The 142103-nt window shown below is 56.4% G+C and overlaps 1 protein-coding gene across 1 annotated transcript; it reads right to left on the bottom strand.

Annotated features, from left to right (window-relative positions):
- Positions 1-10106: 10106 nt before the first annotated feature.
- On the bottom strand, positions 10107-89919 carry NKD1 (NKD inhibitor of WNT signaling pathway 1). The gene is made up of 10 exons (XM_055145527.1): positions 89801-89919; positions 89636-89668; positions 88846-88979; positions 39807-39873; positions 24383-24489; positions 22218-22313; positions 15384-15531; positions 14645-14729; positions 12616-12743; positions 10107-11719 (listed from the first exon to the last, which is right to left on the bottom strand). Exons 1-10 carry the CDS (start codon positions 89823-89825, stop codon positions 11130-11132), a joined length of 1413 nt encoding a protein of 470 aa, XP_055001502.1. The 5' UTR covers positions 89826-89919; the 3' UTR covers positions 10107-11129.
- Between the last annotated feature and the right edge of the window lie 52184 nt (positions 89920-142103).

Consider the following 142103-nt stretch of genomic DNA (forward strand, 5'->3'; position numbering starts at 1 on the left):
AGGGGCAGGGTGGCCAGGCCTTCCCAGGAAACCCCCAATTCACCTCTCCCTGCCCCAGTGCCGTCTGCCCCGACTCCGCTGGACCAGCTGGAGGCCAGGGCTGGCACTGTTTGGCTGGCCCTCCTCACTGGCCTTTGTCTTGCCTCCCTATGAAGAACTAGGTTTTCTAAAGGGAGGGGCCCTTACTTGGGCCCCCGACCCTGAAGCCTGAGCTGGCCTGACCCATCCCAGCCCCCACACCTGCCTCACGGGGCCTCCTCTTCCTCCTCCTTCTCCTCCTCCTATTCCTCCTCCTCCTCTTCCTCCCCTCTCTCATCAATTTCTTATTCCATAAAAATCAATTTCTGCCCCGTTTTTGCCGTGTACATAAAAGACGGTGGCATCAATTAGCCTTCGTTCTCTCTCTCCCCCTCACTCTTTTTCTTCCTCATCTTTTTTGGAAACCTCTTTGTAGGGAAAATCTCATATTTCAGCAATTTGCATTATCCACACACTCAGCTTTGAAGTTCTAAGTTATGGTAAGAAAAGGACCCACTTATCTGCCCATAAAAAATGTTCAAAGCTTATAAATTCCCTGAAACAGATGTACATTATCATTGGATTTGCCTTTCTTTTTCCTAGAGCATGCCTAATAGAGTTTCGGCCGCCCCCTGGCCCCCTTCCCCCGCCCCCGTTAGCATCTTGTCTCCACAGAAGCCTGCTCCCCACCGGGCTAGACCGACTTCAAAGGTCCCGGGCTGTCTGTTAGAAGCAAAGCACAAAGTGGGAACATAGGGGCCTTTTAAATCCCCCACGTTTAAGTCAATATCTTCTTCCCCTCTCCAGGCGGAGGACACGAGTCAGCCAGGCCCCCTCTGCCTTCGCCAATTCAGCATTTAGAGCAAAGTTGGGGCCTGCGTCTGCCTCCTCTTCCTCCCTGCCCTCACAGAAGCTGTTCCTCAACGGGGGTGGCTGACCGGAAGAGCCCAACCCAAGACTCCTCAACCCCTCTCAGAGAATGTCAATGAATCTTCTGTCACTCAGGCTGCCTCGCGGGCCAGCAGGGAGAGGCCCTATCTGGGTTACTGTCTCCACTAAGTGGCTGGAGGGCCACTTCCTATCTCCTGGTCACCCCTGCTGACGGCAGGGCAATGAGTCAATTCATGTGACCCTGAGGAGTAATGAGAGAGTGGGAGAGGGTCCCCTCACTCACCCGGGGCTCCCTTGCTCTCTGGCCCCTGCTTGCCATCCTTGTGGCTCAGCTTTTCTATCTCCCCCACCTCAGGGCCTTGGCACAAGCTGTGTCCAAGTTGTCCAGTAGACTCCTCCTTCTCCAGGGCGCCATCCACGCAGGCTCCCTTCTTCAGCCCCTGGACTCTGACCTGCCTCTCTGTGCTTCCCTCACAAGGCTCACTTCAACAGACAGAGGTCTCCACGCGTAATAAGAATAGATTTGGGGGGCTGAAACGATAACACAGCCCATAGGGCACTTACTTTGCACACGACCGACCCGGGTTTGATTCTCAGCATCCCACAGGGTCCCCTGAGCACTGCCAGAAGTAATTCCTGAATACAGAGCCAGGAGTAACCCCTGAGCACCGCCGTGTGTGACCCAAAAAGCAAAAAAAAAAAAAAAAAATAGATTTGGGGGTGGGCAGGGCTGGGGGGGGGGTTCCAGCTGTTCCTGCAGCCCCAGGATATCCAAGGACTGGAGGTTTTGTGAGGGAAGAAGGAAATTGTTGGGCTGGGCGATGGACTGAGAATTCTGGGCATGGACTTGCATAGGTTCCTGGCCCCAGGAGCCACTCATGGACCTGAACCCTTTCTGGCAGTGAGCACCAAGTTTGGGTTGTCCTCTGCTCTGCCCACCCTCAGGCTTGGTCCTGGGGGAGAGGCGGAACCCCAGAACTGATTTGCAGTAGCTCAAGTGGCAGTGAGAGTCAGAGAGGTGGTGAGGTGCCAAGTGTAGTTCCAGGATTAAGATCAGGCAGAGGGGAAAAAGAGAGGAGCAGAATGCTTGCCTGGAACATGCTAGAATCTTCCACTGAAAAATTAAAACCCACAATTTAAAAAGTCACAGTGAGATGCTAATTTCTGAGAATAGAAGGAGTGGAATCTGGTAGCCTCGTTAAGCTGCGAGGGGCCTCTCTCCCTCTGAACCCTACTAGTCACCAGGACTCAGGACAATACTGGGACACCTGGCCAAGTCCCATGGTACTTCCTGGGCAATGCTCAGAGCATCCTGCAGAGATTTCTGGCTTCCAGCCTGTCCCAGAGCCGCTGACCCTCTCTGCCTGGATCAGAAGCCCCCTGTTAGGGGAGCCCCCTACCCTTCTGTATTTAGGAGATGCACTGGCTGGAGCAATAGCACAGCGGTTGGGCGTTCGCCTTTCACACGGCCGACCTGTGTTCGATTCCTCCGTCCCTCTCGGAGAGCCCGGCAAGCTACCGAGAATATAGAGCCCGCGCTGCAGAGACTGGCAAGCTACCCGTGCGTATTGGATATGCCAAAAACAGTAACAATAAGTCTCTCAATGAGAGACGTTACTGGTGCCCGCTTGAACAAATCGATGAGCAACAGGATGACAGTGACAGTGACTGAGTGTTCTGCGCAGGCCAGATTCAAGGGCTGGCTTGGGGCTGGCCAGTGGTGGGCCAGGCGCCTGCAGCTATTCTCTGGCTCCACGGACATCAAACAAGCAGCTCTGTAGGCCTGGGCCTTCGGGATTACGAAATGACCTTTGGTGAGCAAGACGGTGCTTTGGTGGGAAACATGCTAAGCAATCGAGCAGAGGCGTAGACCAGGACACCGTGAGGATGCTGCTGCCTACGGGGCTTTGGCTCTGCATTTGCCTGCTCGAGAACCCCCAGGGCAGTCTGCGCTGCTCTTGTCTGATAGTTCTCAGGTGGGGCCACAGGAAGCCACAGCCGCTGGAGGTGCTCAGCCCCCACTGAAGCCAAACAAGGTGCCACAGCCCTTGTGTCTCTGTACGTATCCTCTAAATAAGCCACGCTTCCATGGTCTGTTTAGTGCCATGCCTTTGGCCTTTCTGTGGTCTGCTGGCCACTTTGTGGCTTAACGTGGTCCCCAAGACCAGAGCCAGAGAGAGGGAGAGCTCGATGGGCTGAATGTATGCTTCGCGTGTGAGAGGCCCAGGTTCGATCCCCAGCTGGGAGTGGTTGCTGAGCACTGCTGGGTCCCAGACCAAAAAAAAAAAAATCCAAAATGGTCCCCAACAGTGTGCAGAGGTGTGGGCCACTAGCGTTCTGAGTGTAAGTAGCTTCCGCCATGCTTTGAGGGGAAAAGTAGCCGGTCCTGTCATTAAGGCTTATCGCCGTGCTGCAGAAACAGGCTGTAAGCATGTGTTGAGAACTTACAAAAGCTACTAAACTAGATGTTCTTGCATGCATGAAGGAAATGCTGTATCACGAGGAAAAACACCGTGACCAGAGACACACAGGCACCCACCTGGCCTTTCCCGGGAGTGACGGCCCAGGACTTGTTGATGGCTGTCCAGCGTAGCCACCAGAGCCACGAGGCTCAAGATCAGCTCTGAGTGAAGGGCAGGACTGGGAAAGGCAGGGCTCCGAGGGAGCCTGGGCACCTTCTTGCTGCAACTGGGGCTCAGTCCAGGCCCTGTGTTTCCCTCCCTCACATATCCCTGAGCTGGGCCAGGCTGATGGTCAAGGAGGGAGTGAGACTGGTCTTGCCTCAGGACTGGAGAGAGAGGACAGGGGGGAGGGTGACTGTCTTGCAGGCAGCGGAGCCAGGTTTGATCCTCAGCATCCCATAGGGTCCCCCAGGCCAGCCAGGAGGAAGTCCTGAGCATCCCTGAGCATGGCCCCAAAACAAAACCAACAGGTGAACAGAAAAAAAAAACTGGTCTGGACTAATCTTTTCTCAGGATACCAGTGAGTGGAGGCTCAGATGTCCAGGAGACACGGAAAACGGGAGAGGAAAATCGGGAGGGTTCTCCCAGCTTCTCTACGACCTGGGCTCACACTCAGTTCCCAGGCTCAGCCCACGTTCTCGAAGTCAAGGAAATTCCCAGATGGAGCAGCCAGGGCCAGTTCCAGAGGCCGCTCCTTCCCGAGCTGGGCAGGAGTGGGGCTGGGACTATCTCGGGGCCGCTCCATCCTTCTATGGTACAGAGCTGCCACCCTCAAGGCCCAGCTGGTCAGCGCCCAGAGTAGTCTCACTAGGCAAATATGAGACTCAAGGCCCAGAGAGGGCAGGGGCTGGCTCATACTCACACAGCAAATAGTCTGGACGGGAGTGAGCCTGGGAACATGGAGAGGAAAGGCAAGGGTTAGGGTTCGGGTGGCAGAGCTGGCTCACAGGGGGCTCTGAAGCTGCAGAGTGGCACGAGGGGGCCCCCTACAGCGATGCCTCCTTCTTCAGACACCCAGTTCAGCTTCCTGTCAGAGCACCTGCTGTTGGTGGAGGGCTGGCCCTGGGCCAGGTTCTGCCCCCTCACACACAGCAGCTCCGGGATCTGGTGCTCCTGAGCAGCCCCGAGTAGCAGAGAAAGAAAGAGAAGGCCCGTGGCTGGAAGCAGCTGACTCAGTGGGTCCCTGGGTTCAGCCCCGACCAAGGCCTTTCTGCCCTCGGGTGCTGGGGCTCACAGGGTTTCATCTCCATGAGAAAAAGCCTAAATAGAGAGGAAAGAAAAAAGAAAACAAATGAGAAAAAAACAAAAACAGAGAAGCCGCATCTCTGAGAGGTGGGTGGAAGCCAGCCCGGGGCCCAGCAGTGGCATTCCCGCTGCCGGCTCTGAAAGGCAGCAGGATTTGACCATCTATCACAGGGCTGGAGAGACAGCACAGCAGGCAGGGCGCCTGCCTTACACGCAGCCGACCCGGAGTCAATCCCAGCAGCCCATAGGGTCCCCTGAGCACCATCAGGAGTGATTCCTGGGTGCAGAGCCAGGAGTCACTCCTGAGCATCACCAAAACAAAACAAATCAAAAGAAATGAGAGAGAGCGAGAAAGAGAGAGAGAGAGAGAGAAGAAAAGAAGGAAAGAAAGGATAAAAGAAAGAAAAAAGGAAGGAAGAAAGGAAGAAGGGAGGAAGGGAGGGAAGAAAGGAGGGAAGAAGGGAGGGAGGGAAGGAAGGAAAAAAGGAGGGAAGGAAGGAGGGAAGGAAAGAAGGAAGGCAGAAGGGAAGGAAAGAAGGAAGAAGGGAAGGGAGGAAGGAAGGAAGGAAGGAAGGAAGGAAGGAAGGAAGGAAGGAAGGAAGGAAGGAAGGAAGGAAGGAGGGGAGAGGAAGGAAGGATGTAGGAAGGAAGGAGGGAAGGAAGGAAGGAAGGAAGGAAGGAAGGAAGGAAGGAAGGAAGGAAGGAAGGAAGGAAGGAAGGAAGGAAGGAAGGAAGGAGGGGAGAGGAAGGAAGGATGTAGGAAGGAAGGAGGGAAGGAAGGAAGGCAGGAAGGAAGGAAGGAGGGAGGGAAGGAGGGAAGAAAGGAGGGAAGGAAGGAGGGGAAAGAAAGAAAGATCATCAAAAAGTCTGCAGCTGGTCTGGCTACCCGACAGGCAAGCCAGGCCTGTGCGGGACGTGGTTTCAGGGACCATGGTTGGTGGGTAGGTGGGTGGGTGGGAGGGCTCCTGGCGTCTTGGGGTGGCTGGGAGCAGAAAGAGGAGTGTGACTCTGAGGGGGCTGGCTCAGTTTACCCCTGCACCCCTCCAGCTCCAGAGGTGCCCGGAGCCGCTGCTGTAGCAGAGCTACCTGCTGGTGATGGAGCCACAGGAACCCCCCAGGCTGCCAGGGAACAATGCCCCCCCGCCCCCAACACACACACTACCCTGCATTATTTCCCAGTTGCTCGAGAAATTCAAGCAGCATCAGATGGTGGCAGGGGGTGGGGCTGGGTAGGTAGGTGGGGGCAAGCCTTAGAGAAGTGGCTCCCTCTCCGCCCTCCCCTCCCCCTGCAGTACCCCCTTCGGTCCCGGGCGCAGATCCTTAACTGAGCTAGGACTAGGAGTCTGGGGGCACCGGGAGAGAGGAGGGGAAGTCGGGGTAACTCCCACACAGATGGGTTCTCAGGGACCATTTTCACAGACAGCCCAACCTCCAGAGAAAGTGCTCATCTTCATTCTTCTCCTGCTTCCCAAAACGGCAACTCCCTCAGAGGGTGCTGTACCCCCCCCATGGGGTGGTAGTACCCTTGGGTGCAGTTGGGGGGGAGCTTTTGCCTGTTAGCTGAAGGAGGTAGGTGTCCGTCCGGGGTTCTGAGTGACTGTGCTCCTATAAAGGGGGCACTGAGCCAAGAAAGTATGGGAACCCCTGGTCTCCGTAATAAAGAGAAGGGGGAGCACCTCCAGTGTTGGGAGGGGTCAGAGGTGTGCCTCCACCTCCTGGACCTCAATTGGTCTCAGCTGAAAATAATGGGGGCCTGTCCTGAGCAGCTGCGCCCCTTCACTTCCTGCCAGTCTGACTCTCCCCCCACCGCCACCCCCCCCAGCCCCAGCGGGGCCAACTGAAGGGACAGCTGAGGCCCAGCCAGGAAAGACACTGCTGAGGCTGCCTGGGGTGGGAGTGACCCTCGTCCCACTGGCTCCATGCTCCCATCTCTGAAATGGGCAGAGATCCCCCCACTGTGAGGCACTTCTGGGTTTTTGTTTTTTTTTTTTTGCTTTTTTTTTTTTTGGGTCACACGTGGCAATGCACAGGGGTTACTCCTGGCTTTGCACTCAGGAATTACTCCTGGCGGTGCTCAGGGGACCATATGTGATGCTGGGATTCGAACCCGGGTTGGCCGCGTGCAAGGCAAATGCCCTACCCGCTATGCTATCGCTCCAGCCCCATGTGAGGCACTTCTGAACAGAGGCACGAGGCCAAGCTTCGCTATTTCTTGAGGAAAGTGAGTCTGTGCGGGTTTTCTCTCATCCTTTCTTGTTGCTGCTTCTTTTTCTGGGAGAGAGGGGTGGAGGTGTTTTGGTTTGGGCCCTGCCCAGTGATGCTCAGGCACTGCGTGTGGTGCCAGGGGGTGGAACTCGGGCCACCTGCATGCAAATGTCGTGCCCAGCCTACAGAACGCTCTCCCAGCCCTCCTCTTGTTTTTTTTTCCCCAACAGTAAGAGACCACAGCTTTTTAAAAATTCTTTTTAATCCTTTTAATTTAGAAAAACATTAAAAGCTGGTGCTATTGCTCGCTTCTCCAACATGGATGAACACGTCACTGCTTGGTGACCCTCCCCGGTGATGGGTTCATGGGCAAGAGGGACACGCAAGGGTTCCAGAGGAAGGAAAGACCGAACCCACAACCAGCCCCCTTTAGGCTGGCTCTCCTATATTTTCTTTCCCTCTTTAAATAATTTTTTGTTTACCCACCTCCCCTCCCCTGCATCCTCCCCTGGGCGAGGGCCACAGACACGCCCCAGGGTGACGCTTCCATTTGGGGTGCTGCAGAGAGCCGTCTGCCTTTGCGTCACACCCTGGAGTCCTGGTGGTGCTCTTGGGGACTGTGCTTCCGGCTGTAGCAGATCTTCTGCACTTTCCGCAGCACTTCCGGTACGCACGCACCTTTCAGAAGTTTTGCTACAGCCCTCGGTGGTGCGGACACACAACTGGCCGTGGGGTGACTGGGAGTGGCTCGCAGCTCTGGGCATCGCAGACAGCAGAGCTGCCAGGCTCATGCTGGGTGCAGGCAGCAGCCTTGGGCGCGCAAGCAGCTGCTCAAGCCGTGGAGCTACTCCGCTGCACCCTCTTCCACCTCTCCATCACCTGCTGTGCGCATGTGCGGGGGAGGCAGCCGTGCAGAGGCCCTGCCTACCAGAACTGGCCGCAGCTCGCCCCCCCTTGCTGTCTGCCCCTCTGTCCGAGACATGGAAACCTGGCTCCAGGAAATGAGGCCTTGTTGGAAAAGGAAACGTAGAAGTGGCCAGTTTTGATCCACTTCCCTAGAATGTGGCCATCAGAAATATCTGGGTGTTGGAGCAATAATACAGCGGGTAAGCACTTGCCTTGCATGCGCCAAACCAATCTTTGGCATCCCATACGGTCCTCCCGAGTAGCACCAGGAGTAATTCCTGAGTGCAGAGCCAGGAGTGCAATCCTGAGCATCGCTGGATGTGGCCACCAAATTAAACAAAACAAACCAAAAAAAAAGGAAATATCTAGAAGATAGTTATTTTATTATTTTTGGGATTTGGGCCAAAATCCACTCGGCAGTGCTCAGGGCTTACTCCTGGGTCTGTGCTCAGGGATCAGTCCTGGTGGACTTAGGGGACTATACGTGGTGCTAGGGATGGAAACCATTGAACTGGGTCACCTTTGTGCGAGGTCAGTGCCCTTAGGGACCCACTGTATTATCTCTCCAGTCCTAGAAGATCTTACTGGAGCAGGAGGAAGTCAGAGCTCAGCGAGAGGGTGGGGTGGTCGGATCCTCTCAGGCCCTGATCCCGCTCTGCTTCCTGACCTGATGTGCAAGCAGTGGCCAGGCCAGGCCCACTTCAGGTGGGACAGGGACCCAGAAGTTTGGGCAGCAAGCCTGGGGCTGCAATGCAACAAGTCCCCACAGTTGTGGTCAACTCAGCCGTGGTGTCACAGGGCCCTAAGTAAAGCAGGAAGATGGGGAAGAGGCCTCAGGCTATCGGTCAAGCGCGGTCCAGGGACGGGGGCACACCCTGGACCCTGCAGTCTGGCTCCTCTGCCAGCCAATCAGGTCCTTCCCTGAGAATGTCCCGTCTGGTTGAGCAGTCAAGTGCCAACAGCCCAGGCCTTGTCAGGACAGAGCACGCCTGGGTAGACGGCCATATTTGGGGAGGGGGTTGGTGAGGCAGTGGGCAAGTAGCTTCATTTACATCCTGAATCTTGTCATTTTCCTGGTGGGGAGCGGGGTGCAGCTGGCAAATCATTTAGGAGTACCATGAGGAATCAAACCCAGGACTCCCGGCTCCAGATCTCGTAGTCTTAAAGCCAGCTCCCTCCCTTCCCTTGTTGTGGAGACGTTCCTAGCTACCTGAGCTGGATCCCAACTGACAGAAGTCTACACAACCCAAACAAGAAAAGTTCAGACAAACCCAGTGGTCAAGAGATTATGGGAAAGACCAGAAGCCCAGCTCTGTCACCTGCAGCGTGACCTCAAGCCAGTCACTTCACTTCTCTGAGCCAGTGGAACGTCCCCCAGCTTCCACAGGCCGCCTGGCAGGGCTGTGGTGAGGATTAGCTGGATCCATCCAAGCACACCCGCAACCAATAAAATTAATAACAGGGTGATAACAATCAAGCCCACAATCTTCAGAACCCACATGAAACCAAGCCAGCGGCTCTGGAGAAGCATCAGCCGGAGAAGCAGGAGCAGGCAGGCTAAGGGTCACCCAGGGCAGGTCAAGGGTCACCCAGGGCAGGTCAAGGGTCACCCAGAGCAGGCCAAGGGTCACACTTCTCTCCCGCGGGTCCTCCAGACTCACACCTCCTCCTTTCGCTGAGGAGGCCCACGAGCTGCCTCATCTCCAGCTCCCTCATCCCCGGCTCTCCTGGTTCAGTCAGTGTGGCCTCTTCTGGGGGTGGGGTCCCCAGAGCTGTTGCCTCTCTCTGGTGATGGTTATGGTGATGCTCCTCCAAGTCTGCTGAGGATGCTCCCCCCAACTCTCCACCCAGCGGGACCCTACTCTTTTCAGTAGGCTTTGCCTACACTTTGTGTCCTCTATTTTTCATTTGGGGGCAATACCCTGTGATGTTCAGGGATAGCTCCTGACTCAGTACTCAGGAATTACTCCTGGTGGTGCTCAGGGACCATTTGGGATGCTGAGGATCGGACCCAGGTTGGCTGCATGCAAGGTAAATGCCCCATCTGCGGTACCATTTCTCTGGTCCTCTGGTTCTATTTTTGGATTTTTAACGGTCCTGGTTTCCCCCGGTTTCCTTCAATGCTCTGCAGACCCCTTTGGCAAAGGACACCCCTCTTGGGTCACACTCTGGCCACTGACTCGATTGTCCCCATTTCCTGCCAAACTTCTGTACCCCAATAGGGCCTTCAAAAATCTGCCAGACCCCAAGGAAGGACCCCCGGAGGTGATCAATCAGCACCGCCTAGGATGAAGAACATTCCCAACAAGAGATACACAGGCGCGCGTCTGGGCTAGGGAAGCACCTAGAAAAGCAAACCACTGATTTCTGCACACGAGCAAAGGTACCTGAGAGTGTATATTTATAGAAATACATAGAAACAGACAGGTGGCGTCTAGCTCTAGGTACAGAAAGCTCCGTCAGAGAACCACGGATGTAGGGATCGATTTGCCAAAGGCAGAACACACGGCGGCCGCATCTGCAGTCAGTCACAGCCAGCAACACACAAGGGCCCCATCTTGGAAAACCACACTTGTTTATATGGTGAGTTCCCGCTCCAGAAGTTTCCAAAATGAGAAGACTGGTTTCAGGTGTGTGTGTGTGTGTGTGTGTGTGTGTGCATGTGTGTGTGTGTTTGTATGATGTGGAGTATGTGTGTATCTTTAAAGAAAAGAGGAGGAGGAAGAAGGAGGAGGAGTGTCTTGTGGGGTTCAGTAAGAAGGGAGGGGCTGTGTGAGGCAAGGGCATGGCCCCCACTGAAAGGCAGGACAGGTGACCCCAGAGAGGATGGGGAAGGTTTCTAGGGGGGGGACATAAACACACCAGCCGCGGCGACCGAGTATCTGCAGCCTGCTAAGATCCCTTGTAGCACATCACAGTCAGTTAAGGGCAAAATAAAATCAGAATAATACTAAGAGGTAGCAGCTGTTTATCTTCTCGGAGATTTCGAGGGTTTCTGGAAGCCTGATCAGGTAAGGATGTTCTCCTGTGAGAGACGGGGTGGGGCGGAGTTCCGGCAGAGGGCTCCCTCAGGGCTGGGAAGGGTACGCACCGGCCCTGCGTGGACCCCTGACAGAACCAGAGTCCAGAACCAGAGCCCGCGGGAGTCTCTGATGTTCTACAGGCCACTTCCAAACCCAGAGTCATTTCTTGGGTAAGTTACGCAGTTCCCACAACATATAAATAAAAGTTTAGTTCTGTGTTTCCATAGATCTTCTACATGGAGGCTAGCTGAATATTAGTGGAGTAACAATAATTATTAATAACAATAATCGTCATAATAACAATAATTAATAGAATAATAATGCCTTGGGGCGCGGGGGGGTGGGGGTCCTTCATATGGCGGGGCTCTGGGGCGGGGCTCTAGGTCTGGTAGAAGTGATGGTAATGGTGGTGGTGCTCGTGGTGGTGGTGATGCTCGTGTCTCTGCACCGCCTGGCCCGCCTGGCTCTCGTACACCACCACGGCTGGCAGCTCCCTCCTGTGGTCCCGCCCCACGACGGTGCTGCCCCCCGCCAGCGGCGCCTGCACGCCCCGGCACCCCTGCTGGCTCTCCTTGGCTCGGTGCTTGTGCTTCTTGTGCCCGAGGGGGGCCAGCGTGGGGAGGAGGGCCGGGCTGGCGGCCAGGGGCGCCGACGGGGGCACTGCGGGGACGGCGGGCCCCAGAGGGGGCTTGCTTCGGGCCCCTCTGGTCACGTGGCCCACACCCACACTCTTGCCCTGGGCCTTGGGGGACCTCACAAAGTGCTTGCTCCCGTCCTGGGTGCCCCGGAGCCGCTGCTGGACCTCGGAGACCTTGGCGAAAGGGGTGTCAAGGAAGTGGAAGGATGCGGGCTCGGCGCCCGGGGGCTTCCGGGGCGGGACGTGGGCGGCTTCTGGCTCGTGGGAGCGAGCTCGAGTGGGGTTGGCGGTGCGGGGCGGCAGGTCTGTCTTCGGGGCCACGGGCGGGGAGCCTAGGAACCAATTCAGTGGGCGTGATGAGCACTGGCCCCTGCTCCCCCCGGGGCCTCGCGGGGGCCCTGCCCTCCCCCACCCCAGGAAGGCTGCCTGCTAGGCTTTGAAGGAACTGGTGAGTGTCCAGGAAGAGAGGCCCCGAGGGACCCTGGCGCATTCCTTAGAGAGGTGGACACCAAGGAGGAAGGGCTGGTAGACCGTGGAGCTAAGTCCCTGGGTTCCTCTGTGAGAGCATCGCAGAGAAGAGCGTCCTGGGGCAGGGAGGGTGTGACGTCAGGGGTGGGGCCGTGGTGCCAGGGGCGTGGCACCTGGAGTGAGGGCGTGGCATGTAGCACCAGATGGGCGTGGCTTCTGGGTGGGGCGTGGCATCAGGCACCAGAGGGTGTGACTTCCCGGTGGGGGCGTGGCATCAGGGTATGGATGGGGAGGATGTGGCATCCTGGGTGGGGAAGGCGTGACGTCAGGGTCAAGGAGTGGTGTGTGTCGGGGGTGGTGTCTTGGATGGCGGTGTGGAGGCAAGGTCTGGGATATGGTGTAAGGTGGGGGAAGCGTGGTGTCTGGGATGGGGGCGTGGTGTCAAGGTCGGGGGTGTGGTTTCTTGGCAGGGGGTGGGGGGTGTTGGAGAGCATGGCATCCAAGTCCTCGGCTCATGGCGTCTGGGGCCCGGGCATAGGGGAGGGGTGAGGAGGAACTGGTCCTAGGGACCATTTGAGATGGATGGGTCAGCTCTGTGCACAGCTCACTTTAATTTTCCCTGTTTTCAGCACTCTCTCCCCCAAGACTGCTCTCTGACCTGTCTAGGAGAAGCTCCCCCTGGCTCAGTCCCAGAGGGGCAGGGCGTGTAGGGTCTGCCATCTCCCAGGCCTCCCCACGCCCGGGGGGCGAGCATCCTCACCAGGCCCGAACTGGGACGTGTAGTTCTCTATCCCAGCGAGGTCTAAGTAGTGGTTTCTCCTCTCGATGTTCTCGTCCACGCAGTGGTGGTAGCAGCCGGACTGCTCCAGACGGCTGTCCCCCTGGAACCTAGGGGGAAGGCAGGTGCGTGGGTGTGCCGGAGGGGGGTGGGACAGGGGGCAGCTGCACGTGGCCTGGAAAGCCCTTCTGGAGTCTTGGCTACACTCTCGTGGCCCCTGGGAGGGGTGAGGGAGAGCGAGCTCATCTCTTGAACCCAGCTGGCATCCCTGGGCATCCATAGGCCAACAGCACAGAACCGTGAACAGGCCAGAGTCAAAGGGAGGGGCTGCTGACCAAAACTGAAGCCTCTCCCAAATCCAGGCTCCGAACCATGAGTGCCCACACTCTGCATGGTGGCCTGGTTCCCCAGGGAGCTGGGCAGAAACCCCCAAGATGTTGGAACTGAGGCTGGACCAGCCTTCATTGAGCCAGAGCCCAGAAACAGCCTGTGTCTGTGTGTGTGTGCTTGTGTGTCTGTGCATGTATGTGAGTGTGTCATCACCAGACTCTTCTCACAGGGGTGTGCACGCATGTGTGTCTGTGTGTATATGTGCCTGTTTGCATGTGTGATATCCATATACATGTGTACATGTGCATGTATGATTGGCATGCATATGTGTATGCCTGAGCATGCAGGGTGTGTTGCATGTGCATCTGTGTGTGGCGTATGCACATATATGTGTACATGTGCATGTATATGTGGGCATACATGTGCGTGTATGCCTGTGTATTTATGTGTGGTGTGTGCATGTGTGTGGTGTGCACATATACATGTACATGTGCATGTATAGGAGTGGGAGTGCATGCCTATGCATTTGTGGTGTGTGCCTCTGTGAGACTGTAGAGGGTGTGCACATGTGCGTGTGCATATGTGTGAGCACACATGGCAGCTCCCTCTGCAAAATTCTAGGCTTCTGGTCACTGCTGTTCTCCTGCCCCACCTGCAGGGGGGCCTAGCACAACCCCCCATCTCTGCCATCTTGGACCCTCCACTCTGCAGCTGCCTGAGTCTCTTGCCCTCCCCACCCCCGTCTCCAATCTTCAGGTCCTGGTGCTTCTCCAACTCCAGTTCCCTTCTGAGGCCGCCATTATTGTACCTTAGCTGAGTTCTCTGAGCCCTCCTGGCCTTTCTGGGCAGGCTCCCTCCCTTCCTTCCCTCCCCTTTCTTGAGTCTTGTTAGAGAGAGAGCAACAGGTGAGAGGTAACAGCAGCCCGGTCATTGTCCGCCCTCCTGAACGCCCCAGAGCCTGCAGACAGACTTTCACACCCGCCTTGGCAGCCTCAGCTGCCCTAACAGGATGTGAAGGGGCTGGAGTGTTTATTCACTTGGTGTGAATATTCATTTCTCCCTGCTGAGTATCAATGTGCTAAATCTTGAAGCGCTGCCCAGACCCCAAATAGAATACATGGGAAATATACCAGGAGCATTTTTCTGAAACCCAACAATTACAAAACTTATCTGGCCTCAAGTATCTTAGATAAAACAACGAAGGGCTCCATTTGCTTCTTGTTTGTTTGGGGGCCACAGCTGGTGGTGCTCAGGGCTTACAACTGGCCCTGTGCTCAGGGATCACGCCTGGTGGAGTTCTAGGGATCAAACCCAGATCAGCTGCTTCCCAGGCAAATGCCTTACCTGCTGTCCTACCTGTGTGCCCAATTATAGGGTGCCAGGACTCTCTTACTGAGTCCTCTCGGCCCGTGAGGACTCTGGCTGCTGGCACAGAAGACCATACAGGATGCACACGGTCGACCAGGGTGCCTGGGCCGGCCTTGTGCAGCCCAGCACCCACCCTCCCCACTGTGCTCTGGCTCTGGCTCCTGAGGCTGTTATTTACCTTGAGGTTTGTGCGGCTGCCCCTTGAAATCCCCACCCCCGTGGAGCACCCGGGCCGCCTCTGGTTCAGCAGCCCTCCGCCGCAGGTTTGCAGGGGTTGCTCAACGCATGGTCCAGTTCCGGGCCCACAGCATACCTGAGGGGGGCTCGCTGCTTCTTCTCCCAGCTTCGCAGCTCCTCAGCGGGCTTGGTGTCTGCTCGGGGTCTCGTGCTCTGCAGGTCTGAATCCCCCCACCCCAAGAAACAGCCGGGTCAGGGAGCTGGCCCAGGCGCCCACTGGCCTCTGGTCTTCCCCGGTGTCCATGGTGCCTGGCCTGACCCACGGCATCTGCCCGGTGGTTCTAAGAAGGTTCTCCAGGTAACTGGGGCCCTCCTGAAGCCCCCTCCCCTATTTACCTTCTCCCACAGGCTCCTATAATGGGCTGGCAGGCCCTGCCCGTCAGCCCCGCTCCCGAGGCCAGCCCAGACCATTTCCACAGCCTCTGCCATGCCCAGCCCACCCCAGGGCTTTGCTCACCCAGACGGTGCCCGGAGCCTGCTTCCCTCTTCATCCCTACCCAGCGTCCACTGTGTAGGGACCCCCACCCCCAAATCCCACCAGTGTTTTCCAAGCAGGTCGTACCAGCTGGGCCCCTAATCTCATGCTCTGACTCCCCATTTATGCGATTTTCACCTATGGGGTGTTTGGAATATCTCGAGGGGTTGTGTTTGTGTCTGTGGGGGTCTGGCCCCCAGCTGAGACAAGCTAAGCCATCCCCTCCCAGCCCCGAGAACGTCCGTCCCCTCCTCTCAGGCGGGTGCTGATGGTGCCCGAGTCACGAGGAGTGAATGACCCCCCGCCCGGCCCCGACCTGGTACCAGCCCCGGCCCCTCACCGGGGTGGTGGAGGAGGAGCCCCTTCTTGCCCTGGCTGCCGTCGGGGGCCACGGTGAGCTTCACCCGCAGAGTCTTGCTGGACGTCGGGGAGTGGTTGACGGAGGAATCGACCACCTCGTAGATGGTGTGCAGCAGGCTGGTGATGTCCTGGGGGAGAAGCAGAGACCAGGCGCGGGGGCTTCAGCCAGGAGCCTTTGAAAGAGGAGTCAGCTACCCGGGGCTCGCCCAGAGCTGAGCCTCAGGCCAACAGGAGGGCAGGAGCGCAGAGCTGGGGCGGGCAATGAGACAGAGCGGCCCGGGCGACGGGCTCCTTGCGGTGGGCCCTGGGGGAACCGTAGAACCTGCTTCCTGGGGAGGCTCCAGGCTTGCTGGGTCCCTGCACTTAGGAGCTTTCCTGCAAGGGCTGGGCCGGCTCCCGCTCCCAGGGGGAAAGCACTTCTGGTGGGTTCTGTGCTACAGAAGTGAGGAGGAGGAGGAGGAAGAGGGGGCTGGGAGGCTGAGGGCGGCTTAGGGCGGCACGTGGACACCACTGGGACAGGTCAGTGTGCACCTTCAGGACAAGAAACGGCAACTTGATGAGTCCCTAAGGAGAAACTCTTCTCTGGGGGTGGGGGCTGAGCTCAGGGGACTGAGCCCAGACTTGGACACAGGAGGTCGGTCTCTTTCCATCCCTGGCACTGCATGGTCTCCACAGCAACCCTGGGAGAGACCCCTCCCGCCCCCCCCCCTGCCCAGACATGGAGCCGGGAGTAGCCCCGAGCACCTCTGAGTGTGACACCAGAGCAAGCAGAGAACAAGCACCCCCCAAGACCCATTCTCTGAGAACGTGGCCAAACCCTCTCCCCCTTGGACCCCTGCCACCCCTTCAGCCAGAAGAGTGGTCTGCCGTCAAACACCGGTGAGAGCAGCACGAGGGGGGCGGTCCCCGTCACTAGCTCCCCCTTTATTCTGGGCATTGGTTAAGGACATCTGTCCTGGGGGATGCTTTCATTGCAACGGCGCTGGAAACCTCTAGAAAAAGGTGTGTTTTCTCCTAAAGTCAGCCAAGGCCAGGAAAGTCTCACACACACGGATCATCCTCCAGGGGGACGCTAAGCGTGGATACGGCCAGGCAGGTCTGCGGATGGGTGAGAGCCACAGTCTCCCCCCACCTGTGAGGTGCAGGGCTCAGCGCAGCTGACACTGGCCCGGTGGGTGGCGGTGTGGGCTGAGGGGGCACCTGAGAAGCCAGAGGTCCAACCTGCCCTGTGAAACCTTCCGAATACCAGACAGCGCCACCTAATGGGACTCAACCCCACCAGCCTGCAGTCTGCAGTCTCATCCATATGGTCAGCGGCCTGGGTCAGAGTGTCCTGCAGTGGAAAGGCGGAATGAATGCTTCGGACCACAGTCCTTTCCTACCCACCCGTGGTGGGCGTGGGACTCCCCCTCTGGGCCAGGGTGCGTGATGCTGCCGTGTGCATCTCTCTCTTGGACACCTGTCCTTTTTTTGAGGGACGTCGGGGGGCACACCCAGCGGTGCTCAGGGCTTACTCCCGGCTCTGCACTCAGGGTTCAGTTGACCACAGGAAGTGCTGGGGATCGAACCTGGGTCAGTCAAGCACAAGGCAAGTGCCCTCCCGGTTGGACTAATTCTCCAGCCCTGACACTTTGTGGTTCTGATGGCCACACAGCCAGAGGGGGCCAACTGTGGGGTGGTTTATTTGGTGTGTGGGGTGGGGGGCCTCCCTACCAAGTCAGACCCTGCTCTGTTCCCACCGAGGGCACCAAATCAGCTTTGGCAATGCTGCAGGTGCAATCTCTGTCAGGGGCAAAGTCCCTCATCCCAGAACAGACGGAGATGTCTGTTGTATAAGGTGCAGGGGGCCCTCAGACCTGCTGAGTCCTGACCCCTCTCCAGAGCCATGATCTGTCGGCTGCATTCCTGTTGCCCGCCCCCACACACCAGCAGACCCCCCACAAGGCACCACTCTGCTGATAACATCAGTTTTTGTTGTTTTATCTGGGGGCCACACCCAACAGTGCTCAGGGCTTCCTTCTGGTGGGGTTCAGGGGCCACACTGGGTGCTGAGGATTGAACCCGGTCCGCTGTGTGCAAGGCAAGCGTCCTGCCTCCACACCATCTCTCTGACCTTGATCATGTGCTTTGACGCGCACAACTTTGGTGCAGTCCCATTTACTGAGTTTTACTTTTGTTACTTGTGATACATCACTTTTATTTATTTGCTTTTTGGGTCACACCCGGGGATGCACAGCGGTTACTCCTGGCTCATGCACTCAGGAATTAGCCCTGGTGGTGCTCGGGGACCATATGGGATGCTGGGAATCGAACCTGGGTCAGCCGCATGCAAGGCAAACGCCCTACCCACTGTGCTATGGCTCCAGCCCCAATACATTACTTTTCAACAAAACCCAAGGGGTGATGGCAGGCCAGGTTGGGGTTGTGGGGGCCGAGACCCAGGCTCAGCGATCCCGGATCTTCCCATGAGGACCTCACTTCCTTTCTCACCTGGGCCCAGCCACCTGCCTCATTCTCTCTCCATCCTGCAAGGAGACAGACGATCCCCCTTATATATGTGGACGCTGAGGTCGGGCCTCAGGCTTCATCTGCCAGGCCTGGGGTCCTGGTGTGAGCCTAGGGGTCCCGGCAAGCTTTGGTGGTTCGTAATGGCAGGGATGATCCCTGCACTGGGCTGTTTGTTTTGGCTGTCCCCTGGGAGTTCGGGAATTACTCCTGCTGGGATATGGGGTGCTGGGGATGGGACCCCGGTTGTCCGCGTGCAAGGCAGCTGTCCTACCCGCTGTGCCGTCACTCCCGCCCAGATGATCCCTGCATGTGAGCCCGACACCTAAGGAGGAAGGATGAGCACGGAGGGTCTGCAGAGGCGGGCCGTCAGCACAGCCACCCACTTCCCTGTGGCTACAGTGAAGGAGAGCGTCCACCTTGCACACAGGGGTGGGAGCGAGGCCATGGTGTGGGCACCTATCAGGGGGGCGTGGCTGGGGGGCTAACACAGACTTGGGGAAGCGTGAGGCAGGCGAGTCTTCCCTGAACTAGAAGAAACTATCCTTCTAGACCACGTTCTGGGAGGCGGGGGCAGGCCCCCTCCTTGGACCCGCAACCCCACCTTCTTGCTGTCCTTCTATGACCACGAACTCCCCGCCCTCTTTTGAGGGCAGAGTGGGCAGCAGTCGGCCTTTGAAGTCAGTGCGTGGGGTCCCTCCCCGACCCTCCTGAAACCAGATGGAGATGGGAGGAGCAGCCACCAGAGGGCGCAGTGTGGGCCACTGTCAGTGCCAACCCCACGGCCCCTCCTCCACTCCTGGTGGCCCAGGGAGCCCTAACAAATGGATGGCAGGGCCACCCCAACTGAGCTCAACTACCCGGGGTCAAGCCTGTGACGCGCTTCCCCAGAACCGGAAGACATCACTGACTCCCCTTCCCAGACAGGAGAGTGGGGAACCAGGGATTCTGGAGACACCGTCACAGCACACAAGACCCTCCACCCAAGGGTGTCGCCGAAACCACCTCTGGTGAGGCCCTGCACAGGAAGGGAAGGGTCGCTGGCCCCCAAGAACCCAGGCCCCTAAGCTCTACTACCAGCCTTGCTTCAGAGACCCATAAATAAATCTTGAAAGAGATCAAAAGCCACAGTTAATCTTGGACCTGCTCAAGGCTGAACAGACCAAGGGTAACTCAGAGGTTAGTCTGGTGCCCACCCAAGCAGAGCCCCCGGCAGCCACTTGCTTCCACAGTCCAAAATCACCGCCATACCCCTGGCCTGACTCCATCGTCTCAGGACGGACCTCATCAAGATATAATCAGCTGAAAATTCGGGTATGCAGGTTTTGTGGCTGAAATCTTTAGGTTTTCTCAGGGTCGGGATGGACTACCTCCCCCCACTTCCCTGTACTTCTGGAAGCCTCGGCAGTCACATCCACACCCCAAAGCTGCCACCCAACTGAAAAGCTACTCCAGCCTTACCATCCCAATAAAAATACTGAATGCCTTGAACAAACACCATGATCTCTTACCACCTGTATCGCAAACCATAACGCTTAAAAAGAAAAGGAGAGAGAGAAAGCAAGAAGGAAAGTGCCTCCCACAGAGGGAGGATGGGGGTAGTGGGTGAGGGCATTGGGGGATGGTGGTAGGGAAATGGGACATTGGTGGTGGGAAATGTACACTGGTGGAGGGATGGGTACTGGACCATTGTATGACTGAAACCCAACTATGAACAGCTTTGTAATGGTCTATCTCATGGATACTCAATTAAAAAAATTAAAAATAAGTAACATCGGGGCTGGAGAGATAGCACAGCGGGTAGGGCGTTTGCCTTGCACGCGGCCGACCCGGGTTCAAATCCCAGCATCCCATATGGTCCCCTGAGCACGGCCAGGGGTAATTCCTGAGTGCAGAGCCAGGAGTAACCCCTGTGCATCGCCAGGTGTGACCCAAAAAACCAAAAAAAAAAAAAAAAAAAAAATAAGTAACATGGAGTTCATGCTCAATTCAATCAGCTTAATCAATGGCTTAATAGCAGTACTCCTACAATTAAAAAATTTTGCAAGTGAACTGAACTCTAACATGAAGAATATGAAGAACAATAAAGAATAAATATTGCCTATAAAAAAGTAAAAGAACCCAGGCCCCTCTGCTCACAGGCCCCGCCCACTCAGAGGCCCAGACCTTGCTCGTGCCAGGGGCCCTGGAGGGGCACTCTTGCCCAGTCACAGAACAACTCGGTCTTCACAGCCGGCCTTTGGCATCGGTAAAGGACAACTTCCAGGACCCACCTCAGGATACAAAGTACAAAGTCTGGGCACCCGAGTCCCTTCTATAATACATAGCAGGGCGCTACCTATGTGGGGAATCTCCCCACATTTCCTGCACACTGGCTTCATCCCTACAGCTGGGCAGGCTGCAGTGCCTGGTACTACGATACTGCCGAGTGACCTACTCTGTTGAGGAAACAGTGACCAGATCAGGCATGTGTTCAGCACAGAGTTGACCTCCACAGACCTCACGACCTGGCCCTCGGTTTCCATCTGCCCGTGTCAGATTTTTTTATTTATTTATTTATTTATTTATTTATTTATTTATTTATTTATTTGCTTTTTGGGTCACACCCGGCGATGTTCAGGGGTTCCTCCTGGCTCTGCACTCAGGAATTGCTCCTGGCGGTGCTCAGGGGACCCTATGGGACACCGGGGATCAAATCCAGGTTGGCCACGTGCAAGGCGTGCACAGCCCTACCCGCTGTGCTATCGCTCCAGCCCCTTTCACGTCTGGATTTAACACCGTGGGAGCTCCACTAGAACTGACAGCGTTTCACAGCTCAGACTGGGCCCCTCCTATTATATGGCCCAGGGACCGTGTCACTCTCCCCTGTCCTCCTAAGCCGATGACCCAGCGTGGCCACCGAAAGCTTCCCAAACCCACGGCATTGGATGAGTGATCTGGTGCCCCCAGAGCTCATGAGGGGCTTCTGGAACTTTCGCTCTCGTTCTGAATCCGAGGGCTGGCACAGAGGCGAAGACCACCCTCTGTCATTTCCCTCCAGCCCTGGGGAGATCCCGCCTGACTTCGAGGACGCAGCGGAGTGAGGACCACCGGGGAGAGCATGCGCGGAGGACACACACGTGCCTCCAGGGGCAGCCGGGCGGGTGCGGGAGCTCAGCCTCGGGGGCCAACTGTGCTTCTGTTTCACAAACATGTCGGGGGCCTCAGCCACATCGGCCGTGGAGTCCCGAAGGGCGGCAGCTGGCTCACGGCCTCTGCCCCAGCTGAGAAGGGCCCGCACCGGCTCTCCCCTGACGGCTGCCCCTGCACACCTGGCAGGGGAGACAGCGCCGAACCCCCAGCCCGCAGTGGGGGCTACAACACCGCAGCCCCCCGCCCCAGCTCTGAGAAGCACTCGGAGGTCCTTACGCAGCAGAAGCCAAGCCTGCTGGTGACAGACCTGCGGGCAGGGCCACCACAGCTGGGACACGGGAGCCAGGGCCTGGTGCGGGGGAGGAAGTCAGGGGAACAGGGAGGAGGAGGAGGAGGAAGCTGGGGGCCCAGAGCTGTGGGCACGGCCTTCCTCACTCATTCCGACCCACGACCCCTGCAGACCCCAAGTCTCCGATGGCTTCCCCCATACCCTAGACGCCAGCCAGGCCTCAGGTCCTTAAACATGGGGCTCCTCCTGGCAGACTGCACACTCCTAGCTCCACACCTCAAAAAGTGTCTGTCGGCAGCTGCCAGCCTGTCCCCTCTCTCCACCCCCAGCCCCTGCACCAGTCCCAGCCTACCAGGTCTCCCAGGCTGTGTGTAGGGAGGGAGCCAGGGGCTGCCGCATGCTGCACCCCCATATCTAGTCTGTAGGAGGCGCCACACAGCAGGCAGACCCCAACCCGATAGGGCAGAAAGAGCCGAGAGCACAAGAAAGGCAGGACTGGGGAGTGGAGGGCTGTGGAGAGCAGGCTCTGTGTGCCCACCCATGCCAGGCTGAGGCGGCACGTGGCCCAGATCGAGGGTCCCCCCTCCCCAGCCCAGAGCTCTGGGCACGCAGAGGAAAGGGAGCAGTACCGAATTCTTTTGCGGGGGGGCATCCTGTGGGGAGGGACTCGGCTCCTGGGCTCCTGGGCCAACGGGAGAAGTGTAAGAGCAGGGGTGGGGAGGGAGGTGCCTTTTCCTGGACCATCTCTCCTCACTCCCTGTCACTTCCGGAAGCTCCCAGAAGCCTTGTTCCCTGGATCCCCCCCCAGCCCCTGACTGCCCCTGGGGAGCAGAATCCCCATGGACAGAGACAACGACGGGGCAGCAGTGGCCAGGCAAGCACACTCACCTCGCGGGTGACCTTGCCGTTGTTGTCAAAGTCGTACAGGGTGAAGGTCCACTCCTGCCGGCTGTCCTCCTCCACGGACACATCACACTGCAGCTCCTGGGTGGACAGACACGGTGGGGCGGCCGCTCACCGGAGGCTCAGCGCCCACCAGGACCGTGCTGTGGCCCGTCCCCCACCCCCGCCTGCCCCCGCCCTTCCTGCCCAGCCCTAGAATAGTCACCTAGTCACCGGGACAGGCAGGGCCTGGGGGAGGGAGGTCACCCACCAGACCGTCTCCTATGGGTCAGAGACAAAGGGGACCTGGGATGGGGGGCGCGGGGAAGGGGGTGGTCTCTGAGGTTCCGGGATGCCTGAATGTGGACCAATGGCCAGAACTGTCAGTGGACCTAGGGAGCTGGCAGGGCTGGAACTGTAGAGGCTGGGGTCTGTCCAGGGTCAGCCCACAGAGTGGAGGGATCCTGAGCACAACTCCTCTGGGCCTCAGTTTCTTCTACTGCTCTAAGGTGCGGGGGGCGGGGGGGGCTCTTGCTGCCACGCCCCTGAGCCTCTTTGCCCACAGGGGCAGCCCCTGGGCAGCCAGTTCCCGATTGCCCACCCCAGTGCCCACCTGCAGCCCAAGGGCTAGATATGCAGGAGAAGCTGCTGCAGGGCTGGGCCGGGGTGGGACACCCCCTCCCGTGCCGCCTCACCCCTGCTGCCCCAGGGAGAGAGCAGCTCGTTACCCTCCTCCCCAGCCCTGGCACACGTGCACAGCGCACAGGAGCTGCTGTCCCTGTGGTGGAGGGGACACTCGAGTGTGGCCGGTCACCCTTCCTCCCCACCAGCTGCAGGCAGAGCCTTTAGAAAGGCTTTGCCGATGGCCTTTAGAAACCGTGAGATTCTAGGAAAGCAGGTGGCGCCCCGTCCTTCCGACTGAGGTCTATCTCCCCTTGGCCATGCCCCCCAGGCTGGGCATGAGGGTGTCTCGGGACCCCTCGCAGCTGGCCTTGCTGGGGCGGCTGGCGGGGTAGTGCCCGAGCTCAGCCTCCCTGCCCCGGGCAGGCTGCAGCAGCTCCTGGCCAGGCTCTCACCCGGCAGCTCTCGGGCCGGCTGAGTTCAAAGCCAGCCTTCCCTCAGTTGTGACAGGCCCTCTGATACCTGCCAAGCGCTGCTTCTCTCCTGGACATTTCATTTGGTACTATGCACACATGCAAATGCGTGCCTGAGTGGACACACACTCACACATATGCACACATGTGTGCACACACTGACATAGTAACACGGGTATTTGACCCACAGGTACATAGTTGCCAACTCACAGACACATGTGTGCATACCCACACAGGCACGCTCACAAATACCAACACGTGCACACCCACACACTCACACAAATGCAAACACATGCACAAGAGCATCTCCCACACATGTGCACACATGTGTGCATGCAGATACATGTGTGCAGACACACAGGTACACACACATGCAAACACACACACATCCATACAGTCATGTGCATGCAGACATAGGTACACACCCACTCATGCACACAAATGCAAACATGTGCACAAGTGCACACTGCACAGACACGCATGTAAGTGCACACACCCACACTGTGTACACACAGTGCTCTCTCTCACATACACATATACACATACGTACACACACAGCATGAACCTGACCCCCTTCCCAAGGCTCTGCAGCAAGGTGCCCCCAAGGCTCAGGTCTGAGAGGTGAGTAACCCCCAGCCCACCCTGCAGAGCCAGAAGCTGCTCAGTGTTCCCTTTAGAAATGCCCACATGAGCCTCTAGGAGGAAGTGAGGTGTGGGGGTCCTGGACTTCCCTCTGCCCTAGGCTCGGCCTCGGCTTTTGCCAAGCACCCTTGAAGTCCTGCAGGAACCAGGCTAGGCTCCAGGAAGAAGAGCAACATTCATTTCTCCTCAAAGGGACGCTGCCCACCCACTGCAGCTCCCATATCCGGGCCCTGCTGACCCCTGACCCCTCCCCTGCACCATCTCCCAGGCCCCCAGGGCTACCCCGAGAGGAGAGGCTGGGCTGCGGGGGCAGCACAGGGCGGCTCTGGATGGATGTGCACCCTGTGTCTGCAGGCAGGGACAGACGGCCACGTCACCCCTCCCCAGGAGCCAGGGGCCCTCTCTCCAGGCCCTGCGCCCAGAAAGGAAACTTACCTCGAACTTCAGCTGCTTCTTGGAGCCGGGGCAAGAGTCGCTCGCCTTGTCCATCTTCTTCTCATCTCCCCCGGTCAGCCCGTCTGTCTTCTCGGGAGGCAGGGCCACTGCGGAGGGGGCGAGCCAGGAAGTAAGGGGAGGGCGCCCGATGCCAGGGTGTGGAGACTGTTCCACAACGACGGTCAGCAGGGGCTGGCCATGCGGCCCTGAGTCTGAGCCCGGACAGCACCCAGCACACAGTGGGCCTCACGCCTCTGCTCCTGGCCCCAAATCAGCAGCCCAGGCAAGCAGCCTTCGGCCCCCAGGAGACATGGGTGAGGGCAAAGGGGTGCAACAGAGCCCCGAAGAGGGGGCATGCGGACTACGGCTGGTCCTGCACGTCTGCCCTCCACGTGGACATTGGGCTTCCTGGAAGAGGCAGTTGCCTAGGCCAGCACAGGGTCTGGTGGGAGAGGTCAGAGGACCAGAGCGGCCCCCTCCGCCAGAGGTCATGGCCTTTTGTGGTCCTTATAAGTAGTGTGTGTGTGTGTGTGTGTGTGTGTGTGTGCGTGTGTGTATGCGTGTGTGTGCGTGTGTGTGTGCACGTGTGTGTCTGTGTGTGTGTAAGCCTGCGGGTGCCTCTCTCCTGAAAATACCCTGGGGGAAAGCATTATCACCCCAGGAGGGGGTGGGGGACAGCCCGCCAGGCTCCCTGAGATCTGGAATGTCTATAAAACTCCCTGACCTCACCCCACCCCGCCCCTAACTTGTCTATGCTAGGCTCAGGTCTGCCTGGGCGAGGCTCTTCCAGAACAGTCCTCAGAGCCTCTCTCACTATATTCCTCAGCTGCCAGGCTTAAGGGTGGTCCGAGATGCCAGAGGCAGGGACCCGGAGAGATGAGGCCCCAGGCCAAGAACGTAGGAAGGCAGGGGGAGTTGTATCTCCCGCCCCCAGTCCTGTCTCCCCACAACATTCACGTACCCCAGCTCTACAGACCCAGGCCTGCGAGTGCCTGCAGGGGAAGACACAGCAGGAATGCCCCAGGCGGGACTGGGACCCTCCCTCTCCCTTCTGTCCCGTGGGGGACCCTCCTTCCACCCTAGCGAAAGCCCTTCCAGCATCAGATCCCACTTCCTTTTTAAATTTTTTTTTTAGTTTTTTCAAAGTTTTTGATGAATCACCTTGAGGTACAGTTACAGACTTACAAACTTTTGTGCTTGCATTTCAGTCATACAATGGTTGAGTACCCATCCCTCCACCAGTGCCCATTTTCCATCACCAAAGTTCCCAGCATCCCTACCACTCCCCCTCTCCTCCCCGCCTCTGTGGCAGGGCATTCCCTTTAGCTCTCTCTCCTTTTGGGTGTTGTGGTTTGCAGTAGAGGTATTAAGTGGCCATCATGTTCAGCCTATAGTCTCCTTTCAGCCTGCATCTCCCAGCCCGAGCAAGCCCTCCAAGCACCCTTTACTTTGTGGTCCCTTCTCTATCTGAGCTACCTTTTCCTCCAAGCATGTGTCCCTCCCACTTCTGTCTCTTCCCATCATGGCAGCTTCTTCCCTCCCCTCCAGTCCCTTCCCATCATGGCAGCCTCCTCTCTCCGCTCCAGTCCCTTCCCATCATGGCAGCCTCCTCCGTCCCTCTTGTTCCTAACCTTCCCATCATGGCAGCTTCTTCCCTCCAGTCCAGTCCTTTCCCATCATGGCAGCCTCCTCCCTCCCCTCCAGTCCCTTCCCATCATGGCAGCCTCCCCTTCCCCTCCCGTCCCTTTCATCATGGTAGCCACCTCCCTTCCCTGCTATCCCTTCCATCATGGCAGCCACCTCTGTTGCAGGGACAGCCGGGGCAAGTCCCTTCTCCCAAGCGCCAGCCACAGAACAGGATGCGGGCAGCTAGCTCCCTGCTGGCCTGGCCCCGACTCCAGGCAGGTCCTCCAACCAGACTCCTGGCCAAGCCCCAGACCTGGTGCCTCCCTGGCGGTGGTGAGGAGGTGATCTGACCCCTCGAGTGGCCGGGCAGGAGCAGGTGTGCTGGCCCCCCACCCCGTCATGGCTGCTGGGGCAAGGTCAGTCGAGCTAAGTACTTCCCATGTGGCCATCAGTGGCCAGGGAGGTGGCTGAGGGCTGGGGCGCAGGAACCCGGGTGTGATTCACACATTCATACCACCAAGAGTGACCCCCCAAGCACTAAGCCAGGAGTAGCTCCCGGAGCACCAACGGGTGGCCCCCTCCCCCACAACCAAACCAAACCACAGCAGCTCTGCCCTTCTGACATATCTGGGGTAGTGATGCTGAGTCCCGGGGGTGCTGGGAACAGAGTCACCTTAATGCTCTCTCCCAAACCTGGGGCCAGACAGGGCTCAGTACAGAACCAATGGCTACAAAACAGTGGGCTCTGCTGTTCCCTCACATTTAAATGGGGCAGAAAGGTCTAGAAGTTTGTGTGAGGGAGCTGGGGAGACAGTCCTCCTCACATTCCTAGCACTAAGGGGTACTCTTAACTCAGAAGGCCCCCGGCATCGCTGGGGGGAGCGGCAACTGAGGGTTGCCAAGGCATCACACCCAAGAGGGGGGCATCTGGACTCTCCTGGGTTCCTGTCCTGCCGCCGCTGCTGACTGGCCTGACATCTCTTGCTGTCTCTGGGCCTCAGTCTCCAAATCTGTCAAATGGGGATGAATGGTCTCTCCTTGGCAGGGCTCTTGGGAGGGGCCCATGAGGAGAAGAGCGGCCCGCATGCAGTCAGTGCCAACTGATGCTGGCGGGCAAAGGACATGGAGGAGCCCTGCATCGAGCCGACGGCCGGGCCCCCCACTCGCCCCTGGAGAAAGCAGAGAGAAGCCAGGGCTGACAGCATCCTCTCTCCACCCGGCCGCCCTAGGAGGGGGAAGGAGAAGAAAGAAAAACAAAGGCCAGCTCCGTCTTCAAAGCGTGCTGCCTCCCTCCGCAGAGGTCCTGGCTGGAGCCGCGAGCCGGCCGGGCTTATCGAAACCAAACTCCGAGTTCAAAGGAAAGTTATCAGAAAACCACCTTCAGGTTCAATGTTGCCTTTCAAGTTCCACTTGATAAAACCCAAAGAAAAGAAACCTCTGTCCCTGCCTCTGCTCCCCGCACCCCCCCTGCACCCCCCGCCCCTCCACCTTGCCCACCTGCCTGCGGACAGCCTGTCCCCACTCAGGTCCTCTCCCCGCCTCCCCTCCAGCCTGCTGTCCTGGGGAAGCGGCTGAGGGATGCTCGCCACCTCCTCCTCGCAGGCCCCCTCTGACTGTCCTCACCAGCCTGTCCCTCACCTGCCCACCTGGCCTGGACACCCCAGGGGCCACGCCCAGAGTGGGGCTGGCTGCAGAGATGAAGGATGGGGAGCCTGTCCACCCTCGGGAGCATGCCTGAGGGCCAGCCGCACCCCTGCGCCCCCACCCAAGAAGACTTGTGCTCTCCTGGTTCTCCCATGCAGGGTTGGGGATGGCGGAGAACCTGGCAGGAAGTCCCCGTGGCAGAGGCTGGACTGCAGGACGACCCCCCACCCCACTCCCTGGGCACAGGCAGCTCACGGCCACCCAGAGCCCATGCAGAGCCCTCCATGGCCCACCCAAGGGTCAGCCCACAGACTGCAGTGAAGAGCGGGCAGTGCCAGGCTCCCCAGGTCCGAGCAGAGGTGAGAGGAGCTGGGCACGTCTCTGATGCCACAGCCTGGGCCCCTCCTCTGAGTGGGTGGCAGAGGGGGCATGCCTACCACTCTTCATGGAGAACAGCAGGAGATGAGGCTGGCTCGAAAGAAGGGAGGAGAGCAGGAGAAAGGATGAAAGGAAGTGGGAAGAGAGTTCCAAGGGAAGCACAGCCTTTGACTCGCCTAGGAGGTGTGTTTGGGAGACTCAGCAACGGCCCTGCTGTGAGCAGCAATGGCCCTCCCATTGTTTCTGTCAATAAAGTTTTATTGGGACACAGCCACAGACACAAGCATTGTCTCTGGCTCCCTCGCTTGCTCTACAGCTGCCACAGTCGGCGTAGCCCACGAAGGAAGCTAAAAACGTGTGCTCTCCTGGCCCTGGCCCATGCCGCCACGCTAGACGCAGCCTCATACCCCACCGGGGCACCTTCCTGGGCAGCTGCCTCTGACTGCTGCTTGGCCCCTGACCTGAAGCCCTTGTGCAGTGCGCAGCCTGCACATCTGCACAGTAGCCACGGAAGAGAAAAAATGTCAACTCTGCATTCTTACACCAGTCTCTGCCCCAGTCCTGGGGCAGTGGGTGGAGCCCTGGAAGCAGCAACCCCCCACCCCGCAGGCCGCTGGCTGTGTTGGCCAGATGATGGTTCCCTCCCACGTCAGCTCCCGACCTGGCATCTCTCCACCCCCAGCAACTGCCAGATTAAATGCATTACTTGACCATCTTCACCCGGCTCCCTTTGATGTTCCCTTCTCAAGCTTCAAAATACCTTTTGGAGGGAGATCAGACAGCATTAAACAGAATTACTAATTAATTAAGCAAAGTTAAATTTTAAACACTGTTTGTTGTGTTAGCCAAAAGCCTGAACAGAACAGACTTTTTTTCCTCCGCTGAGATCAAAGCCAGGCTCTTCCCTCTCCCCTCCCCCAGTTTTGAAAAAAGAGGGGGTGTGGAGAGAGAGAGAGAGTCAGGGGGAGAGTGCAGCACGGGGAGGGGGGAGAAACATGAGGAAATACCCCAATGATGAAGTCTTGGCTGGGGGTCAGGACTCCCACCCGCCTCCCACCCATGTGTATGTAGTGGCAGTGGCTCATGGGGACCACAGGCTGGGAGAGCTCCGGCCCTTTCTTGGGACTACTCCCCCCGCACACACACCCCACTGGTAACCCCCTGGTAGTGGCCTTGGGAGCAACAGGGCACAGCCCACACAGCCCGAGCTGCCGACAGAGGGTGCCACGCTGTGAGAGGAACCCGATCCCCATCCCGGCTGGCTCTCTTCTCCTCTCGTCTCCTCTCAGCATCTCAGCACTGTTCCCCGGGCACTTAGGGTCAGGGGCCGGCCAGCTCGGAGAGGCAGGCTGTGCCGTGCGCGTGCCAGGAGATGCTTTTCATGTGCTGGACGCCCAAGGCACTCAGGACGTGGCTGAGACCGAGGGCAGAGAGGAGGCTGAGGAGAAACCCCCCGCTCTCTCATCTGCACACACGCACATCTGTCGCTGGTAGGTGCTGGCGGTCCCCATTCTATCTGGCGCCTTAGTCCTGCCTGGGACCTCTTGGGGACTTCCCAGAAGGCCACCACGTTGGCCTGGCCAGGGGCGAGCCTAAGCCCCACACCAAGCCCTGCACCAAGACTGCCCATTGAGCACAGGCCGGGCGGGCAGGGCAGGGCAGGGCTGCCACCAAAGGGAGTGACAGGCACTGAAACCCACCCGAGACTGCAGGAGACACGGAACCCTGCCCGAGACAGAGGAAGGCCCCCTAACAAACACACACCGAACAATTCTGGCTTGATGGTGATCGGAAACTGGCACGAGAAAGGGGGCTCCTGAATCCCAACTTGGGCTAGCATCCAGCCCCGGGCTGGCGATCGGCAAGTATCAGCTTATTTAACAGAATCCAGAAATACAAAACTCTGGAAGGAGAGAGCAAGCAGGAAGGGACCAAATCTGTTGGGACCAAATCTTCCCCCAGCAGAGACCAGAAATACGAACACTCCCAGCTGGGCGGGACCTCCCTCAGCCCAAGTTATCTAAAGCATTTTTCGGCCGCGATGATGCTCAGGTGTAACACTGGCCAGAACGTCCTGGCTGCTGCGTGGACGCTGGCCCTTGAGTAAACACAGTCCTCCCCGCTGCCCTGGACCTGTCTCGTCCACATGCAGATTATCTGCCACAAATATTTCCGTCGTGAGGTGGCTCGCCAGGCTGTGTCTGCCTCCCCACCCCTCTGACAGCAGCTGTTCGAGGGAATGCTGATGAATTTTAATATTAGCCAATGCCAAATATAATTAGGCAGGGAAATCTGCTGCCAGTAAAAAGAGAAAGAGATCATATGTGCATTCCAGGCCAAATGGTTTCTTGCAGTATCTGCATGAGGCACTCCCCAGGGAACCAGACACACAGACACACAGACACACGCACGCACGCACGCACACACACGCATGCACGTGCCAACATCCACAGCTGTGGGCTGGATTGGGCAGGCAGGTAGGCAGGTGAAGTGTGTGGGGACACACGTGGCTTCGTGAAGTCCTCTCGCTAACACCACACGGGCCAGAGCACTGTCCACATGGAGGTGAGCTCGGCCAGGGACACGCAGCCGGCTGGGTGCCCGTTGGAGAGGGCTCAGCCACTCCCACCAAACTGGAGCCTGAGTGTTCTCGCCCCCTGCTGCCCACCAGGAACACCCTTTCCTGACTCTCTGAGTCTGCTCACCCTTTGGGGTCTCCAACCTAAGCCTTGAACTTCTGAGTCGCACGCCCTCATTCCATACCCATTCTGGGAGCTGGTGTTAATATTCTTAGTTTTCCTGCTCATGCTTGTTAGTTTATACTGTCACGTCACTGTCATCCCATTGCTCATCGATTTGCTCAAGCAGGTACCAGTAACAACAAGTCTCACCATGGAGACGTTACTGGTGCCCGCTCGAGCAAATAGTTTATACTAATGATTTTTTTTTTTTTTGCGAGTGCTCTAGAACTACTCTCGGCTTGGGATCAGGGGTGGCCCCTGACAGAGCTCGGCAGACCCTGTGGTTCCTGGGGGTCACCCCCAGACCTCCCACGTATAAGGCTCAGCTCACTGAGCCGTCTCCAACGGGGACCTCCTTCCTGGTTCAACTGTCCGACTCCTCCACCTGCAGCCCCCAAAGGAGTTCTGTGTCTGCCTGTGTCCGTCTCACTGGACCTGCACGTGGTCGCCTCATTGCCAAAGGGAGTCAGGAGCTGACCCCAGGACGGACGAGTGGCGAGGGAAGCGGGGAGCCCCGGGTGTGCTGTCTGCAGCCCCCGTGCTCGTCACAGTGGCTGACACCTGTTCCTGCTTCTGAGAATAGTAGTGGGGGCTCTTTGGGTGGGCCACCCTCCCGCCTCCCTCTGCAGGGCGGCTCCAGGTTGCACCCAGTCCCCAGCCCTGAGCTGTCAGACTGCCCGTCCCGAAGGCCACGCCGGCTGGGGTCGGCCAGGACGGGAGGCACGTGCAGGGCGCTGTTAAAGGAGCCGGGCCCCGGGCGCATGCTGCACTGGCCCTGCCCAGCTGGAACGGACCTGAGCCGTGCGTGTTTGCGTGGCCACGTGTCCCGGCGACCTTTCCTGCACCTGATCCTCCCTTGGTGGGAACAGCCATCTCTGTCCACTCCGGTTCCTCAGACTCCCTCTTCGTGGTGTGGCAGTGACACAGGCATTTCTGGAATTTACTGAGGGGAGGTGGCACTGGGCACAGGTTTATTTTGGGTTTGCGAGAGAGATCCATACGTGGGGGGCGCGGGGGGGGGGAGGAGGCTCATAGTTCTAAAAGAATCACGAGTCCTTTGTTGTTCTTTGGATGTGCTGGGGGGAGGCGCACACCAGGCGGTGCTCAGGGGTCCCTCCTGGCTCTGCACTCAGGGGTCCCTCCCGGGCTCTGCACTCAGGGGTGACTCCCGGGCTCTGCACTCAGGGGTCCCTCCCGGGCTCTGCACTCAGGGTCACTCCCGGGCTCTGCACTCAGGGGTCCCTCCTGGCTCTGCACTCAGGGGTCCCTCCTGGCTCTGCACTCAGGGTCCCTCCCGGGCTCTGCACTCAGGGTCCCTCCCGGGCTCTGCACTCAGGGGTCCCTCCCGGGCTCTGCACTCAGGGGTCCCTCCCGGGCTCTGCACTCAGGGGTCCCTCCTGGCTCTGCACTCAGGGGTCCCTCCCGGGCTCTGCACTCAGGGGTCCCTCCCGGGCTCTGTACTCAGGGGTCCCTCCCGGGCTCTGAACTCAGGGTCACTCCTGGCTCTGCACTCAGGAATCACTCCTGGCGATGCTCGGGACACCATATGGAATATCTGGGATTGAACCCACGTGCAAGGCAAAGGCCCGGCCCACTGTATACTATGGCTCTGGTTCCACATGAGTTCTTTTCCTTAAATAAGGTCCCCCCTACCCTGCCGATATGGGGGATGCTTTGGGTCCCTCAACATCTTGGCCCAAGAAACAGCAGAGGAATTGATCTTGGGGGGCAAGGGCTAGCTTCGCAGGACACACCTGGCGAGAGCTGGGCCCCCTCTCTGCCACCTGAGGCGGAGGCCTTGGCTCTGCCCCACCCTCTGGAGACACTGTCTCCCCCAGGATATTTGAACTTCACGAGCCCAAGGGTTTGGCAAGCCGAGGACCCGGAAGGACCCCAATCGTCCCGGCTTGATGATCTGTCCATGGCTCTGGAGCGCTCCTTTCCAGGGGCGCCCCCAGCCCCTCACCCTCCTTCACCCTTCCTTCACCCTGGGGGGGGGTGTTCCCAGAGGCCATCTCCCCCTTCTCCACAACTGCCACTCGGGACCTCATTCTCCACAATCCTATCCCCCCCGGTGCCCCGCCCAAGGCTGCGTTTCCCCATCAGAGGGTTTTATTTCAGGACAGCAGCGTTGGACCCGGGAGAGAGGAAAGAAGGGGGCGGAAATGCAAACCCAGCCCAACAGAGAGTGTTCTGGCCTTTTTTCCCTCATCAGAGTGTGAGGCTGATGGCCAGTCGGCTTGAAAGGTTTGAAAGGACCGAGAGGAACATGTGCTGGCCGGGAGCGGGAGAGAGGAGGGGGTGGGGGGGGCGGGAAAAAGCCTTCTCTGGGCTAAAAATACCGTCCCCCCCGCGACTCCCCCCGCAGCCCCGCCCCGGTTAAAACATGTGATGAAACTCGACTTTTCAAACCTAACCCCGAGCGACTTGAAACTGTGAAAGCCTCCTCGGTACCTGACACAAGTCAGAATTTCCACTGTTCCAGCTGAGCCTTTATGAAGAGCAGACTTGAGAGGAACTGCTGTCGCCGGCACAGCCCCGGCGTCCGGGGGCACTGCCGGGAGTGGAGTCGGCCCGACTGACACGCGCGGCAGGACGGGCTCTGAACTGAGGCAGAGAAGCCAGCGGGGTGTGGCCCGCCTGCCCCCTCCGGCTGGGGGGGTCCCCCGCTGCTCCCACTGAACAACTCTCCCTCTCCGACTTCCAGGAACGACTGACCGGCCCGGCCTGCGAGTCTCGAGGAGCCGCAAGCGCGTGGACGCTTGTCGGCCGGCCGTGAGACGCCCTCCCCGCCCGTGTCTCCGTGGGGGTGGCGCCCTCGCTTCCTGCTCTCTGTCTCTGTGTCTGTCTGTCTGTCTGTCTGTCTGTCTCTCCACCCCACCCTGCACCCAGCTGCTCCCGACTGCCTAAGTCAGCGAGTCTGTCCAACAGGCAACGGAGTCCCTGTCCCAGCGGTCACCTCAGAAGGGAACACGCACACACGCCCCCGGGTCCCCCTGGCCGGAGTCTAAGGCGTATCTGGGTCCCTCCCCTTACCCGTCTCCTCACCCCACCACAGACCCTCCACTTGGCTCCAGGCCCACAGCAGACCGACGCCATGGCCTGCGGCGTGTTCAGTCAGTCACCTGCCGTCCTCACCGCCTCCTTCCTCCCCCCCCAGGTGGCCCCCGGCTGCCTGGAGTCACCATGACCCGGTTAACACGCAAGTCGAATCTGGCTCTGGCCTAGACACAGCGGCCTCAGCACATGCCCCACTCAGCCGGGCGCCCTCCTTTTCTGCCCTAGCCTCCCTTTTGCCGTCCACCGAGGACGTCTGCTCCTGGCCCATCTCTGCCCTTGTGCCCCTCTCCCCGGCTCCCTCCTGGACGCTGTTGTCCCTCAGCCGAAAGGTCTCCTCAGAGAGCTCGGCCCGTCACTCTGCCCCGTGCGGGGCTCGGCCACTTTGCAGAAATGGCCTGGCTGGCTCTGCCCATCTCCTGTTGCCACCTCACGAGCCCCTGGAGGCAGGGCCCTTCTGCCCTTTGTGTGGTGGAGCCCCTGCCCCGCACTGCCCCCTGGCCCCCGGGACCCAGCTGGGCCTCACACCCAGCGGGGGGATGTCGGCCAGGTTTGCTGAATGAGGAGCAAGGGGCCAGTTCTGTGTGTGACCTGGGACAGGTCATATCCCGTCTCCGTGTTCCCAACTGCAGATGGAGAGGGCGCAGGGCCTGCCAACGGCCCCTCAGCCTGTGGGGATGGCCGGCACGGCACGGCTGGGCGTCCAGGGCCCCAGGGAGGACGCGTGGGAGGGAGGGGTCCTCGACTTCGGGACTTTCTGGTACCACGTCCCCTCTTCAGGGATCACAAAGGCAGGGCCCGGGCCGCCGACCGGCCGGGAGCAGGAGACACTCCGGAGAGGCTGAGAGGAGCCAAGGCGCTTTGAAGCCAGGCCCCTTTGATCTGGACTAATGAGTGATTATAGGCAGGCGACGGCCGCAAGACAGGTGAGCTGGACACGGCACACAGGGGCTCCCCCGGGCGCTCGCCTTCCCGGGGGCAGAGGACAGGGCGTGCTAGGAGCATCCCCAAGCAGGACGTGTCCCCACGGGCACAGGAGCTCGGTGACCCGTTCCAGGTCACACAGTTAATCGGGGTGGGTTTTGTTGTTGTTGTTGTTGTTGTTGTTGTTATTGTAGTGGTGGTGGCTTGGGGCACACCTGGTGGTGCTCAGGGATCACTAACCTGGCGGGGCCCGGGGGGTGCTGGGGATCGAAAAGGGGCGAGAGTGAGACTGGAACTGAAACCTACTTTGCCGTTTCCCCAGAACTCAGGAGAAAAGGGGGAGGGAGTGGAGGACCCAATGGGGGAGGGGCTTGAGCACCTGCTCACCCCCCAAGGTCGGCTCCAGTGGCGTGTTCAGTGCCCCCCCCACCCGCCTCCCGGTACACCCCGACCCCAGCCCCAATCAATCCCGCTGCCCTGTGCCTGGCAGGACCTGCAGCTCCACACACCACGTCCGCCCTAGGCGAGGGAGAGGGGTTCCCCGGCAGGTCCTGACAGCTCTACGGGGCCAGCCCTGCTGCCCGACTGAGATCCCCGGAAGATGCTTTCTAGAAGCTTCTGGGAAGTGGGGGGGTGGACAGCCCCATCGGGCTCCGAGAGAAACAGGAAACAGGAGGCGGGAGGCAGGAGCAAGTCCCGAGGCACTGGTGGGCAGCACTCAGGGATGGCAAGAGAAGGGTGCTGAGGATGCCGAAAGCAACGGCGTAGCCCCCCAGACCACAAGCTGGGGCTGCCACCAGGTGCCATCCTGCCCGCGTGGGGAGGTGGGTGCTGGGCAGAGTGAGGGGCAGAACCTCCTTGGTCCTCAGAGCCTTGGGGGGGGGGCACAGAGCTCAGTCCCCTTCTCCCCCAGAAGTCCCACCCCTGCCACGCCCAGCCAAGCGCTCAGAGCTGGGACGTTTGATGTTTACTTTGTTCTTTCCACAGTTCAAAAGCAGCTCCGGGGGCCCCAGCCCGCCTGAGCCCCAAGCCCAGCCTTAATCTCCCAGCCCGCGTGCTCCCAGCTGGCCAGTTAAGGCGGTTAAGACGCAGGATTAGGGCCGGCTTTACATAACAACGCAGGAGCTAAAGCCATCCTCTCCCGGGATGGCTAAAAGACTTCTTTTTATCTTCACGCCTCAGATGGCCTTTTTTCTCCCTTAAACAGCCCTCCAGCCCTCCAAGAGGCAATGAACTTGGCCAAGAGGAAGACAAAGAAGAGATTTAGGACTCAGTTTGGCCTCCCTTGGCCAGAAACATGGCAGAGGGGACAGCAAGGGGGGGAGGCAGGGAGGGTGCTTTTTTGGGGGTAGGCCCAGGCTCAGCAAACATCACCTGCCCTCAAGGCCTGGAGGCCTCTCATGCACAGCCATGTGCTCCATCCCTGACCTGAGACCCCGTGTTAACCATCATGTGTTAACGGTCACGGGCCCAGCATCCCTCCTCAGAGTCCTCGGGCCATGCCCATGGGCCTACCCCAAACCAGAGGACTCCTCCCAGCTGACCTTGGAGACTGTGGGTTCGGCAGTGGAATCCTGCCATTAGCCCTTCACTTCACAAGGAACATGCGATTACCCTCTGGTTGTAAAAGCTAAAACAATAATCACAGTTAAAACGACAGGCCTCCCACTCCATGGTCCCCTGAGGGTGATGGGTGGTGATCCTTCAGCATAAAATTGGATGTGGTTCCTGAGTACCACCAGATGTGGCCCCGAGCCCCAAACCCTAAACCCTCCCCCACAACAATGCCATATAAAATTCTAAGAACTACAAACGAACCTAGGATGAGAGCGAGTGTATCAGAGCTGATGGAAGAAAGCTGGAATAGGAAGGTAATACAAAAGCTTAGGGGGAAAATGGAAATTTGGGGATAACATATAGGTTTATTATATTGGCCCTATTTATCATTTCACACATAGGTTAATATAGAATGACAAATTTTTCACTTTAATTATAAAACATGTAGCCTCGATAAAATGTCACTATCACTGTCATCCCATTGCTCCTCAATTTGTTCGAGCGGGCACCAGTAACGTCTCTCATTGTGAGACTTATTGTTACTGTTTTTGGCATATCCAATACACCACGGGTAGCTTGCCAGGCTCTGCCGTGCAGGCAAGATACTCTCGGTAGCTTGCCGGGCTCTCTGAGAGGGGAGGAGGAATCGAACATGGGTTGGCCGCATGAAAGGCGAATGCCCTACTGCTGTGCTATCGCTCCAGCCCTGATAAAATGTATGAATATAAATTAAAATCACTAACTAAAACAAACAAACAAACAAACAAAAACTACAGGCCTCCAACCTGTCTTTCCCATTTCAGCCTCCTCTTCCCATAAATGGAAGGAACTATTGCTTCTGCCTGTCCCCACCTCCAGTTACGCCAGAATTTGTATCTGTAGTGTAGACACACATATCCAAGGAAATACAGGCGCCTGTTTCCTCCCTCCTGCTCCTTCCTGTGAATTAGCTGAGCGTCCAGGGTGTCTGTGTAAGTTTTTGTTTAAAGAATGGTGCTGGGAATAACCACCCCCACTCGCCCCCCACAAACAACCCGGGCCAACACCTAGGTGGGGTAGTTGGGAAACCGAGGCAGGCCAGAGCTGCTTTTGACCTTGGGTTGACAGTGGTGGCATGGATGTGCCATAGTGGTTGACAAAACATCTGGGCCACCCACAGCACCACCAGCGCCCCTTCCCAGGTGGGCAGTGGGGCCCTTGGGGCACCTCAGATTTATTCCCACTGTCACGGTGTTTGTGTCACGCCCCACACACCAGGTGCCCACCTCCTTTGGACACCCAGAGTCCAGCTCCATGTCCCCATTTGTCATGTGACAGCGGGAACCCGGAGAGGACCCAACCCGTGTCCGCTCTAAGTCCCAGGCAGAGAAGAAGGGGAGGTGGCCCACAAGTTATGGGCCAGGGGTTCTTCTATTCCACGCCCCCCTCCCACAGGCCACACTCTGGACACAGATCAGGAACAAAGTGATTGTCCCCTTCAGAGGGGCTGGACTCCAAGGGGGAAGACAAGTGATTTGAAAGCAGCCCCATGATTTCAGACTGTCCCTCAGGAACAGAAAGTTGGGGGGCAATGGGAGTTGCCAGAGGTCCATAACTGATAGAGAGGAGTCAAGAGGATGGGGTTGGGTGAATGGATGAAGGCAAGAGTGGACAGAAGGAAGGGTAGAAGGTAGAGGACAGCAGCATGATGGGCGAGGGCAGGCAGGTTAAAGGATGGATCACATTAAAGGAGGAAGTGAGTGACCAGGAAGGGTCAATGAGTGGTGGCGTTACGATGGATGGATGGATGGATGGATGGATGGATGGATGGATGGATGGATGGATGGATGGGTGGATGGATGGGTGGATGAGTGGGTGGATGAGTGGGTGGATGGGTGGATGGGTGGATGGGTGGATGGGTGGATGGGTGGATGGATGGATGGATGGATGGATGGATGGATGGATGGACAGACGGACGGACGGATGGATGGATGGATGAGACAGTGGGAAGGCTGGGTCTCAGGCTAGTGGGTGAGGGGTTGAGTGGCCAGCAGACGGGTGAAGAATGGACTAGATGGAGGGATGGATGGAAAAGGAAATAAGCATGCTAGTAAGCCACATGCAAATGAGCCAATGAACAGAGAAATGGAGTGAGAGCTGAAACCCGTGTGACCCAAACCTGGGATCCCCTTGACCCCGGGGCCTGCAGACCTGACTGTCCTGACCTTTTATAGAGGCCAAATCAAAGCATCTTTCCAAGATTGCAAGATGAGGCTTTGGGGAGTCAAAGCCCCCTAGCCCCTGAGAGCAGCTCCTGGGTTCACACAAGCAGACAGACCCAAAGGAAATCTGGAGCCCCACCTGGACCCAGTCCTCGTGGGCCCCTCCCCTGGGTGTGGGACATCCTCAGATTTCTGCAAAGTGGGTCAAGTTCCTGGGTCCTCTGCTGGGGTCGCAAGGTCTCTGGGGGAGCATCTAGGCCCTGGGGGAAATTCTACATGGCCTTAAAGGGAAAACCTACTGTCCAGCCAACACCTTTCCACTTAGAAGCAGAGTCCAGTGTCTGGTCCCGGAGGCTTTCTAGGGAAACACCGCGGCTGCCAATGGCTGAACTGTTGGGTTCAGCAGACCCCACCACGGTTTGCCGGACCCACTCTGCGTTGCAGTAAGCTCCCAGGGGACGTGTCTGTACACTGCTCTTGGAGAAACACCACTTCAAGAGGCAAGCTCTCAGCTCGCCTAACCTCCCCTCAGCAACAGGGCTCTGCTGTCCTAGGGCGGCCCCAGCCCAGCGAGTGCTGCCTCTGACGGTGAGCGAAAGAGCGGAGATGGCATCCCACTTCGCCAAGGCTTCCAGCTGTCCCCCGGCTCTTGCGCCAACTCAGGGGGCCGGGGAGGGAGCACCCCCATATTCCCACTGCCAACGTGGGGAGAGAGGCTCTGAGAGGTGTCCTGGCTTGCCCTCGGGCTGGTGAGCGCACCGGTGGCCGGAGGTCCTGTCTACTGGGATCGCTCCTTGCAAAAAAGGAGGAAGAGCTGCAGAGGAGAGGGGCCTATGGGGTGTGTGTGTGTGTGTGTGTGTGTGTGTGTGTGTGTGTGTGTGCAGGTCAGCACATCTCCACACAAGCTGGAGCTTTGGTTGGTGGAGGTCTGGATGGAGCAAAGGGACAGTGCAATCCCTTCGTGCAGAGCTTCCTGCACCCCTAACACAGCACGCAGTTGTGCATGGCAACTCTGAGCACCCCCAGAAGAGAAGTGAAGACCCGACGAGCTATCAGGGCCCCAGGATGTGACCCAGAGGGCCCGGCCCCACTGCAGACTTAGCCATGGCAAGAGCTAAGCTTCCTGTTCTCACCTCACACACACACCCCTTCCCCCTTGCATCCCTACAGGAGTCTCCGTTCTGTCCTCCTGCTGAGCTGTGGAATTTTCTGGAAGGAACATGAGGCACATGGTACACCAGACAGCCCCTTGACCTCCACCCGGTCCCCAGGAAGAGAGCCATGGGACTCCAGTACCTTCTAGCCGGAAGTCTTCCTCTTCTTCCTCACTGAGTGTTTCTCTGAAAACTTCGCCCAAGAGCTCCTAGAAGAAGAAGCAGGGACATTAAGCGAGTGCTGGGGTCAGGCCGCCACCAGGCTTTGGGACGTGAAATGTGGCCTCGGGTACCGGAGGTGAGCAGGGCCACCGGGGACGCGGTGACTGGGTTCTGACTCCTCTGATGAGAACTCAGGTCAAACGAGGCGGATGTGACCACACTGCAAAGTGAACCCTCGCGGGGCTCTCGAGGAAGTTACGGTTTCCTCAGTCCACTGCAAAACGTGACCGGAGAGGAAAGCCCCTCAGAGGAAGTCCCACCTCCCGCCCTAGACAGTGACAGACAGGGTGGGAAGAGATCCCGCCCTCCGAACCGATCAAAGGTCTCGGGACCAACAAGCCTCGGCCCCAAGAAGGACTTCCATGTGGATCCCTCCCCCGACCCACAGATGTGGGCTTGGAACAAGGTGGGGGGATGGGGGGTACGTAAGGAAGCTCCTGGGACTGGGGGCTTTAGAGGAACTGTTCTGAACACAGCTAAGGGTTTGAGAAGCTTTCACTTTCTGGTGCCATGCTCTCACTCCTACCTCCGGGAACGAGGATGCTCCTTGCACAAGCCTGGCTGGTGTGTGAGGTAAAAGCAACTCGCCCATCATTCCCCTTCCCCCTCACAGCAACCCCCTAAGGCCCCCAGGAGGGGTTGGCTGGCCCAGAGACTGGGAAACTTCTAGGATGTCAACCAAGGTCTCAGCTAACTGACCCCACCCCGCAAGATGACTCCAGATAGGGACCAAGTGAGGCCAGGGCTTGTCCAACTGTCTTCTGGATTTGCTGGTGTTCTGCCAAGAAGAGTTCTGTGATCCACACAGATTGCTTTGAAAGCAAGTCAGACGAGCCCCTTCCTGCAGGGTGTGCCACGGCACGGACACGGAGCCGTCCCGGGAAGAGGGCGATACTACATATCTCCAACCCAAAAAAGTTGGACATCCCAAGGGATGCATGTTTGGAAGAACCTCCCCCCCCACTTGGGGAATAGCCCTCTTTGGGGTGAGAGCAAACTTTGTGGGGGGGGAACGGGGAGGGTGTCGTCAACCTTATCCCTCCGGATGCCCGTAATGATTGACGCTTGCTAGGCAGGGCTTCTGAAACCACAAACCAAAGAGCAATAAAAGCCCAAATTCATCAGTTGTCATCGGCTTCTCTCTCTCCTTTTCTTTTCTTTCCTTTCTTTTTTTTTTAAGAGAAAAGAGAAAGAAAAGAACAGTCTCTCCTTGGAAATTAGAAGGAAAAAAAATCCCACCCCTCGACAGCTTGAAAGAGAAACCGTGCCCCTCTTGATTAACCAAAGAAAAACAACGCCTTGCCTAGCCGATCTTATCAACCACCCGCAGCTGGAGGTGAGGTGCTCTCTTTCTCCCGAAGATAAACAACTGAGATTTTATGGATTAGGGCTGGTCATCTCTGCTCTTTCTTCTTTCAAGTCATTCTGGGGCATCACACGTTTTTCTCGGAGGCAGTTCCGACGTGGCCATTCAGGCTGCCCATGTCCCAGTGACTTCAAAACCAGCTACTTGCGCCTGGGAAGTCCCCGCTCCTCTCTCCTCTGTGCCCATGAGGGCCGTCGGGGAGCACGTGCCCGCCTGCCCACTGGCTTGTGTCACCAAGCAAAAGGTTGACAGGGGAGCGGGAGAGGAGGCTGTGGGCAGCATCCTTAGGTGGCGGTACGGCCTGGCAGCTAATTAGAGCCCTTCACTCCTGCAGGAGGAAGACGGGGCTGCCTGCCCCTGAAGGCGGCCAGGGAGCACGGGCGGGTCACTGAGCTGACTGGCGCTGTGCTGGCAGAGGCCACCCGCTGACCACCCCGACTTTTTACTGGCACATGGGGAGGAGCACAAAGACTGTGATGGTCTACCAGAGCACTCATGCCGGAGTTCCTGGACAAGCCTGGCTGGCCATGTGTAAACTCTCTCTAGCGGGACCAAGCCCACCACACACCCAAGCAAGCGTCAGGCGGAGTCTGGGGTCAGCTCTTCCCATGACACCTGGCCCTGCTCCCAAGAAGCCTCTGTCACTCCCGAGCAACCCCTGGGCTGGCCATGCCCTCTGCTGGGCATGCAGACAGGGTCCAGTTCACGGCCCCAACTACCAATCAATTGCTCAACTAAAGGCACCGATGGGCATCCTGAGCCTGGATCTTTAGGGGCCTTTCTAGCCCCTGGCCTTCCTCATCCTTGGTCCCCGGGGCCAGCCACTGCCTTCCCGGGACCTCACTCTCCACCTCTGCCACATGGGCTGCTGAGGACCCAGAACATCAGAAAGGCTGGTGTTCTGGAAGGCACAGACGGAAGCCCCCAGACCCTCCCCTGTGGCCCCCACCCTTCCCAGTCTACGAGCAACCCAAGTTTCTTAAAACGAGCACAAAAGTGAGCAAGTGATTAAGGCTTGCAATACAGACGCTGAAAGGTTATCACGTATGTCCCTTCACCTGCTTTCAACACTCAGTTCTTCTCCGGAGAGACTAATCCCAACTAATGTTGTCATAATGGACCCTCCTCTATCTGGACTACCCTCCACCACCACCCACACCCATCTGGTCATTTCCAACCCTTGACCAGTCCTCCTGGCCTGTTTAAGGTATCATCCTCATCACTGTTTGTTTGATTTTTCCTTCATAGCCTCATTCCTTGGGGCCGTCGGGAACCGGAAAATCAATACTAAAGCCCATCTTGCTTGCCTCTTATTCTGACTATTCATGGTGCCTGCCCAAATGGGTCAGCACAAGAACCTCGGAGAAGGTTCCCAACAGCCCTGAGGACGAGGTTCCATGAGAAACATGAGGTCTGACCCCCAAAGCAGCGGGTGACTGCGCCAAAATGGTGCCAGCCCTCAGGTGCCACTGTCCTGTAGCAGGAATCCCGAGAGCTCTGGGGCCAGCCGGGCAGAGCGCCAGTGGCCCTCGGGGACACTGCAGGAGGAGGTGCAGAAATACAGCTGCCCACCAGCTCTCCAGGCTCAGGGGCCACATGCTCTGGCCTGTGCAGGGGGCCGCAAAGGGCCCCTCATCATCTCCAATAGCAACCTGGGACTGGGCCCCACACCTAAGCCAGGCCCTCACAGGGGAAATGGTGGCCGGCTCCAACTGGGGCGTATGTAGTCTGGCCCTCACACCGGCACTGATCCAGCGAGGAAGTATCATGCCTCAGTTTCTCCATCTGTCGTGAAGGATGCCGATGCTTAGCCACAGAGGGGCGCTGAGAGGATGATGTGAGTCACACACACGAGGACAGACCATGCTGATCCCTCCTCATGCTCGCTCCGTGCGTGGCTCAGGGGTCACTGTCCACGGACAGGGGTTATCCGCTCAGGGGTCACTGTCCATGGCCAGAGGTTACCAGCTCAGGGGTCACTGTCCACAGGAGATTCTGTTTAAGGGGTCACTGTCCATGGGTGGGGGTTACTGTCTCAGGGGTCACTGTCCACGGACAGAGTTTACCAGCTCAGGGGTCACTGTCCATGACAGGGGTTCCTGTCTCACTAACGATCAGACATTAGCGCGTATCAGTGGCTGCCTGAGCCTTGTACGGAGCTGACAGGCCCCCCAGGCCAATGTGCCTCGCGGGAAGCTGAGAACTTGCACCCTCCAGCCCAGGTCACTGCTGGTAGGACTAGGCATTTAACCTCTGATGAGGAAACAGAGGCCCCAGCCAGAGCGCTTAGGAGACATGTCCTTAGCGGGCAAGACCGAGCCAGGCCTGGAGGTGTCGACTCCATGGCCCCACCCTTTAACCACCCCCCCCAGCCGGTTGGCAGCCAGAGCAGGGATCTTGGGGTGCCAGGCCCCCAACCCCGCTGCGCTGTCTGCTCAGCCGTCGCCACGTCCTCTGGCCTCCAGACCAGCCTTTGCAGCCTGGACTCCAAGTTCTAACCAGAGACCTTCCTGGGTCCCCCCAGAAGGCACCCCGGGACTCCGGCCCACCCGGCCCAGGCTTCCCTCTGCCAGCGAGCAGGCTTGGTGGGCAGACCTGCCCCCTTGCCTGCCTCCCTGCCCGCCCCCCGCTGGGCCCCAGCAGGCGCGGCCTGGGGAGAGCGTGGCGTGGCCAGCCCAGCCCAGCAGCCAGGCACAATGCCTTATAAGGCCTCTCGGACGGAAAACCACATCAAGGCAGGGCCCTGGGGAGCGGGCCGGAGTGGGGCTGGGGCTTTTCCTCTTTGTCTTTGAGCCTCCGTGCTCCTGAGCTTAACATCTTCCCCCACCGCCTGGCCCGGCAGCGCTCCGTCAATCTTCCTGTTCTCTAAGAGCTAACAGATGTTGGTGCCACGGGGTTTCAAAGGAAACTCCCGGTGCCACAGAGCACAGCACGGCGTGCGGATTCCAAGAATGCACGGGGCTGGGACACGCGGGGAGGGCGGGAGGGTGGGAGCAGAACCCGCCACCCAGCAACTCAGATCCAAACAGCCAGCCCTGGAGCTGCCTCAGGAAATTCCTGGGGAGCCAGCTCCCCGGTCCCCGATCCTCCCCACTTCTCTCCCTCCTCCCCCCCACCACCCGCCTGCCCGCCCAGCACTCAGCACAGAGGGCAGCCCAGCCCGTGCGTGCCCAGCCCACGCGCCTGGCAACGGTCACCCTCAGAGTGGGCAAGTGCTGGCTGTCCAGGCGGGATGCGCCCCGCTCGGCACCGACCCCCACCCCCACCCTGGGCAGCCCTCAGGGGCCCCCCTTTGCTCCTCTCTAAAAGCGGGACGTGGATGTCCCAGAGGAATCAGTGAGCGCACACGGGCAGAGCACCGGGGCCAGGGTGTGGGGAGGTGAGGTCTGTGCTAGCACCCTGTTTCCACCACCAGCTGGGAGCGTTCTCCAAGGTGCCCTTGCAGGACCTGGACGCAAATGCTGAGCGACTCAAGGCTGCACACACATGCACGCATGCACATGCACACACACGTGCACACACCCCAGAGGCTACAATGTCCACCTTGGGCTCTCTCTCTCTCTCTCTCTCTCTCTCTCTCTCTCTCTCTCTCTCTCTCACACACACACACACACCAGAGGCTGCAATGTTCACCTTGGGCTCACACACTCACACACACACACACACACACACCCCAGAGGCTGCAATGTTCACCTTGGGCTCACACACACACACACACACACACACACACACACACACACCAGAGGCTGCAATGTCCACCTTGGGCTCTCACACACACACACACACACACCCCAAAGGCTGCAATGTCCACCTTGGGCTCACACACACACACACACACACACACACACACACACACACCAGAGGCTGCAATGTCCACCTTGGGCTCTCACACACACACACACACACACCCCAGAGGCTGCAATGTCCACCTTGGGCTCACACACACACACACACACACACGTGTGCGCACCTACACACACACACACACCAGAGGCTGCAATGTCCACCTTAGGCTCTCTCACACACACACACCAGAGGTTACAATATCCACCTTGGAATCACACACACACACACACACACACACACACACACACACACACACCCCAGAGGCTGCAATGTCCACCTTGGGCTCTCTCTCTCACACACACACACACACACACACACATACACACGCACCAGAGGTTACAATATCCACCTTGGGCTCTCTCTCTCTCTCATACACACACCCCCCAGCTCCCCCCCCCCCCCGAGAGGCCCAGGCAAGTCCTGGACGGGTGAGGGCAGAGGCTCTTCCTGAGGCACGCCAATGCCCACGGAAGGGGCTGCTGGAGTGCTCTGCAGAGCTCACAGAGCCAGGCACGGCCAGGCTCGGGGGCTGAAGCACCTGCCTCGCAAGCTGGAGGCCTTCAGCTCCATCCCCGGGGCTGCCCCCATGCGCCGAGCACAGTCCCCAGCACTTCCGGCCACCGGCGAGCGCTTGGCACTGAAGGGAGTGGCCCCGAGCAAGCCCCACAACTGAAAAAGGGCGTGTGAGCACCAGAGCCAGGAGTGCCGTTCCCCGGCGAGCAAGTGTGGGAGCACCAGAGAGGGCCTCAGTGAGCCCCCGAGTTGAAGAGTGAGCTCCCCCCCACCCCGTGAGCCTCACACACACCCAAGCACGTGTGTGACCTGGTCGCCACGACAACCACACGCTAAGCGGAAACAGAATCCAGCGAGCTGTCGGGGCGGACACTCAGAGAGGCCAGCAGCAAGGAAAGCCGACACGTGCCCTCCACACCTGGCTGCCCACCAGGGAGGGCTGGAGACCCCGGCCCGCGCCGAGTCGCTGCCCCTTCACAGGGACAGTCGAGTCTACATTCCTCGGCTCATGCCAGTGGGCGGAACCAAGCCCCTCACGACCACCCACTTCCCAGGAGAAACATCCGAGGCTCGGTCAGGAGATAGAAGTATGGGTCTAAGGAGAGCTGGGCTAGAAACTTCTAGAAACTTCCAGACCCTGGCTCCGCCTGGTCCAGAAGGATGCTCATGGTCCCCTAGAGCAGCATTTCTGAAGCTTTTCCCAAACGTGGCCCCTTCTGGCCTTGCTTCCTCCCAATGGCTCCTGCCCCCCATTTATAAGCATTTCACCTGTGGGCCCCTAGAGCGCGAACCTTCCGGGTTCCAGTCCCTCACCCACACCCCCAGCAGCGGGCAGACCCTTCCCCAGGGCTACACCCAGGAATCCAGAGTGAGAGGGACCCCGGGGCAGCCCCTCCACTCCTGGGCCTCAGTGTCCCTTCAGTGGCCCCAGACACTGGTAGGGGGCTCCAGGACGGCCCAGGAGGGGAAGGGGACCTCCTCCTTCTGGGGGCAAGGAGGGAAATCAAGTCAGCCCTCCTGAATGCCGTCCACGCGAGTCCTCAAGGGAAATGGGCCTCCTTCTCAAAGGTATGCAGCAGAGGCACGCCGGGGCCCGGAGAGCCCCCACTGACTACAGGTGGGCTGCAGAGCGAGGGCTGTGCCCACCCTAACCCTGGCCACTGGTAAATCAGAGCGGTCCCCTAGGGTCGACCTGACAGTGATCAGGAGAGAAGGGTCCAGGGCCGAGGCCAGCTCCAGCGGCCGTGCCCGGCTGTAGAGGCGGCCAGAGCCCAGGAGGGGGCGGGGGCTGGGTCTATGGCGTGAGCGGGTGCAGCAGTCAATACCTGTGGGTGAATCCACAGGCAGGTGCAAGTGCGGCAGGTGGGCCCTGGCGGGTGTGAGCACAGGGGTTGTCAGCCTGGCAGGTGTGCCCTCCCTGGCACTGAGCGTGACACTAGCTCTGGGGTCACCGCACTGCCCACGGCACTCAGTGACGGGGGTGGACCTTCACACCCCCACAGCCCAGCCCAGCCTCCCAGAGCCCCAGCGCCCTCCCCCGAGGGGCTCGCGTCCTACACTCTGGTGCTGCAGCAGGCCCAGCGGCGAGGGGAGGCCAAGGAGACCCCCGAGACCCCTGCTATGGGCCCAGAAAGTCTAGGGCTGAAGACCTTGCACAGGGCTGGAGAAATAGCACAGCGGGGAGGGCGTTTGCTTCGCATGAGGCTGACCTGGGTTCGATTCCCAGCATCCCATAGGGTCCCCCGAGCACCACCAGGAATAGTTCCTGAGTGCAGAGCCAGGATTGCACACCTGTGCAATGCTGGGTGTGACCCCAAAAGAAAAAGTAAAACCATGAAGGCCTTGCACACGGCTGACCCGGGCTCCATCCCCAGTGCCCTGCCAGGAATGAGCCCAGAGCCCAGAGCCACTCCCAGGTGGCCCAAAACCTAAATAAAAGCTCCTGAGATGCTCTGCTGTAGAGAGAATTCCAGCTCCTTCCAGACCATTCTTGTTTGCTTGAGAGATTGTTCCTGTGCCTCTGCCCCTACACCCCTGCCCTTCCTCCCTCACCCGTCTCCTATGCCTGTCCGTCCCCCACCTCCTACCCCCACATCTCTTCACCTCTTCCCTCCCCATGCATCCCTGCCTCCCTCACCCCTGCCCCTACCCCCACCTCACTGAGCTTCCCCCACCTCTTCGATCCTCCCCCTACATCCCTGCCCTTGTCCTCACACCCAGAACCACATGCCCACTCCACTGCATGTACACGCAAACACGTACACACACGTGTGCATACACACATGTGTGTGCACACAGGGAGCTGCAGCCGGACTTATTTTCTGAAGCCGCCACATTCTTGGCCTGTGAGCTGCAGACGTCCAACCCTCCAGGGGGCAAAGACCCTCCAAAGTCGGTTTTCCTAGGACCGGAAACACGGCTAGCACAGGTAGCAAAGCCATCTGGCCCGGCCCCTGCTCTCACCAGCCCAGGGGAGGGGGCTGCCACGCAGCTCTCAGAGCAGGTGTGTGTGGGGCACTGGGGCTACCTGTGGCAGCGCCCACCCTGCCCGCCACCTGAGCCACACACACATCCGGCCCCAGTCCCCGAATCTGCTGCCGCCACTCCCGCCCCCGCCCCCCAACCCCGCACGTGCTCCTGCTCTCGCTCTTTCTTCAACGTGTCGCTTTGCCACAAGCAAGAAGATCAGTGGCATCGTGGGTGTGATGTCCTAGTTCCAGTCGGGGGTTTTCAAAAATAGAACTCCTATGGAACAAACACGGAGCCTGTGAAGTCCAAGAAACCCCCCGCTGAGCCCCTGTCTCTTGCCCTGGGAGGAGACCGTGGCTCCTGCTTTGGAAATGCCAAGGTTTCCGGAACCCTGAGCCACTGGGGGTGTCCGGCTGGCAGGGCCGGGGCCTGGTGTGGGGAGAAGCAGGCGAGCGCTCACGGTCCCACTGGGCAGGGCCCCGGGGCAGGCTCATGGCAGGGTTGTCCCAGCATCCTCCCTCACTGGCAGCCACCGGGCTTCCGGGCTCTGAGGAAGACGTGCCCCAGTGCCGGGCAGATTGTCCAGGGTGGGGTGGGGCCGCGGGACTTTGAACGTTTGTGGCTGGTGTGACCGGAATTTTCCTACAGGCCAGTGTTCAAAGGAGATTCTGCAGTGGAAACCAGGGCCGGGTGGGCTGGTGGGGCACGGGCGGAGGAGGGGCCGGGGTCACACACGTTGAGGACTCCGGGATAAAAAGAACCAGCGCGGCTTCCACAAGTGCCAGAGCCTGGCCCCTCTGCTTACACTGTGACCTCGCACAGCGCGCTGGGCCCGCCTGGGCCCTGGGGTCTCACCCAAGGTGGGGGAAAGACAGTTTCCGTGGACAGGGCTGCTGGGAAGAAGAACCCGGCCCTGTCCTGCCTCCTGCTGGTGTCCCCGGAGGGGCCTGTAGGGGCTCAGAGCCGCACCAGGCGGGGGGCTCTGCCTCTGGTGGCATCTGCAGTGTGGTCAGGCCTGCCTCTCGCCCTTCAGTCACCCCCACTGCCTGCCCCTCTACCTGCCAGGCTGGGCCCCCACACCCCGACCTGCCGCCCCCGTCCCCAGCCAGGCACTAAGAAGAAAGAGGAGAGCCCAAGGGGCCGTGGGCAGCAGCTGCTGGCCCTGGGGCAGGCCCTGGCTCCGCGGCCAGCGGCCAGCATGTGCACCCTGCCGGGCAGGGCGCTGAGCCAGGCCACGCTGACAGGCAGCTCTGTCACCTGCTGACCAGACGTGGTGCCCCGTGCAGCCAGGGGAAAGGAAAGGCCCCGGGCAGAGACCGGTCACTCAGGGGGCCCCCAGGGACTTGCGAGTGACGTTCTCCCGGCCTCGGCACAGGGACTGGGTGTCTGTCTCCTCCCCAGAGTACCAAGTGGAGCCTCTGCCGTGTGCACTCAGGAGTCCTCGTGCCCACCAGAGCACACAGGACAGGAGCAGACCCTGAAGTGCTCCTGTCTCGGACGCACACAGACACACACAGGGCCATGGTACACACAAAAGGCCATTGTGCACATACGCACACAGGACCATGGTATACACACAGACACACACAGGGCCATGGTACACACATACACACACAGGACCATGGTACACACAGACACACAGGGCCATGGTGCACACACACAGAGGCCCATGGTGCACACACACAGAGACACACACAAGCTCATGGCGCACACACAGGGCCATGGAGCATACACACACAGGGACATGGTACACATACAAGGCCATGGTGCACACGCACACACACGCCCATGGTGTGCACATGCACACAGGGCCACGGTGCATGCACACACACACACACAGGGCCATGGTGCACACACACATACGGGGCCATGGTGCACACACAATGGGTCATGGTGCACATGCACACACACAGGGTCATGGTGCATGCACACATGCATGCACACACACAGGGTCATAGTGCACACAGGGCGATGGTGCACACACACATGCACAAACATACATACAAAACCACATGTGCACACACGTGCACACAGGCCCACATGTGCACATCCACACACAAACAGGAGTAACCAGGGTCCCATGCATGCACTCCTGTGCACACCCAGGCACATACGTGCACACACAGGCTACTCACTGGTCCTTTTGTTCTTGCACAGGTCAGCTTCCTGCTGTCCCATCCCAGGCCCCCCAGGCTGCCCCAGCCTGCCCGCACATGCTGTGTACCTCCCAGCCTGGAGAGCTCTGGCACTTGCCCCCTGTGATGTCTTGTCCTGCTAGCACCAGCATGACCGACCCCAACAAACCCAACTGCCTGAACAGGAGCAGAATCCAGAGTCACACGCGTGAACCTGTGGCTGATTCTGTGACTCTGTGACATAGGCCTTGGGTCACCGACGAGGGTGCACGTGGGAGCCCAGGAGCGGGAAGGGCACTGTGAGGGAGGGGGACGGAGAGGGGCACCCCACACTGCTGAGAGGGACAGAGGAGCCAGTGAGGAACATCCCGGGGTGAGTGGAGGCAGAGAGACACACCCCTGGGGGTTCTTCTGGAAGCCACAGTGTCCGTCTTCCCTGCTTGGCCTCTCGGGCACGGAGCCCCCCTCTCAGTGACCGAGAGAAGCGCAGACCCGCTCACAGAAGCACCTTCCTTCGAGGTGCAGCAGGCCGGGCCGTGCGCATGGAACCCACCGAGGCATCTCCCGGTGGGCCGTCAAGGGCCTGGTGGAGATGAGGGGGATGCACCCAGGGGTGGTGGCGGCCCTTGTTTGCTTCCGCACCGCCTGCCGGTTTCTCAGTGGACACGAGGCTGGGCTTTCTGTGGACACCACCTGGCAGCCAGCAGAGACGGGGCTGGAGGGGCAAGTCAGGACAGACACACAGCTCTGTGGAGTGTGGAACTCTGAGGATGTGGAACTTCCCGCTGGGAGGGCATCTGTGCACCCCAGACCCCACCCCGGGCATCGGACGCCCAGGGGTCCCTGTCAGGGATCACCTGGCTCCTCACTGCCGGAGGGTGGAGGGTGCCCAGGAACGTGGGGGTGCTGGGCTGCCGAGACCTTTTTAGTGATTGTGTGCTGCCCAGGAAGTCTTGGTGGCAGGAGTGGCCTGAGGCCAGCGTGAAAGTCAGGGCGGCCTTCACGTCTGTGGGCGGGGGCCCCCACCCCAACTCCACCCTGCACAGCACATTTCACTCATGCTCTTCATCAATTCATTGAGAAAGACTGTGTGGGGGGGAGGTGGGGACCCCACACAGCTGCCTGTCCTTGTGGGCAGTCAGGGACCCTCACCACACAGAGGTCCCTGGAAGCCCGTGGGGGTACTAGGAGATGCTGTACACCAGCACCCAGACGCTAAGGATGCTCTCAGGCTCGGGGACAAGCGACACTCACGGGGGTGGCTCCACCCACCACGCGGGGCCTTGTGCACCGCAGGCCCAGGTCACGGCTCCCCCCGCATCCCGAGCCTAAGGTTCCCAGGGAGCTGCCACCTGTCTCTACAGCTGAGGTGATGGACTCTGGAAAGGATCCAAGGCCATGGGGAGGGGCTCTGAGGGGACGGCCAAGACACTGGGCAGGTCCCTGTGTGTGGCCGGGACAGGGCTGAGGTTGGACTCGCTGAACCAGCGCACCAGTGGGATCCCTTCGCGCAGAGACACCGACCTGTGGAAGGCCCAAACCCCTCTCCCAGGAAAAGGCCACACGTGTCAGAGGGTGCGTGGAGGCCCTCCGGCCCAAAGGCCCTTGGCAGATTTCAGTGTGAAGACCTTCAATGTACAGACGAGGAAACTGAGGCCTCGATGGGGCAGGAAGTACCCAAGGACACAAGGCCAAAGAGGGGCGGGCTCTGCTGCCCCAGAAGCCAGGAACAAGCACACCAGCCCCCACCCCGCCCCAATCCCCCTTGTCTCTCTAGGTCTCTGTCAGCAGCTCACCCCGGCTCTCACCAGGCCAGTGGGGTCCCCGTCCCTCGCCTCAGCTGCATTTCCCCTCCCGCCAAGGGTGTCCGAGTGACCACAGCTTGCCCCGTCCTCCCCCCACAACAGCCGAGCCAGTCACCGAGTGCCCACCTGAGCAGAAAGCAGCGGCCAGCTTCCTCCCTCCAGCGGGACCAAGTCTGAGCTCCCTGCAGGGCCAGGCCAAAGGCACGCTGGAGGGGACATGGGTCCAGCCTAGCGCAGCAGTGGACAGTCCGGCGAGAGGAAGGGCAGCAGCGGGGGTCGCTCACCCTCTCCCCCGCCCGCCCTTCGCCAGTGAGTTCAAGAGCTGGGAACCTTTCCTGAGCACCTCGGCCACCCTCAGGGACTCACTGTGTGTCCAGTCCCGCGGGCTGACCTCAGACTGCTGCGAGGGGACCCCGAGGCTGAAGGACAGCTGTCCCTCTCTGCTTGCGGTGGACACGCCGCCCAGCCTCATTCTCACAGCAGCACTTACTTAGCTTTTCCCTCGGAGGGTCCTCCGGGCCGGAGGTTGCCCAGACTGTGGACCAACGTAGTGGACACGGAGTTCCACCTGAACCCCAGATAAAGCGTGACCGAGGCCAAGTGTGTCTCCTGAGGTAGTGGGGATATGCTTACACGGGAAGCAGGATGTCACTAGTCTGCAATGCCAGTTTTGCTGTGTCTTCTATCGGGGCACCTCAGTTCCTTTGCCGCTCTCCTCCTCCACGTGGTATCTGGAGCTGATGGCTCCCCCTAACCACAAAGGTGGGCACGTGACCCAGGCCTGACCGAGGGGGGTGTGGGGGGCTCCAGGAGGATCCTGCATCTGCTTGTGCCCAGACATGGGAGGCAACAAGGCAGGAGGCGTGGCCCAAGCCAGACCAAGAAGGTGCCACCCCAGAGTTCTTTCTGCTGACGTGAATGAGGGGTGAGCATGGGAACTGGGCACGGAGGGGGCCATCACCACCACGTAGGGAACAGAGCAGGAGGTGAGGCAGGGGAAACAGGCGCTGACCACGCCGAGTGCCCGGACCACGCTGTGCCTGCAGCTGACTCTGCCCCCAACACCCCAGACTTTCCAACCCTACTGGCCACAGAATCTCCCTCCTGCGGAAGTCAGCCAGAGCTTGTTTTCTGTCCTGGGCCCTTTGATTGAGCCCTGCTCAGAATGCCAAAGGTGCCGAGCCCGGCACGTCAGACTCCACTGCAAATGGGGAAACTGGGGCACCCTGAGCGTTTCAGCCAGATCAGTAGCTTCCCCTCCCGACTCTGCCCTTCCCCACCCCAGGACCCTACACATCTAATCCAAGTCTCCGGGCAACTTGACCCCCCGTCTGACAATGAGGGCACCGGTGCCTAGGTCTGAGGCACTCCTGGGGGCTCACACCCTAAACAGCGACCCCTTCCGACGGCAGGAAGTAGGTGCTACTTACAACAGGAATTGATGAGAACCGCCAGGGGTAAATGGGTAGATGGGCCAGGGGCAGCCCGACCGATTCCCTCCTCAAACCTGCCTCACGGTCACCTATGTCCATCCTATGCCCATCACTGCCCTCTGCCAACTACCGACTCACTCGTCCACTTGCTCGAGCTGTGCCCTAACTCTTCCTCCCAGTGCCATCGGTTACATGCCTCTGTCAGAAACGGTCACGGGCCCCTGGCTCGGTCTCCCGCGCTGCCCATCGTGGGTACTGCCCCCATGGGAGTCCTTAGTGCTCTGTGCTCCTAGCACCCACAGCTGGCTGGTCCCCTCGCTTGCTCCTAGCACCCAGGGCTGGCCCGTGTCCCCCGTAGACCAGCTCAGGGGGAGGACAGCCATGCCTCCCTCGGCACCGAGCGCCCTACGGACCGTGCTGGTGCTGGACGCACGTGAAGCAGCAGCCCCCTTCAAGCACAGGAGGGCCCCCTTCCCTCCCCTCTCAGGCCTTTCTTGGTGGTCCCTACGGCCCTCTTGGGTGAGATGCAGAGCCGAGATGAATGGGGCCGTGAGTCAGAGCTGGGGCAGGGTGGGCCCCGCCCCTGCAGGCCCAGACACGCAAGAGAATATGCTTGCCGTCAGAGAATCTGGGGACCGTGGGGGGCCCCCCAGAAAGCCCCACCCAGCCCCGCAAGCCCCGGGCGCTGGAGCCCCGCCGTGCTGGCCCCGAGACAGCTTTCACTGATCTGGGGCCAATGTGGACTGGCCTCGGGCCGGGTGCCGATTGCAGAATCCAGCTCTGGCTCCTGCTCAAGACGCAAACCCGCATCTCCCTGCAGTCTCGGCCAGCTCTGAACTCGGCGGCGGCGGCCAGAATGCAAATGGGCAGGTGCAAAGGCCTCTCCAGCCCGAGCCGGGCCCCCACCACCCAGGTTTGTCCCATCTGCAGGCAGACAGCGTCCCCTGGGGTTGTCTGCCCCTGGGCAGCTCCTGCTGGCTCCCAGTCCAGACCAGCTACCTGGGGGATACTTGGCCACACACATTCTTTGGCCAATGTCCTGGCAAACTGCCGTCTCCTTAGCATCGCCCCCGCCCCCGCCCCCTGCAGTGTGGGCCTCCATGGTCCCTACTTTCCAGCAGCCCAGATCCTTCTGTGGTCTGGTCTCATCTTCCCAGTCCTGGTCAACAGGAGGCACGTGGGAATGACATGCCAGCACGCTGTGAGTCTGGCACACTTGCCTCAGTTTCCCTATCTCTGAGACGTGGGCTAGGACGGGGCATCTCAATGACTTTCTTCTAACTCCCACATCCCCAATCCCAGGGGCCCTCACTGGCTTGCTTCTGGCCTGTCCTCACCTCTGTTCTGGCACTGCTGCCTTGGGCCACCCAGAAGGGAAGTGGTCCTCTCACCGTGCCACTGGTCAGTGTCTTGGGGCAGCCTCTGTCTCTGGGGCTGAGGAGAGATGTGTGCGCTGTGAAGGGTGCCCTCTGCCAGACTAGACTGCACACGGGCTCGGCACCGCGCCTCCCAAACTCTGAGCATCACTGGTGCCCTGGTGAAGTGGGCACCGGGCAAGCGGTGCCCCGCGTTAAGTGGAGAGTACCCACAGACCTGCACGGCACACCCCAAGACAGAGCCCAGCAGCCTCTGGCTGACCATGTGCACCCTGGACGGGGGTCACGAGCAGATACACTTTGCCATGGATTGAGTCCTGAGGCCAGAAGCTCCTGAGGACGCCCAGAAATCACCACCACCACCACCACCACCACCACCGGGAACACAGGTACTGCCAGGCTGCCCAGGGCCTGACTCTGCCATCCTGCAAGCTGTACGATGCCGGACAAGAAGTGAATGTCCCTGCATTGCTGCTTCTGCCTTGGGGGGGTCTTTATTTGTTGATTGACTGATTGTCTTTTAAGAAATCGATTGAATAATCACCATGAGACACACAAAGTTGCAAAGTTGTCGGTGACAGTTCCAGGCACCCCTCCCTTCACCAGTGTCCACTTCCCTCCATTAATGTCCCCAGTGTCTCTCCCACCCCCAGCCTGGGGCAGACACTTTTCTTTTTTTTTTTTTCCTTTCAGGCACTGCGGTTTGCCATCCTGAAAGGGTATAAACGCACGTCACTGTACCCACTTTTGGCACCCGGTTCTTGTCCGGAGTGATCAGTTCCCACACTCACCGTCAGAGTTGGTTCCTTCTCTGACGTGATCACCCTCCCCCCCGGCAGAAAGCTCCTCTTTTGTTTCTACTGGGAAACAGCCTCTACCTCATGGTGACTGTGATGACTAAATGTAGGGATACTCACCCCGCACAGGGTCTGAGTCATCAGGGGCTCTCCACAGACGTGTGTTCAGTGAGTAACAGACCGAGATCCAACATACAGAAAGACGGGTTGGAGAGGGAAAGACAGAAGCATGACTCCCTCAAAGGAAGGGTGCCTGTGGGGAAATCTACTGGATTTGCTGCTTATTGACAATAAATGGGGGGTGGGGGTTTGCTTCTTTGGGCAGATGCAGTCTTACATGCTGCTGCCAGGTTCTCATGTTCATTTTCAGTCATAGGACGGGGATGGGGTAAGAGGTGGGGCAGACAGTCCTGGAAAAAAGATCGGGCCTCCTCCAAAACCAGGAAGGCTACAACTATAACGCCAAGGTTAAGAGCGGGTTTGACAAAGGGCTTCCATATGAGCCACTCGGGAAGCAGGAAGTAGCCAGGCTAGCGCGAACCCCTCCCAGGAGGTGAACCCACTAATCATAGGCAGGGCTCACTGGGTCGTAGCAGAGCACCGGGCAGCTCACAGCCCGCCTGGCTGGTTCCTGTAGGTGGCACATAGCGGGGTCCTGTATTCCTGTTCACGTAGCCACTGTCAGCCTTTTGCTGGAGGACGATCCGTTAACATGTAGAGTAACGATGGAAGCCGGGGGTAGGGGACGGGGGGAGGAGCACAGGGACCCAGGAGGCCTACTTGCCACCATATGGCTGTGAAGTCAAAGCCCCGTCACCCACAGGCACGAGCAGAATCGTGGTCTCTGGTGTCCGTGACCCCAGGGTAGCAAGGGACTTCCGGCCACGCCATGCCAGGAGTGTCTAAACACTACAAAGGGGGAAAGGGAGCCCCCATGGCCCAAAGACGTGCTGTCACCACTGCCGGGAAGACGAAGAGCATCACAACCACAATTTGCCTGCTTCAGCTCAGGAGTTGGACCCTCATGGGCACACATGCAAGGCCTGCACGGTGAAACCACAGCTGATGCATGAGCAAGTAATTGTGGTCCTGCCCACAACAATAAGGAACAGAAGGAGGGGAACAGAATATAATAATAATAATAATAATAATATTAGGGCTGGAGTGATAGTCCAGTGGGGAGGCTGCTTGCTCTGCACACGGCTAACCTGGTTTGGTCCCTGGCACCCCATTCAGTCCCCTGAGCACCGACATGAGTGATCCCTGAGCATAGAGCCAAGACCCTGAACACCTCTGGGGTGGCCCCCCAACAAATAAACAGAAACTAATATAATAAAGTCATGCTTGGCAGGGCGGGGCTCACTGCTGCCAGGCTACTCAGTGATTTCTGCCCGTCTCGTTGCTGTTTTGCTATTCCTTTCATCCCATGCGCTCTTGCTTTATGTTTTCCTGACTTGTGTGCTTTTTTTTTGGGGGGGGGTTACTAATATGCTCAGATTCCTTTGTCCTTCCCGGTCTGTTCTCTGTGGTTACCCAGGGCTTACAGAAAGTATCCGAGTCAGAACCATCTACAGTGCCCTGTGTGCCGCTAACACCTGAAGCGGCATCACCGAGACCTGAGGACAGGTTTAATTCTCAGTGCGGGGAGAGATGGATGGCGATTATCCCTGCCACTAGGGCGTGTGATCTCGTCATTCTGACCGTGCACGTTTGGTGCCCTTTGGCTAAAGGGAATTCACCTTGAAATCAGCCTTTCTCTCTGCCAGACAAGTTTCTCCACGAGACATGACCTGAGCAGTGAAAGTAGATGGCACCCCTGGGCCCAGCTGAGCCTCTCGTGTGGAAGTCATCTGGACCACCCTCCCCCTACTATGCCCCAAACCCCCGCCTCCGGGCTGGAGTGCCCCTGCCAAGGGTCTCTGCACCTCTGCTCCCCATCTGGAATGCCGAGGTCGTGACAGCACCCATCTCGGGAAACCTTCTTGAAGAGTGCCAGGCACGCCGTCGGCACTGGTTCCAAGAACAAACCCCAAACAGGGCCGTACAAAGGACAGGCCAGCATTCCTGGTGTGTGTTAACGGCGTGAAGGCTCGCCGAGACAGTAATCACGGCGTGCGCAGCGTGTCTCGGGGTAAAAAGGCAGCTCTTGTCGCCCTGGGTCATTCTGCCGGCCGTAATTACTATCGCCCGGCTCGAATGGGGCGGGGAGTCGGGGGGACGGGGAAACTCCACACAGAGCCCACTGTGCAGACAGCTGAGGAGGACGGGGCTGGGGCCGAGGGGAAGGCCCTGCCTGGGGCGCGGGGCGGGGAGACGGGGCTTGGCGGCTGCAGCTTGGAGCCAGGCGGCCTCCGAAGAGCTGGTTGCACACGCCTCAGAAGTCAGGCCAGCTCTCAGTTCCCGGCATTCCGGCTCCAAGTCCCCGAGCAGGCCTGCTGCCCGGGGCTGGGATGTGCTTCCAAGGCAGCCTCGGCTCAGCCTCGAGCCCAGAATTCCTTGGCCGGCGGGGGCCGCGTCTCCACGAGGCTGACACGGCCCAGCTGCCGAGGCGCCGGCCGGCCTGCGTGGCTCGTGGCCCCAGCCCCTGCTCTGGCGGCCGGCGGCAGCATGCTCGGGGCAACGCTTGCCCGAGGGGCTTCGGCCACCCACCTCGGTGCCCCTGAAGGGTGGTGAGGGCACCACGCAGTCCCAGTCGCGATCAAAATGACAGGGTTCCCCGGGCTGAGAACAGAATCCCCCGGAAGGCGAAGCTTTGTGGCAAGAGAGGGGCAACTCAGACCCGCAGCCTGCTTTCTAGCACATCTGGAAACGGGCAGCACCCCTGGTTCTTCGGGGAGCCACGGAGAGAGAAGGCGCCCACCCGTCCGCCCCTGCCCCCTGCCCCCCACAGTCCCTTCCAGCAGGGGACTCTGTGCAATCACCGCCTGTGACTCTGGCTCTGGGGGCCGGTGACTGTGAAACTGTTGCCCAAAGGGGAGGGATCCTGGGAACATGGGTGGAGGAGAACGGGCACTGGTGGAGGGATGGGTACTCGATCATTGTATGACTGAAACATAATCACGAAAGTTTGTACATCTGTAAGTGTATCTCAGTGATTCATTAAAAATATATATATATTAAAAGAAAATTAAAGCAACATGACAGCAAACTTAAAAACAAACAAACAACGGTTGCCCAGAGCTGTGGGGGCACAGGTGTGATGGGGTGGGGGGCTGGCTGCTCACGAGGTGCCTCTCCCACCCAGCCACGAGGAGACTCGGCCCAGCAAGGCCACCCAGGATGACACAGACAGACCCCTTGTTTATACGTGGAAGCCCAAGAGGAGAACCACCCAGCCCCAGTAACTACCAGTTACCAGGAGCCGTGATCCAGGGACACTTAGAAGCTGGCTGGTAATTACCACAAAGGCTGACATTTACCGAGCGCTTCCTTGGGCCCACGTTTGAAGCCACAAGCTTACATGACCTTCTCAAACCCCTGCAACAACACATCTATTTTCGTGTCCATTTTAGAGATGAGACAACCAAGACAGAGGAGCAACAGAAGGACTGCAGAATGATGGCACTCGGGCGTCTGCAAAGTGGCAGTTCCAGGGCCTGTGGTCAGACACAAAGGCTGTCGGAGCAGCTGAGACCAGTGGGGACACATTTCTGGCCCTGCCTGTTGACGTCTCTCTGCACACACACTTTGCAGGTGCAGGGTGGGAGGTTTCCCGCCGCCCTGATGTTGGGTAGAGCCACAGGACATGCTCGTGACATGCTTGACTGGAACGTGGCAAATGGGATACACGTAGCGGTGACAGAGCTCCACAGCACAAACACACCCAGCAATGCCAGAGGCAGTTTCCCCCTTGCCCCCAACCCCGTCATTGAGCCACGCTTTGGGCCACCGGAGGTCACCCCACAGCAGGCAGCACCTGCAGCCCAGGTGAACAGCGGGTGCTCGTGTGTCGGTCTGGGTCATCACGCAAGGAAATCCAAGCCAAGGAACCCGGGCCCAGACAGGGCAAGGAGAGTCGGGCTGTCCCCTGGGCATTTTCCCCGCCTGGGGAGGCCGCCTGCCCTGCTGTCCTCAGATGCATGAGCCGCTCGATGTCTGCTGCAGCTGGTCCACAGGAGAGAGACCAATGATGTCAGGAGTCACCAGGTCTCAGGGGGTTTGTAACAGAGCAACTGCTACTACCTAGCTCCTCCGCGTTGGGTGTGGGCAGCTGGGCGCACTGCCTATTCTCCTGGGAAGAGCACAGACCCTCCCAAGATAAACAGGGTGAAGAGGATATCGTTTCGGTGTTCTTGCTTTTTTGTTTGTTTGTTTGCTTTTTTAGGCCACCGCCGGTTGTGCTCAGGGCTGACTCTTGGCTCTGCACACAGACATCACTCCTGGCAGGCCCAGGAGACCCTGTAGGGTGCGGGGGATCCAACCTGGATTGGCTGCATGCAAGGCAAGCAAGCATGCAACAGGCTGGGTGACAGTTCTGCCCCCCCACCCCAAGAGCGTACTACTGTGAATAAAAAATCCATTTAATGCCAAGGATTGACTTTCAAAGACTGATGATCGGGGAGTTGTACTCAGAGACCAGGGCTGGGATCCTAGTTCTCCGAATGAAGCCCCCAAAGGACTGCGGCTCTGCTTTCGTCACAACCCTGTCACCTGCATATGCTGCTCATAAGAGGCACCGTCTTTGCTCTGTCGTGCTCCTGAGACAACGGGCTGTCTCAGTGTGCATGGGGAGGGCGGGGGGGGGGCAGCCCCTCTCCACACAGGCTACAGATCCATGCTGAAGCCTCGGTTGGGCAAGGCATGGTTGTGCCATCTCTCAGGACATTGTGCCCCTCTGCCGCTCGGGCCTGTGCCTCCTTTTTGGTTTTGTTTTGGGGGCCACACTGGCAGTGCTCAGAGATTACTCCTGGCTCTGTGCTCAGGGATCACAGCATCCTGGGGGGGTGCTCAGGGGACCCTATGGGATGCTGGGGGTCAGAGCAAGCACACTCCCTGCTGTGCTCTTGCTCGAGCCCCCCAGGGGCCTGTGTCTCTTCTGTGGCTGCGGGGCGGTGGTCATTAAGGCACAGCTGGGGACCCTCCCAGGAAGGCCCACTCAGACAGCTGAGTGACGGCCATGCCCCATCTCAGAGCCTCTCTGCAGGGACCCTCCACTCTGTCCCTCTGGGCAGCTGCTGGACTTCCACGGGGCAGCTCAAGGCTCTCCGAGCACAGAAACAGCACTGTGGACGTCTCAGGTGGCCCTTCTGGCGCCCACGGCTGTTAAAGCCGTCACAGGGCCCACCCAGGGTCCAGGCAGGGAAGGACCCCGCTCTCAACGGGTGTCATGAAGCTGCAGTCCCTTGGCCCGGCACGTCATGTCCCCCGACATGCAGGGTGATGTGTGTCCCCCGCTCACATCACCCCCAGTGGGACGCAGCACCACGCAATGCGGGAAGCCAGCACCTGCTTCTGCAGGCAGCAGCCCGATTTGTTGGCTGCCAAGGCTGTGACTGTGCCTGAGTGTTCCCTCCAGAACCAGGCACGGCGCAGGGGGGAAGCACCAAGGTGGTTCCCAGAACTGCATCTCTGAACTCCCAGGCGCCCGCGGCCCCATCTGGGGGAACAGACTGCACAGCACGGTCCCCATCTCTGCACAAACACAGAAACGTCCAGAAGGGGTGGGGGCCCTGTGGTCTTTGCAAGTCCACACAGGGCACCTGTGGCTGGACGCGGCGGCCTGCCCCGGGCCTGCCAGGGGGCAGTGTGCTCCCAGGACGGAAGCCAGGCTCCTCCGGGCGAGAGCTCCAGGCACGGGCCTGAGGGAGTGCTCGAGGGAGGGCAGCCCGTAATCGTTTAACTAAAATCACATTCAAGCCTAATTAGCAGACAGCGCCACATTCGCGATCTGAGGCCTGTCGGCTCTAATGGACTAATTAGCGGAGACATCCTTGGACGGAGTGCTTCTGGCCTCCTCAGGAAGATCCCAGGGAGCGCGGCACATCAAGGCTGGCACCTGCTCGGGCAGCCCTGCCCTGCTGCAGCTGGGCGCAGAGACGACCCCTTTCTGGGCAAGAACACACCTTCCAGGGGGCTGCAGATGGGACCCACAGGGCCCGAGGTGCCTCGAGGGTGGAGAGGGCAGGTGGGATAGCGAAGGGACCACTATGACAACGATGGAAGGGATCGCTCGGGGTGGGAGGTGCATGCTGAAGGTGGATGAAGGTCCGAACACGATGGCCTCTCGGTATCTGTACTGCAAACCATGATGGCCCAAAGTAGAGAGAGAGAGTAAGAAGAAAAATGCCTGCTGTAGAGGCAGGTATGGGGGGAGGGGCGGGGGGTTGGAGGTGGTGGGAGGGAAACTGGGGACATTGGTGGTGGGAAATGTGCACTGGTGGAGGGATGGGCGTTGAAACATTGTATGACTGAAGCCTGATCCTGAAAGCTTTGTAACTGTGTATCTCATGGTGATTCGATTAAAAAAAAAAAAATTAAGGGGTCGGGCGGGCAGGAGAACCCGCCCTTCCCACACGTGTTCTCCAACGCTCCCCCCCCCCCCGCCCCCGCGCCATGTACTTGTTCAAGGCCCCGAGTTTGATGCCCAGGCACGGCTCTGGTAGCCCCCAGCACCACGTGACCGGGCCCAAGCACTGAACTATCAGGTGCACAGGGCCTGGCTGAGTCCCAACCAGTGGCTCCCTGTGGGAAGCCCCTTCCACAGAAACTGCTAGAAAGTTACCACTTGCAACACACAGCTGAGGAGGAGCACCTGCACATGGCCCTGCGCTCAGTCACCTCACCACCACCCCCAGCAGCCCCAGCCTGGGGGGCTCGGCTGCAGGACGTGGCTACAAACTTGCCGCGCCCTGCCCAGGATGGGAACAAGAAAGCTCCCAAAGCTCTGTGGAGGCCCCCAGTGCACGCCCAGTCACGCACCAGGCACAGAGCACAGAGCGGAGCCGTGTGCCAGCACTTGTCCAAGATGCTTCTGAGCAGGTGGCAGGAGCCCCGGGCAGCACGGAGGCCCGGGGTGACGTCAACCAGCGGACGGAGCACCGACTGTCCCTCAGAGCCCACAGCCAGGCTCCCCCACGCACGGCGGCACCACAGGGGCCCTGAGAAGTCCTGAACTGTCCCTCATGGTCCCTAAACTCAGTGTCACAAAACCAGTTCCCCAGAGAGGGAGACAACACACCTGAAAAATACTACCCTCTAGGAAACGGGCCCCCGGCCGAGGGCTAACGCCATGGCCCCAACCCAAACACAACTTGAAGTTCAATAAGTGAGTCCGGTCTCTGCCTCCTAGGAAGCGTGGAGAAGCTGACCTCTCCACGAGCGAACACACTCTTTTGCTGGTTTCTTAAAACAGAGGGCCACCTGGCCTCACCTTTCCTTTATCTTGGACAGCAAGTGATTTCTTTCTTTTCTTTTTTTTTTTTTTGCTTTTTTGGGTCACACCCGGCAATGCACAGGGGCCACTCCTGGCTCTGCACTCAGGAACCACTCCTGGCGGTGCTCAGGGGACCATATGGGATGCTGGGATTCGAACCTAGGTTGGCCGCGTGCAAGGCAAATGCCCTACCCGCTGTGCTATTGCTCCAGCCCCAACAGCAAGTGATTTCTATGGGTGAGGTAGAAATGCTTATTCAAGAGAAACGTATCTCTCAGAAGGACAAGGACAAATGCCGATGGTCTCACTAGTCTGTGGTACACAGAACAGCATATCTGGGGGAACGGCAGGTATCAAAGGTGAGCAAAACGCTGGCTTTAGGTTACCGAAACAAAAATGCCAGAAAGGAGAGAAATGGAAGGGGGAGCAACACAGACACCAAGAGATCGGAGAAAGGAACAAGCCCTAAACTGAGCACCCCACCTTCAGCCGGGTGAGCGAATCAAGGCAAAAGCAATGGCAGGTGAAAGAAGCCACCTGGCTCATATGTTACTTCCAGGCGATCTGGAAGTAACATATGAGCAAGAGACAGGGCCCTTGAGTCCACAGTGGTGTGGAGGCTTCGGATGCGTCTATATCTTAACCACCAGACCTGATGCAACGGAAAGCACAGGATCCAAACTGCAATAATTACATTTAAAACTATGCCTGTCGAGGAGTCAGGTTTGGGGGTGGGAGGAATGGAGTCACGGGGTGGTGGGGCTGAAGCTGGGAATGTTATAAGCCTGTAGCGCTGTCTCCCTGTTGTTCATGGATTTGCTCCAGCGGGCCACCAGTAACGTCTCCATTGTGAGACTTCTTGTTACAGTAACAAGGTATAAGCCTACAGTCCCATTATAAACAACTTTGTAAATCCCAGTGTGGGAATTTTAAAGGAAACGCACCTCTCTAAGAAAACATGTTCACGGGGAAGAGCGAGAGAGCTTTGAGCTCTGCATGTGGGTGACTCAAAGTGGATATCCTGGCACCACACAGTCCCCCAAACACCACCAAGAAAGACACACCCCTCCCCCCACCTCCCCAAGCAACCCCAGAAGTAGACCTCTGAGCACAGCTGGAGTGGCCAGAAACCAGAAAGTAAAGAGAAGGTGTGTTAAGAGCAATGGCAAAGGGCCACAGAGGAAAAGTAAGACTGAGGGCCTCGGGCCTGGGGCGGGGCGGGGGGTGGGGGGCGGTGGCTGGCCCTGGCAGAGCAGGATACGGGAGTGAGCCCCCTTTTCCAGTTCTGTGGGTAAAGTCCCTGCTCCTTGCACTCACCCTTTCAATTGCACACTCTCCCCACCCATCACTCCCGGCAGGCACCAGTCACCTCCTGAAGGCAAGCTGACCCTTCCCGAAGGCACAGCCACCGGCCGAACACTGCCCAGCTAAGAAGGCCACCCACTCTTCCCCGAGCCTCTGACTGTTCCAAAGGAGCCAGAAACCAGGACTTGTAAGTAAGTGGAAACCCCGTTTTCAAACGTTGGTTCCATTTTGTTCTTTAGTTCGGTAGATTTAATAAACTATCTCAGGGGGCCAGATTTGGGCCACCGGTTGGGCATCTCTGCTCAGACGAAGGAGTGAAACTGTCCCTAAACTGGTGTTACAGGCCTTGCCCAGCTCTGCTGCCCAGGGAGCCCACGGGAAGCAGCATCGTGGGGTCAGGGACTGGCACCTACACACTCACTCTGGGCAGGAGCTGTGCCCCCTCGGGCCCCCAGAAACGTGCACTGGGGGCTCCCAGGCAAGCAGACTTTTCCTTGCCAAGCCTCCTTCCTGAGCCCCAGCCCCCCTCCACCTGGGCATATCCCCTATGGGAGCCCAGGGTGGTTGAGCCACCAAAGAGACCCGCCATCATGTCCTAGCACTCAAGTTCCTCCTTCCTTCAATGCATGGAGCAGGGAAGGCAGAAGCCCGGGCCGGTGGGGAGGTGGTGTGAGCAGGCCCATGCCAGGATGAACTTCCAGGGCCACCCCCTGGCCCGAGATGCAGAGCCGGGGGCTCGGCTGAATATCCCTTCATGTCTTTTCACAAATGAAGCTGCCAGTCTCGGTGACTTGACTTCTCCCTGGAACCCCGAGACAAAGGCAGCCTGGAGAAAGAAGCATCCCCAAAGCTCTGATCCAGCCGGCCTGGCCCCGCATCCCGGCCAGCTTGATGTGGTCCAGGAGGACTGTGGGCCTGCAGCTATGCGCTGAGAGGGAAAGAACTGGGGCCACTGAACCACCACGCGGGCCACGGACACCTCCTGCTGGAGACGCCTGTCTTCCACCCCAGCCGCACCCGGCTGAGTGTTCAATAAAACCCCAGTGTGCTGAGGCCCCCACCACCACAGACACCAAGAGATCGGAGAAAGGAACGAGCCCTAAACTGAGCACCCCACCTTCAGCCGGGTGAGCGAATCAAGGCAAAAGCAACAGCAGGTGGAAGAAGCCACCTGGCTCCCCTTTCTTCTTTTTTTTTTCTCTTTGGGTCACACCCGGCGATGCACAGGGGTTACTCCTGGCTTTGCACTCAGGAATTACTCCTGGCGGGGCTCGGGGGACCCTATGGGATGCTGGGAATCGAACCCGGGTCGGCCGCATGCAAGGCAAACGTCCTCCCCGCTGTGCTATTGCTCCAGCCCTGTGCCCCCCTTTCTGTGCAGCCCTCTGAATAGGTGCAGAGAGGGGGCCACAGAGACCCACCTTGGGCTTCATCACGCCTACTAACCCCGTCTCGGATAACTCACAGAAATTCCAACTCAGCCTCCCTGGACCTGGCAGAGTCACTCTGCAGTGAGCCAGGGTCTGATTTATCTGGGTAACACGGCTGGGCGGAGCTGACTTCGGGGGTGAGCCCCTTCTCCTGCTCTGTGGGTGTAAGCCCCTGCTCCTTGCACCCACCCTTCCAATTTCATACTCTCCCCATCCATCACTTCCAGCAGCCACTGGGCACCTCCTGAGGACAGGCTGAGGGTGTTGTCCCCTCCCCTCCCCCAGCAATGCCTCGTGCATGCAGTTACGTAGTAACCTCAGCCTCTCAGGCTCAGGTCTGGGGTCTCCTGTGTCCCCAAGCCTTCAGACCAGAGCTCTTTCCACCAAGACAAGGTGCCAGCAATGGAATACTATGCAGCTGTTAGAAAAGATGCAGTCATGAAATTTGCATACAAGTGGATCAATATGGAAAGCATCATGGTAAGTGAAATGAGTCAGAAATAGAGTCATGGAAAGGGTCATAGAAAGATTGCACTCATCTGTGGAATAGAAAGTAACAGAATGGGAGACTAGCACCCAGGAGTAGTAGAGATAAGGACCAGGAGGTCTGCTCTGAGGCTTGGATACCGGCCTCACATGCTGGGGGGAAAGGCAGCTCAGATGGAGAAGGGAACACCAAGTAGAGGATGTCGGGAAGACCCATTTGGGTTGGAAGATGCGTGCCGAAAGTAGACTATAGACCGAACAAGATGGCCACTCAATACCTCTATTGCAAACCACAACACCCAAAAGGAAAGAATAAAAGGGAATGCCCTGCCATAGAGGTGGGATGGGGTGGTGGGGGCTGGGGTGAGGGTGGTGGGAGGGATGTAGGGACCATTGGTGGGGGAGAATGGGCACTGGTGGAGGGATGGGAAAACAATCATTGCATGGCTGTGATGCAAACATGAGAGTTGGTAAGTTTGTAACTGTACCCCACGGTGATTCACATATATATGAATATATATATGCATATATATACACACAAAATGTATAAAACCAAATAAATTGAACATAGGGAGACAAATATAAATATATATATATATATATTGCAAAATCCAAAAAAATAAAAGAGAGAAGGTGCCGGGATGGACAGGAAACGCCTCCCCTGGCTCCCTTCTTGGTCACCGCAGCTCAGCAGCGCCTCTTACTGCTTCTTTGTGATGGCTACTGATGTTCTTATTTGGGGAGGGGGGAGTGCCGGGGGTCCATCCCTGCACAGCCTGCTCCACGCAGTGGTGCTGTGGGAGAACCAAACAGGGCAGCAAGCACTTTGCCTCCCCAGCCCAGGCCTGGACACTGAGATCATAAACCATTATCTGGGGGGGGGGGAATGGGGGCCATTGCTCTTTGCTGGGGGGCAGGCGAGGAAGGGGCCTGAGACGGGGCAGCCACTGCTCCTAGCTGTCCCGGGGCTGGCGGGAGCCACGAACGGCGCACATCTGCCAGCCATTTGTCCGGAGCCTGGGCAGGGCCCGCGAGGAGGGAGGGCAAATTAGCATTCAAGGCCCAACTTGAAACAAAAGGCCGAGATGCTGGTGAGCCCTCTCAGCCATTCAGAATGTTCTGGAAGTCAGGAGAGGAGCTGCTAGGCGCGCTGTGGCCCTCCGGAGCCTGGGAGCCCCCACGGGAGAAGGATTCAGCTTGCATACCGCGGCCAAGGGCCACTGAATCACCTCCGGGGCCACAGGCGTCTTCCATCTGAGTCACCGATGCAGTTTGTTGGGCTTTGTTGCTCATTCCTGTAGATGGGAGCATGTGCAAACACACACACACACACAAACATGCACCCTGTAAGCTAAGCTGTGACAACCAAGTCTCTACACAACTCGCCAGTGTCGCAGACAAGGCCCCCGGCCGGCCACTTCAGGCCTGGACTTCTCAACTCTCATTATCTAGATGCCCACATGCCACATCCATCCCCACTTTTTAATTTTTAAAAACTAGTTCATCAAAATATAAGTTCCTGGGTCCGGGAATAGGACAGGGAGTAGGGCACTTGTCCTGCACACAGCCAACCTGGGTTCGACCCCCAGCATCATGTACGGTCCCCCGAGACCCACCCGCAGTGATCCCTGACTGCAGAGCCAGGAGAAAGCCCTGCGCACTGCCGGATGTGGCAGATGAGAAAGGAGATGAGAAACGATGGAGCCCCAAGTACCCTCAGGCCAAATCTTGACCCCAATGCAGTGACTGGAGCTCTGGGAATCGAGACCCGCTCCCCCCGCCCAACAAAAAAGCCCAGTGCTCGTGAAGCTATTTCTGGGCACATCTGTCACTGTCACGTCCCCGCCTCTCAGACAGCCTGTCCCGGGAGCAGAGCCTCAACCGCACAGCCAGGAATGGAGCCCCTTGGCAGGAAGGTGGGGCTCTCCCGCGTAGCCACCCCCTCTTGGCGCTCTCTCTCCCAGATCTGTCCTGTGGGTTCTGCACTGACTCTCCACACAGGGCTCCCCCAGGCCCAAGAATCTGTGTCCACAGTGCCCCAGGGGTCTCAGTCCGCGGCCCCGACTCAAAGAAGTTGTCTGGAGTAAGTTTTCTTTCCTTGCAGCAAGAATCTGGGTTACTAGGGGGAGGGCAGCAGAAAATCTATTAAATCTTCGAATATACTTCTTGGCTATAAAGGTGGTGGTGGTGAGGGGTGGGGGTGGGGGGGGAGAAACCTACTTACTGGTGTCATGAAACGACTTTTCAGCTCACTCTGAAGAGAGCGGGCTCAGAGTGACTATTGTATTCAAGCTGTATTAAATCAAGCTGTGAGCCGCACAGGGCTCTGCTTTTAAAGAATGCCCTGAGCCAACTCTGATGCTTAAAGGGAAAAGGGAAAAGTTTCCAAGGCGCCCATAAATTCCGCGGAGAGGAAGTTTCAAACTTGGGTGTTCACAGGCTGTGGCCCCCACCTGGAAGCAGCTCAGTTTCATGTATTTGGTTTTACTGTTCAAACTTGAGGGTCTTTTTAACTTTGTATTTTTACAGGGCTCAGAAGAAAAGGGAGAGGGAGCCATTCGCTCAGCAAGTGCCAAAGAAAACCCCCGCGGCTCCCTCGGAGGGCCTCCGCCCGAGGTAGCAGCAAGTCGAGGTTGGGGGGGGGACCCCCTGGCTCCTGGCGTGTCCCAACACCACTCCTCCTGCCTGCCGGAGGCCTGGCCCACAAGGCCAGCGGCTAATTAGCTCCAACAAGATCAATTCAGGCCAGAGTGGGAGGACAGGCAGCAGGACGGCCACCGGGCTGTGGCCAGGGGCCTCCCGTCCCTGCAGCTGGAGGAACGAAATGGAGACTTTCCAAACACAAAGCGGGGGCCGGCCAGGAGCCAAGGAAGCCTAAATTTAGTCCCTGGGGGGCGGGGGGAGACGGCTGTGTCTGCTCAGCCTCAGGCCCAGGGGGCGGGGGGAGCGGCCAGCGCCCCTCCGAAAGGTCAACCAAACCATCCGGCGTCCCTGGGTCATCTCAGCTCTGGGCCAGTCAGCAGGGCTGACTCACCCACTTTCCACCCTCAGCTGCCCCCTCTGAGCGCTGTCCACTCGGGAGTGCCCGCTGGCCAGGCAAGGAAGGTGAGGCGGCACCACCAGTCGGAGTCCAGAGCCAGGGCCCAGCTCCGTCACCCAGGCGGCCAAGGATCAAGGCGCCCGTCCCTCAGAGCCGCGCTGTCACCATCAACAAAAGGGACTCGAGATCCCTGGTGCCCAGTCCCAAGGAGAGCTGAGATGCGTGTGCCTCAGTGAGCATGGATCTTCACACTCACACAGACACACATCCGTGTGTATGTGTGTGTGTGGGGGGGGGTGCTGGAGCAATAGCACAGCGGGTAGGGCGTTTGCCTTGCACACGGCCAACCTGGGTTCGAATCCCAGCATCCCATATGGTCCCCTGAGCACCGCCAGGAGTAATTCCTGAGTGCATGAGCCAGGAGTAACCCCTGTGCATCGCCGGGTGTGACCCAAAAACCAAAGAAAAAAAAAAAAGATAAAATGTGTGTGTGTGTGTGTGTGTGTGTGTGTGTGTGTGTGTGTGTGTGTGTGTAGCAAGAAGGGCCGCACTGCAGTCACACATAACCGATACATCTTATTTATGGGGTCCCGGCCCCACCGTGCCCCTCCCTTAGACCTGCAGCACAGGCAGGGCCTGGCCCGGTTCCCTTTGTGCTCAGAAACTCACGGAACCAGAAGTCGGGCTGGAACCATACCAAGTCCGCTGGCTTTCCCCAGGTTACTGAGGGCGAGTGAAGGTTCTCGAAACAGCAGCCAGAAACACTCAGAGATCCAAAAGTCTGTGAAATCCTGCCCTCCCCGAGCCGCACGTCTGCAAACCAGCTCCGATTCCCCGAGGGCCGTGGGCAGGGGACCGCAGAAGGGACATCCTGCGGACAGCCTGGTGCTCGGAGCCCAGAAGGCTGGACAATACCTGTCCTGGCATGACCGGGCAGTCCAGGGCGAGGACGGATGCCGGGAATTTCCAAATGTAGAGGCATGAAGGGGGGAAGCAGAGAGGCTGGGGCGAGGGTACTAAAGGTGGTGGTGGGGGCGGGGCATCCAGGAAGGAAGAAAATAACGAGAATTTTGCCGTGGGTGGAGTTTCTAGCAAGACTTTCCCCTCACCAGAGCCCATCCTGAAGGGGGTTTGTTAAGTGCCAGGAGCAACCCGCTCTGCTCGCCAGGTCGGTGCCCGCCGTGGGGGTCGCATGCAAGACTGTCACCAGATTCTCACGCCAACCCCAAGGCGGAGTTTCACTAGGCTTCGCCGTTTCACAGGTGGGGAAACGCAGCCTCAGAGAGATCGGCTGAGTTGCCGAGGACCACACAGCAGGCACGGTGTGGCTGCCAAGTGCCCGTGGGGGTAACGAAACATTGGGCGGGGGGTGGGCAGTGCTATGCACCCAAGGAAGCAGAAGGAAGAGACGGGAGGGAAAGGGGGTTTCCAGAAATGGCTCCCAGGGGCTGTGTGGGAGCCAAGTCCTGAAAAGCATGACACGAGTGGCAGGAAGGCTGGAGCAAAGGCACTGAGGCAGGCACATGTTCAAAGGCGGTTTAGAACAGCAGCCAGACAGCGGGGAGATAGCACCGGGGCCAGGGCTCTTGCCTTGCACACCGTCAACCTGGGTTCGATCCCTGGCACCCTATATGGTCCCCAGAGCCCACTGGGAGTGATCCCTGAGTGCAGAACCAGGGCGAAGGTCTGAGCACCACTGAGTGTGGCTCAGAAACAAAACAAGGGCCAGAGAGATAGTACAGCAGGTGGGGTGTTTGCCTTGCACACGGCCGACCTGGGTTCGATCCCTGGCATCCCATGTGGTCCCCCAAGCACCGCCAGGAGTGACTCCTGAGTGCATGAACACCCTTGAGTGTGGCTCAAAAACAAAACAAACACTTGCTGAGAGGAGGAGGGGCAGGCAGGGGGTGTGTAGGGGAGGGGCAGGTGGTGCTCTGTGGGGAGTCCTGGCAAGCAGTGTGAGTCTGCACAACCCCCACCAAACCCACCGGCTGGTCCAGGCTGAGACTCGGGGTGCCCAGAGAGAGCAGTGCCGAAGCCCTGTGGCACAGATGGACAAGAACCGTCCAGTAGGTAACACTGAGGAAGCATCAGGGGTGACCCCCAGGTCGGGCCTGAGCAGCCCGAGCTGGAGGGCCGGTCACAGGGCCGGGACGACTGGAACGCCCCAAGTGTGAGAGCAGAATGCAGGGGCGGGGCGGGGATGGGAACCCTGACAGGACACGCTTGGCTGCGAGAGTCTCCAGACCACTCGAAACTCCCCCAAGACCCCCCCAGTCCCCAAGCCGCCATGCGCATAAATCCTGGGCCCCCTTCCCAGGCTGCGAGACCACCAGGCGCTCCCCCTCCTCCCAGCCCGCCCGCCTGCCCGCCCTTCCCCACAGAAGGAAGAGCCCTCACTCCTGACGCCGCTCAACGTCTCCGCAGAGGGGGACGCTGCTCCCTGCAGTCCCAGGCCTAGCCGGGGGCACCTGCAGTCCCCCAGGCTTGAAAGGGCCCTGTCGTCCATCTGTCTGTGCCTCACGGGAAGCCACTGCCTCGCCCCCCACCTGCCTCCCGCTCACCCTCCGAAGGCGGCCCGGGAAGAACTGCCCGGTCCACACTGACGGCTGGACACCCACAGAACCAAGAGCCCACGTGGGCCTGGCAAAGACCACCAATGCTGAGCCTCCTCTGAGGACAAGGCCCACAGCAGGCTGGGCACAGTGGGCACACACCTCCATACCCTCCCCTCCAGCAAGCCAAGGCCGGCGGCTTGAGTACTAGGAACCAGAATCCAGAACATTGAAGCCCGGAGACGGAGGGCTGCCATGGAATGCCCAGAGGAGAACCTTCCCCTTTACATCTATGTGTATCCCGGTAAACTTGCACCCTTGGCCAAGTGAAATGTCTAGCCCAGATAGATCAAGATTGTTGAGCCCCTGACCAGAGAACACTGGTCTTCTCCTTTCTTTCTTTACTTTTTTTTTTTTTTTTTGCTTTTTGGGTCACACCCAGCAATGCTCAGGGGTTACTCCTGGCTCTACACTCAGGAATTACTCCCAGCGGTGCTCAGGGGACCATATGGGATGCTGGGACTCGAACCCGGGTCGGCCGCGTGCAAGGCAAACGCCCTACTGGTTGTGCTATCGCTCCAGCCCTGTTCTCCTTTTGATGCTTCCTGGTTCTAAGCAATAAGTACTGTTGGTGGATGACAGCCGGAGCACTCAGTCCACGAGGCTGTGAGGCCCCAACCCCAAGTTTTTCCCCTCTCCTGTCTCTTTCCTTAATCCTCGCGGTACTGATTCAGGGCTTGCACACCCGGAGCTGGTCCCCCGGCACATGTGTCCTAGAAGGGTGCTGAGGATAAAGAAAGGGCACGAGTGTTGCAGGGAGTGGGGAGCACACATGTGTGTGCACGGGGGCACCCGACTCCTATCATCTGGTCCTGAAAAAGCACCCACTGCTCCAGGCTTGGGCCATGATGCCAGCGGAATTCATCTTCCCAAAATATTTACCAGAAGGCTCTGGGCACCCGACTCGGTTCTGTAAACTTGGATGCCATTCCCAAGCTGCCAAGAGAGATCTCCGGCAGAGCAAGATAAACTCCCTTCATGCTCTAAATAATGAAGGGGGGCTGGGGCCGGGGTGGGGGCCTAAGGAAGGGAAAGGAATAAATCAACCCTCCGCCGTGGCCCCACTTAAAAGGGATTGTGGTCCGAGGCAAGGAGGGGTGAGGAGGTGGTCGCCTTATCGGACAGAGCAATGCTCCAGACACAAACAAAACATTTGGCAGGCGAAGCTCCTTCCACGTCGGGTGGAGGAGCAGAGTCCTGCCCCACCAGAGGTCAGACCTACCCTCCTCGACTACGGCCGAGCCAGTTTCCCGGAGAGAACAGTCCCTTCTGTGAACCCAAGGACGAACCCAGTTCGAGGACTGAGACCCATAAATCTCCAGCTTGCTGGGCCAGCCCAGATTTCAACATAGCCGCCCTCCACATGTCCACGCAGAAGTCATCCTGCGGGGCCCGGGGAACCGGCCGGCTTGCATCCCGGGTCCAGGAAAAGAAGCTGCAGGACGGGCTGCCCCCAGGAAGCAGAGGAAGAGAGCCAGCCTGCCAGCCTCCAGCCATCCCTGAGACCCGCACAGCTCAGCTCAGGGCCTGGCCTGGACCAGCTCACCTGATGCTGGCAACAAGTCTGTTTTCTCCCATGGACACACTGCAAACTGTAGCTCAGATTGGAGCAAGAGGGTGCCAAGCGACAGAGCCAGGTCAGACCCCAGGCTTGCTGGCTCATGAATGGAGGGGGGAGGGTCACACTGATGTGACACCCCCACTTCCTTCCTCTTGGAACCATGCTGCACCCGCACTCCTAGGTCAAAACCCAGCTCTGGCCACAGCACTTTTCTGCTCTCTGACTTTAGCCCACTGTCCATTACCTACAAAACAAGCCACAAATCCCTCAGGAGGGTGAAGGGAAGGTGGATGCATGCCCAGCGCCACCCCCACCTCCCCCGCCCCCGCTGCCCGGCTCGACCCACCCCCGAGTTCCACCCCATCTCCTGCCACCCAGTCCCGAGTCCAGAAATGCAAAACCCGGCTCCTCAAGGGCCTGTCCAAGAAACGGGCTTCCGAGCATAATATTTTCCTCCCACAGAACGTGAGAATAAAGGGCTCTTTGCTTGTCTTCTGAAATCACTGGCTCTCGCCATAAAGCAATCTTCTGCCCAGTAAAAATATTTCTGTAAAACTTGGTAACTCTATCTGCGGTTCCTTCTCTGAAAGTCAAAAATCTTGGAGAGTGAAACATGGCAGGGCAGACTTTCTGACAGGCTCGTGAAGTCATGTCTGCCCGACGTTCGCTCCGTAACGCTGTGATTGATTTGCTGTTAACCACGGGGACTTCGTGTCTTAATATGCTCAAGGCAAAGCACCAATTCACATTTCTATGGCACAATACCCACCACTCCGGGCCTGGTAGCCAGCTAGTGGAGGGGCAGAAGGGCCACTGGCTGGCCGCTCAGGGCTAAAAAAAGGGCTCTGCTGAGCTGATGCAGAGCGATCATTATCCTTCCTGCAGCCATAAAGCAGAGGGAAGCAGGACCAGTGACCTGTCTGTGCAGTCAGGCGGGGTGGGGGGCAGCCTGCGTGTAAAGGCAGTTCTAACACACCCCTCTCGGCAGCTGGGTAAGTTACCAAAGGCCTCCTTCCTGGGTCCAGAGAAACGTGACCCGGGGACAGATCGGAGCAAACAAATACAACCTCTAACTTCTTCATCCATCACTCAGTAGTTCAAGAGCTTTCTGGGTGCTGTCCTGGCCCCACATCCGGGGGAGACGCAGGTGGGTTGACTGGGACTCTTCTAGAACACATCAACAGCTCGGAAGGCCTCCGGAAGTACTTACTCTATGCTTAGCCTTTATCGGTTCTTGAAAAGACCCCCCCCACCTCCAAGCTGGGAACTCTCCTCATTTTAAGGGAGAAAGTTGAAGCCCCTGCCTCAGCCCCACTTAGGATGATCCAGGCTAGAAGCCCAGACCCAGAAGTCTCTGCCCCTGGCACCGGCGGCGGTGGGGAGGGTGCAGAGACTTCGTCTGTGGACACTGTACACTTGAACACTATTGCAACACTGAAATAATAAAGAACATTCTTAAAGGCTCTGTGTCCCCTGAAACCAGAAGACCCATGCAAGAAAATCAAGTTAAAATAACTGGGTTTTAAAAGTAACCACACTCGAGGCTGGAGCGACCGTCCAGTGGGGAGGGCATTTGGCTTGCATATGGCTGACCTGGGGTCAATCGCCAGCATTCCACAGGGTCCCCTGAGCACCACCAGGAGTGATGCCTGAGCATAGAGCCAGGAGTAAGCCCTGAGTACCACCAGGTGTGGTGCCCACACCAAGAAGTCATAATAATAAATTAACTAAAGAAACTTTTAAATGGCCGTTCAAGCTAAAGCAGAGGTCCTGAGCCTGAGAGCCCCGTACTCTCCGAGCGAGAGCTAAGGGGTAAGAGCTCTGACTGGGAAGAGATGCCGCAGGAGTCAGCATACTCCCCAAAAGGGTTTGTTCCCTCCCCACTGATGGCTGCGCGTGACACGCCTATGATGGTGATGAGGAGACTCAGAATTTTTTTTTCTTTTTGGGTCATACCCAGCGATGCTCAGGGGTCACTCCTGGCTCTGTACTCAGGAATTAGCCCTGGCCGTGCTCAGGGGACCATATAGGATGCTGGGAATCGAACCCGGGCCGGCCGCGTGCAAGGCAAACGCCCTACCCGCTGTGCTATCACTCCAGCCCCAGGAGACTCAGAATTTAAAGAGAGGGCTGGGATCCAGGCAGGCTGCATGGAGGAGGTGGAAGAGAGCACCCTGGTTCTTCCTATGGCTTGACGGGATTTTCCCAGAGGGGGGACCTCACCGTCCAGGCGCTGCAGTCTCCAGCTGCTGGCCTTTCAGAGCTGTGGTCAGGAGCCACACTCCAGCCCTGGACCAGGCTCAGAGGTTGGTCTGCCCACCTGTGCTGTGCTGTGCCATGCAGGTGTTTCCGGCCCTTCCTCCCCACCTGCCCTTAGGTCTGTGGGCAGCTGACCTCGCTCCCCCCCCTGCAGAGCACCACGTGGCACAGACTGCCAGAAGTATGGGGATTGGTGCTGGGGTGGGCACCGACCCAGGCCCAGACAGTGGGGGTCTCAGCCTGGTCTCCGGCAGGAATACATGTTTTCCCGCTGAAGCCGCCTGCCCCAACCTGGCGGGAGTGGGGGAGCATCTACACGAGAACAAAGCCGACCCCGAAGAGCGGAAGACACAGACCCTCGGTCCCCAGAGAGAGCTGCAAGCCTGGATCCAGCTGCACCTGAATTCAATGCACCCGCCAACTGCACAGTGACCCAGGCCAACGTGGACCTTGGCATCAACATTTGAGAGGGGCCTAACCCTCGAGATTCTAACTAATCACCACCCCACCTCCGAACTGCTTCTCTCCTGAGTTTTGGAGATGCAGGGCTGGGGTACGGGGCGGTGGGGGAAACGGGGGTTTTGTCAGAAGTAAAGCAGAGTCACAGCCAGAGACCACGTGGTGGGAGCCACGGAGGGGGGGCAGGGTACGTGTGCAGAAGTCTGGCTACAGAGAAAGAACACGGAGAGCCACACACAACGGGGCTGCCCAAGAGCTGGGGATCACAACACGCAACTGTGTCCGGCCCTCCGTGGAAGCCCTGAGCACTGTGAGGAAACCGGAAGAGAGTCAGGACTGATTAGCATAACTTCCAAGACATACTGTGAAGGTAATACAGCAAGAATACAGCAAGCACGGGGTGGGGGGGGGGGGTCGGGGAAGGGGTGGTGGGAGGGATACTGGGATCATTGGTGGAGGTGAATGGGCACTGGCGGAGGGATGGGTAAACGATCACTGTATGTCTGAAATGAAAAATCGAAAGTTCATAAGTTTGTAACTGTACCTCACGGTGATTCACTAATAAAATTTTTTTTAAAAAAATAATAAAATGGGGCTGGAGCAATAGCATAATGGGTAGGGCATTTGCCTTGCACGCGGCCAACCTGGGTTCGAATCCCAGCATCCCATATGGTCCCCTGAGCACCACCAGGAGTAATTCCTGAGTGCAAAGCCAGGAGTAACCCCTGTGCATTGCCAGGTGTGACCCAAAAAGCAAAAAAAAAAAAAAAAAGCCAAAAAAATAATAAAGTAAGCATAAAATCAGAGTAGTACATGACATCTAAGCTAGAAGACTTAGGGCTGGAGAGTTCAGACAGGAGGGAAGATGCTCGCCTTGCACGTGACTGACTCCAACTCAAATCTCCCAACAACACCCCATCAGGTCCCCCAAGTACCTGAGCCCCAAGTACCAGGTCCCTGATCCCTGAGCACAGAGTGATCCCTGAGCATTGAGCACTGCTGGTGCTCAAACCCACAGACCAAAGAAGGGTCAGGGAGAGACTAGCTAGGGCCTGAGAGGTGGCTCAGAGGGCGGAGTGCTGCTGTGCAGGCAGGAAGCCAGGGTTTGAGCACCAGCACCACAGAATTCCCTGAGCACCACTGCCAGTGACCCTGGGCACTGAAGTAGCCCCTTCCCCTTCCCTCCCCACCCCGCCCCACCCCACACCGCACCAAAAAAAAAAAAAACCGGAAAGACAATGGTTACGGTCTCCAGCACCTGTTCATGATTCCTCAAGTAAAATTTGCAGCCCACCTATAAATACCTAGTCTGATGGACCAGGAGGGCTGCCCCCTGTGGTCTGTGTCTGTGTCGAGCAATGTGTGGCAGACGCAGGGCTGGCGGGATATGTCAGAGCAGGAAGCCGAGAGGATGAAGGAACCAGAAGCAGGAGGCTGGGAGGACGGTGAAGGGAGGACGGTGAAGGAGACCCAAGGGTGCCTCCCTATATCACACACCCTTCGGTGCTGCTGATAATTTTTTTTTTTTGCCTTTTTGGGTCACACCCGGCGATGCACAAGGGGTTACTCCTGGCTCGTGCACTCAGGAATTACTCCTGGCAGTGCTCAGGGGACCATATGGGATGCTGGGAATTGAACCCGGGTCGGCCACATGCAAGGCAAACGCCCTACCCGCTGTGCTATATCACTCCAGCCCCCTGAGAATTTTTTTTTCCTTCTTTCCTTTATGCCTTTGACCATGTCTGTGACTTGAGTTACCAAAAAGCAAGAACAGGGCCAAAGCCTGCCGGGGCTCCCCTCCACACGCCAAGCTCCGTGGTTCTGTGAAGGGCTGCAGGGTGAGAGGGGGCAAGCCCTGAGCCGCCCCCCCACCCCCGGACTCCAGCCCCAGCCAAGTGGTTCCCACCCTCTGAGCCTCATTCTCCAAGTCGAGGTTCCTTGAGCATCTGCCATGAGCCATGCAGAGCGAAAGGCCCTGGGGACGCAGCCAGTCAAACAGCCTCCCGGGGCACTCTATGATCTGAGCTCAGTTTCCCCAGAATATTCAAACGGGCACCAGCCAAGTTTCGGCAGCTCTGAAAGGCCTGCCCCAGGGCCGGGAGGAAGGTTTCGAACCCGAGGACGAGGGCGCTACGTAAACACGGGCTTTGGCGCTTTCACCCCTGCAGTGCCTTGAGCCTTCCAGAGCCCCGGGCCGAGCCACAGGAAAGACAAGCCCACCCGGACGAACTCCGGGGGCAGCTGCCAAGCGGGACCTCCCGGCTTCAAAGGCGCTGATTTACACCGCCAGGAGAAGGTGCTCCAGGCCACGCTCCCGTCTCCCCACAGCCGGGCACTCCCTCCGCGTCGCGTCCGGGCACAGCTCAGCCTCCCCAGCAGCACCCCGAAGGCCCTCGGGAGGGGTTCTGGACGGGGGCTTTTCTCCCATCACCACCTGTGCCCAGAATGCCCCCACCCCCCTGCGGGCGAGCACGGCCTGCACCTCAATCTCCAGGGCTCCGGGACGGGCCTGCCAGGCTGAAGCCCACCTCACCTGGAGATGAGAATGGATACAAATCGATTCACACAAAACACAATTCGGGACCTGCTCTCAGCACCTGTCTCGGAGGCTTGCTGCTGTCTCTTCCTTCTGGGTTCTGCAAGGGAGAAGGTGGCTGGCGGGTGGCTGTCAGAGAACGACCCTGAACCGGGGTCACTGGGGTTCTCTCCCCAGGTAGGAAGGCGACACCCCCCAGGAGCAGTGTCCTGGAGAAGTCAGGCTTGTGCCCATCTAAGCCAGAATGGCAGTGCTCTCAGCTAGGGTGAGCACCGCCCACCCTCTGACCCTGACTGCAGCCCCCCTGCCTTTCCTGGAGGGCCCTATCCGCATACTGTTGCCCAGAGCACAGACGGATTCTGGATGCCACCATGGACCAGCGGCAGGGCTGCTCTGGGCTCTTTGCACTCAGCAGTTCAGCTGGAGGGGCTCCGCAGCCGGCCCCCCGTCCTGTTCTTCTCCACAGCCTTCCAGGAAGGCTTCTCCATAGCCACCTCTGTGTGCCTTCTCCTCTTCCCCCACGCTCTTTCAAAATGTACTGGCTCTCTGGGAAATCCCGACAGAAGCAGGAGATGCTCATGAAACAGGAAGAAGGGCTGAAGAGAGAGTGTGACATGTGGAGCGTGTGCTCAGCAGGCAGGAAGCTTGGGTTTGGACCCCGGCAACGCCTGGTCCTCTAAGCACCCCAAAGAGCTAGTGAGCCCTTTTGCCCAAGTATAGATCCAGGAGAAGCCATGAATACCACCAGGTGTGGCCCCAAAACAGATCAAGAAAAATGACATTGGGGCCACAGTGATAGTACGGCAGCTAGGGCGTTTGCCTTGCACATGGTTGACTGCGTTCAATCCCTGGCATCCTATATGCTTGAGTCCCCCAAGCACTGTCAGGCATCCATAATTCCTGAGTTTCCCCAGTGCAGAGCCAGGAGTAACACCTGAGTATCGTGTGTTAAAAAAAGAAAGAAAGAAAGAAAGAAAGAAAGAAAGAAAGAAAGAAAGAAAGAAAGAAAGAAAGAAAGAAAGAAAGAAAGAAAGAAAGAAAGAAAGAAAGAAAGAAAGAAAGAAAGAAAGAAAGAAAGAAAGAAAGAAAGAAAGAAAGAAAAGAGGGGCTGGAGCAATAGCACAGTGGGTAGGGCATTTGCCTTGCATGAGGCCAACCCGGGTTGATTCCCAGCATCCCATATGGTCCCCTGAGCATCGTCAGGAGTGATTCCTGAGTGCAGAGCCAGGCAGGAGTAACCCCTGTGCATCACCAGGTGTGACCCAAAAAGCAAAAAAAAAAAAAAAAAAAAAAAGTGAAGTTCAATCACGCAGCAATCCATAATGTGAAAGGTGCAATTTCCCTCTTCACTACCCACCCACCCTGACAGCTCCTGGCAGCATGTCCTTCTAGATCTTTCCCCGTGCATGTGCTAATCCAGAGACACACACATGGGCTGTGGCCTGAACCCACTTCATGGCTGATCTCTGGGCCTATCTCCTCCTGTGTGTGTCTGCACAATGGAGATATGACAGGACGTACTAAGAGCCCAGGGCAGACAGTCCAGCACCTCCCCTGTTCAGCCCCGCGGGCCAGTGTCACTGTCCCTCTCACACTGCATCACATCTCCCCCAGCTAAGTCAGCGCACACAAGCCAGGGACCACCGGTGAGCTGGAGCCGTCCGGGTCCACCCGAAGGGCCTGTTTCCAAAGGTAGGTTTCTTTGACAATGAGCAGACGGGCCACCGCCAGGACCACCTTCCCACCCGGAGAAACTCATCTGGTCCTGTGGGGACTTGATCCTTAGAATACTGGTACTCCCAGCCCGACCCCAGGGCTGCCACAGGGTTCATAACCTTGACTTCTTGGTCCGAGGGGTAGGGGGGAGGGGTTTCTTCAGAGCCCTGATTCCTGCTGCCCCCGCAGATCTCCACCACGCCAGCCTCCCCGCAGCTCAGCAGCCGTGACGACCAACCTGCATGAGCCTCGAGCACATGCCAGGCTGGGGCAGGCCTGTTTTACAAACGAGCACGTGGAGTTCTGCCATCACCGCTGCTTCACCGGTGAGGAAACCAAGGCACGGAGCTGCTGGTTCCATGGCCCGCCCCACCCCGTTCCATCCCCACAGTCCGAGGGGTTGCTCTGTGGCCCAGCCAGCCAAGCCCTGTGCACACCCGCTCACCCAGGGGCCGCCTGGCCTCGGGGGTCAGCAGCAGGGGTGGACACTGGCTACTTCCTTCCCTGCCCTCACTGCTTGGCACCTCGGCTGTCTCTGCCCCTGGTGAAGTCCCATTTACAGCTGGGTGCTGCCCCTCGGGTTCCTCCCAGATCTTCTGGGGATCCAACCCCACATAACGCACACCACTGCCCCAGCCCCTTCCTGAACAAGGGAGCAGCTCCCCACTGAAGCCAAGGAGCCCCCCGACACACACACATAGCTGGGCGCCGGAGCACCCCGGGAAGGGTCCCCACCCTGGAGCGCTGGCTGTGTTCCCAGTAAGCCAGTAGGTTTGGCCCCCAGGCCCGGTGGGGAAGAGCCATGCTCTCCCACATGGGGTTGGGGCCCTGGTTCACAGGCAGATGCTGGCCCGTGGCCACCTCACACCAGCAGCCACTCGCACTGACGAGACCAGACACTGTTAGAACTGTTTGGACTTCCTCCCTGAGAGCGTCTTCCCACCAGCCCTCGGGTGTAGGGAAGCTGCAGCCAGGGTCTGAAAGTCAGGAGTCCACGCACGCGCGGGCTCTCTCCGGCACAGTGCGTGCTCCCACGGGCACACAGAGAGGCAAGGGTGACTCGGCGTCAGCCTCAGGACAGCAGGCGCCAGGCCCACTCTCTGAGCCTCTCCTGTCCTGCCTCCTGTTCCATCAAGACTCCTGGTCCCTCTTGTGTGCTGAGGGTCCCGCAAGGGCTCTGCTGAGCTCCGAGAGTAGCCCACGGCAGACCTTCCCAAACCCTTCACGGAGCCCGAGAGGCGAGCACTTGCCACCTCCTTATTTATCGTCCAGATGTGTTTGACAACGTAAGAGATCCACACTCCCCTCCCCCCAGGCCCCACCTCCAGGTGACGGTGCTCACCTCTGTCCTGCTGGGCCTGCCACGTGTCACCCCTGGGGGACAAATACCAAACTCTGCAACATGGCCAAGAAGACCGTTCAGCCGAATCCACAACCACTCACCAGCCAAGGGAATCTCAATCAGCACCTCTAAAGAACTAAGGCAGAACCGGGGGTCACGCCCCGCTCCCGCCTGGCTCTCCCCCTACCACCATCCCACTCCCAAGTCACCCTCCGGCTGAAACTGCTGCTCCTCTAAAACCACCTCTGACCCCACACCTGCTGGCTCTCTGCTTTTCAACTCAACGCCAGAGTCATCAAACATTCCTTTGATCCTGGCTGCACTTCTCCGCCTCTACCTTCCCAAACCTTGGGCCAACCACCCTGATGAATATCGATGCAAAGATCCAAAGTAAAATACAGACAGCAACATTTCTAAAGAGTCGTCTATTATGACAGAGGATTTCATTTAGGGGTTAGGAAAAAAAACAGCGCCACACTAGGAGGCCTAATAATCATACAAGTCCTGAGTTATGGCAGCAGGGAAGGAGCAGTCCCACCAACACTCAACAGCAATGGGCAAAATTCAGTCTAGAGGAGGCTTGTGTTGGGGTAGTGGACCACGCCTGGCAGTGCTCAGAGCTTACTCCTGGTTCTGTACTCAGGGATCGCTACTTGCAGGCTCCAGGGACCCTATGAAGTTCCAGGGATTGAATGTGGGTTGGCTGAGAGCTAGACAAATGCCCAACCCACTGTTCTGTCGCTCTGGCTTAAAATTCAATGCTCATTCCTCATTTTAAAAACTTTTTAAATAGTAAAACAAAGTCTCAGGAAGCCAAGAGTTGAAGTTTGCTTAACTAGATAAACAACAAAAATTATAGTATATGTAATGACCATTTAAATACAAGGCGAGTCTAACCAATGCAATAAGATAAGAAAAATAGCTGAGAGACGATGATGTGAGTTCAGTTCCACTGGGCTCCAAGTTCTGTGAACTTAGAAACTATGTCCTATTATTTGTCAGAGTTTCCACAACACCCTAAGCACACTTGAATATTTGTGGAATGAATAGTCAACCAGATTAGGTCTGGTCCCCATTAAATGTTCTCAAAGCATCCAGCACATATCACAACTTTGATTGCGCAATTTGGTGTGCTTTTTTTTTTTTTAACATGCATCTTCTCCCAGGAGATTGTAAGTTCTGTGAAGATGAAGACCAAGCTATACTCAGAGCAAGTGGACATGGACAAACGTGAGGTACCTGAAAGCTAGCCCAGAAGGTATGGATAACCCGGGTAGAAAGCACTCAGTGGATAGCTGCTGTGTAATCACCCCAGGACTCTATCCTACTGCTCAGCTCACCTCCAAGTCCCAGGCAGAGGGAGGAAGAAGGTTCCTCCAGGGGAAGCCAACACCTCTGTGACAGCCACAAGTCACCAGACACACACAAGGCCGTGCACACACAGGCCACAGAGCACATGGGTCAGCAGGCTAGGAGAGTGAAGCCCAAACGGGTGTCCCCTGAGGCTCCCAGGGCCAGGGGCGGGCCCAGGGCGGGTGGTGTGGGGGCACCTGTGTTTGAGGCTGAGGATGACTTCAGTGCTGGGACGGTCCTTCCCAAGCCCCGTGACCGGTGCCCACATGGGTAAACAGCGCCTCTGCTCTCCTGGGAAGGTATCAAAGAATTACTTATGTCTCTGGAAACGCTTGTTTGGAAAGGGTTCCCCACCCCACCTGGGCTTGGCAGGAGACTCTGCATCACCAGGCCTGCCCTTTGGGGAGTGGTCAGGCTTTTCCTCCCTCCACCCCCCCCCCCCGCCCCCCAGCCCCCTCCAAAGGAGCCGGCCCATTCTTCATGTGGAGCTCCTGGAGCCGGCCTTAAAGCAGCAGGCAACGTCCCAGGGTAAACGGAGCACGGTGCCATCAAAGACCGCCTTCCAGATTAAACAACTGAGACCTTCAGCCCTCTTTGGCATTTCTTCCAGAATATTCTGGGCTCCTGCCTCAGTTCTCCTTGGATGGAATGGCAGATATTTTGTTTGTGAGAGTCTGAATTTTTCCCTTCCTTGGGGAGAGGGGGAGAGGAAGGAGGAGAGGGGACGGGAGGGCGGGGAGGGGTGTGGGGGGGAAGAGGGAGAGGGAAAAGCAAAGGCAGAGAAAGAATGTCTGTGAGAGACAAGAGCCACAAAAAAGAACATGTGTGAGGGAGAAAGAGAGAGGGAAGTTGGGGAGGCAGCCGGAAGGGCCTGCTCTGGAATCCAGCAAGCAACCTAAAAATTCCAGAAGTTTCCCTTAGCCAAAACACACTGGGAACCCAGAGCCCCTGAGTGGGGCACAGACACCCCGAGCTAGGAGGATTGTGGGGTACCTGAGCTCCCAGTGCCAGCAGCCTCCTGGACCACTGTGCTCCCCACCCCCCAGACAGAGGCTCCCTTCCAAGCCCCCCCCTTGCTGACACATCTGAGAAGCCAAGGGCAGAGGCAGAAACAGCCTCTCTGGGCTCAGAGCCTGGCTGGCCACTACCTCTTGCCCCCTGGCACCGGGACAGCCCACCCCACCGCTCCTCAGTCGGCCCCCACAGCTGGGCTCCATGGGCTTACAGCTGACAGCAACCCCCCGCCCCCAGGCAGCAGGGACCACCCAACCCACTGAGAGCCGGAGCCAGGCCCCACCGCCCAGAAGTGCCCATCTGCCCGAGGGAGCGCGCGTCAGACCTCCGTCACGGCCCAGCTGGCCAGAAGGCCACAGTGCAGACAGGTGTCCAGAGCCACCAAGAGGGCGGGGGGGGGCGGCTCTCCACTGGCTCTTCTCACCGGCCTCTTAGGGCCACCATGCCCCACCCACTCCCGGGACATGTACATCCCATCCCCCTTGGGGCCACGGCACTCGCAATCCTGCTGATCAATCCCCAATCCGGGGAGCTACTAACCACCCATCACTGATCATTAATTCAGTGAGCGTCGGAAGGAAGAGCTCTTGGCTGGCAGTCCGTTCACCCTGGCTTCTACGTCCCACCTGGGCCGGGCCGAGAACCTACAGGTGAGGGAGGAGACGCCCCTCCGTGGAGAGGAGAGGGCGAGCCCCCCCAAGGCCTCCCCCAGACTCAGCGCCAATCATCTCTTAATTCCGAAACACCAAATATTTAATTTATGCTTCTACCTCAAATGTCAAGTCCACCTCCCGGCACATAGCTTTGAAACCACGTAAGGAGGCCTAACACTTTCCATATGCGGAAGACATGGGGGCCTTTTAATTGTGCCAACTGGTATCATTCAAGGGTAATTCCCCTGGAATCCGGTGCTCGGGCAGCAGCTGGGCCGGCCTCCAATCTCATCACCCAGCCCCATCTGTCCCCACCGGGCCTGCACCCTCCCCAGCAGCTCCCCCAAATATCAAAATGCACTCGGCGCCCCTTAATCAAATTACCAAACCGCCTGGCAGCCGCCTTTGATCCCGAGCCGGGTGGGGGGGGGGGGGGGGCCCGGCCTGCACAGGGCAGCTCTGCTCTCCGAGAACAAAAGGGCCCGGGGTGGGGCCCCGCGGTACACCTCCAGGGGCACACACATCTGGCACGCAGCCCAGCACGGGCGCACACAGTGCCCGCCCCACGGCCCTCTGCCTAGCCCGCACGTCCATCCATGCCGGTCTCCGGCATCTCCGCTTCCCCGACTGCACTTCCCGGACACGGACACGCCTCTCGGTTTTCTCCTGGAACCCGCCCGTGTCTGCTTCTTGTTTACAGTATCCTCCTTGATCTCTCAGAGATCATCCAACTTAACTATAGCTTCGTGTCGCTCGGCGCATTTCTGTGGGACACGCAAACCCTCCCGCCTTATTGTTCATCTCCTGCAAGACCCGGCATTGCATTGCGCGGTACCTTCCTCCTTTTGCATTCCCTGCATTCGACCCAGGGCGAGGGCCGATGGGCTGGCCTTAGCCTGGGTCCTACCAAGTGAGAGGGAGGCCAGGGGCGGGGAGCCCCTGACTTCATCATCGACCTTCAGTGTCACCCCATCAGGAACCTCCCGCAGCCTCCCCCAAAGGAGTCTACTCTTTCTGCAGAGTTATCGACCACACACCCTGCCAGGGATGAGAATATTCCTGTACCCATTTCACAGATGAGCCCACTGAGGCCTGCCACTCTGACATGGCTTATGCAAGGTGGCAGGAACCAGGACAGAGTCTGACCTCACGGAATTTGGTGTTTGAGAGGGTGAGCACCTTCTCCCACCCCAGGCCTTGCTACCTGAACCACCCTGCATATTGCCCGAGTGATTCAGACCCTGCTCAGGGTCGGGGCAAGAGGGCCAGCAGAGGCTCCTCTCACATCTGCCTGCCCCCCCTGCCAGCCGCCCCTGCACCTCCTTGGCCATGGTCACTAGGTCCCTTCCAGGCAGATGCTCTGGCAGGACTGGCCACCTCTGGCTTCCAGCAACCTGGAAAGTGCTGCAGGAAGAGACAGAGACGGAGTCCACACCAGCTGGCTGGCAGCCTGACAGGGTTCTGAGAGGATTAAGATCCTGTAAGCCGAGTGCTTGACATGTGCAGGCACTTAATAAATGGTCATTATCATGGCAACAATGATAATGCGAGTGGGACGGGCACCACTTTGGTGGCGAGCTAGGGAAGGGGCAGCACCCCAGGCTAGACCCCAAAACAGCCTGGGGCTGGCCCGGGGCCTTCAGCCAGCCCTGGGGACCCAGCAGCCTCTGGGACCCAGGCCCGGCTCCATCCTGATGACGGAACAAAAGAGCCTGCCAGCTGCCCTGTCCCAAGGCTGGGAGTTGCAGAAATCCACCCCCCCCCCCCCCACAGGAGGGCTGCCTGCTGCTGTCCTACTGGGTGTCTCAAGGTCCCGCAACCTTGGGCCAGGCCCCAGGCCCTGCACACACGCTCCGTTTTGACTCCTTGCCACGGGTCTATCTTTCTGAGCTGACTCTGTATGAGAACATCTCTTCCAAGCCAGCTTCATCCTAAGCACGAAGATCTCTGAAATCAGAGCTTGATGATCTGGGGGTTTCGGTGGCGGGGGGTAGTGGGGGAAGACACAGAAACAATACAACAGTTCCCCTTCACGAACTCCGAGGGGGGTTTGGCCGGAACCCAGGTGTCCCGGGCCCAGTGGCCCATGGACCAGTCTCCAGGGAGCCAAGGTTCCCTCCCTTCAGGAGCTCAGCAGCAGAGCCACCCAGCACGCACCACAGGGATGCCTTTGTGTCCCACATCTTCAAAAGTGCTTTGAACAAACATGAATGACCCCTGAGCGCGTCGGGGAGAGGGGGCGGGTGGGGGGGGAGTAGGGGAGGGCCACCACCCAGCACCATCCTATGCTGTCCTCAGCTGGCAACAGAATTCCGTGACTTCACCAAAGCCACAGACTTAAGCTGGGGCCCCCTTCCTCCGCCTCCCTCACTTCCCCCAATGGCAACTTTTACTGGCCCGCATTCCTCTCGCTGGGAACACTACTATTTAATTAAAAACGACAGACTTTTGTTTTCCTCTCCTTCCTTCCTCCTCCCTCCCATGCTCCGGGACTGGATGCCAAGGAGACCCACCAAAAACATGCGGGTAACATTTGTTATGGCTTTGAAGATAAAAGTCAATTGAAGTAAGCCCTCGCTGTATTTCAAGTTTCCCCTAAAGCATGGAGCAAGCTGCCTTGCAGTTTAGGAAAGAGGAGGTGGTGGTGGGGGGTGTGGGGGGGGCGGGGAGGGATTGCAAATAAATGTCATTCTGCAGGGATACTTTGTAAAAAATACACAGGCTGAAAAAAGAAACTTGATTAATGGAAAGCCACTGGGCCGGCCGGCCTCTGCGTCTTGAGCTGCAAATGCATTTGTTCTCATAGCTAAATCGGATCACTTTCATTGGTGTTTAAATAAGTAAGTAGATCAAAACCCAGCCGTGGAGGGAAAGTGAGCACAGTGTGGAGGCTGGAGCGGGCTCTTGCCGCGGGCCCCCTGCCCTCCCAACGGCGACGGCGCTTTTCCCAGTTCCTGATCACTGGATGCTTAGGAGAAAGGTGAAAGCCCCCCCAGCTCAGGAGCGCGAGCAGGAGTGAAGGAGAGAGGACGGCTCCCCCCCGACACACACACACACACACACACACACACACAGAGGGCATTTCATAGACACAAGAACTGACTCGCCCCCAGACACCCAGCACCAGCCCCTCCAAAGGAGCGGAGTCCCGGTGAGGTCCCACCACCACCCTTGGGCCACACCCCCCCTACACACACACACACACCCAGACTCCACCGGCTGCTTCTGAGTCCATGGACAGGACCAAAGAACTAGTCAGATCCCACACTCGGTCTAATCCCAAGTTTCTTTCTTTTTTTTAAAAAATAATAAAAATAAATAATTAAATGTCACATCTAAAAGTGGATCCCGGCTTTGATCTGGGCTCGCTCAGTTCCACGCAGCCCGTCTCTGTGAAAGCCCCGTGCGGGAGTTCTGGTGCTCCTGGGACATTCGTGAATGACAGTTGCCAGCTCAGGAGCGGGGGCGGCACTCATTCACAACCCCCCCTCCCACCACCATCACCACCACGTTGTCACATTCACTGCATCCCCAGGCAGGACTGCACCTGGGGCTGGGGGTGCTCAGAGAGGGGACTGGGGTGGGCTCGGGGGAGGCAGAGCGAGGCCAAGCCAGCTCTCACTGGGGGGCTCTGCTCTGCTGGGGTTCCCCCAGCACAGGGTCCTGATGAATGTCACAGACACCGAGGCCGCTCCATGCTCCTTGGTCTGGCCCAGGGCTGCCCTCCACCCTGACACCCCTATAATGCCATTCCCCTCTCTCTGCCCCATCTCCAAGTCCACCTTCCAATGAGGGCGGCAGAAACAAGGCAGAAGCCGGGGCCTCGGATCCCTCCAGCACAGACCAGCTTCCCAGTCAACGGGACCTCTCTCTCCCCACCGGAGCCCTCTGCCCACCGCGGGCCTGCGCGACGGTGCCCCCCCCCCCCGCCCCCACCTCTAAGGCAACTGGGCACCAGACGTGCTGGTGAGCGACTTTGAGGAGGCATGTTTGGACTCAGACTGCTGTGCCCGGAGAGCACTTAAAAGTTGGGGCGTCTGAAACCGAAAAGGGTAGGGGGATGACGAGAGGGTCGTACCCGGGTTCCTCTGCCAACGGTGCCAGCCGAGCGCAGCTGCCTGGGTCCCGAGCCGCCGCCGGGGCAGCGTTGCCTCCCGATCCACTCCTCGATGCCTTTCCGCGCCCAGGCGGCGCTCACCGCGAAGCTATCACCTGGGGCGGGACAACACGAAGCCCCTGAGTCTGGCCCCAGCTGAAAGTGAGCCTCCAGCCAGCCGCGAGCGGGGCGCGGCGGGGGCGCCGCGCAGGGACGGGCCACGGTCCCGGGCACGGGGCTCGGCGCGCCATAGGGGCAGGGGCGCAGTGGGGCGGGGGGCGCGCAGAAACGGGGGACGCTAAACACCGGGTGGGGGACGAAGGGGCTGCGGGGAGTCCGAAGAGCGAGCCCCAGAGGACCAAGGACTGCGGAGGGGAGGGTCGGGAGCAGAAAACGGGTCCCGGGAGCGCGAAGTGAGTGGGGGGAAGAAAGAAACGGAGCGTCGGGAGAAGAAGGGGTGCCGGGAGGGCGGCCGCAGGAGGAGGCAAAGATCTCGGGAGAGGGAGCTGGGGTGCAGAAACAGGGGGGGCCGGTGCGCAACGGGGCCCGAGAGGACGGGTGAAGGGTCAGCAGCGGGAGCCCGGGACGCGGGGAGGGATGAAAGGGGGGGGTCGCTGGGGGCAGAGGCGGGGCGCGCACGCAGCCCGCTCGGCCAGCGGGTCTGTGGGGCTGGTGGCGGGGTGGGTTGGGGGCGGGGGTGGCCCTGGTAACCAGATCCCGCGGGCTGGGCCCCAGTGCAGCGCCCCCCGCGCCGTGCCCCGCGCGCCCCTACCTTCCGGGCTCTCCCTGCGCTTGTACACGGCGGCTGCAGGCACATCGCGGCGGCGGCGGCGGGGCGGGAGCCGGAAAGAAAGGAGAGGCAAAGAGTTAGCAAGAGGCGCGGCGGGGCCGGGGGTCGCGGGGGGCGGTGGTGGCCGGCGCGGGCGGGGACACTGACCCGGCTTGGAGTGAAGTTTCCCCATGCTGGAGGCGCGGCGGGCGGGGGCGCCCCCCTAAGCCATGCGCCCCGGCCGCGGGGCCCTGCGGCTCGCCGCGCCGCGCCTCGCTCTCCTCCACCTCTCCGCCTCCTCCTCCTCCTCCTCCTCCTCCGCCTGCCCGAGCAGCCCCGCGCCGCCGAGCCCGACGCGGCGCCGGGACGCGCTCCTGCCGCCGTGGCCGCGGCCCGACTGACGCCCGGGCGCGCCGAGCCCCCAGCCCGCCGCCGCGGCCGGCGCCTCCCCGCGCGCGCATTGGCCGGGCGCGGCGCATCAAAGGCGAGGCGGGCCGGGGGCGGGGCCGGCGGGGCCCACTCGGCGCCCGGTCCAGCTGCGGGCGCCGGGGGCTGGGACCCGGCTCAGTCGTGCGAGACCCGAGTGGGGGGGGTGAGGTGTGGCCAGGACACGTCCCGGAGCTGACATCCTCGGGGGTCCGCGTCCCCAGCCCAGCGCACCCCACCCCACCCCGGGACAGCTGCCCTCTGTGGCCGAGCCGCCGTGGTGCGCCTGCCCTCGGCTCTTTCCTCGACGTGGGCTGCGCAGGGCTCAGCAGTCCCGTTCACAGGTGGAGAAACTGAGGCCGGGAGAGGAGACCAGAGTAACGGGGCGCCTGGGTCGGCCGCGCGATCCGTGCCAGTCCCCACCACCTTAGCAGAGGGGCGCTGACCCGCCCACTCCCCGCCCACCCACCACCACCATCCCCCCCGTCCCCTGGTGACCCAAGGCCTGTGAGGGGACTCAGTCTGCCCCTGGCAGCGACAAATCGAAGGATTTGTCAGGCCCTTCTCACAGACCCCCCGGGCCCCCCGGCCCGAGGGTGCCCGCCCTGGGCCGGGGCGCGCTGCCAGCTGAGCTGCGCGGCCTGGAAGGGGGTAACCGCTGACTCTTTGATCTTCCGTGGTTTCCGCTCCCCGCTGCAGCTCGCCAGACCCGAGGGCTTGTTTGTTTTGTCTGGGGAGTTCTCCGCGGAGGGGAGGGCGACATCAAGGGGTCCCACCCCACCTTTGTGGCTCTCTGAGAGAATGGCTGCTCTGCTGGGGGGCGCGTGGGCCTGCTGTTAACTGTGCCCTGGTACCTGGCAGCCTGGGCGTGGGAACAGGACAGCCTGCTCCCCAGCGGAGACCTGCTTGGCCCCGCGTCTGGGCTCTGGGTTCTCTGTGTGAGTCTCAGTTTGGGGGGCTGGAAAGGGGAACTCAGATCAGCCCCTTTGGCTGACTTCCGTGCCGCAGCAGGAGAAAGATGGCAGAGTAAGTAACTGTCCACATTTTCAGTAACCATGTTTTTTTTTTAAGTGAAAAGAAACAGATGAAATTAATTTTACAGAATCTATTCAGTCCAGTCCCTATCTCATTAGATAGTTCACATTCTCTGTCTTGCACCAAGTCTTTGAAATCTGGTGAGTATTTACACTGAGAGATATCTCAACCCACACTCGTACCTTCCCAAGGGAGGGGACCCCCGTGGCTAGGAGCTACTGGGTGGGAGGGGTGGGTTGGGAACAGGTACACTGCGGCCCTGCCGGGACCTCACACACCTCCACCTCTCCTAGGGCTCTGGGAAACATCTTCGCCCCGCAAGGCACCTGGTTCCACCTTCCCTCAGACTTGGATCTCCCTCGGTTCCTGGTGTGTGATCAAGCTGGCCCTGGAGCTCAGCTTCATCATTAGGTTCACACAGTGGCTTCATTTGAAGTCTGCTACTCACGCCCAAATATCATTGTTGATTTTGTATTGCAGTTATTTTTAGGGGGGCTTGGGGCCCCTGACTGGGATTCTTACTTTCCAAGGCCATTGGTTCAATACAAGCGACTTGGACCCAGCAATGACCATGACCACCCTGACGGTCCACACCCCAGTAATTCTGGGGGTGGAGGTGGGCCTGCGAGGGGGCAGGGGGTGGCATGTGCCGCTGGAAACCCACCTGGGATTGGTCGTTATGTCCCTTAACTCCTGTACCATGGCTCATCCTCTAATTCCTTATCGTATGCCCTTTGCATGCCAGTCATTGTCCTCAGCCACACGGCACCCTCGCAGCCAGGCCATAGACTTGGGCGTGTTCAACAAGGAGCACATCTCTTAGGCTCAGAGAGACCCAGTCACTTGCCCATGGCCGCACAGCTTGTCGATGACCCGCTTAGGACTCAAACCCAAGCCTGTTGATACCTTGCGCGTATTTCTTTCCACTGTGTCTGGACACAGTTCAAACCTGAATTCTGCTCTCGAGTCCCTATCTGAAAATCAGTCCTGACCAGATAGCAGAATGAGCACTGAAGCTGCATCAGTGAGCACAGGGGCAGTGTGAGGACTGGTCAGGAGCATGTGCAGGTAAAGGGTGGCAGAGGACAGTTCTGCCCCCAGGGGACATTTGGCAATGCCTAAAGGCATCTACCGAGGCCACCTGGTCCAGCTAAATACCGCACCAAACACAGGACAGCCATCCCCCCCAACAAAGAATCACCCAGCCCCAAACGCCAATAGTGTTCAAGACAGAAACCTTGGCTGTAGGAAGACAAAACCCTAAAGGAAGATGGAGGGGTGCCGAGAAAAGGGAGGTGTGGGGGTGTCAGAATGGGAGTCCTCTGCGGCCCCTTAAAGCCTGTGCGGTGTGGGTGGGGTTCTTGGGTCTCCGTCCCCACCACCCCCTCACCGGAACCAGGCCACAGGGAAATCAAAGCAAAACCCTGAGTCTGCTTTCTCTGCTCTCAGAAAACTTGGGTACTTCCTTAAACCGGTCATGGCTTTCTTCTTTCATGAGAAAAAAGTATCCCCACTTCCCCTTGGGAATTTCTTTTTACAGTTCAAAAAGAGATAAAAGCAAGAACTAAAACTCTGCAGTTACCCGTCTGCATCTTGTGGGAAGCAAATCCCAAATGTCCCAACACAAAGGCCCTCTCCACCTTCAGCTTGCCCTGCCCAGCCCAGCAGGTGCCCGGGGGCTGCACCACTGCTGCTGGTACCAGGCGCACACACACTCAAACACGCGCACACACACGTGCACACACATACGCACACACACATGCACGCACAAACACATGTGCACACTCATGCGTGCAGACTCTCCAGAACACACTCACATCACATACTCACAGACATACTCACACACAACACACACTCATGCGCACACACACGTGCACACACATACGCACACATACATGCACGCACAAACACGTGTGCACACTCATGCGTGCAGACTCTCCAGAACACACTAACACATCACATACTCACAGACATACTCACACACAACACACACTCATGCTCACACACATGGGACACACACATTCTCTCATATGCTTACACACACCACACACACACACACACACACACTTGCTCACACACGAAACCCTCTCTCACACATTCTCACACATGCCATTCACTCACACACCCTATACACACCCCACTCACATTCATACATCACACACGCATTCACACTCACATACCCCATACATCCCCACGCACATTAACATATCACACACAGACATCACTATGTGCGTACCCACCACACGCGCCATTCGCACATACCACACACCCAAATACACACACACACACACACACACCATACACACCACTCACACACACTCACCACACACACACACTCACACACATTCTCCTCCCAACTGGCCCTGAGGCACAAAAGCAGAGAGTGCGCCTGTGCCAGTTCTTCCCCTGCCCGGGGCTGAGGAGGGTCAGCCCAGGGGCCTGGCCCTCTGTCCACCCAGGGTGGCTAGGCAGCCTCCGGCGGCTCCCCGCCCTGCGACTCACTCTCTTTTTATGTGTTTTAATAATTTATCTGGCCCATTTCTTGGGCTGTATACTCACAGTGACACATCTTTTTCTTTGAAGATTTCCCATCCTTTGGGGGAGGAGAATGGGAAGGGAAGGCAAGGAAGAGATAAGAGAGAGAGATTATAACAGAAATGGGCTTCATGGGGCCTGAGATTTAGCAAGGCTGGTTTAGGTGGAATCTGTCAGATGTGGAGCTGGGAGGATTTTTTGTTTTAATAACACCCGCATCAGCGGCCGGCGAGCCCCACGGTTGTCCCCCTGTGAAACTGCCTGCTCTGGTGCCCTTCAAATGCTCTATCCTAGAGGAAGACCTCCTTGATCATCCAACCTGAGAACTCTCTGAATAGCCAAAATCTCCCCCCACCCACCCCTGAACACTTCCCTGCTGCTGCTGCTTCTTGCTGTTATTTGAATAACGGAGATAAATTTGCCTCAGAGGACCTGGGTTCTTGAGGTGGGTGAGCCTAGCCTGTCGGGCCTTTCTGGATGCAGTACCCAGGACTTCCCATAGGAGGCGCTCTATATAAAATGAACCGACCTCCTTGCAGCCCCACCTCCACCCTGGAGTGCTTGGTAGTTAGTTAAGAGGGCGGGAGGGCTGGCCAAGAATATGATCTGGAGAATCAGAAGGAAATCATGAATGTGCAAGTTCCTACAGGTCCTCCGAGGTCCTTCGAGTGACTTCACTCCACAGCTCCTGGGCAAGTTCAGTGGAACCTGGAAACCAGGATTGCATGGAGGGGAGCATGCAAGGGATTTGCAGGAGAAAGTTACGGGAATTTTGGAATACAGGGAAGGAACGGCTCTCACAGGAAAGACGAAGAGAAGAGAGATAAAGAAAGGTTTGAGACGGGGCCCACAGGATGGAGGTGCAGGGGGAGAGAAGGCCAATAAATCTCAGCAGCACAGTGACATCCAGCATGCAGCTGATAGCTGTCCCTACTCAAAACAACTGGAATCTCGTTCTGAGTCCAAAACTGGAACTAAAATGCCAATTAAATGCCAATTAAAATCCCAATTGGAACCATACTGGAGTCACCCTCTGTGACTGGAAACCGCAGCAAAATCCTAGCCATAGCTCCGGATCTGGGCTCAGGACAGAGACAGACCCAGGAAAAGGACAACGTCCACCACCCCCCCCCCCCCGAGCTTGTCATGAGGGCCACAAGCACACGAGAAGAGTGGCATCAGCGTGGAAATGTCCTTTGGGGAGGAAGAGTCAGGGCAGGAGCCGGAGTTGGCCAGGTAGAGCACCGTTCGGTACCTCAGGCCTTGGAGTCAGGGGTGCTTGGGCACCTTAGGTGGGGTGCTCCAGTCATGCTATCCAGGATTAAGAAAAGTGAGCCCGACACTTGCTGGGGAAAAAGGCAGCTCAGATAGAGAAGGGAACACCAAGTAAAATGTGGTTGGAGATCCCGCCCGGGAAGGGAGATGCGTGCTGAAAGTAGACTAGAGACTGAACACAATGGCCACTCAATACCCCTATTGCAAACCACAACACCCAATTGGAGAGAGAGAGAGATCAAAAGGGAATGCCCTGGCACAGAGGCAGGGTGGGGTGGGGGAGATGGGATTGGGGTTGGGAGGGATACTGGGTTTATTGGTGGTGGAGAATGGGCACTGGTGGAGGGATGAGTTTGTGAACATTGTATCAGGGCAAAACAAGTTCTAAAATGTGTGAATCTGTATCTGTACCCTCATGGTGATTCACTAATTAAAGAATAAAATAAAATTTAAAAAAAATTCAGTTTTTATGATTTTTAAATAAATATGAAAAAAAAAAGTGAGCCCGAGCCACCTGTCAGAGCTTATGTTTCAGTTCACCAGCATGGAAGTTGGTGACTCGGTACCACCAATTGCTCCTGGTTCCCCCTTGGGGCGGCAGCTGGAAGGAGGGAGGCAGCCTGGCCTCCTGCCCCTGCCTACCCATGGCCCCTCTCCCAGCTCCTCTGAGAAGGCCTGCCAGTCACGGTGGGTGCCACACTGCCAACCCTCGACTCCCCTTTCTCCAAGGGGAAGAGAGAAATGCCTAACCTTCCCAGCGCTCTTGTCCCGTTCCCTTCAGTGACTCTCGCTCAGTGGCTGCTCTCTCTCCCGCTCCTGAGAGAGAAGGAACAGCGCTGGCAGTTTGCAAAATGGGTCCCTCCCGACACCAGGGTTGTGAGATGCTGAAGAAGGAAGGGGAGGGTGGGGGGGGCGGGGGGGGACAGGCTTCCTGGGAAACAGTCGCTTCTGCTGGGCTAGAAGAACATGTTCCTTCCACGCAGACCTGGTGGGGGGCTCCCACACGCAGCCCGACTATGTGGCGCCCCAAGAAAAGGGCATCCTAAGCAACATTTTTTCCATCTTACCGGCCAACGGACCCTTTGGGGGAGGTTCAGGGTAAAACAAAGGTCCGTGAAACATACTTTGTAAAATGCTGGACCAGATGATTTGTTTCCTTCTCAACTGAGATCGATTCCAAATCGTGAACCCAGGGACTAACCCTACACGCTCGACACGCGGGGGAGCTCACTGAGGGCGTGGCCAGTGTGCTGAGCGGTGCCTGCCCTGGGGCATGTCCACCTCCAGGCCTCTGGGCAGTAACACAGCTGTTATGTGGCAGGTTCCGGGTCCCGGTGAGAAGGAAGGAGCATCATTCAGCTGGGGCCAAGTCCCCTGCCTCCCTGCCTCCCCTTCCAGCTTAGCATCCTCCTCCTTCCCTGCTCCTCCTCCTCCCCACCTTCCTCCTCCTCCACCCCCTCCTCCTCCCCCTCCTTTATCTGTCATCCCACAGGGCACAAATTAGTACCTTGTGGCCCTTTTGCTCCTTGAGCACAGCTGGTTGGATGATTGATTCACAAGCCTGACCAAATCAGAATGGGGTGAGGGATGTTGGGGCACATCCTACGATGCTTACTCCTGGCTCTGTGCTCAGGGATCACTCCTGGTGGTGCTTAGGAAACGATATGCCAGCATTGGGGATCAGCAGAGCTGAAGAATCAGGTGGACATGCACACACACACACACACACACACACATACTCAAATACACACATACTCAAATATACACACAAATTCACACATACAAACACACACAGATACAAACACACACATTCACACACTCATATACACACACAAACAACCTACTCACACACATTGATACACAAACACAATGATACAGACACACACAAACACAGACTCACACACACTCAAACACATACACATACTCAAATATACACACAAACACAAATTTACACACACTGGCAAAAAACACACAAATACAAACACACACATTCACACACTCATATACACACAAACAACCCACTCACACACATTGGTACACAAAGACAATGATACAGACACACAAACACAGACTCACACTCAAACACACACACAAACACACACACACACACACACTTCTTGGCCCCTACACTCTGTTCCCAGCTCCTCCCTTGGTGGCGCTGCCTGTTTGTTCTGACTTTGGTTCCTTGGAACTCTTGGTCGCTCTTTCTTGAATTGGGGTCAAATCACGGGTCCTTGGAACTCAGTGCTCACGCGAAAGCTGAGTATCAAGCTAAAGTCCAGTCTGGGGCGGACCTGAAAGTCTGCAGCTGGGGTCTGCTGCTGCGGTAGCTCACGCCACAGCTCCCTGGATCAGACCATCGCCCCTTCTCTGAGTGAGGAGCAGTGCTGTGGAGGAGGGGGACAGGGTCCACAGAAGAGCTGAGAAATAAAGGGACTTTTCTCTGACAGAGTCCCCAGCCACGCCTCGCCGAGGGCCTGGCTTCCAGGCTCCTGTGACGGGAACAAACCAGTAAGGCAGTGAAGTGTACTGGGTGTCAGTGGGGGAGGAAGCAACTGAGAGTGCAGAGAGACAGTACAGCGGGTAGGGCGCTGGCCGTGCACGTGGCTGACCCAGGTTCAATCCCTGGCACCACAGAGTCCCCTAAGTCCCTCCAGCAGTGATCTCTGGGCAGAGTCAGGACTCAGCCTTTAGCACAGGCAGATATGAACCCCAGAACCAAACAAACAAAAATCATCTAGGAAAGAGGGAGAAGAAATTCCAGGGAAGGGATGTGAGCTTGTGGGGCAGTAGAGGGGTTTGCTGGGGGATTGGCAAGTTTGTGCAGACCAGAAGCTGAGAGAGGGAGCCCTGTGGGGGAAAAATGGTCAAGTGGTGCAGGCAGAGGGAGTAGCTGGTGCAAAGGCCCGGAGGTGGGGAGAGACAAGCATGCGTGTTCAGGAGACAGCAAGGAGACCTGGCACTCAGAGGGGCAGAGAGTACGTGTGTGTGTGTGTGTCTGTGTGTATGTGTCTGTGTGTCTGTGTGTGTGTTGGGGTGGGATGGTGCAAGAAGATGAAGAGCTTAGAAAATGACAAGGCTGGATCAGAAGGACATTGCCAGCCTTGGCGGTGTACAGTTCTCCCACTGTCTGGAGAAACACAGGGAGCATGAGAGGAGAACCCTGACCCCAAGCAAGTGGCCAGCAGTGCTGGGAACAGAGCGGGGGCCAAGGCGTGGTGATGAAAGCCAGGCAGAAGCCCAGAGGCCCGTGAAGAAACGCTCGCTGTGGGCCCAGCCTGGCCCCGACTGGGGCTGGGCAGATGCTGCCGTGGAGGGCCAAAGCGTGAGGCAGGAGTGACCGGAAGAGTGACCTGTGTGAGCTCAGCAGGAGACTGGAGTGTTTGGACAAGGGCGGGAAGGATGGCGCTGGTGCCGTTTCCTGAGGACATGTGGGTTGGGCAGGAGCAGGGGCTGAGTTTTGGACCCCAGGTATGCGAGGGCAGGTGTCCAGGGGGCCCTCCGAGCCTGGGGTCCGGGAGCCAGCTGTGGGGGCTGTAGCCATGCGCACGTGGGCGGCCAGCAGGTCGATGGATGGAACCGTGGGCTGTGGTTGTTCTGGGTCTTCCGAGCGGGGCCCAGGAGGCACGGAGGCCACCACAGAGGTACACAAAGCCCCGTGGGCAGCTCACTTCGATTGCTCGTGCCGCTGATGCGGCTCTGCGTGGACCCAGCAGTGCCAGAGGCCATGAGGGCCCTCGTCCATGAGCAACACGCGTTAGAGGGCCACAGTGGGCCAACAAGATGGAGTTCAGGCCCCCGTGGGCACACTAGCCCTAGCCAGGAGCGCTCTCCCCGACCTGGCCCACTAGCTGACGCTCCAAGGAGCAGGGGGCTGAGCTCCTGGGCCTGAGTGCAGAGGACGGGTCCAGCGTGGCGCGGCCCCCTACCTCCTCCACAGTCTCACTCGCCCTGAACCTCCGTTCCATCCTCCGGGGACCCCTCCTGGAGACCCCACTTCCCCGGCACCCCCTGCTTGGCTCTGCGCACAGCCGCCCGCTGGCCGGCCGGGCATCTGGCTCTCAAAGTGCACCTTTGTTCAAGGCTGAGATAAAGGAGACCGTGCTCGTGAAAGGCTCGGGCACCCGGCCGCCCGCCTGCCCCTGCCCGCCTGGGCAGATGCCAGTCCCCCCGATAAGATGGTAGCAGAGGAGCTGTGTGACCCCAAGCTTGTCGAGTACGTGTCCCTCCGCCTTGCCCTGGGCCCGGCCTGGCACACGGTAAGAGCTTCTGAAATGCCTGCTATAGGCACACAGGGTGGACTTGGAGGTGACAGGATCTCCCACATGTCTTTGGTTGCTTGTGCCCAAGTGAAGGTCACAGCAGCCCCTCCCCCCATTCGAGGCTTCAGGGGGCTCTTGTCCCAATTGGAGCCACCCCCAGCTATGACAGTGGGGCAGATGGAGGCTGCTCCCCACCACCACCACCCGGGCACTCAGACTCTGGCGCCCCTTCTCGGAACCACCGACTGGAAGGAGAATTCCGAGGCAGCGGCCGGCTCCCGGCTCCGGCTCCCGTCCTCCACCTGGCGTCTCTCTGAACATCGCAGCCTGCTGACTTCTCAGGGTGACAAGTATCTTTGTGCAGGGCCCCCTTTCCCAGCCCCTCCCTCTCCCCCCAGTTCCGAACTCTCTAGCACAAAGGGGCCATTGAGAGGCAGGCGGTGGGATGCCGCCTTTGATCTGAGCTTCTAATAATGTGTGTATGTTTGCGTCCCAAAACAATGCAGAGGCCTGGCTGGCTGGCTGGCTGGAGGGGGAGGAAGAGCGCCTGCCCCGTGGGAGGGTCACAATGGAGGCTTGTCACCAGCGCCCCCCACCCCCCAAAGGGTTGGCAGCACGCTGGGGAGGGGAGCACGGCCCACAGTGTACATTCTCCTTGCCGGGCTGAGCTCAGACCCCGATGATGGCCTTGCCATGGTGGCCGGTGCAAAAATGCCCAGGAACCAGAGCTGTATGGGGTGGGGTGGGGGGCAGGGGGGTTCATCATTGGTTCATACGGGGAGGCAGGAAATGTTGGCAGGGGGTTGGAGGCAGACAGACCTGGTGGCCTCAGTCCAGCCCACAGGGACAGCTGTGGCCCAATGCCAGCTGCCAGCTAAGGGCACCGAGGGACTAGGCGCTTTGATTCTTCAGGAGGAGCTGGACGGGGCGGGTTGGATCCCCTAGCACCCCATGGCTCCTGAGCAGTGCTGGGTGTAACTCTCATGGCTCCCAGTCCTGTTGGGGAGGGGGCCCAGGAATAATAAACCTATAAAGAGCAGCTGAAAACCCATAGTTCTAGGTGAGTGCTCCAAATGTTATTTATGTTTATTTATTTTTTTGGGTCTAGGGGCCACACCTGACTGTGCTCAGGTGCTAACTCTGGGCTCAGTGCTCAAGGGTGGCTCCTGGTTGGTGCTCGGAGGACCATGCAGGGGCTGGGGAGCCCTCCTGCATGGAAAGCACACGCTCTGGTCCAGTGATTTCCCTTCGGTCCCAAATGTCCACATTAAGATTTTGATAACTGGGTCTGGAGCGATAGCACAGCGGGTAGGGTGTTTGCCTTGCATGCGGCCGACCCGGGTTTGATTCCCAGGCTCCCATATGGTCCCCTGAGCACTGCCAGGAGTAATTCCTAAGTGCAGAGCCAGGAGTCACCCCTGTGCATCGCCAGGTGTGACCCAAAAAGCAAAAAAAAAAAAAAGATATTGGTAACTGATTTCTAGAAACACAAGTCCGAGGCTGGAGAGACAGGATAGTAGGTCGGACGCTTGCCTCGAACCAGGCCAACCTGGGTTCTATCCCCAGCACCTCTAATGTCCCACAGAGCCCCTGAGATCAGAGCCAGGAGTATGCCCTGAACATCAGAAGAAAAAGAAAAGAAAAGGAAGTCTCCCTGCTACACCCAGACTGTCTGGCTTCCAAGTATCTGATGCAGGACGTTAATACTTCTGAGTTCCTAGATCTGCCCCCCCGGTTTTCTTACCTGTGAATGTGGATCGTAGTGGAGACACAATAGTAACAACCCTGAAACCTGGATGGGGGTTCCCCGCCTCCCTCCCCTGCTCCCAGGTCACCTGGGATGGACACGCACAGCGATGGTACAACGGGGAAGGTATGAGTCTGGCAGGCCCTGTACCCAGGGTCAATCCCCAGTACCACATATGTCCCTGCACCCCGCCAGGAGCCAGCCCTGAGCACTGCTGGGAGTGCCCCGCTCCATCCCGCCCCAAATAAACTAATTGGAGAGCATAGGAGGTGCTCTCCTATGCTCGCAGAGGCATAAGCCACCATTCCTGCAGCGTCTCTATCTTCATCCCCAGGAAGGCCACCAGGAGACCCATGGCCAGCAGGGATGATGTGCCCCCCCACAACAGAACACTTTCCATGTACCATTTTCCCTTCCAGAGTGTGTCCAGCACCTTCCGTGCACAACACAGCTGAACCTTCTAGGCCGCAGCCTGCGTGGTGGTAGTACAGCGGGTCGGGCACTTGCCTTGCATGCAGCCAACTTGGGTTCAATTTCCGGCATCCCATACGGTCCCCCAAGCACTGCCGAGACTGAGCTCTGGAAGTAGAGGCAGGTATGAGCCCCGAGTACTGCTGCACATGGCCCCACACAGACAAACAAAACCCACCTAAGACAGAGTTGGCGACACGATAACCACGTGACGAGACTCCACTCACCGTGGGTCCCCCCCACACTGCTGCCACCTCCACCTGGGAGCTGATTCCGCTGTGTGTGGAGGCCCCTCAGTCACTGCTGGGGGTCTTTCCAGGGAGGGCGGAGCAGGGCCTGGTCATAGCAAGGAGTGGGGTGAAGCCAGGCTCCCCACCCCGGCCCACGGCCCTCCCCTAAACCCTCAACCTTCCTCTTCGTTAGAGGATGCTACTGGGGCAGGATCCTCTGGGCACCCAGAGGGCCAGTGAGCCTAATGGACGCTTGAAGGACCCCCAGGCCTCAGCCCGGAGCAGGAAGTGGGGCAAAACAGCGAGCAGGTGTCTTTTTTTTTTTTTTTTTTGCTTTTTGCGTCACACCTGGCTCTGCACAGCAGTTACTCCTGGCTCTGCACTCAGGAATTATCCCTAGCGGTGCTCAGGGGACCCTATGGGATGCTGGGAATCGAACCCAGGTCGGTCGCGTGCAAGGCAAACGCCCTACCGGCTGTGCTATCGCTCCAGCCCCACGAGCAGGTGTCTTAAAAGGGGCTCCAGAGGGGAGCCGAACTCCCGCTCAAAGGCAGGCCCCGCATTTAGCTCGACGTCTTTGTTTTCTAGCTCGGGGCTTTGTTTGTCTTTGTCCAGGAGCCATGTCCAGCAGTCCTCTGGCACGCTAGGTCGCCCCCACGACGCTGAAGACTGGACTCGGGGTTCCCCTCCTGGAGGCCAGACGCACTCCAGCCCCTGGGCGGCAGCTTCCTGGCCTCGCCACTCCTTATTTTAATGCAACTGTAACATTCTGGTCACCTTTCACTCCAGGTAAAACAATCCCAACAGCAACTTTTTTTTTTTTACCCAAAAATCACCAGTTTTCTGTTCTCAAAAATCCATACTACCTGCTGTTTTCACAAAAGGCAACGTTGGAAGTTCAAGCTCCTCCCGAGCCTTCGCCCCCCCACCCCCAGCCTTCTTCATCCCTCCCGTGTCTCCGCCTGGGTCCCACTTGGCCTGCAGTCACAGTGGAAATGGCACTTAGGCCTCTCGGAGCGGGCCAGCCTCCCCCATCTGATCTCCTGGAGCCTGGGGAGGGCTCACGTGCCACCCGTGACTCAGCAGGAAACACTTCCCACCCCAAGATCCTCAATCACACCCACAGGATTCCACAAAGATTCTGGAAAGATCCACTGAAGTCCTCACCGGGAGGGAGGGGCTGAGGTTGGGGCATGCAGGATGCATGGACTGTACCCCCCCCACTCCTGACCGCTCCCCCCCCTCCGTCCACTTTGAAGCAGCCGTGTGCTGAAGACTAGTCACAGCCAGCCGCTGACCAGACAACCGACTCCATATGGCCCGGGGACCCCGTGGAGTGACTGGCAGACCACCTCCCTCCACCTCACACAGGGCTGTCAGCCCTCCCACAGGGACAAGCCAGGCAGGCCACCACACTAGGTGAGGCAACGCCAAGGCTGAGGAGACTGAGGCTCAAGCCCTGTCGTGAGCTCTGGAACTGAACATGCTGGACAGATTGTCCTGTCAGACTGTCCCTCCCCCAAGGGAGCCCTCATACTTACTCATTAAGCACCAACCCCCTTCCCCCCAAAAAATAATGTTTTCCTTAGGATTTTTCTATTGTGACTATGACTGAACTAATTGAAAGTGGCCCGAGAGGGGCTGGAGTGATCGCACAGTGGGTAGGGCGTTTGCCTTGCACGCGGCCAACCCATCTTCGATTCCCATCATCCCATATGTTTCCCAGAGTACCACTGGGAGTGCAGAGCCAGGAGTAACCCCTGTGCATTGCCAGGTGTGACCCAAAAAGAAAAAGAAGAGAAAGTGGCCCAAGCCAAATCTTTGGATTTTATGACCTTATAACACTGCTTTGGGATTGGAGTGATAGCACAGCAGGTAGGGCGTTTGCCTTGCATGCAGCCGACCTGGGTTCGATTCCTCTGCCCCTCTCAGAGAGCCTGGCAAGCTACTGAGAGTATCCCACCCACACGGAAGAGTCTGGCAAGCTGCCAGTGGCATATTTGATATGCCAGAAACAGTAACAAGTCTCACAATGGAGACGTTACTGGTGCCCACTTGAGCAAATTGATGAGCATCGGGGGAAACAACAGGGCTACAGTGCTATAACCCTGTTTTAGAAGTGGTAAAAAAAATTCCTTCCCAACTCAGGAGAGAAAAGTCCTGGGGAAGGCCACTGATTGGTCTCTTTGGGTCATGTGCTCAGTCCCAGACCAACCTCTACAGCAGTTTGGTGGCTTCCCCTTGAGAAGATACGAAACACAGAGGTGACCAGATGGAGTCGATTATCTCACCCCAATCACAGTATTGGACTGTAAGACACTCAAAGGAGGATATGAGAGGGGCTGGAGTGATAGCACAGTGGGTAGGGCGTTTGTCTTGCATCCAGCAAACCCAGGTTCGTTCCCCAGCATCCCATATGGTCCCCTAAGCACCGCCAGGAGTAATTCCTGAGTGCAGAGCCAGGAGTTACCCCTGTGCATCGCCAGGTGTGAAGCAAAAAAAAAAAGTGGGGGTCAGAGGAGACGGGGGTGCTTTCTTGCATGAAGAAGCCAGAATGCGAACTCCAACCCTCCACTGCACAGAAGTTAGAGAATGTCCGAGAGGTGGAATGGGATAATGTGGCCACAGATCTCTAGTCATGTGATCCGGAAGTGATGGATCCTGATGTTCCACCTCCACAGCTACCCTTCCCTCCAGTCCCTGCAGGCCTGGCATGCAAGAAGGCCGAGAGACAGACCACACACAGTCACACATGTCTTCCCTGCTGAGTCAGCTGCCTGCCGCCAGCCCTGCCACGTCCACAGCCCCAGCCTGGCCTTTGCAGATGTCTTGACTTGGGTGACCTTGAACTCTCGGAAATTAGCCCCCAGGAAAGCAACAGTGAAGATTGCAGAGACTTGGGGATGGAAGTTGGGACAATCTGAGAAGTGAATCAGCATGGTGACAGGGAGACCAGAAGCCCCCGTTCTGCAGGAGGGCTGATGGGTGAGGGAGCCAGAGGGGAAAGTGTCTTAGTGAAAGGGGACAGAGAAGTCTGTGGTGTCCAATCTGGACTGGGTGCTGGCCCTCTAAGATTTGCTCATGATGTGTCAGGATGAGCAGGAAGATGATTTGGGGGGTTCTCTTCCACGGAGTAGAACTACATGATGGTCTTTCCAGGTGACCCTGGGCCTCTGTATAAGAAGGGGAGACTGTCCTCAAAACTGACCACCCAGCTGAGAACTCTGAGACCTCTGTGTTGGGGTGGGCAGCCTCCCCCTCCCCTTACTGCCAGAGGTCCAGCAGCCGCGCCCACATTGCACCCTCACGTAAGTATCAGCCCCACTGTACAGATTCATCCATCATCCCAGAAGGGATGTGAGCCAAGTCAAGCTGCTAAAACTTACGGGCCCCGTTCTACAGATCCCGGAGTTCCTAGATAGGCACGTGTAGCTGCACAACATCTCCAAATTCCACAATACTGACAACCTAGCAGGAGCACAGCAAATTAGATGGGAAAGTAGCATAGACGCCAATTAAGCTCAAGAAATAAAACAATAACTTGGAAGGCTCAACAAGCAGTAACAGCTTAGTAAACCCAACGACAGAGAATGAATGACCCTGTGATGAGATATCGCAGTTTTCACGAATTGTCTTTTACTGAGGGATTTTTTTTTTATAATTCCATCTTGTTGCAACAAGCAACATAAAATAGATCATTTTGTGCTTGCTAAGGGGGCAAGCTTGGAGGGTGGGTGAGGAACTGAGGGCAGTGGTTGAGGGAAGATCACACTGGTGGTAGTGGAAATACCCAAAACAACTCTGTAGGAACAACTTTGTAAACCTTGGTTTTTAAATAAAGTCTTAGAAAATGATGAAACGGGGGAAAAATGAACCTGACCACCTAGATACAATGACATCACAGACAAGGGGAGAATTCCATCTCCAAAGACAGGTGTGAGTAGGTTCGTAGAAGACCAGTCCCCAACCCGCTCACAGACATCCTCCTCTGACTCCCACATCCCGTTCTCCTGCTGTGATTATCCAGGGGGCCTAAGATCTGTGAGAATCTAGTGATGAGAGCACTGTGGATCTGCTCAACTCATGCTTGCTGGAGTGAGTGGAGGTCCTGGGTGAAAGTGCCAGTCATGATGCCCTCCAGGGACCATATGCAACGCAGGAGAGACAGAGAAGGGCACTGGGGAACCCCATCGCTCACTGATTCAAGGGCTCCAAGTGCCACTCTGAGCAAGGCTTTCTGGGCATCCCAACTGTCCCTTCCATGGACAACAAGATGCCAAGTTCTGTCCATTCTTCCAAAAATCTCCTGTAGATTTTCTCCTCCTCCCACTGTCCAGCCATTGCCCAGTCTGGGGGAATTGGAGCAGGCCACGTGATATTTGTCAGTCCCTCTACAAAGCACAGGTATTGCTTTTCCCGTTGCATCTGGCCCTGCAACTGTTGACCCCGCCGTGTGGCAGAAGTAAAGCTGTCTGTACCAGTGCTGAACCGCACCGAAAAGAGGAGAGAAGCTTTTCTCTCACTTGCAGTGCTTAATTCTGGAACATTTCCTGTCAGAACCCAATTCCAATTCTTGAAGTTCAAGCCATGGAGAGGTCATCTACAGACCAGGTGGACAGCTCCAACAGAGTTCCCGGCAGAGGTTCAGCAACAAATGCCAATCACTGCAGCAAATTGGGTGGCTAGCAAAATGACTCCCCAGATGACTGGAGTTTTTGTCAACATCACACAGAGCAGAACAATTTTGCTAAGACCGGTTAAACTCCAATTAAAAGCAGTAATACATCATCAGGCATGAAAAGGAGTCTAAATTTTGGAAAAGAGGATGTCAAATTATCTCTATTTGCAGATGACATCATATACATAGAAGACCCTAAAGAGTCCAAAAAAAAAGGTTCTAGAAACAATAAATCAATACCGAAAAGTGGCTTAGCTACAAAAACAATACCAAAAATATTATAAACAAATAATAAATCAGAAGAGGAAAAGATCTAAGCATCTCTCCCATTCAAAATAGTGTCCAAGAACATCAAGTACCTAGGAATCAACTGTACAAAAGAGATGGGAAATTTACACTGTGAAAAGTTAAAAACACTCACGAAAAAAAAGAAGACTTTAGGATGGAAAAATATTCCATGTTCTTACATTGCAAGAATTAATATTGCAAAAATAACCATCTTACCTGAACTACTACATAGATTCAATGCAGTCCCTATCCAAATTCAGACCACATTCTTCCAGGACTTCGAACAATCAAGAAAGCTTGTATGGAATCATAAAAGACCATTGGCAGCCAAAACCATACTGAAAAATAAGAAGCTAGGAGGTGTCTCATTGCCCAACTTGAAATATACTATAAAGCCATAGTTATCAAAACAGCCTGGTCTGGAATGAGGACAGACTCTCTGATCAATGGATAGAGTATCCAAGAACAAACTCCCACATATCTGATCAGCGAATTTTTGACAAAGGAGCTGAGAGCATGAAATGGAGTAAAGACAGTCTCTTCTGGAAAATTGAATTACCACATGTAAGGAATTAAAGCTGGATCCACATGCCACATCTTACATGAAAAATCAATTCAAAGTGGATCAAAGACCTTGAGTTTAGACCAGAATCTATAAAGTACATTGAGGAAAATATAGGCAGAATGCTCCAAAATCTGGACCTTAAAGGTGTCTTCACTGTGTAATGCCACTGGCAAAGGCAATGGGATCAAAACTAAACAAGTGGTCCACATCAAATTAAAGAGTTTCTGCACGGCAAAAGAAACACCAGCTAACACTAAAATAAAACTAGCTGAATGGGAGAAAATATTTGCATCCAACATTCCAGATAAAGGGTTGATATCATACTCACAAAGGTCAACAACAACAAATCCAAACCCTGTAGAAAAATAGGGAGTGGAAATGAACAGGGACTCCTTAGAGGAAGACCAATGTATGGCTTATAGGCTCATGAAAAAAATGTTCCTCATTGTTTTTTTATTATGGAAATCCAAATAAAGACAAAAATGAGATACACTAACAAGAATGGTATCAAAAATACTGGGATCAATCTGTGACTGCAGGGGGCAGGGGGTGTTGAGAAAGGAACTCTCACCCACTGCTTGTGGGTATGTTGTCTGGTTCAACCTTTATGAAAAACAGTATAAAGAGCTCTCCGTAAATTAAGAATTAAGCTGTCATGTGATCCAACAATTTCACTTCTGGGAATCTACCCTCTGTAGCCCTGTAGCACTGCTGTCCCATTGTTCATAGATTTGCTGGAGCAGGCACCAGTAACGTCTCCGTTGTGAGACTTGTTGTTACTGTTTTTAGCATATTGAATATGCCATGGGTATCTTGCCAGGCTCTGTCGTGGGGGCGGGATAATCTCGGTAGCTTTCCGGGCTCTTCGAGAGGGACAGAGGAATCGAACCTGGGTCAGCTGCATGCAAGGCAAATGCCCTAGCTGCTATGCTATCACTCCAGTCCTATTGGGGATCTACCCTCAGAACCCAAAAACACTCATTCAACATATGCACACCATTATTTATTGCAGCACTGAGTACAATAGAAAAGATGGAATCAACCTAGGTGTCCAATGATAGATAAATGAATCATGAAAATATGATGGATATATGCATATATATACATGCAACAGAATACATTACATCATCAAGTTCACTGCAACATAGATGAAACTGGGAGGTATCATTTTAAATTAAATAAGTCAGAAGAAAGACAAACACAGTGTGATCTTGCTTATATGTGGTAACTAAAATAACTGGATGAAGGAATGCAATGTTTGAAAAGATGGATGTCTTGGTCCAAGAGTATATGGAGGAGACGAGCAAAGAAGGAAAGAAACTGAGGCAGGAAGAAGATATAGACAGGAAGCAATGGGGAGCAGGCGTCAAGAAAACCTGAGTGCATTGGTAGTATAAAGGATAGGTAAATAGTCAAACCACAGAACCAAAGACACTGAAAACCAGAGATCCAAATTTTAACAACCAGACTTAAAAATATGCCTGTCAAGGTGGCAAGCTAAGGTGGTGGGGGTGCAGGAAAGATAGTGCAGTCGGTAGGATGCTTGCCATGCAAGAGACTGACATGGATTCAATCTCTGGCATCCTCTATGGCTCCCCGAGTCCTGCCAGGAGTAATTCCTGAGTGCAGAACCAGAAGTAACCACTGAGTACCCCATCAGGTGTGGCCCCAAAACAAAAAAGAAAAGAATATCAAATTGGGGATTGGGGTAAGTGGGTTGGAGGGACCCTGGGGACCTTGGTGGAGGGATGAAGACACTGGTGGTGGGATTGGTGCTGGAACAGAGAATGTCCAAAAACCCACGTGGGAATTACTTTGTAAATCATAGTACTTTAATAAAATTTTTTAAATGTTGTTACTCAGTTTTGTGGAGTTAGTTACACAGCAATTGATACTGAGTATCAGGCTTCAACTTCCAACAATCACTCTCTTCTATTTGCTAACTAGTTTCCCAACTTTCCTGCCCATCACGTCCTTCCCGAAAACTTTTCAGGTGAGGACGGCCATGTCATTCATTCCTCTCTCGGAACCCTCCGGTAGCTTGTCATGACCAGAGGTACCAGAGGTCTCATCCTTATCCCAGGAGAGCACTGTGTGTGTGTGCGCGCGCATGCACACACACAGCATATTCCATGTCTGTCTTTCTTTCTAAAAAAAAACAGATTGATAATACTGTTAATCATACTTTTCATGCATCCATTATTCCATCACCAGGGAACCTGTTCCCCTCCACCAGTGTCCCAAAGATACCTTCCAGCCACCCTCTCCCATATAAGCTCAATTCTAGAGACACAACCTTAAATTACAATGACTTTGACCATTTGATGTTCCCTTACTGTGTCTCCTTTTTATCCCACATGAGTTATTTTTTAAATTATTCATTTATTTTTAATTAATTAATTTTAAAGTTAATGAATATTATAAATTGTATCACAGTGAGATACACAGCTACAATGTTGTTCATTATTGGGTTTCAGTCATAGAATGTTCCAACACCTGTCCCTTCACCAGTGTACATTTCCCACCACCAGTGTCCCCAGTTTTCCTTCCACCTCTTCTTCTTCTCCTCTTCCTCCTCCTCCTCCTCCTCCTCCTCCTCCTCCTCCTCCTCCTCCTCCTCCTCCTCCTCCTCCTCCTTCTTCTTCTTCTTCTTCTTCTTCTTCTTCTTCTTCTTCTTCTTCTTCTTCTTCTTCTTCTTCTTCTTCTTCTTCTTCTTCTTCGTCTTCTTCTTCTTCTTCTTCTTCTTCTTCTTCTTCTTCTCCTCCTCCTCCTTCTCCTTCTCCTCCTTCTCCTTCTTCTCCTTCTTCTCCTTCTCCTCCTTCTCCTTCTCCTCCTCTTCCTCCTCCTCCTCCTCCTCCTCCTCCTCCTCTCTCTCTCTTTCTCTCCTTCACACACACATACACACACAAACACACGTGAAAATTTTTTTTTTAATTATTGAGGGGTGACACCTGAACACAAATGAGTAAAGCTAAACTCCTGAAATCCCACAAACTTGTAAATCAATGATACTTTGATATAATACTTTTTCTCCAAACCAGCACAGCTTTTCTTTCCTTTCCCCCTTTTTCAAGATTTTTTATTGAATCACTGTGAAATAGACCCTAAGCTATTCATGATTAGGTTTCAGCCATCCATTATTCCAACACCCATCCCTCCACCAGTGTACATTTCCCAGCACCAGTGTCCCCAGTTTCCCTCCCATCACCCCACCCCACCCCCAGCCTGCCTCTATGGCAGGCACTTCTCTCTGTCTCTCTCCATCTCTCTCCGTGTCTCTGTCTCTCTCCCTCTCCCTCCCCCCACCTCTCTCTCTCCTTTTGGGCATTGCCAGCACAGGTTTTTCAAAGATTGAAGTCAGGGTTCATACTGTGGGCAATAGATGTAGGAGATTAGTTGTGTCTCGTTAATTCCTTCTTGCATATGGCTACTTGCAGTCACAGTGAGCAGAGGGAACTCCCACACTCGTGGTCTCGGCCACATGATTCTCTTCACCCCGTTGAATATGGACAGGAAAGGTACTGTACCAGTTCCAAGTCAAGGTCAGCAGATGCATTGCAGGGACCTGGCACTGGAGTTAGACATACAGCTAAACTGGATTCTACCCCTGGCACCTAAGCAACACCGAGTGTAGCTCTGAAGGTCCCTAAATATCACTGGACACAGCCCTGATAGTTTCTAGACCCACGAGGGGTGGCACCACTGAACTGTTGGGCCCAATCGACTGCAAATTGCTGGGAATAACCTCAGACCCCTGGAGCACCACTTGGCAAGCCCAAATTAAAGCAAACTAATAAAAGAAGGGCTACTTACTGCCACTTCTTCCTGAACACTCCTGGCTGTCCTGCACATTCAATATTTATTGCTTAGAACCAGGAATCATCAGAAGAAGAATAAAAATATGCTCTGGCCAATTGCCTAACTATCTTAATCTATCCGGGCTAAACTTTTACACGTCGGAGGGCCTCAGTCTATTGGTACGAACGTCTTTAAAATGAACATAACTGAAGAGCTGTTTCCTCCAGGAGTCTGGGGCTGTCACAGGAGCCCGACCTCTGGGGTTCTCCATCCACATCAGCACAGGTTTTCCTGGCATCAGGCTCTTGCTATCTGTCCATTCTCATCACTCTATCCTTGGTCCCCAGCAAATGAAGGAAAAAGAAGTTTTCTGAGCATTTTTTAGAAGGATGCTAGGCCAAGGTCTGATGCTCTGTAAGTTTCTTTATTAAACTTATTTCCAACTTGAGATGGTGAGGAGGATGTTCAGCGTTCAGCCTGGCCTGACCCAGGGCCTACAGGGTGAACATTCTAATTCCTTAGGTGAGGATCTCAAAGGCTCGCTCCTTTGAGCTGAGCACGCCCAGCACCAGTTTGGAGGGGCTGGGAAAATTGTCAGCTGAGGAGCTCTCTGGAGCCAGAGGGGGCTAGCTCTGCCCCCAAGGAGCGAGGCCTCTTGCTGCACCTTCCCTGGCCCTGAGACCTTCACACAAATTATTTCCAGTTCCTGGTCTTTTCTATAAGTAAAAGAGGGACACTGAGGATAGAGGAACTGTCAAAATATGCCCTGGGGTGTTTGGGTTTTTTCTTGGTGGTGGTTCTCCATCTCTCTCGGATAGCCCAGCAAGCTACCGAGAGTATCTTGCCCACATGGAAGAGCCTGGCAAGCTACCTGTGGCGTATTCGATATGCCAAAAACAGTAACAACAAGTCTCACAATGGAGATGTTACAGTTGCCTGCTCGAGCAAATCAATGAACAATGAGATGACAGTGACAGTGACAGTGATGGTGGTGGTGGGGGAGTACTGCTATATACCCAGCAGTACTCGGGGCTTACTCCTGGTTCTGTGCTCAGGGGTCACTCCTGGCAGGCACAGGAACCATATACAATTCTGGGGATCGAATCCAGGTCGGCCAAGTGCAAGACAAGTGCAGTGACCCTGTACTGTCTCTCTGGTCCAGGGAGAGAGGTTTTGGAAAAAAAAAAGCTTTTTGTTTTTTGTTTTTGTTTTGGCAGGAGAGGGAACATATCTGATGAAAAGGTGGCTTGCCAGGTGAATTAATGTGTCATTTTAAATCTCACCTATCAACAGGTAGCCAATCAAAATGGAAAACAGGATGTCTGGGGTTGGGAGATGGCAGCAGATAAAAGGAGCTTCCCTTATCTCTCCCTCCTTTTCCTCCCTCCTCTTCTATCCCTTTCCTCTCTCTCCCCTTTTCTCTCCCTCCCACCCCTTCCCCCTCTCTCCCTGTCTTTCCCCTCCCCCCTCCCTTGTCTTCTCCCTCTCCCTATGCCCAGACAGACTGCAGGGTCAGGTAGGGTCCTGATGTACCTGGACAGATGGCATAATTGGGCAGGGGCAGACACTGAGCACAGGAGTCTCATACACGTGCATTGTGACCATGGCCAGAGACTTGAAAGCCGAGATGGGACCAATGACAGGAACTGCTGGGGTACAGCTGGGAGAGACCCAGAGACTGTCCAGAGCATAGGGATCTCACAAATGTGGTCCGGAGGCTAAGGAGAGTGGAACTGCCAGGGAACCATTTGGGTACGGTCCGAGAGAGACCCAGCGATAACATTCCAGAAGTCATACACTGGACCAGGCATCATGAGACAGAACAAGTGATGTTGTACATGGGTAAAGGCAAGGCCTGGAGTCCTGGGGAGGGACCAGAACCCATCGACTTAAACTGCATAATAAATTCTAAGACCTTATTGTTAAGACTTTCCAGGTTTTGTCTGTAAATTTTTCATACAACTCTAAGAACCCACCAGTGCAGGAAAACCCACTTTCACACGCTAACAATGGTATCAGGGTTCTTTCGTGGCAGTGCTCAGGGGACCATATGTGGTGTCATGGATGGCCCCTGGGTTGGCCATGAGCAAGATTGCCAGGAGCAAGTAAGGCCAAGCACCTTACCCACTGTATTGTCTCCCTGGTCCTCAATGACTACTTTTGTTTGATTTGTTTGAGGGGGGGCACACCCAGCAGTGCTTAGGGCTTACTTCTGCTCGTGCTCAGGAATCACTCCTGGTGGGGCTCAGGGGATCATATGGAGTGCCAGGAATTGAACCCTGGTCTGCTTCATGGAAGGCAAGTGCCTTGCCTATTGTACTATCTCTCCCATCCCCTCAATGACATTTAAAATTTTTATTTTAGGCACTGTGGTTTCAATGCTATTTCAATTTTCAATACTGTTTCAACCAACTTCACTCATTATACTCTCCAAATCCAGCCATGGAACAGAAAATTTCATGATTTCAGATTTTCTCACATCTGAGTAGTGTTCCACTGTGTCTATGTACCATAGTTTCTCTATCCACTCGGCTGTCCCTGGCTTTCGCTATGGAGAGAGAAGGAGGACATGGTTGCTGGGAGGGGTCCGGGCCTAGTTTCACCCCGACTCCTGTCACTGGCCTAGAGTCTCCCCCGTCTGAGCCTCACCTCACCTTCTGTCTGGAAAGAGTCTGTGAAGTTCCTTCTCTCCCCCCGGAGCTGACTCAGGGTGCGCGTCTAGTCTGACGAGTTGAGGAGGGGAAGCATCCCTGGAGTGTGAGGCCACTAAGGCCTCTCTGGGCTTTGCCTCAGTCTCTTTGAAGCCAAGAGTCTACAGGTGCCATGTCACTGTTCCCACATTTCCCCTCCTGACAGATAACTACAGCTGCCCATTGAGGGCCACTTCCACTCTTCCCTCCTTCATCTTGGCAACAGAACGGTCCCAGGAACATGTCTTATCTTGCCTTCCTTGCAGCCGTGTGTGTGTGTGTGTGTGTGTGTGTGTGTGTGTGCACGCGCGCACACGCACAGGAGACCAGCAAGGTCTGTGCTCACCCATCCCCTCACCCTCTCTTCTTGCAGGTTGGAACGTGGGCACCGAGCAGACAGCCAGCCTCAGCCCTGGGTTTAGTGGAGAACAAATTGGCCATCCTTGGGTCCCGGATCCACTTCATGGAGTCCAGTGGCCTCACCAAAATCTTTTCCTAGAATAACCTGTCTTTACCTCACTGAAAAGGGCAGGGCGTGAGGAGGCTGTTCTCACCTCAGCTTACCTGTCCTCACTGATACCTCCTCCCCAAGTTCACACTAAATGCTATGGGACTTAAGCCAGTCAGGATGAGCTGGGAGTCTGCCTGGGGAAGAGAAGACAGAACCAGGAGGAAGGCAGCCGGGACACTTGCCATTATCTTGAAAGCTCAAATCTTATCCAACAAACACTGCCCAGTCTTTGCCCTGATGCCACAGGCATATTTCATTCACTTTCTAGTAAATGTCTGCTGACATGCTAGTCTGAATAAATATCAAGTCTGTTAGTCTTTTGTTTTTTTGTTTTTTTTCCAAGTGAAAACTGTCTTCGTGTTCACGGTTCAAACAACCCAATTACACAAGTACTTCTGCTTGGGGCAACCTCACCCTTCCCCTCAGTGCCCAGGAGAAAGGCTCTAGCCTCTGGCCACACAGAGCAGTGAAAAGTCCAGGCAGGGTATAGAAAAGCCACTCTAGAAGTGCATGCATTTCCTGATTGGGGTATGTGTGGGGGAGGCGAAGGGGGGATTGGGTCCCCACACACAACTGGGGATTGGGCGCCCACACACAACTGGCTCTGTGCTCAGGGATTACTCCTGGGTACTCTGGGGATTGTATGTGGTGCCACATATTGAACCCGGGTCAGCCATGTGTTCAACAAGTACTTTAATTCTTGAACTATCTCTACAGCCCTTGAGTACATTCTTAAATGAGACTCGTCTCTTCCACTTTAGGGTTCACTGTGAGAGCCTCCAACGGGCTCACACTTCCTCACCAGCACAGGCCTCACCTCATCCGTGCCAAAGACCACACAAGGAAAAGGTGTATCTCATCCCAGTTCCACTGTGAGAATCACTTCAGATCCCAAAGATCCTCCTGAAAGGGTTTGGGGGGGGGAGGTCCATGCATTCTCTGACCACACTCTGACAAGCACCATCCTTCAATATTCTATCTGGTCCCAGAGCATTTCAACATTTTAACACACATGTGTATACCCGGTACACCTGTACACACTCTCTCTCTCTCTCTCTCTCTCTCTCTCTCTCTCTCTCTCTCTCTCTCTCATACATACACTGTCATACACATACTTACAATACTCACACACATTCTGTCTCACACACACTCATACATACGCTCACACACATACTCAACACTCATGTTCTGTCTCACACACACACTCTCTCTCATACATACACTCTCATACTTACAACACACACATTCTTGTCTCTCTCACACACACACTCGCTCTCATACATACATTCTCTCACACACATAGTCAACACTCACACACATTCTGTCTTACACACACACACACTCTCATACATACATTCTAATACACAGACTCACAACACACTCACACATTCTGTCTCTCACACACATAATCAACACACACATTCTGTCTCATACACACACTCTCGCACATACTCTCTCTCACACACATACACACATACACACACACACACACATACAAACCTACATACACAGGCTTCAACTCCATTTTTTTAGAGGGTATTTAAATATCAAAAAGAAGAAGGACGTCATCTGGGAAGAAAGGCTCCTCCACGAGCTGAATGCATTAGGTTGATGAACAACTCGCTGCCTGTCCTCTCACCCCAGTTCCGCCCAGGCTGGGGGCAGAGGTTGGCGTGGGAGATGGTGCTGAGAGTGGCCTCTGGGAAGACACAGGCCTTCTTGTGTGAGGACAGAAGCGGTGGCCGAGGCTGGGCGGCAGCCGGGCGCATGGCTTGAGGACGATGCCATCGAGCTGGACCCTGTGCGGCTCCCGAATGGGACAGGAGGACTCAGGGTGATTGTTAGCACCCCCAGGAGAGAAACAACTCCTCAGGGGTGTGAGAGGGGCTCTCCCTTCCTAGCAAGGGTCCTTTTATTCATAACTGGCCGACACTCTGGGCCTCATGACTGTCCTCAGCCCCGCACCCCTGCCAGGGGCATCTGTGGGCAACACCCCACCACGTCTCCCATCATTCGCATCTGCCACTTACCCAAACTTCAGTCCTGCCCCAACCCCATTCCAAACACTCCCCCCATCGTGGGCCTGCTCCTCACTCCCACGGAAATGCCAGGGCTGAGGGTGAGGAACCCCCAGGCAAGTCCCCACCCCTGACCCACCCCCAGGCCTCATGGAGCCTGCCCTCCTGTCTGCTGGGCCCGGAGTGAGAGGGGGGCAGTTGTTAGAGGGAGGGAGAGGTGTCAGGAGCCCCCCCCCCCCACTGAATGGTTGGGTCTCATAGACCCGACTGGACATGGGGCACCCAGGCATTCAGCCACATTTCCTCCTGGTGTGCCTGTGAGGGTGTTTGGGGGCAAGACTAACGTTCAAGGGGTGCAGGTCACTCTCCTCCCTGCGGGCTCAGCCAGCTGAAATCAGCCCACAGAGGAGTTATCTGCACCCCAGAACTACTTAGAAAGTCTGTGACAGCGAGAGGAAGAACGTGCTGGCGTCTCGAAAGACACCTCCTGCAGCTCCTGGATTCGAATGTTGTTGCTCAGAGGGGACTGGCCGGGCATCCCCTGACCCGGTGACCTTCTCTGCTCAGGACCTAAGCCTGAGCCCCGACGACTCCTCCTCCAGGGCTCCTCTCCCTTGGAGGGTGACCGCCCTCTCCCTGGGCAGACTCCCTGTCCTCTAAAAAAGCCCCTTTCCTGGGGCCAGAGAGCTCACACAGTGGCACTTGCGTGGAACATGACCAACTCCGGTTGGATCTCTGACATTATCCCGAGCCATTCCAGGAGTGTCCCCTCGGCACAGGGCCTGAAAGAAGCACTGGACACCACCAGATGTGACCCGAAAGAAAGAAAGAAAGAAAAAGGTTTCTTCTCTTTTCTCTTACCCTTGAGAGGGGAGCAGGGCTGGCCTGGCCCATCCGTGTATGGGCTGGTAAGGCAAAGCAGTCAGAGCAGAGCAGATGGAGCTAATAATTAAAAACAGGAAAACTAAAATGAAAGCTAAAGGAATTCTATGTCCAGGCAAGGACTGTCTTCTTCTTCTTTTTTTTTTTTATAATGCTGGAGAGAAATCCAGATTGTCACCCCCACCAACAGTGTCCTTGGGGGCTGGACCCCTCTCCATCAGAGGTTAGAACAGGGGCGCTTCCTGACACCCCCTAGGGAAAGCGTGTGGGGACACGTGGCACCGAGAGTAAAGATCCTGTTACCCCAGGTGCTTCCTCCGCATAGACGCATGAACACAAGAAGGGACGCGCCAACTTTAAAGGAGGGCGAGCTGGAATGAGGGGTGATCGAGCCCACGGTGAGGAGACCCTGAGTCTGATCCGCAGCGTCACAGTCTCCCCTCCACCAGCCCTGGACACCCAGGCCTGAGTCCCTGGGCCCCATGTCCATGAAGAATGACCAGAAACAGCCCCTGGGAGCCACCAGCCCCTGCTGGGTGTGACTCCTCTCCCTGAATGAGTGAGTGGGTGAGAAACACATGACTCCAGGTCCCAGAAACAGGGTCACAAGGAAAGACCGTGGAGAGGATGAGGCCACCCCAGCTCAGCTGACCGGATATCCATAAGTGACCATCTTTGGTTTGGTTTTGGAGCCACACCCAGCAGTCCTGGGGCTTACTCCTGGCTCTGTGCTCAGGGGTCACTCCTGGAAGGGCTCAGGGGACCCGCTGGGGTGCTACGGAGGAAACTCAGGTCAGGTGTGTGCAAGAGTAATGTCTTGCCCATTGCAGGACTGCTCCAGCCTCAGGTAAGTGACTTCAATCCCCACCTCACCCTGCCTCAGCTCCGCCACCTGTGACTGATAACCACCGCCCCACTTCCTCATGATGTGCTTGGGTGTCATCCCGGCCTGGACAGGGTCCACTGGGTGCCTCTCCAGAGTCAGCCTCCAGTGTTGCATCTCGATGTGGCAACACTCAGGTTCAGATGCCATCAGGGGCCACGTTCCCCGTCAGAGCATCTCACTTCCGTCCCTCTCAGTTTTCTCCTCTGAGACCCCCCACCATGACACCCTCACGGCATCAGCATGAAGAAAACCGGGATCCTGGCCACAATCACTCTGCCTCTGTGAATGGCATGTAGCAGGGTTCTGTGCTACGCACGGCCTGAGCAATCGGACACAGCAGTCCTGATGATAGCAGTCTTGGGCCGGCTCCTGCGTGAGCTTCTGCTTCAAACCCCTGAGTCTAACTTGGCAAATGCCGCGGCTGAGAAAGATTTGCCATCTGCCATCTGCAAGGACTCCTGCCCCCAGCCAGGAGCGAGCATTTCTAGCAAGAAAGACCCCCGGCTGTGCTGAGCTGCAGGGTCTACTCTTGGGTGAGGACCAGAGAGCAAAGCCTCCCCAAAGAGCAAAGCCTCCCCTTTGGGCCTCCCCGCAAAGCCAGTGCGGGGGAATGCCTGGACCCCCACAGGCATCGGATGAAGGATGAGCCGCCTTGACTCAAAGGTAAGGAGGGTCCTGCTTTCCCTGCAGGTCGGGCAGCTTTCTGTGTGCACCCACAAAGTCTCCCTCCATCGAGCAGGGTGAGGGTGAAGTCTGAGAGGGGCTCTGAGCCCCCTGACCCCTCTTCTGAACCACTCGGTTAATCCATGTCAAATGGGACAGACAGCTCAGAGGATCCCTAGAGACGCCATTTTATGATCATCCTTCCCCACAGCCGCTTAGATCTTTTATTTTATTACAAATGTTCTTGAGAACAGTGGTGGACCCATGTCCTGACTGGAGTGGCCATGCCCACCCCCACCCAGATCAAAGCTGCCCTGTTTGTTTGTGGAGGACGAAGGATGGAGCGTCTGGTGGCCTTGGAACATGAGGCCCTTTGTCTTCCAGCCGGAGCCATCCCTGGCATCTGACAGAGGTCACAGGGGAGGGGTCTAGGCCTGGCCAAAGGCGGGGAGCACCTTCGGGAGTGAGACCCAAAGTTCCAAACAAGAGGAAGTATTATATATTTATTATATTACACATGTATAATATTATACATATAGCACAGCGGTAGGGCATTTGCCTTGCACGAGGCCGACCCAGGTTCGATTCCTCCGTCCCTCTCTGAGAGCCCAGCAAGCTACCAAGAGTATCCCGCCCGCATGGCAGAGCCTGGCAAGATACCTGTGGCAGATTCAATATGCCAAAAAACAGTAACAACAAGTCTCACAATGGAGATGTTACTGGCGCCCACTCAAGCAAATTAATGAGCAATGGGATGACAAATGATACAAGTGATACAAGCCTCTTAAAAACTTTAGGTTCTCAAAGAAAAAAAAGATCATAAGTGGGAAATGCTATGCCTTAAATAAAACTATTTAAAAATGCCAATAATAAAAAAAAAAGAACTTTAGGTCTTGCGGCACGAACTCCTCTGAGCTGGCCCATGCACACATCACATGCAGACGTTGGTGCCTTCCCAGCCTTTTTGATTTCAAGGTAAACAATTCTATTTCTGGGACTTCAGGATGGCCTGGTTTTGTTAGAAGCTGTAGGAGAGCCGACAGTGGTATGTCAAACACTGGGCCATTCTGCAGACCTCTAAGACACCCCCCCGGACGAGGGTCTCTTTTCTTTCTTTTTTTTTTTCTTTTTGGGCCACACCCGGCGATGCACAGGCATTACTCCTGGCTCTTCACTCAGGAATTACTCCTGGCGATGCTCAGGGGACCATGTGGGATGCTGGGATTTGAACCCGGGTCGGCCTCGTGCAAGGTAAACGCCCTACCCGCTGTGCTATCGCTCCAGCCCCTTTTTTCTTTCTTTTTGGGGGGCACGTCCCGTGGTGCTCAGGGCTTACTCCTGGCTCTGTGTTCAGAAGTTCCCTCTGGGGACCATATGGAGTGTTGCGGATCCAATTCAGGTCGGCTGCATGCAAGGCGGGCACCTTGCCCATAGTGATTTCTCCCCAGCCTCTGACTAGCTCTCTCCCCCCTTTCCTTCCCTTGGCTGGTAGCTGTGCCTCTTCCAGCATGCAGGGCTTGAACCCATCCTTGGCTGGGTTAGCAAATCTGATTGCTGCGGTCCAGGGTGTGTGATCGTTAGCAGCTCCCAGAAGCACACGCTTCTCACATCCCGGTTCCTGTGTGCACTGGGTGGCACTCCTGCCTGCTTGCCTGTTCTCAGCTGAGGTGCTGCGCCCACACAGGCTGGCGGCTTGGTGATGGCACACGTAGCTGTGATGCAGGGATGCATTTGCCTTTTTTTTTTTCTTTTTGGGTCACACGCAGTGATGCTCAGGGGTCACTCCTGGAATTACCCATGGCCGTGCTCAGGGGACCATAAGGGATGCTGGGAATCGAACCCGCCGGGTCAGCTGCGTGCAAGGCAAACGCCCTACCCACTGTGCTATCACTCCAGCCCTGTGTTTGCCTTTCTAATGGACCAGGACCAGGTCTGGAGAGCCACTGACGGAGGCCATCCCAGAGGGGAGCAGAGAGGACAGGGAACAGGGCAAGAGTGACTCCCAAGGGGGGAGGCTGATGAAAAGAGAGGGGGTGATAAGAGAAACATTAAATTCCCCAGGAGAGGTCAGGAGTGTGTGGATTTTGAGGGACCCACAGGAAAAGGACCTGCTGGCAAGGAGATGAATGATTTTCTCTGAGGGAAGTGGCCATACCCAGGGGGTTTGCGGCCTCGGAGCTGTGCTGTCTCAGGGACCTGGGTTATGCTATGTCTCAGGGACCATGCGGCCTGAGATGGGGACTGGGAACGGACATCCGGCAAGGTGCTGGGATGCTGCTCCGAAGTCATGTGTAGTTGACTTTAGGAAAATAAAATACTAACTTTTATTTTCTGCGTGTCTAAGGTGTTTAGCTACTAGCCTCTTAAGAACTTTAGGTCTATGGCACGAACTCATGTCTAAGGTCTTAGAATAAAATTCAAACCTGTGTTATATGATTTCCAACCCTGTCAACACAGAGGTTTAACCAAGTATCCAATAATGGTCCTTTGGAGCAGGTGCAAGAATGTCTGTAGCTGATGAAAATTGGTTTGTGGACTATTTGCAAAGTGGAGTCTTCAAGGGTTGACTGGAATGGTCACCAGCTCTCCCGCCCAGTGACTGTTCTGAATGCTGATGAGAGTAATGAAAATAACGAGAAAAGTAGGAGCCAGTGTTGAGAGCTGCCTGGAACCAGACCACACAGCTATTTGAATGGTTAACTTAAAAAAAATTGACTATACCAAGTGCTGTCAATGATGCTGAGTAACTAAAACTCTCATGTTTTTGCCCATGCAAAATGGCAGCCTCTCCAGTATGGAAGCAAGTTGGAGGGTGATTTTTGGTTTTGCTTATGGATCACCCTTGGAAGTGCTCAGGAGTTATTCATGACTCTGCACTCAGGGATCACTCCTGGCCATCTCAGGGGACCATCTGGGATTCTGGGGATCAAATCCAGGTTGGTTGCATACTAGACAAATGCCTTTCTTCTGTACTATCTCTCTGGACCCTGGAATTATTTTTTTGGTTTTGTTTTTAAGAAAATTAAATATGCACTTACTAGGTAATTTAACCATATCTTAGTTTTTACTTGTGAGATAAAAAAAATATATTCTCAAAAATCTTTGTAAATATATACTTAGAAATATTTTATTTATGAGCAAGAAACTATCTGAAAGTTCTTCAACTGGGAAATGGATAAACAAAGAGCAGAATGTCCGAGTCATGGGATGGATCCTTGTGAGAGGACTCTAGAGCACTGAAGGGAATGAGAGCCTTACCAAGTAGCAAATTTACTGATTCATGCCACCTGTCAAATTCAAGAGCAAACGCAAAAGATTGTGTGTGTTATATTCTATTTCTACGACAATCAGGAAAAGGAGAACTCCAGGGCAGATAGGAGGTTGAGGATTGGGCAAGGATAAGCTAAACAATAAACTAGGGACCCACAGGGATGATGGAGATGATTAATCTGTGGTTTATTGAGAGTCCCTGGCCCACGCACCTGGCTGTCTTCCCCGGGACCTCTAGGAGGGAGTGGGCTCCAGCTTCCCTCCCCGCCCTGAGCAGAGCTCCCACAGCCGAAGACCTCCAGAGCCTGAGCCATAGTCATGCTCAAAGGCCCCTCTCCACATGTTCAGACGAGCCTCACGCATGAAGGAACCAGCAGAGGAACCCAGGTGTGTGGGACCCGGGGCTGAGACTTCCAAGCCTGCTCAGATCGGGACTGGGCTTCTTCCACCCAGATTTCCCATTTTCCAGTAGCTAGGCGGTCACACCCAGGGACTACCCCCGGCGCCCTGTAATCCCACCAACGGCCAACATTCAGAGACTTAAAACCAAGCTCCCAGAAGTACGCAGCTACTTTGCAGCCGTGTGACATCTTATACCCTAGTTCTCCCTCTGGGAGAAACTGACAAGCTACCGAGAGTTTCCTGCCCACATGGGAGAGCCTCGAAAACTCCCCATTGTGTAGTTATATGCCAAAACCAGTAACAATACTGGGTCTCAATCCCCTGACCCTGAAAGAGCCCCCAATGCGGCATCCTTGGGAAGGACAAGTAAAGAGAGGGTTCTAAAATCTCAGGGCTAGCACGAATGGAGACGTTACTGAGACCGCTCAAGAAATTCGACGATCAATGGGATGATGATCTGATGATCTTATCGTGGTCATTTGTCAAAATCTAAAGGATTATACTCCAAACAAAGGGGGCATATTTTACAATGTGCAAATAATACAACAAAATGATACCTTACAAAGGAGTTCATCTTAAGAAGACATGAGAAGTCCAAGAGAAAGCACTCTGGCTAAACAGAGCAGCAGCACCTGCGACTTCAGCCAGAGCCTGGGTGGGGAAGGGGACGAGAGCCCCCCACACCCATGGAGCAGAGCAGCAAAGACACGAGCTCTTCCAGCGTGCGCCCTGCCATGGGCTCCTCTGCTTCTTCACGCGGAGCTGCATGTCAAATACAAAAAGAAAATGTCCTTACCTAAACTTTTTGGGAAGCGGGGCATCCTGGAAAAAGAGGCTGACCTGAGTATAAAGTCCTCGGGACACGCTCACCTTTGGTTCCCCCTGTGACCCTGGGCCCTCCCTGGGTCTGAATGTTCATTTCTCTCAAGTGGGAAGACACCTCTCCCCGCCACATGCACTTCCTGTTGACACCTGTTTGTCCCAGGAAACTGAGTGAGACAGAATACAAAGGGGCTCTGGCTTTGGATGTTGAGATAGGGCAGGAATAGAATGCTGTGGGGGGGGGATGGGTGATGGTGGCTGTCCTTGAGTGATTGGACGAAGCCGTTCAACACCAAGGGATCTGTCTGTCTGTCATCCATGGCACCAGGAGAAATGAAAACCACAGTGAGGGCTGCGGAGAAGGCCCACTCTCAACCCTGGCCAGGGCTGGGGGGTGAGGGGTCTCTCCTGAGCTGTGATCAGCAGCCCCGAAGCCCAGATCAGACCTGACCGATGCCATGGAATCCTGGGGGTGGGTATCCAGCCTCGAACCAGGGCTTACTCTCGGCTCTGCACTCAGGGTTCACTCCTGGCGGTGCTCAGAGGACCACGTGGGATGCTGCTGGGGATCGAACCCAAGTTGTCCGCGTGCAAGGCTAGTATGCCGCCTGCTATATGACCGCTCCAGCCCCACAAATCAGAATCTTTTCAAAAATTTTGGCAGTTGCTTCGAAAATGGAACAAACAAGGCCCGAGAACGGGAGCTTAACAGACCGAGTGAAAGCTGTAGCCTCACGGGAATGATCTTGAAGGGACAGGGGCTGTGGGAACAGCTGGAGGCGGCTCCCCACCTGGAGTGAATGGCGTCCTCAGCAAGTCCCCTCGGCCTCACTCTGTGGGAACCTGGCCCCTGAGGGGGAAAGGGCGCGTGTTCAGGCTCGCCCTTAACGGGAGCCCAGAATTCTCAGAAGCCTCCCTCACCTTCCTGACCTCACAGGAGGGAGAGAGTGTGGGCGGGGCAGCACCAGGCCCAGATGCTGAAAGGGCCCTGGGGCTGCCCCACTGGAGGGCAGAGTGGCTAAGGGAACCGGGAAGAAGCCGCGACTGGCTGCTCACTCTCCAGGCCTGGGGAGCACTGTGCACAGAGCAGCGATGAGTCCCAGCTTCCTGGCCCCTTCCGCCCAGATCTGCAGAGCTTACGGCAGCTGAGTCTCCACTCAGCTCCATGCCACGGGGAGTCAGCCCTGCTCCTGTGCTGTCCGTCAAGTGAGAAACAGAACAGGACCCCCGTGTCGGGCCTGGAGGACATGGGCAAGACGAGGGGCAGAGCGGGCGCTGGTGTCCTCGGCTGTAAAGCCACGTGAGCCGGGCCAGTCGCCCAGCCTTGGAGACTAAGCTGTCAGGCTCGGATTGGCATGTGTGGAGTCAGGATGGGGGAGTCCCTCCTACTCTGAGCATCCCCCAAACCAGAGGACAGGTCCTGCAGATACCCGGGAGGTTGGCACCGACTCCCCTTGGCCACCCAGGCATCCCAGAGCTGGGAGGGAACCACGACTGCCCCCTCCCTGTGTCTGACAGGGCAGTCACAGAGTACGGGGGTAAGAAGGCAGCGCTGGCTGGGCTCCCCCCAGGAAGCGAGTGACAAATACTGAGAACTGGAATAGCGCAAGTGACCTCAAGAAACTATGACATGAGGGAGGAAGTGGGGAGAGGCGAGAGGACAAGGGGTCCCACACTAAATGTCTCTTGTACACATTAGCCTTGGAGCCTGCAGCCGCTGCTGGGGAGATTGTATTTACTCCGTTTTTCAGATGAGAGGCTGCAACCCTGGCGCAAATACTCAGGCACACACACATTCACGCACACGCGGGTACTCACCTGTGTACACACATATGCACTCGCATGCATACACAAGCACACTCACATACACTCACACACATATATGCACACAGACTCACAGGCACAACATAGGGACACAGGCACACATTCACACATAGACACACAGACACACGAGCACACACATACGTACAAGCATGCACGCTCATGAAAATACACACACGCACACACACTCATGCAAGCACACATGCGCACACGGTCACATGAATTCATAGGCACACACGCAGTTGTGTGCACACACATAGACACACAGACACACAAGTGCACACATACATACAAGCACACACGCTCATGAAAATATACACAAGCACACACACTCATGCAAACACACATGCGCACACAATCACGTGACTTCATAGGCACACACGCAGTTGTGTGCACACACATATACATACAACACACACAGAAATACAGGCACAAGCGCACTCCTGAGCACACAAAGGCACACGCGTGTACATGCAGACACACAAACACACATGCGCCCCTAATAAATAGCAGACCTGGGATTCAAACCAGGTTTGCAGGGTCCCCTGGATGAAGCCCCCAGCGCTGCCATCGCCTCACTAAGGGAGCTCGGGGGTTCCTTGGGCTTCAGTTTCCCCCTGTTGTTGAGGACCGGAAGTTCTCCCAGACTGTAGTTCTGGCTGCTTTGGCATGATCTCCCCACTGTTTTGACACAAACCTCCGGACCACCCCTTGGGCAAACCCCCTTCCTAGGAGTTCCCCTCACCTGGGGCTCAGCTTTCTAGAAGAACAACCCCGTCCTTCCCGCTCCTGCTGGCTCCAGCTCCCCCAGGCCTTCCTCCTCCCCGCCCTGCCCCGAGCCCAGGTGGGACCCCTTCCTCCACACTCCCCACAGGTGCCTTCTCCCCAGCCATGTCTGTCCTAGAGTCTGTGTCCGGTGTCACAGGGGCAAGCAGGGTCTTCCTGCTGGGACCCCAGGCTCCCAGCATCTGCCGCATTGCTTGGGAAACCATTTCAGGTCATTTGAGCTCATCAGGTGTCAGGAGAGAAACCTGTCTGTCAGCGACCAGTGGGCAGATCCAGGGAGCTGGGGGCTGGCGCCTCTCCGCTGCCCTTTTATCTGGCACAGGGATTTTTTTATGGGGAACTCCCACTGGGCTGGCACCATGGGGGGGCATGCAAGAGGGGGAAGAGAGAGGGGAGCCCAGAGGAAGGGAAGTGCCCCTGGGGGCCTCTCCAAAGCAAAGGCACCTGCTGGGGTGGGGGAGGGGCAGGCTGCAGGGGGCAGCTGAGTGTGGCCCGGACCCTTGCAGTCCTGGGGTGGGAGGCGTGGACCCCCTTCCTCTGGGTGGGAACCAGTCTAGGAGGGCCCTTCCCCAGCTGTTCCCATCTAGCGCCAAGAGCCGTCACTACCTGGAACGTGGGAGAACAAAGGGGAACCAGCTCATATTTTCCAGTTCAGAGATGAGTGTAGGAGGCGGTTATTAAAGTTCTCTGCGTTACAAAATTCAGACAATAGCAAAACACAACAAAGAAAGTGGAAAATCCCCCAGAATCACTGATCGGGCAGGAAGTATCTGGTCCTTTTTCTGTGGAAAAAGACAGGAGCCAGAGCGGCCAGGCTGCCGTGAGCCCCTTCTCATGGGGGTGCTCTGGGGAGCACTGCAGACCAGAGGGGCCCTGAGCCTTGGCTGAGACCATCTTCTCTCGGGGGCCCCCTCTCTCTTCCCCACACCCACGCATCCCTACCAACCCCCCCTTGCCGTGCCAGCCCGGCGGGAACACTGCAGATAAAGCTGTGGTGGATGAGGGGGTAGCGGGGAGGAGGCCGTCCTGAGAGCCCCCCTCCCCCCGCCCAGCCCTGGGTCATGCACTAGGGCAGACGCACAGAGAATCCTGGCTGTCCCGGCATGTCACCCACGTCTCTGCTGTGGTCCCAGGCCAGGCAGGGCCACCAGGAAAGGACAGCCACGATCCGTAACCGCCAGAGCTCGCCAAAGCACCGGCGTGGCGTGACCAAGTAGAGGCCCATGACATTGGAACACTCTGCTGAGAGGACCAGAGTCCTGATGGGGCGGGGGGAGCAACAGTCCAGAGCCAGGGGGACACTGTGCTCGATCCTCAGGCTGAGCCTCAATTTCCCCAAAGTCTAGTGAGCTTGCTTAAAGATTCTGGGGCCCCTTGGCCCCACTGTCATTTCTAATACTCTTCCCTATCTCTGTCTCCCTGCCTCTGTCTTTCTCTCTCTCTTTCTCTGCCTCTGTCTCTCTGTCTCTCTTTGTCTTTCTCTCTGTCTGTCTGTCTGTCTGTCTGTCTGTCTGTCTGTCTCTCTTTCTCTCTCTCTCTCTTCGTCTCAGTTGCATGCCCAATGGATTGTTTGAAGGTGCCCCCTCCCAGTGACCTCCCTGGGATCAGTGGAAGAGTGGGAGGCTGGAGAAGGGACAAAAGCTCCCCCCCCCGCCGCGCCCCCCAGCCTGGGTGGAAGAAGGTGAGAAACAGAGAGAGAGGGCCCTGCAGGGTCAGGTCCCCGTGACTTCTAGAGAGGAAAGTAAGAACAATCCCGGGAGTTCCTCAACAATTCCCTTGGAGCATAAAGGCCACATTCCGTCAAGAATTCCCCAGAGGGGCTGCCAGGGGTTGCCCTCCTGGATCAGCCTGTTCCCTTCTGCCCCCCTCCCCCGGGGATGCTTGGCGGGCACCTTGGGAGTCAGGAAGGCGCCCACACACCTTTCTGCTCCCCCTTCATGTAACCTGTCCCCTCCCAGGTGAAGACTCGAGCCCACAGAGTGGGGGGCAGCACGGTGCAGGTTCAGGGGTCTGGCCCGCTGCAGGGCAGGGCAGGAAGTGGTGCCCGGTCTGGGTCAGTGAGGGCCGCAAGGGACCAACCACGACAGACCATCTCCTAAGAGCAGGGGGCCCCAGCAGACTCGCTCCCCTCTCTCTCTGGAGCCATCAGCCCAGCCTGAGGGATTTGCAGCCTGCGGGCAGTTGCGGGGGCATCCGGAGACCTCAGGTGCCCGGGGTGGGGGCGGCCAGGGACCCGAGGGCAGCGCCTGGGCACCCAGTCTCAGCTGAGTGTCCCGGGTGCAGACATGTTTAAGCTGTTAGATTTTTCTTTTTCCCCCTCTTCTTCTTCCCTGTCCCTCCTCCCCACCCCCACCCCTCCAGCAAATGGATAACAGGAAACAGCCAAAGCTTCTTAACTTTTCTTTAATCTTCCCCTCTCTGGCAAACTGAAAAAAATCAAACGATAATTGTCTGGGTGATCTCATTATTGTCAACAAAATCCAAGCCTTGAAGTCCGAAGGCACTGAAACGCTGACACATTAAGCACAAAAGGAAACTGTGCTTGCATGTTGTTCAATAAATAAATACGGCTGGCGGGAGCTCGGCGGGCCGGCACGCGGAGGGGCCCGGCGGGCGGGCGGGCGGGCGCGCGGCTGGGAACGCGGGCACCCGGGACGGGCCGGGACCGGAGCGCGGGGCGGGGCCAGCCTGGCCCGGGCACACGCCCCGTCCTTCCTGTTTGTGCGAGCCCGTCCTGCAGGAAACAGATGGCACCTTCCCCTGGGTTTGCCTGGGACTTGCTGACAATCCTCCCCTTCTCAGGGGGAAGGGAGCCAGTGAGGGGTGTCAAGGACCCGCAGGGTGAGCCCCACGGGGACTCGGAAGGGAAGGGGCGGCGGGGAGGATTTGGCGAGGCCCCTAGGGGAGAACCAAGGTCTGGCAGGAAAGAAGGGGGTACCAGCAACAACTGTTCCTCTCCTCGGCAGAGGGAGAGGCGGGGGATCCCCCTCACCCCACACACACAGTCCACAACAGGGTCTGCAGGGGCGCCCGGGCCACCAGTGCCACCCCGCCCTCAGCACTGCCCACCAGGGATGGGACTTCAGTGCCACTGCAACCACCCTATTTGAGCCTGACCATTCCAGAAGCCAACTCCTGGCAAAGCCAACTCCCGGTGTGGGTGAGCAGGTCATTAAAGATTTCAGACCAGGCTCCAGGTGGATGCCAGGAGGTGTAGGGTGTAGGGGTGTAGGGGTGGGGGCTGCTTCCCAGAGGACTCGATTAATAAAGCCGGAAAAAGGGTGTCTTAGAAGCTGGGAGATGCTGCCAAGGGCTTGGGCTTTGCATGCAGGAGCTCCGGCTTCGATTCCTGACATGGCATAGTCCCCTAAGCACAGAGCCCCTCAAAGAAAAGAAAAAGGGCGCTCTCCCCTCCGGTGGTCTCCCCTGCCCCCTGTCTGGACTTTGCTGCCTCCGTGTCCCCACAGGAGCCGTCACCCGAGTGGGCAGGCAACTCTGGACGCTGGCATCTGGTGAAGGCGGCTCTGCTTCCTCCCCTGGGAGGGTCAGACCAGGATGGAAGGGGCCTGGGATCTGGGCCAGGGCCACCTGTGCCAGGCTCTGGGTGACTCTGTGCCTGCAAAGCCTGTTTCTCTCTGCCCCTGGCAGCTGAAGAGTGGCCCGGGGGACTGCATTCTCCCTGCCCTGCCACTCGCTGCTGTGTGATCGGGAGCAAACGCTTCCCACCCTGCGCCTTTGCACCCCAGCTGCAAGCAGTGCTACTAGGACCCCTCCACCCCCCAAAAGGAGAAAAGCCCCTCTCTGGCCCTGTGACCCCCGCCCTGAGTCTCCCCACCAGCTGCTTCCATCTGAAAGAGCTGCTTCTGCACTGATGAGGGGGGGCCCAGGGCACCCCGGATTTTTGCAAAGAGCCTCCTTTCGGGGTAGCCATGTGAGTGTTTTACAGACAACATCCTCCCCATTACCTCCTTGGCCACAGAGGGTGGAGGAGGGTCCACTCCTCCAGCTAGAGACAACCCCGCTCCCTCCTCTCTCTCTCTCTCTCTCTCTCTCTCTCTCTCTCTCTCTCTCTCTGTGTCAGCAGAGGACTCTGCTTCTCTGCACCTCAGTTTCCTCATATGTAAAATAGGGCACCCCTCATGAGTCGTGGCACACGGAGCCTTGGAAGCATGTCCCGGCCATGGGGAGCTGCTCTGGTGCCAGCCTCCAGTTCTACCCATGGTGCAGGCTCAGACTTCCTCTGTGAGGCACAGGGCTGGGGGTTCGGCCCCGACCTGTTGACCAGGGGTCCATCCCCGCACACTCTTCCCTGGCTCCACTCCCTGCAGGTACCAGGAAGCTCTCCCTGTGGCAAGAGGCTGGAAGATGGAGATAACAGTAGTCTCCTAAGGAAGGGGTCAGGGGATTGTTCAGCAGCAGGGGTACATGTCTGCAAATGCTGGGACCCACATTAGAAACCTGTTACCCCAAGGCCACCCCTTAAAACCATTATTTTTGGCCATCTAGGGCCAGGGGCACCTTCAGACCTGAGAACATGCTACATTGCAAGGCTGAGCATTGAATTGTGTGGCTCAGTTGGCTGAGAAGTCCTGGGAGTAACTGGGAATATTGGGTGGGAGAAGGAAGGAAGGAAGGAAGGAAGGAAGGAAGGAAGGAAGGAAGGAAGGAAGGAAGGAAGGAAGGAAGGAAGGGAGGGAGGGAGGGAGGGAGGGAGGGAGGGAGGGAGGGAGGGAGGGAGGGAGGGAGGGAGGGAGGGAAAGACTGGAGAGATGGTGCAAAGGTTAAGGTACTTGCTTTGAAGCACCTTAAACTCTACACTCTACACTTGACTAATTCTGATTATATCCCTGGCACTGCATATGGTCCTTAAATAATGCCCGGAAAGACCCCTGAGCACGGAATAAGCCTGAGCACCTCTGGGTGTGGTGGGAAATAAAAGTTCCCTGGACACTCTGTAATCATTGGCTGTGCTGCCTCATATCTGGCTCACTTTCCCTTTCCAAACATACAGAAAGTATAGTAGCCAAAAGGCACAGCAAAAATACTTTATATCACTAATCATCAGATAAATGCAAATCAAAACAACAATGTGATATTAGCTCAGACCACTGTAGCACTGTCATCCCACTGTTCATCGATTTGCTCGAGTGGACAGCAGTAACGTCTCCATTGTGAGACTTGCTGTTACTATTTTTGGCATATTGAATACACTACAGGTAACTTGCCAGGCTCTGCCGTGCGAGGGAGATACTCTCGTTAGCTTGCCGGGCTCTCCGAGAGGGACTGAGGAATCAAATTGGAGTCGGCCACGTGCAAGGCAAATGGCCCTTAGCGCTGTGCTACCACTCCAGTCCTAGCTCAGACCACAGAGACTAGAATTCATCAAAAAGAACAACAAACAGTGATGAAGTGGACGTGGGGAAAAGGGACCCTCATTCACTTCTGGTGGCAATGTCCACAGATGCAGCCTTTTTTTTGGGAAGATATATGGACATTCCTCAGAGAACTAGGAATCAAGTTTCCAGATGACCCAGCAATTCCACACCTGGGAATATGCCCCAAGGGTCCAAAAAGAACAATGCAGAAAAGACATCTGCACTCCTTTGTTCACTGCAGCTCTGTTCCCAATAGCCGAAAGCTGGAAACAACCCAACCGCCCAAGAATAGATGACTGGGTAAAGAAGCTATGGTACGTCTACACCGTGGGACACTATACCACTGTAGGAAAAGACGAAGCCACTCAATTTGCTACAACATGATAATCTGGAGAGTATTGTGCTGAGTGAAGTTAGTCAGACAGAGGGACCAACACAGAATAATCGCTCTTCTGTATGGGATATAAGGGAACATAGCAGGGGAACAATGCAGAAACGAAGAGGACGAGAACTGGTCCTTAATAGGAAGCTTACACTGGTATGTGTGGGATGGAGGCGGGGCTGGGTAGGTCAGGGCAGGGCAGGGATCACCATGACAATGATGGAGGGAAGTGATGTCTCTGGATCAGGACTAAGTGCTGAAAGGAGGTAAGGTGACTTCCACGAGACCGTATCAGTAACGGTATTTTAAACCTCTGTGCCAAAAGGGGAAGGGAATAAAGAAAATAGTGCCTATCATAGAGTGGGGGATAGTGTGGGCAGGAGGGAAACTGGGGGCATTGCTTGAGGGGAGTGGAACAGGTGAAGAGATTAGTGTGCAAATATTGCATGCCTGAAAGTTAATCATGAATAATTTTGTGACTTTGGAATTTAAAGTGATTCAACTTTTTAAAAAACCCTTTTTTAAAAGAAAGTATATAGTCTAATGTCGTGGATGTGGGGAAAAAGGATGCTCTTTCACTGTTGGTGGGAATGCCAACTGGTCCAGCCTTTCTGGAAAACAATATGGACAGTCCTTCAAAAACTAGAAATTGAGCTTCCATATGACCCCACAATACCACTTCTGGGAATATATCCCGAGAATGCAATAAAGCACAGTAGAAATGACATCTGTACCTATATGTTCATTGCAGCACTGTTAACAATAGCCAAAATCTCCATGGAAACAACCCAAGTGCCCTAGAACAGATGACTGGTTAAAGAAACTTTGGTACATCTACACAATGGAATACTATGCATGTTAGGAGAGATGAAGTCATGAAATTTTCTTATAAATAGATAGACATGGAGAGTATCATGCTAAGTGAAATGAGTCAGAAAGAGAGGGACAGACATAGAAGGACTACACTGATTTGTGGAGTATAGAATAACATCACATGAGGCTGACACCCAAGGACAGTAGATACAAGGGCCAGGAGGCTTGCCCCATAGCTGGAAGACAGCTTCATGAGTGGAGGGGAGAAGGCAGATGGAATAGAGAAGGGGTCACAAAGAAAGTGATGGCTGTAGGAATCAGTCAGGATGGGAGATTCGTGCTGAAAGTAGATAATGGACCAAACAGGATGACCTCTCAGTGTCTGTGCTGCAAGCCATAATGCCCAAAAGTAGAGAGAGAGTATGGGGAATATTGTCTGCCATGGAGGCAGGGGAAGGGTGGGAAAGGTGGGGTATAACACCGGGGATATCGGTGGTGGGGAATGTGCACTGGTGGAGGGATGGGTGTCTGACCATTGTGTGATAGTAACCCAAATATGAAAGCTTGTAACTATCTCACAGTGATTCAATAACATTTTAGAAAGAAAGAAAAAAAGAAAGAAAGAAAGAAAGAAAGAAAGAAAGAAAGAAAGAAAGAAAGAAAGAAAGAAAGGAAGGAAGGAAGGAAGGAAGGAAGGAAGAAAGAAAGAAAGAAAGAAAGAAAGAAAGAAAGAAAGAAAGAAAGAAAGAAAGAAAGAAAGAAAGAAAGAAAGGAAAGAAAGAAGGAAGGAAAGAAAGAAAGAGAAGTAAACCTCTGTTGGGTTAAGTCATTGCACGTTGGGGAATATTTGTAGCTGAAAGATGGCCTTGCTTGAACTAGCTGATACAAATGCTATCACGTGCAAATATTTTCCACGGACAGTGTCGTTGCATGTGACCCTCACTGCACCCTCCAGCTACATATTATTATGATCTCCATTTTCCAGACGAGAAAATTGTCTCAGACAAGTTGTGTAAGGGACAGGAGTCAATAAGAGGGAGACCCCAGGCTAGAGGCAGGTTTACTTATCCCCTGAGCTCTAGGATCTAACAAATCATCGGCTCCTGTTTCACAGGAGCCACCAGCAAGGGCAATGTGGGAGGCAGGCCTGTTAGTGGCCACCCAAAAGCAAAGGGCCCTGCTCAGTCTGGGGTCTTTGTAGCATTAAACCATCGTCCTTCAAGCTGCTTCCGGAGTCGGGGAAAAAAATGTTCCCAGCTAAAAGTAGCTACATCAGAGGGTCATAGCCAAGGTCCAGCTGTAGGCTGGCAGACCTCTCGGAGGGCTTGGAATCCCTGCTGGCCGGGGTTCCACTGGCATGGAAGTGCTTACACTCGCCTCAATTATTCCTCCCACGCCTTCCAGAGCCCCGGCCCATATTTGGGATGGAAAAGGGAAAATGACTCCCCGTGGGGACTTGAAAGAATCAGAAAAATTCCACAGGGGTTGCAGCCTCTCTCCACATGGGCTGGGGCTATGGGCAGCCATGGCTCTCGGTCCGACACCTGCCGCCCAGGCCCAGAAGGACAGACAGGCCAGTGGGACCTGCTTCCCTAAATTACCAGCGCAGAAGACAGATGCTCCCTCTCGGAAGGAGCCTCATGAAGCCAACGCATCTCCACAAACGAATGAAGTGTGAGACATGAGAAAGACAGAAAGAGCTCACCTTCTATTGTTGTTTGGGGGCCACACCAGGCGGTCCTCAGGGTTTACTCTTGTCCCTGTGCTTAAGGATCACTTTTGGTAGGCTCTGGAGACCACAGGTAGTGCCAGGGATTAAACCCAAGTCAGCCGTGAGCAAGGCAAGTGCCTTAACCACTGAACTATCATTCTGGTACCAAGATCTCACTTTTGTCTTTTGCCTGTTGGAAGCACTCTTAACGTCTCCTTCATAAGGGTGTCGAGTGGTCAGATTTCCTTCAGCTGTGAGGAGAACCAAGCCCAGATAAAAATGGGTCTGCAGACAGGGAACTTCCCACTAGACTATGTGCCAGAACCCTTTTCATAGGGCCAAACGAAGTGGCAGATGATTTGGGTCTCCATTTACAGGTGACAGAACCACATTTGTGTGAACCCACATAAATGTGCTCATGTATGTCACCTCCTCTCTCCGTGCAATGATGATAACAGAGTTTAGGGGTGCTAGAGGGTGTATATGTCCAAGAGAAGAACTTTTGGAGTAACTTCAAAAAGCAACTATTTAGTTAGTGAATTTGTGCTTGAGTGATGGAGTCAGAGGTGTGTGTGTGTGTGTGTGTGTGTGTGTGTGTGTGAGAAGAGAGAGAGAGAGAGAGAGAGAGAGAGAGAGAGAGAGAGAGATTTTATTAAATACAGTAGTGGAGTATCATGAACTAAGGCTTATGCCTTTTCTACCTGCCAAATAAAGGGTCCCAAGAAACAGCCAATACTCTTTTTTTAACCATGTCCTGAGTACAGACATTTTGACTAACCTTCATCTTTCTTTCTTTTTTTTTTTTGCTTTTTTTTGGGGGTGGGGGGTCATACCCAGCTATGCTCAGGGATCACTCCTGGCTCTGCACTCAGGAATCACTCCTGATGGTGCTTGGGTGATCATATGGGATGCTGGGAATCAAACCCGGGTCGGGCGCATGCAAGGCAAATGCCCTACCCGCTGTGCTATCACTCCAGCCCCGTTCATCTTTCTTAACACATTAACACTTCACAGCAGCCTCATGAGGTGGATATTATTTTCAATGTTCATTTTGCAGATAAGAAAGCTGAGGAAGAGAGCTTCAACATCTTGTAAGTGAAAAAAAAGTGGGGATGGGGTTTAACAAATGCAATCGACTAAACGTTCTAGCACAGCCTCCCCCTTTAAAGGTGCGTGGATGAAAACTCTGGGGTCTTCTTCAAGTGGGGGCGGGCAGCTCCCCACCCCTCCTTCTGTCCTTCCGGAAGCCCTGGCAGCCACACCCACCTCCCACAGCTGCTCCGCTGTAAGCTCGTCCACTGGCCCAGTCTGACAGATCCCAGAGTCCCTAGAGCACATGGCCGCCCATGTGGCCGTGTGACACCTCCACGTTCCACAATACCAACATCCCAGCGGGAGCACACCAAATCAGATAGGAAAAGGACATAGAACCCGACTAAGCGCAAGAAACAAAACAATAACACAGAAGGCTCAACTAGCAGCAAACAGTTTAGTAAAATCCCAGACAGGGACTTAATGACCCCATGGTGAAATATGACAATTTCCACAAATTTTCTTTTACGGAAGTATTTTTTTTTTTATGATTCCACTAGCCATCTAGTTGTCACAAGCAAGAAAGAGTAAATTGTTGTGTGCCTGCTAAGGGTGCAGGTGTGGGGTGTGACCGGGACAAGGGGGACGACGGTGGAGGGAAGTTCCCACTAGTAGTGAGACTGGTGTTAGAACACTGGATGCCTGTAACAACTGTAAGCAACTTCGGAAACCACGGTGTTTAAATAAAGTATAAGTAAATAAAAATGCTTGGAATACTGATGTTAGAGCCCACAGGTGGGCAAACCATCTGCACGTATGAGCCTGTTTTCTGTGTAAACTGATTCTTTTTTTTAATAGAATTTTTTTATTATTATTATTTTTAAATGTTTTATTAGAGGATCACTGTGATGTGCAGTTACAAACTTATGAACTTTTGTGTTTGCATTTCACTCATACAGTGATCGTTTACCCCCATCCCTCCACCAGTGCCCATTCACCTCCACCAGTGCCCATTCACCTCCACCAGTGCCCATTCTCCTCCACCAATGATCCCAGTATCCCTCCCACCACCCCCACCCCATCCCCCACCACCCCGCCCTGCCTCTGCGGCAGGGCATTCCCTTTGGTTCTCTCTCCTGTTAGGTGCTGTAGTTTGCAATAGAGGTATTGAGTGGATGTTGGGAGGACCCATTGCAGGTTGTAAACTGATGCTTTGGTGTAAGTTAGGGTCTGCCGGCTGGGCTTGAGCAGCCGAGGGGAGGGTTGCATGATTTGCCTCGTGACAGGGTGGCTGAAGGGGGAGGGCCGTGACTCTCTGCCATCACCTCACCTCTCCAGACAACGTTTGCCGCACCCTGTGGGCTCAGTAAAGATGAAACTTCATATTCTGAAGTGGGTTCCCACTATGGACACTTGGTTCTTGCCCCTTTGAAAAGTCGAAAAAGTAAGCAAAGGGCTGTCAGTTATCACCAGCTCAGAGCCTGGTCCAGCTGCAAAGGTGCCATCCTGCCCAGGGCCACCCTCTCCCCCCACCCTCAGTGTCACCGTGTCACGAGCACAAGATACTTGCTGCATTTTTAGGTGAAGTTGTCAAAAGGGAACATGCAATTTGGGGGCAGGGAGGGGAGGAAGGAGTGGGGCATTTTCTTTTCTCTTATTGGACACTGAGCAAGGGCGGGGGTGATTCTCTCTTCCAGAACCAAGCCAATTATCAAACACCTTAGTGGGTTCTCCGAGATTCCCTTGTCCCCTTCACAGGGGGCGACAGAAGTTGCAAGGGTGGGGGGAATGGTTGATGGGGCAGCCATGGAGTGTCTCACTTCTGCCACTATTTGGGGTTCCCCTTTGAGGCCAGTGAGAAGAAAAGGTTGAACCCTCTGAACTGTGAGGTCCCGGAACAGAAGTGACGTTTCAGTCCCCTGGATTCACAGAAAAAAAAAAAAAGTCTTGCATGTGCCAGAGTCCTGTTCAATCCCTTCCACTGCGTAGGGTCCCTGAGCCACTCCTGAGCTTAGAGTCAGGAAGAGCCCCTGAGCACCACAGAGAATGGTTGAAAACACTGAACAACAACAACGAAAGTATTTGCCAAAGTTTTTTGATCATTCCATTAGCCACTTAGTTGTCAAAGCAATATAAAATAATATTTTATATTTTTAAATAAAAATCAACATGAAAATACACTATATAATTATATATATAAGCTTATGTAACTATAACTTCCACCAATATAATTAGAAGGTAAGTTCCATGTGGTACTGGGGAGGTCCCCCAGCTCTCACAACCTCCAGCAGAGGGGAAAGAAGCCCCCCCGCCCCGAACCTGGGTGACAGAAGCTGGGCCTTGGGCTCTTAGACTAAAAACCTAGGTCATAGGCTCCCCAGTAGGACCCAATAGCACAGTAGACACCTCTTCCCAGCAAGCTTGGTGGTGGTTTAGAGAGTGTCTTTTTTTTTTTTTAATAATGTAGGAGTACTGCTATTCATTCAGCCATTGATTAAGCTGATAGAATTGGGTATGAACTCCACATTACTTGTTTTATTTTATTGTGTCACCGTGAGATAGAGTTACAAAGCTTTCATGTTTGAGATTCCACCATACAATGTTGAACACCCATCCCTCCACCAGTGCCCATTTTCCACCACCCACATCCCAGTCCTCACCCTGCCTCTATGGCAGACAATCTCCCCAAGACTCTCTCTCTCTAATTTGGGGCATTATGTTTTGCTCGAATTTTCCCACCGCCATTCAAGCCTACCTGCCAGGGGCAGACACTAGATCATTTATTTTCCATTGCTCGTTTTGAGTATCATGAGAACTCGCGTGGCCGCGATTATGAATGTAAATTTCTAGACTGTAAATGGTTGGGTTCCAGAGACATCTCTGTAGGGCGCTAATCCATTTTGGGATTCAACTGGGCGTCTCTGGGCCAGGGCTGTTGGTGCACCAAGATGGCGCCCGGAGGCAGATTGTGGACTTAACAGCCAGTCTGCTGGGCGGGCGGGGACCCGGGGAGGGACAGCCGGGGTCCTCTGCCGCCATGTGGCCTGGAGATTTAGTCCTGGAACCCGCATACCAAAGGCCTTGCTTGTGGAAGCTCTTGGTCACTGGGATCCCACCTGGAGTAGGCGGGGAGACTGCACCTGCCCCATCTGGGGTGCCCTGGAGGGAGGGCTGTGGGGGGCGGGGGGCAGGGGGGAAGCTTCGCTCTCCTGCTTCTCTCTTGTTCAGTCTGCCTCACAGAAATAGCATCCGCCACCGCTGGGGCCGAATGTAGAGCTGAAGCCATCCAAGTCCAGTGCAGGCAGCCGCCATTGCCCCTTCTGTCCACCTGGGGAGGCATGAGGGGCATCAGTGACAGGCAGGGACGAGCTCTGAGAGACTGAGAGGAGTCAAGGGTCTGTGGGAGGGGGCGCCAGGAGAGGAGAAATCTGCAGTGAAAGGGAGAGAAGGCCGGAGGAGCACCCTGACAGCAAAGAACCACCGCCTGGCTATGTTCCCTGAGTGAAGACCCCCCCCCTTGCTCCTCAGGGAGGGGGCACCAGTCAGCCCTGGGAGAACAGTGTCAGGCCCTCATGTCCTTCCTCAAGATTATGGGAGTGGGGGCTGACTCGTGACCAGGTGCCAGGTACAGTGGGAACACACTGCCGGCCCCTCTCTGAGGCCTGAGGGAGATACGTTGAGAAGCTCACGTGTTTGGGACGAGAACTGCCTCTCTCCAGCCCTCACTCCAGCACCAGCCTGTGGGGGCTCAGCCCCGCCTCCCGACCGTGCAGCGGGAAGAGGGTCCTGGCCCAGAGAGGGGTGTGAGGCTTCTCCCTGGACCGCGGTGACACGAGAGCAGGCCCTGGAGCTGGGAAGAGGCTTGGGGAGGGACAGAGACCCCAGGGAGCCATCACCAGGGGCCCCTCAGGCCTAGTTTCCAGCTAGAGACTTTCCATCTGAATTCCTTCTTGCACCCAAAAGGACCCCTTCCTGGACCTGGTGTCTTACAGAGGGACACCCCATGGGTGACGCTACTATGGAAAATCACTGTATCACTGTCACTGTATCACTGTCATTTCATTGTTCATCGATTTGCTCGAGCAGGCACCAGTAACGTCTCCATTGTGAGACTTGTTGTTACTGTTTTTGGCATATCGAATACGCCACGGGTCACTTGCCAGGCTCTGCCGAGCAGGCGGGATACTGTCGGTAGCTTGCCGGGCTCTCCGAGAGGGGCGGAGGAATCGAACCTGGGTTGGCTGAGTGCAAGGCAAACACCCTACCCGCTGTGCTATCGCTCCAGCCCACTGTGGAAACTGGAAACTAGGACTACCACATGATCCAGAAACTGCACTTCCGGGTGCAAGTGAAACAAAATCACTGCCTTGAAGAGGAATCTGGGGGCTGGAGCGATAGTACAGAGGGTAGTACAATTGCCTTGCATGCAGCCAACCGGGTTCAATTCCCAGCATCCCATATGGTCCCCCGAGCACTGCCAGGAGTAATTCCTGAGTGCATGAGCAAGGAGTGACCCCATGCATTGCCGGGTGTGACCCCAAAAAAGAAAAAAAGTGAAATAAAAATTTAAAAAAAATAAAGGAAAAAATTAAAAAAAAAAAAAGAAGAGGAATCTGCACCCACATGCTCCTTGCAGCATTATTCACAACAAACAGGACAGGGTGTCAGGCCAAGGGTCCATCAATGAGTGGATGAAGAAAATAACGGCACGGGTGAGAGAGGACTCACAGGGGCTCACTGGGCTGGAGAGCATGCTTGACCTGCAGGAATCCTGGGTTCAAGCCCCAGCTCCTTGTGGCCCTCCTGAACCCCAGAGCACAGAGCACCAAGCCCAAGGGAGCCTCCAAACATGCGGGGTGTGTCTCCCAAGCCAAAATTTAAAAAAATTGAACGTGTAATTTTATGCACATCTGCATATGACATATATAAGGAAATATGATCGTGCTTTCAAAAGAAGGAAATCCTTCCAGGGATGAATGTGGAGGCATCACTTCTCTAAGTAGGACACGCTGAGAGAGACAGACACTTCCAGGGATCACTTCCAGGTAGAATCTAAAAGAACAACAACTTTTCAAAGTCGTTGAACTCAAAGACCCAGACAGGAGCATGGTGATTTCTGGGGACAGGGCAGGAGCCAGGTCATTATTCTGTGGGGACAGAGTTGAGGCATGAAAAAGCTCAGAAGCCATGGGGTGGTCGTGCTGGCACCGTCGTGGGAATATATCGACTACCACAAAACTGGGCCCTTGACAGTGGGTGAAATGGTCTTTTTTTGGTTAATGACAGTGTAATTTGCTGTAGTAAAATAAAAAATAAAAACTCAAACTATCTGGGCAAGTAGGAGAGGTCTTTTGAGCTCCAGGGACCACTGGTAGCTCATTTGCTGTGGTTCTGGAGGGGCCATGGTGGGGTGGAAGGGCTCACACGGTCACAGACAGCTGACAGCAGAGGCAAGGACATCCCTTAACCTACACGCTTAGTCTTTGGGGCCTGACATTCCAGCTCAATCGCTGTTCTCCGTGATTGGCAGCCCAGCAGAATCTCCCCACACAAGGCCTGGCTCCTCCAAGGATCTCGGGGTCCATCCCTATGACTAATTATACAGGTGCCTGTAAGGAGACGGAGAGGCCTGGGGGACTCAGCTCTGCAGGATAGGCCAGCCGCAAAGACAGCTTTGTCTTCCTTACAAGGGTCCAGATCCCTCCCCTCTTTCCTCCCGACCGCCCATAGCTCATGGCAACTTGATGGCAGTTCACTGAGGAGTTTCGTGGGAGGCAGGTCCCTCAGCAACTCACTTCTGGCCTCAGCTTCTCTGCCCACCCCAAGCTTGCCAGGAGGGCCACCTTTCCAGATTTTTCTCATAGCACCTTGTGCCATGGGGTGGCCAGAATTTGACCCATGTGCTGCCACACTTCACCCAGTGCCCGTGACGGACATTTACGTGGGCTCCCTCCTGGGTGAGAGAAAGACCTTCGAAGTCCATCATGACCACCTCCCATCACAGCTGTCCCCGGACCTGGGAGCTTAAGACCAGGTGCGACATGGATCTACGTACCACGATGCTGGGAAAAATCAGTTCTTTCTTGGCCTTAATTTCTTCACCTATAAAATAAACTCATTTATATAGACCTTCCAGCTCTAGAAAACCCACTGAAGTCTATAAAAGTGGGTCGGACAATTCTCTCTTGTCAAAAGCAGAGGGAAAATCTGTTGATATCAAAAGAAATTCCACAGACATTTTTGTTTTGTTTAGGGGTCACACCGGGCGATGTTCAGGGGTTACTCCTGGCTCTGCACTCAGGAACCACTCCTGGTGCTGCTTGGGGGACCCTATGGGATGCCAGGGATTGAACCCGGTTGGCCACGTGCAAGGCAAATGCCCTCCCCACTGTGCTATCCCTTGGGCCCTCGACAGAGTTTTAAATATACAGATACACATTTTTTTTTTTGCTAATAGAACTACCTTCCTTACTCGATGTGCATCAGGGTGATTGGGAAGCTAGACAGAAGGGTGGTGGTGGAGGGCACTGACTATGTTCCTGGACAGCCAGGTCGCTAATGTCCTCTGGGAGCCAGTGTCCACTTCCTGGGAGACCCAAGAGCCAAGACCATCCTAACACCCTTCCTGTCACCTCCCATCAAGATTGACACGTTTCTGTCCTGCCTGCTGTCCAGGAAAGTTCCTAAATGCCCCCCCCCCGGGCCCCCCAGACTGTTTCCTGCCTGCCAGACAGGCAGCTCACTCCACCCAGCTCCCTGCTAGCCAGACCAGGAGCATCAGAGGGAGGGGAGAGGACAGGGCCGCCCACTTGCCACCAAGGACTATAAAAGAGAGAGCATTAAATCTTGGCCTCCACCAGAGAGCTGCCTTAATTAGGGTGGCGCCGAGCAGGACGCCATAATTAACTGTGTGTCTGTGTTTCCATCCCAGACACCCATTTCCAGAGCTTTGTGATCCAGTCTTCTAAGAGAAGATCAGCCGGCAACTAAGCACAGCGGCCCCCAAGGGGAGGGACAGCCCATCCTTCCCTCTCTAGCCCCACTCAGGGTGTCTCCGGAAGTGGAGGCCATGGGTATTTCCTAAAAAGGGTATTAAT

This window comes from Sorex araneus, chromosome 8, assembly GCF_027595985.1.
Source record: "Sorex araneus isolate mSorAra2 chromosome 8, mSorAra2.pri, whole genome shotgun sequence".
NCBI lineage: Eukaryota > Metazoa > Chordata > Mammalia > Eulipotyphla > Soricidae > Sorex > Sorex araneus.

What these genes read in the sequence shown, in the direction of transcription:
- NKD1 (XM_055145527.1), bottom strand. Translation starts at nt 89,825, where the DNA reads ATGGGGAAACTTCACTCCAAGCCGG. An exon ending in GCGCAGGGAGAGCCCGGAAG is followed by an intron (nt 88,980 to 89,635) that starts GTAGGGGCGCGC and finishes GTCCCGCCCCAG; the next exon opens with GTGATAGCTTCGCGGTGAGC. An exon ending in CCGTTGGCAGAGGAACCCGG is followed by an intron (nt 39,874 to 88,845) that starts GTACGACCCTCT and finishes TTCTTCTTCTAG; the next exon opens with GAGCTCTTGGGCGAAGTTTT.